Source organism: Centroberyx gerrardi, chromosome 2 (genome assembly GCF_048128805.1).
Source record: "Centroberyx gerrardi isolate f3 chromosome 2, fCenGer3.hap1.cur.20231027, whole genome shotgun sequence".
NCBI lineage: Eukaryota > Metazoa > Chordata > Actinopteri > Beryciformes > Berycidae > Centroberyx > Centroberyx gerrardi.
The window spans coordinates 22,110,572-22,242,796 of NC_135998.1; the positions used below are offsets into that span (position 1 = coordinate 22,110,572).

The window sequence follows — 132,225 nt, forward strand, 5'->3', positions numbered from 1 at the left end:
GTCTCACCCTGCTTCTACTTTTTGCAATACAGTTGTACATTTTCCTTGGGACAGATGGTGTCATGTGAGTAGGCCTCTTTCACTGCTGTGAAACCAAGCCCAGTGACCGAGTTGTTGTGTGTTCAAAATTAAAATACGCAGGTAGAAAGTGTTTTACCAAAACGCATTTTGTCATGGTGTAGCTTGACCTGATGCACAGGTTCATGTGTGTGTGCTCTGCTCTACTGTGTGGACTCACAGAGTGTGTCTAACAAATGTGTGGATGTGTGTAAGAAATCCAAAAGTGCAAACTTGAGTGTTTTTCAAGGGTTCAAGGCAACGCCTAGTAGTTACTGTAGTTAGGTGAATAACATATGGCCACTGGAGTGCTTATACAATACAAAGCCAAATAAGGACTGAAAAAAAAACCTACATGTAGGGCCCATCTCCCATCATGCACTGCAGTGATGGAGTGAGGTGGGAGGTGAGTGATGGAAGATTTAGCTGCCCCTGTGCCGTCTTCTGCTGGCACAGGCGCTCTGGCTGAGCAGCGTACTAAAATGCATGTTTCATTGTTGACTTGGGCTGTTAGCTTTGGTAGCGTTTCTTAAACTAAAAAAAGGAAGGTACAGCGTTGTCTGTGCATGACGTAGTTAATCTGAGCTGTGACTATCTTCTCAACACTAACAAACAAAAAAATGAGCACGGTGTCAGCGGCTGTTTCCCTGACGTGTAGCGTGTGTTCATCCTGTCCCCTTGGTGGAAACGATGGGATCCTCTTGTGATGTTTACCTTATTGCCTAAAGAACAAGCACATGTGATGATAGATATAGCAACAACGTTTTTCTTTAGTATTGCATTTGCGTTGGGTTATATTTAGGTATAGAAACACGCAGTGTTTAAACGGAGTGAGGAGCTTGTGTATTAATCTTGTGTTTTCGTGTGACAGATCTCCCCTTGTGGTTGCTATGCTGGTTGCTATGCTGTATTGCTAGAACATGTAGAATGTTGTGTGATGGAGGCAGTATCCCTCTCACAGTGCACGGAGACACGAGGGACCACATCAACGGTTACGACAGCAAAACAACATTTTGGCTGCTAAAACAAGTTATCTTCGTCAGTGTTCCTTGATCTTTGCTCTGTCTTACAAGTTTTCATTGTTTTCTACCCTTTTTGTCAGCATGGTTCAGTCATTTCAGTACCACAGAGCCTCGTGTTAATGGATGCCTTTAGGACCCTAACTGTCCTATGCACTGAAATAGTAAAGGATTGGGACTAGCCCCAAAGACCCTAATAGCCTTGTGGACCAAGGGATCAATTAGCTAGGATTAAGATAGACCTTCTCCCTGTCTTGTGCACTGCCAGTGTTGACACTGCCTCCTCCTGTAGTGGAGTTGTCTGTGAGGAAGTTTTGATAGTTTACACAGGGTGTTGTCAGTTGAGATGCCTTAAGTATTTAACAATCATAATTTATTACTAACTGTAGATATTGTGGGTATGTATTTAATTTTATATAGTTTTTTTGCGATTGAATCATAATTTATTTATTTAGAAATAACACAAAAATGATATGAAAAAAAACTATTACCTCATTTTTGCATTGTTTTAAATGGGAATGCTTTGCATGCAGTTGTATTTTTCCGAAGACTAAAGTTGAAAAAAACAAAAAAAAGCCCTGCTGTTTGATCTCCCCGAGCCGGCTGTGCGATGTTTACTGTCCAAGGCTGAGCTACTGAGCCTGCTCTCTCTCTCTCTCTCTCTCTCTCTCTCTGTCTGTCCTTCTCTCTCTCTCTATGTCTCTCTCTCCCTCTCTCTCTCATGTGGTGCTGTGGATCTTGGTTACATTCCATTCAATGCAATTTCTCTGATCCCCTATGCTGTGATCTAGTGGACAAACTGCAATGGAGTGAATTGGTTTTAGTTTGTGATTTTTTTCCTGTCTTGTTTTGCACTCATAGTTTTAATATGGGAACCCTCTCACTGGCATAACGTAGTTACAGTCATAGTTTAATATTATTACCATCATCACTATGAAACTCTGGCTTTTATTTTTATGCTCTGCTTTTCATAATGTTGTGGCTCTTATTAATTCCATTATCTGTGAAGCATGTTCCTTCTCTCTCCCTCTTTCTCAAATCCCTTTATCTGTCTCTCTTTTCATCTTTCTCCCTCTCTCCTGTGATGTTTCTCCTCGGTTCTTTTTCCCAGAATAGTTTGTAGACTTGAGCATAACAAGTGCCTCGCTTTAAGTGTAAGGAGATATTTCCATATTATTTAAACCATTAATAACAATCACCCATGAAGCCATCATGCCTTATTGGTTACATAATTAATTTGATGAATGGGTCACGAAGGAGCTTAGACAACATTTGACAGATGTGTACAAAAGCCATTATCTTCAGAAATTCAAATCAGACCGAACTGTCGAAAAACAGCCGTTAGTTTTGTTTGATTTTTTCATATTACATATTGTGGAAATAATTCCGACTACAAAGAGGCATATTTCACTGTGGACTTTACAAATGCTACAATTATCTTTCTTTTGTTTACTGCTCTATTTTCTTTGTCTACTATCTATCCATGTCCCTGTTCCCTGCCCTCCCTGTTTCCGTTTCTTCCCTGAGTTTTGACTTAGCCGTCCATCCCTCCTCTCAGAATCCATCCACTGTTCCCTCTCACAATCCACTAAGGAAGGCAAGGACAGACAGAGGATTTTAAAGCACAACCTTTCTAAAAATGCATGTTTTCTCAGGTTTCAATATAGTCTCAATGGTATAAAAGTATATGGTGAAAATATATACAAAGAATATAACAGAAGAATATTCATTTTGCTGCTGCTTGAATCTGAAAAAACAAACTGAAGGAAGAGAAAATATCCCAAAAAGTGCCAGTGAAAGGGCTGCCGCCATCCTTGTATGAAAATCTGCTGTTTAGCTGTGACTGCGCAATGTTTTTCAATATAGGATATTTTATCTGAAAATAGAACTATTTATCATTAATATTAAAGCAATAGCTCATTAATGATGATGAGTGTGTTGATGAAGAAATGGATGAGCATATTATGGGTAAATGTTAGATTCACATTTGGTGGAATTTTGTACTTTATTTATTACTACTAATAATAATGATTTTAAAAGTTGCATTGCTAAACCCAAACTGTTCTGTTTTGTTTTTTTATTTTAATTTTATTTCATGGCTTGTATATTATCCTTTTGTATGTGCTCTTTTTGTAATAAATTGGATAAAATGGATGAAAACTTTTTTGGATTCTTATATGGTGTCATCTTTCCCCCCAAATGAGCAAGAGTGAACAGAGTTTGACCCTTGGCACAGACCAGCAGAGGCTGGCTGGCTGCTTGGAGATCTATAAGGTTAATGGAGAACATAGATCAACTTTCCAGGCCAGTGTGCAGTGTGACAATCGTGGCGTGATTTGTTTTCTGAGTCTGTGTTGCTTCGGGGTACCGAGAAAAATCATTATCTGAAGACATCTGACAAAAAACGTTGTCTTAAAAGCAAATGGGCTGAAAAGCATCAAGTTGTCATTGTGAGTATTACAAAACAGATCAATCTTTATAAAACATCCATTATTACAAAGCAGCTGTGAGCAAACCATTCCTGATATATGACATTTATAAAGGATGGCACATTCATGACCAAAGTTACCTGACCAAAGGACACATTGTCACAGTATTTCAAGGCAGGCCATATTCTCAGGTTGCATGAAATACCTATTCATAATATACTTAAAAAAAACTATGAATGTAAAAATCAGTCAGTTCCTGAGATATCAACCTTGTTGGGGCAATACAGAATCTCTTTGGTCATTACCTTTAAACAAGCCACATGAGAGACAAGACTATCTCTCTACCATGGGAATGTTCAGAAATAAACCCATTAATACTTTGCAGTCTCTTTCAGTACTTGGGGTGGAGGATCCTGAAGATCTGCCCGTCAGCCCTGTTGGTGTCCAGCCACTTTCCACAGAGGAAGATGGTGGTGACGCCGTTGGCCGTGTTGGTGACCTCCACGCGGTCCAGCAGCCAGCCGGGGTTGAGGCCCGAGTTGTCATGCTCCACCCGTACTTTCAGCAGCTCTCCCATGTCCAGCATTTCCACGAGGAAACGGTCCGTCTGCTCGCGTTCAAACAGGTTGCGGAACTTCTGCCGCAGTTGCCGGCGGCCTGAATCTCCATTGGAGCCGTAGATCGTGATGAAAACGTTGGCATCGGTTCCTGCGCCCTTCTCGTCGCCGGTGATGACGATGATCTCATACTTGACGGGCACCAGGCTGCGAGCCTTACTGGCAAAGCTCTCAATGGCCTTTGTGCACTCAAAGGTCATGAACTCATCCCTCTTTGGAGAGAGTGGGATAAGGGCGTTGCAACTAAAGATGTACCTGGGGTTGATGGGACAGAGAAGGAAGAATGTAGTCATATGTTTCGTGAAAATGCTAACAGGTGTCATGAGTATAGTACTACAAATGAATGAATGAATGAATGAATGAATGCTCTGGTTTCGCGGTTATATTTGCGTGGCTCTAGATATGAGTCATTGAGCGCTGAAAGATTTCTCACCTGTTGCCCAGCTCCTTTTCCATGACGATGACCTCCTCCACATGCCAGTGCACCTCTCCCTTTACTTTTTTACCATCCTTGGGGGTGTGGCCCAGGCAGATACCAGCGATGTCACCCAGGTTCTTGGAGGAAAACTCAAACTTGTCAACATTTCCCCTAAAAAGAGAGGAAAAAGGAACATATTATCGTGTGATGTAGTTAAGGACTTAGCGAGCTATTCTATTAAATTGGCCCACATAGTGTAAATTTCTTTTATTGGCAACTTGTTCAATGTTTGATAAATTTACAACAAGATGCGCTATGATGTAATGTCATGATCGCGACATTATTGATTGTACTATTGGTCAGGGCTCAAGTACTCTTAGGAGTTGGTGGGGTTATTATGATCAATGTAAAGAGAGGATTACTCCCATTTCTTTGTGCTTTTTCACACAAACAACAGTCTTGAGCAGTAGGAACTTACCGCAAGAACCTCTTCTTCTTTGATGAGTTCTCCATCACAAATTCTTTTGATCGGCCCTTCTTCCCCTCAAGTGCAATCCAGGCATTCTCTTTGGTTTCAGCCTGAGCCGTGTCTGCCGTTACGATACAAATTTCATATTCTTTTGGAAAGAAGACACGGACACAGTTAAATTCCCTTGGGGTGTCTCAGTTGTCCTCATCTGAAGAGTCTTCAGCAGACACGTATAGCAGATGGATATCTACACAGCATCGTATGGTAACACTTTATTTGGATAGTCCAATGTTGATACTCAACTATCCGGTGACAAAAAGTAGATGTTCAACAAAGTGTCACTTGCCTATTTGATGCATCTCTACAGACCATGTAACCCTAACCATGACCCATAACTCCAAACCCAACCCTGTTTCTAACATTAACCTCAACCCTGAGATTAACCCTAGCCCAGACACCGAATATGTAATACTTTTCACACAATTATGAGTATCACTGCAATTTTTAGTCATACATGATAGTCACTTGATAGGAAATTGAGTATCAACATTGGACTATCCAAAAAAAGTGTGACCCATCATGGCTACATAGAATATACAGCAGGCTAACTGTACCATGTAAACTAAATGGCATTGCCCTCAAAATGAGCTCATGCCAAGGCTAAAATCAATTATCTGTGTTGCAAAGACTTCACTGCAGTGATGTGGTAGCACATAATTATATGGGATAAACTGTGTGTAAATGAACCTACTATAACTGTATAATTGTTGCTTGTTGTGAGATAAGGAGAATGCATTTCCATGGCCTTACTGGTCTTCTCGTTAAGGTCTAAGATGTCGTTGTTAGCACAGGCCAGTTCTCTCATGATCTGTCCATCATCATCATTCTTGGCGAGCCAGCGGTCACAGGGGAAGCGAAATGTTTTGTCCAAGATCTCATCCTTCACGTCGATGTACTCCAGGTGCCATCCTGGAGCAGGACCTGGGCAGGACAGGATTGTGAAACAAGGGCGAGACAAGTAAACACGTCGTCCCCCATGAATGATGCAGGCACCCCTTGGGGCAATCAGTAACGAGATACAGCAGCCCTACAAGTTTCCTCGAAATCGGACCAGTGGCGTAGCAGTGATGGCCTCGCAAAGTTTGTTTGACACACACTAAAAACTCATAGACCGATACTCATTGTTGTATGTTCTAGTACACATAGGTCTATCATTTTGTAGTATCATTGGATACTGATATGCTTCTAAAATGTCCTGTATGGCCTTATAGTGTTATGTTTTTGTACTGGTATTTGTACTTTTTTGAAATTTTGACTTTTAATTATAGCATCCCCAAGCCAGTTAGTCTAATTTTTAAACACCAGAACACAGTGACAAAATGCATCATCCCTCCAGGTTTTGTCAAAATTTTAGCTGTGGTGTCTAAGATATCACCAACAACGGGCCAAAGGATGGACGGACACAGCCCAAATCTATAGCACCAATTTATCTTTGCCTTTGTTAATAATTACGCTATATGATTGCACTGTATATACATCCTGGTACTAATATGTAGTCTCTGAAATACCAGGAACATAAGATACTTTCCAGAGTGTCACAGTATATCTGACAACTGAGCGGCTGACCTGTGTTGTCGTGCCAGACCCGTACTTTGGAGAGCTCTCCCAGGCTCAGGATGTCTAGGAAGCGGAACGTGTCCATTTGCTTGCGTTCAAACTTGTTGGACTTGCTGCACTCCTTCAGCGCCAGCGTCCCGGTGTCTCCGTTCTCTCCGAAAACGATGAGCCACACATTGGCATCAGTGCCTGCCCCTGAGGAGACAGGAAAGAGTCAGACACCTAGACATCATAAATTATGTTTCCTTAGATGACTGCTCAGCTCATCATTACACAGAAAGAACTTCAAAAAATAAATAGATCATCAATCATCAATAAAGCTTTTACAATCTCCTAACTCAACACAACCGACTGCTTTCAAGAACCAATAGAGGGATAATTTATTTTCTTCCCTTACCAATAATTCACCACTGACAAACAAATATCCTTTATAGATAGATAGATAGATAGATAGATAGATAGATAGATAGATAGATAGATAGATAGATAGATAGATAGATAGATACAACTGTAGAGTAGTAGTAGTTTCAAAAGTGCCCATTTATGTTTGAGGTAGACTTTGTGTTCTTCTGACTAACAGTATGCAAAGCAGGGGCTCGTGACAAATGGAAACTTTGATAGCCTACAAAAAATTGCACTCAACTTCCACCTGTGGGGGTGAACAAAACTCTCCTATGAAACTACAAGTCATCGTTCTCTGAATCATCCTGAGTCATCCTCCATCTCCTTCTCTACACCTCCACTGCAGAGTCACTGGTTGTGGTAAAAGAAGACCACGGTATAGTTTGTTCATGTAGTTTATGTGGTTTTCTTGAACCATTTGCTCCAATTTTGTTGCAAGGTCTCGCAACTATTGCACGGATTGGTTGAATTTACATTAATTATTGAGATTGCAAAATCCTGCAGGAACTGATCAACCAACAACCAACCACACTGTGAGTGAAAGAGTGAAATGAGGAGCAGAGAGGAACCACTTTTCTCTGACTCAGAGAGCAGATGTAAAAATCCCTGTTTATTGTAATAGTGTGGTTTATATGGATTCCAGCAAATTCAAGCCCCTCTGGAATAAGTGAATGGTCACATGTGTATAAGGTCATTGTAAGTATAGGAAACTATATGACCACAAATATGAATGGAATTTGCAAGAAACGCCACAAATAAAGTCTGTGCTACACAGAGGCTTACTATACAACTTTTGTTCCATGAAATAAAATACATCAACGAATATCATGTTGTCCTTCAGTTACTTTTTGTATTGATTGTTGCTAGCAAAAAGCTAATCGTTTGGGAAAGCAGTCTACAGCAGTCTATATTTGCTTATCTGGCAACAACTGGAAAAGACAACAATTGGAATAGAACTAACAACTAACAAGAACAAGGCAACTGTAACTATACATAAAAACAACTAAAAAAAAACTATTATAACTATTCAATGCAATCTTTAAATAATTTGAATGTAGCCTACAAAAGAGTTGGGACGAGAAGAGAGGTAAAAGAAGTTACTCATGATGTGTCAAAGCAATACATCACTGCTATTATAGTCCGTGTTCCCCGATGATTAGCGCTTTGTTTGCAAAAATCAATATAAAAAGTAACTAAAAGTTACAAATTTATAAAGGTGATGCTAGTGGATGTTGCTATTTTAACCCCTGGGACAAAACGTAGAAGACTATGGATATCCATTCAACACAGCCCTTATTTTTGGCATTTTCTGAAAAACCCATTCATTTTCCATACAGATTTTGGACGAAGATGACATAAAATGACGACTTCCACTTCCGACCTGTATTTCCTCCGCTCAGTTGGTGGTATCAACTAACTAAACTACTATTTTTATTAAGCGACTTATTGTTGTTTTAATATGCAATGTGGGGGTTTGCAACATTTGTAATTTTGAAGGTAGTTGAAGAATTAGAATTAAATTGAAATTGAATTGAAGCTACTGACGGTCCGCGGAGGATTGCATTCAATGCCCCGCAGCATCATGGGAAATCTTCGTCTCATTACACACACATTTGTTGAAATAGATTATGTATTGTGACATTCACAAGGCAGAGTTGAATGTACTTACCTTACAATGTATAATATGTGTGGAACAGGGGTTTATTTTGTTTTTATACACTCTCCAAAGACAAAGCTGTCACACTGAGAGTGTCCTGACATTCATCACCCTGTCGTACTGAGTATAACTGCAGATTGCCCGGCCAGTAAAGAACTCAAAAGAGAGCTGTGGTGTTGTGGTGGTATGGTGTGTGTGTGTGTGCGTGTGTCTGTGTGCGTGTGTGTGACAGCTCAGCTCATTATTCCTCCCAGAGCCTCAGTGATGGCGCAGGGCTACGTCTTAACTTACAGTAACTGCCAAGGGCAGAGAGAGAAGAGTCCTTTGAAGTCGGCTCAGACGCCTCGCTCCTCTATCATATTGATCAGCCAGCTCCACTAAGCCCTAAAAAACTGCATGGGGAAAGAAAGGAGCAAAGCCGTGTGGAGGGTCTCTGAGAGATTTCTTTCATTACCGTGAGGTAGTCAAACGAAAGTTACTCCACATTTACAGCTTCGTGTTTCTCTGAGAACACAGACGCTAAGAACAAGGGAAGGTCAAATAAAGAGAAACCCTAGAATGACAGAAATATATCCTCTGTGTAGCAACACTAATTACTTTTTGTAAACATTGCACTGGGAAGAGGCAATATTTGTTCCACATACTGCAAAGGGGTAGCGATAAAATAATCTCCATTCCACTCTGCAACACAACACAATTATTGCAGGAAGTTGCTACAGCGTGATGTTGTTAGTATGCCTAGTAAGTAAGGGAATACAGTAATGAATATGTATGAGATGCCTATGAGCCAGCTGTTTCCTAGCTGTCTCCCTTGCCATGATATGCCCCACCAGCAAGTCATCTTGGGTCGGGCAGCTTGCTGTTAGCAGCCTGCATGCGGTGTGACCGACCTGCAGCATCACTGGTCTTGACCTGGATGATGTAGGTGGTGAGCTCCACCATCTCCTCCTCGTCCACCACAGCAGCCATTTCACAGATCATGGTCCTCTTGGGCCCGCGTGTCCTGGACAGCCACTCCTCATAGGTGAACACTGACACCTCCTCTGTGGTCAGGTTACGCATGATCACCTGGTTGCACACAGTTAGCGCTTCAAACACACTATTAAACTTTACCCTAAATGTCATTCAAAATTCTAATATTGATTTTTTATTATCACCCGTCAAAGTCAAGGCACAAAGATTCACTGTTAAATAAAACTGTGTAGAAATATTTCTAGGATATAGATTCAGGATGGATATATCTCTTTTTTCAAAATTGCACTCAATACCTATAGTTACTATTATTATGATATATTGTAACCAGTGAGTGACAACCTGTATATAAAATATTGTGGATAAAGCACGTTGGAAACAAGTCCATCTTTAGGCATCTTTATATGGCTTAAATGGTTTGCTTGAAAGCCTTGACAGTAACCAAAGAATAAAATCATGATAACTTATATGGAATAGACATGAATCCATTCCAGACAAGAGGAAACCTGTGAAAACCATATTACTGCAATCCAAATGACACAAAGACATCTTTCAATAGGCATGTTGAAGCATTTATTCTGGTGTTATGTGGAAAATCGAGCAAATATCACCTCTGAGTATGTAAATGAGTATTGTGCATACTGTGTCACACGTATGTATTACGCACACACGCCCCTGCCTCTCCCGAGCTGTCTGATCACTTGTCATGGGTGGCATTTCATTATTATACAGACAAAGACTTGGCTCGGGCAGCCATAACGGTATTAGCTCCCCACTCTGCATATTTATTTGGGCAGATTACTATGCTGGCGGGCCGCCCAGTCCACTGCTGTGTCCATTTGAATACACAGACCCAGCAATCCATAAAGGGAGCACATCTGTTTGTGATGCTGCACACACACGGCTCTGTGCAGGGTCAAGTCAAGGACATGCTCGCAGTCGCCGAGTCCCAGGCACGGACAGACAGCGCTCGGTATCGCTCCTGACTGGTCGGCTACTCTGCAGGCTCGGTGCCTTCACCATAGAAGACATTTGCATAGGAAACATGTTGCATTTCATCAAAGTGTTTGGCCCGAGACATCAGGCTAAATTTGGAGGCTAGTAGTCATGTTGTCCTCCCAGGGTCAACAGAAAAGATAAAAACTACCGTGACACAATGAGAAATGATCAACTTGAATTCATTTAGTTGATTATATGATGGGCTGTGTAAGCCTGTATGTTATTAAGTGGTGACGCACCAATACATACCAAATATATAATGTTATTTAGAAGAAAATACAATGTTAAGCAGCGTGTGGTGTTGCATGGCAGAGGGATAGTGATGTTTCTCTGTGCTCTGCTGAGGAGTGCAGGGAGCCCACAGTGCTGCAGCTCATTACTGAGCCAGTGCCTGTGTGTGTGTGTGTGTGTGTGTGTGTGAGTGAGTGTGTGTGTGATGCCAGCACCAACCCTGTGGTGACTAAAATGGGTCAATATGCTCACTCCAGGAACTCTGGGCCCTACTGTGGAGCCTTGTGTGTGTGTGTGTGTGTGTGTGTGTGTGTGTGTGCGCGCGCGTGCGTGCGCATGTGTGTGTGCGTATGTGTGTTTATGTGTGGGTGGATGGGTGGGTGTGTGGGTGAATCATGCACTGACCATTCTCCTGCAGGCAGGGATAGATGTGTGTGTGAGTGTGTGTGTGTCTGTCTGTGTGATATAATAGATTGAATGATCCTGTGACCTGCAGCACACAGGATACACACACAAGACTGTGGCTTCTTTGTAGTATTGATTGTAGAAGTAGCTAACAATTACTGTTCTACTTTTTATGTTCCTGGTTTCATGTTTTATTGATGGGATCTGATGCTTCCACTTCGTCACCAATAAGCCCTTGACAAGAATAAAGGAAAACCAGTGCGTTCTGAATGACTAAAACTGGTGAAAGATCTCATAGGCAGTACCAATTCCCCCATGTATGTTGAACATGCATGGCTGCCTGCCTAGTGCTAGGCTGGTTAAGGTGACCCGATAGTTGTATGTAATATTGAACCAGTTAGACAGTGCCTTGATGACTGAGCTGACCTTATCGAGAAACCAGTCAGGTCGGCTGCCGGAGCCGTCGATGCGGAGCCTCATCTTCCTCAGTGGGGCAATGTCATCGATCTCCAGGCTGAAAGTGTCCTCCTGACCTCGCTCAAACCTGGCATCCACCATGCAGACGGACACACAGTAGCATAATGAAAGGGTTATTGAAGCTGATCATCACTTTATTTCATATTTTAACTGTCAAAGACGGTATATAATGTGACTGGGTGAGGCCATAGCAGCACAAACAGAGAGAGAGAGAGAGAGAGAGAGAGAGAGAGAGATCAGGTGTATGTTGAGTGTCCACAGTCAGCTACCTGTCCTCGTTCTTCTGCAGCAGTATCTCCTCTGAGCTGCCGTTGGCCCCGAACACAGACATGAAGATCTGTGTGTCTGTCCCTGCGTTCTGCACGTCACCCGTCACCACCGTCACCTCATAAATGATCTGACATCAAAGGAGGAGACATCTTGCTCATTTTACTCACTATATTTGCTTTACGTGGCCATCTGCATCTTCCAGAATCAAAACATCAAAGGATGAGGGTGTGAATTTATCTTGCAACTAATAAACAATGACAGTAAGTAGTGCAGTAATATCTTTTTTTTGTGATTTTGGGGATGACAGTGATGCAGTAAGCATAATTAAAGTTATATTGAAATGACATTTTGAAAGAATCTATTTTGAAACAGGGGAGGGGCGAGAAGAGGGATCATTCAAAAGTGGTCAACTGATGGGAGAGTAGTACTCGTTATGGAGAGTTTTACTGTATGTGATGGGAGGGGCAGAGGAGGCATTCTTAAAAAATCTGTGATGGTATTATTGGATGGAATTTTTATGTTCGCCTACTGGTACGGGATGAAGTAACCATTAAAAGTACATTGTTTTAAAGTAATCGGGTTTGATACAAAAATACAAGAAAATCATCATTTTTTGGCATGTATTGCTAAATAGCTGTACATTATGACATGGATAATTAGCTAAAAAAGTCATTGTTCATTTCATTTTGACTGAAAATGACCCATAATCCCTGCTGTATGGTACTAGTAGTACTAGACCAGTGGTTCTCAACGTGGGGTCCGGGGACCACCAGGGGTCCTTGAGGGAGTTCCAGGGGGTCCCCAGCAAATTGATGAAGTGTTAAACTTCACCAGTATTTCATTTACAAGAAGTTAACACAATTAGAGAATGTAGAAGAATGAGTGTTTTGAGCATAGTACAATACAGATAGTCCTGGAATTCTGGACAAAATCATATCTGACAATAAAAATATTCTCAGATTTGGGTCCAAGAGACAAAATCTCATCAAATGGGGGTCTGTGGCCCCAATGCGCACTAAATTAGGGGTCCTTGATATGAAAAAGGTTGAGAATCACTGTACTAGCCCACAGTTAGTTATGTTCTGTGCTGTATGGCTGTGACTGTGTCTTTTTGGTCACATTTACACACCTTCTGGGAGATGGAAATGCCCTCCGCATCCAACACGTTGAATACTCTAGCAGTCAGCCCATCTCCACGATCTTTGGCCAGCCAGCACTTGCAAGTGAAAATATATTTGACCCCTTTGGTTGGCACAGCAACAGACAGCTCATCAACCAGCCAGCAGCTTTCAGGAGTGGCCCCATCATGGCCGAGCTGCAGGGAGGGAGAGAACAATCACTGCCAGAGAGGTGGGTGTATTTGTGCGTACATGCGTGTGTGTACATTTGTGTGTGTGTGTGTGCACTAGTGCGGATGCATGAGAGTGCGCGATTCCCTGAAAGCTTCCCTCGCTCACCTCCACCTTTTTGATCTCCCCCACATCTGAACCGTTGGACTCGAAGCTCTCCAGAGAGCCAGCCTCAAAGCACCTCCTCCCGTCAGGAAGGTCCAGCCACAGCCTCTCTGTCTGGGTGTGAGTCGCCCCGATAATGATCACATAAGCCCTGCTGGTGGTGCTAGCATCCCGCTCCAGTCCAGTAGAGATGGTGATGTGATACGGTATGACTGCACAGGGAGGGCACAGAGCTCACTTATTCATAGGTATGTGGTTATGTAAAGATGTCTGTGTTAGAATAGGAATAGCGACGAAACACACAATTATAGGGCCAGTGATGAATATATGTCAGACATATATATGTTTTCTTACTGGGGAGCTCTTCAACAATGTCCTCCTCCTTCTTCTTCTTGCTCTTTTTGTTCATGTTACTGTCAACACTCTTCACGGTCAGGGCTGAGCTCTTCTTCTTACTGTTTAGACTCTCTCTCACCCCCTCATAACCCTGCATGAAGACAACATGCACACTCATACAGATATGCATGCACGGGCACGCACACAGACACAAACACAAACACAGACACTTGGTGAGATCTTAAACAAAAAATAATTTTGCATTACTCATACACCGACACACAAAGTCTATGCGTTTGAATAGAGGACTGTGGATGATATTCCTTCCATTATATTTCTCTGGCTGCCATGTATATAATAAAACATTATGCTCTGTAATTGCATTTAACTCCAACGCAATGTGTCCTTTGAGTGTGGCATTGTTCTGCTTTTAATATTTACCATATTGCATACACACACACACACACAAACAGAGATTTTTTCCATACCTTGACATAGAAGACTCTCGCAATGCGCCGGTCCTCCCTCTTCCTGGAGAGCCAGCGTTCACATAGAAAGAGGAAGACCTCTTCCGTATCCACGTCAACCACCTCCACCTGGTCCAGGTACCAATCAGCACTCACCATGCTGTTATCATGGCGAATTTTTATCTTGAAAACCTGTCCGAGGTCGACAGCCTCTATTGTGAACTTATCCACCTGAGGAGAAAAAGCAAATAACTTCAGCATAATTATATATATTATGTTTCATAACAATTCGGACAGTTTATAAATAACCCAGTGTGTCAGGATGATATCTTAATCTGCACTCCATGGGGAAAAATACAGATACTCAGTGGTGACAATATCTGCAAATGTTTGTGTTTTCTTACAGATCCGCGTTCAAACTTGTTGCTGTTGGTCTCCGACTTGCTGAGTTTCCTCTCTCCGGTGTCTCCCAGGTCTCCATAGATGGTGAGGAACACGTTGGCATCGGTGCCCGCCCCATACACATCACCTGTTATCACTGACACTTTGTATGTGTGAGCTGTAGTGGGGAAGATGGTCACAGACAAGTAAACGCTGAATCAGTTTGAGGCAATTCACAGCAATTGGCACAAAATAGACTGAAAAGAGAGCAATTTTGCTTCACTCTGTGATTCCACTGTCATGACAGACACTCATTCACGGTTACTGATGGCTTGAAGGGAAAATTATCTCTTGTTTCCAAACAGATGCTCAGAAAGGCGGACAAAACACATCAAACGACAGGGAGACAACTCCTGCTAATATGTGTGGGTGTTTCATGCGTGTATGTGTTTATGAAAGCAGCTGCATGTATACTGTGTGTATTTCCATGTCTGTGCATGTGGACATACTCTCCAGCGCGTCTTCCACCTCAATCTCCGTGACCTTCAGGCTGCCATCCCGCGCCAGTTTCTCAGTGATGATGTCAGAGGGCACCAGCTCTCTTACCGTTTCCCCGTCATCCTCCGACTTGGCAAGCCAGTGTTCACATGGGAAGATGATGGTCTCTGACCCCTAGAGAGAGTCACAGGGAAATAACAAACCAATGACTGAGTGTGTGTGCGTGTGTGTGTGTGTGTGTGTGTTCACACAATGAAATCATCACAGCCCTAGAGTATCTTCTATGAAGAGAACATCTCCACCTACTGACCAAAAATAGTGTTGATTTGATATCATGACTAATAACATAAAGGTTTTTCTTCTTTTCAGTCTTTGTGGGTTTTCTGAGGTGTCCCCCCCCCCCCTCACACACACACACACACACACACACACACACACACACACACACACACACACAGTACCTTTCCCTTCCTGAGCAGACGTCTGATCTCCACTCTGTCCAGGTGCCAGCCTGGATTGACCCCGCGGTTGTCATGGCCGATACGGATCTTCTCAACCACATCCCCCACATCCTCCAGCTGCACAGAAAACAGAAAATTATTATTATTACATACGTATTATTTGAATAATATTATAATAATGAAACAATATGGAACAATATTAAATTCAAATGAAAATATTAAAAGCCCACTCTATTACAACAACTGTAATAGGTATATTGTCAACAGATGAGGTTTCTATCACAAATGAATGGAGATCAAAGCCAAGTTTAAGTGATGTGGTGAAAACAATGACTTATTTAATAATGATTTTACCAGGTTATAGGTTTGTGTGTTTGTGTACATAGGTTATTATAGTTCCCCCCCTACTCTAATCATCATTTCAGACTACACTCTTCTTACTGTACCTCAACAATAAACATGTCCTCGGCTCCTCTCTCAAAGTACATCCTCCTCTCCCTCTTGTTGACACACAGAGACTTCTGCAGGGTGCAGACTGCATCTCGCCCGTACAGGACAATGAAGACATCTGCGTCTGTTCCCGCTCCAAACACATCGCTTGTAAAGATTTTAATTTCATAAGGCACAACTACAACATAAAAAAAAACAAACACAAGCCTTTATGTGCTTCAAATTATAAATATCTCCAACTTTTGTAAGTGTGTACATAGAACGTATTATATAATATGCTTCACAACTGGAAGGGATTTGTCAGCAGTGCTTTACATGGTGTGTAGAACTCCGTCTGAAGAGCATTGGGGAACAGATCCCTGACAATGGCCCCGTCATCCTCCCCTTTATCCAGCCAGCGACCGCAGGGGAAGCGCAATTTTTGGCCTAGAGATTGAGCATCAATCTCCACCCAGTCAAGGAACCAGCCTGCCGACCCTCCTCCTGAAACATTGACACAAACTGCGTTAGTGTATTTGTGAGTGTGAGTGTGTGTGTGTTTGTGTGTGTAGATGTATTATGAGTCCTTATGTATCGTTCACTATAGTAGACAGTGAATCTGTCTTACTGTACCATTGTTGTCGTGTCCAATACGCAACTTCTTCAGTGGTCCGATATCCACAGCTTCCACAATGAACTCATCGATCATCCCCCGCTCAAACTTATTCTTATGACTCTTTGAAGCCTTCATGTTTATTATGCCTGTATAGATGCGTGCATGACAGAATGATTAATCATTTGAAAACACATAGACTCAAATGTAATATGAGTGTTTCAAGTATTACCTGTGTCATCCTTGGTGCCATACAGGATGGTAAACACATTGGCGTCTGTTCCAGCGTACTTCTTGTCACCAGTTTTTATCCTCATTGTGTATGTTGTTGACATGGCTGTCATGAGAACAAATCAGAATGAAATTCATTAAATGAATCAATGAGAAAGCATTGCCGTTATCCATTAATTAATTTAGCAAAATTCCTCACATCCTTTTCAGAGGTTCATTGGGTCAAACTACCAAGAAGCTTTATCTTCCACTTTTCTTGATATAGTGGAATGAGTAGAAAAAATCGCAAAATGTGTCAGACAATGAGACAAAGTAAGAAACCACACACAGGGCAGACATGGTGCTCTTCCCACCTTTCTGCTCCAGACCGAGTGTGGTTTCAGAGTCTTCCTCATCATCATCCCCCTTCTTCATGAAGGCCTCGTCTACTGGAACCAGCTCCCTGGCAATCTGTCCATCATCCTCATCAATAGCCAGCCAGCGTTTACAAGGGAAGTAGTACCTAAAATAATTAATATATTAGAAACATATTTTATATATATGTATATGTATATATATAAATCTATATCCATATCTATATATATGTATATGGTCTACATATAGTCTTGCCAAATGACAGTGTCTCTATAGGATTGTGAAATATATGTGTCCAACAATAGTATCAGAAACCGGCCATCTATCTTTAGACTAATCCGGAGTCTCTGAGGACAGAGCCAGAGGCTGTTGGCCTTGACCAGAATATTCCTGCGTACCATTTCACACCACAACGTGGAGCTCTACTGACATTTTATGTGCAGAGCTTCTGTCTGTTATGTAAGCGGATGTCGTCACCTTTTCCTGCCATCTGTGGCATTAATTGTAGGTCAAAAATGACACAGCAGTGAATAAATAATTTCTTATCTAGGAATTGATTTATGGACTGATTGATTGATTGATTGATTGATTGATTGATTGATTGATTGATTCATCCATTCATTGATTATGATGATGATGATGATGATGATGTTATTATTCATAGAGTATGTTTGTGTGAAGATAGTAATATATTCTAATTTAAAGCATTAATGGGTCACTGTATCTTCTCTAACAACACCATCTGACTTACGTCGTGTCATCTTTGTTGTCTACAATCTCCACCCGGTCCAAAAACCAGGCAGCGTTACCCTGGCTGTTGTCATGTCGGATCCTGAGCTTCTTCAGAGTCCCCAGGTCCACGGCTGTGATGTTGAAAACGTCCTCCTGAGCCACACAGGAACAAACCAGGAACAGAAAGGTCAAGCAATGTGAAAGGTCTTAGGTTAGTGGTCCATGAGAACTTCATTAGCATACCCGCAGTGAGCTCACCTGGTCTTTCTCAAATTTGTTCAGGTTGTTGGACTTCCTGAGTCGCCGCTCCCCTGTGTCACCGATCTCCCCGTAGATGTTGATGTAAACATTGGAATCAGTCCCCGCCCCCCACATGCTGCCAGTGAACACATGAACCTCGTACCAGTTCACTGTAAGGCAACCGCAGTCAGACAGTTCTCATCCACACTGCGTAACATTAATGAGCTTTTCATCCTGCACATCATGGCATTTGCAATTACTCCACTTCTCTAATTGGAGTAAATTCGTTCTTAATGTTAACATTAATCCTTTACTAACAAATAACAGTGTGTCACTATATTCAGGGGTGACCGTGCTCTACTCACCCTCCAGGTCTTCGGCGTCGTCAGGCAGCAGCTCGACCACAATCTCCCCGTCCTCCTCGTCCCGGGCCAGCCAGCGGTTACAAGGGAACATGGCAGTCTCCACCACCTCCTGCAGCTCCTCAATGAACTCCACCTCCTCCTCTTCTTCCTTCTTCTTCTTTTTTTTATCCTTCTTCTTGTCTTTCTTAGTGTCCTCTTTCTTCACCTCAACCTGCACCATCGCCATGGTCAGCCGCTTGATTTCCACTGTCTCCAGAAACCAGCCGTCTCCAACACCCTTGCCGTCATGGCAGATACGTATCTTGAAGATCTTGCCAACATCCAGGGCTTCAATCTGGGTTTGTATATGAGACAGTAGTGGTCACTTGTCAATCTCTTCACAGGAATTATCAATCAATCAAATTCAATAAATCTTAATTCACATAGATTGACGTAATACTTTGACATGTAAGACGGACCTTGAAGATCTCAGAGGTTCCACGTTCAAAATTGTTGGAGCGGCTCTTGAGAACAAGAACTTCGGTTTTCCCCTCCTCTCCATAGATCTGACAGAAGACGTTGGCATTGGTGCCACCTGCACGCAAGTCCCCAGTGACCACTGTTACTTCGTAGTTGATCACTGTGAAAGAGGGAGGAGGAGAGGAAAGAGGGAGGAGAAGAAGAAAAGATTATGGGGAGCAGAACAATCATCGTCAGGATGCCATGGTCACTTACTGGACAACAAAGGATGGGTTCATTTGGTGATACTGTGTTGTGTACGGTTACTGTATTTAATAGTGTCAAACTTTGAATGTAATTATAATGCTGTTGTTATTTACATTGTTCGATGTCCAAGGTCTCACTGGGATAGATCTCCACCTCCACTTTCCCATCCGCCTCGTCTTTACAGAGCCAGCGGTGGCTTGGGAACATGTACTGCTTCCCGTGAACCGGCACAGAGATCTGCACGCTGTCCAGGAACCATCCGGCACGCAGGCCCTCGTTGGTGTGACCAATCAGGAGACGGTTGATCTGCAAGCATGGATACAAGAAATGGATAAAATAGAATCAGGAATCATGAATGAATGTCTTAACCATTGAAAAAAGATCATGATCTGAAATGTGCGTGTTTATAAAGAACATGCCTGTCCAATGTCAAAGGTTTCGAAGGTAAAGATGTCGGTGCGTCCCGTCTCAAAGTAGTTCCTGAGGTCATTGTCTGAGACGACCAGTAGCGCCTTGTTAGTGTCGCCCTTCTCCCCGTACAGCTTGACAAACACCTTGGAGTCGGAGCTGGCCCCATTGATACTGCCCGTTTTGACTGCAACGTGGTAGTTGATGTCTGAAGAGGAGTGAAATTACATGAACGACATGTATAAAAGTATTAAAAAGATATGTTGCCTTCCTTTAGTGTACTTAATCTATTTTTCCTTTACGTCATTCTCTGTACACTCACTAAAGAGACGCAGACCATCTCCAGCTGGAACTAACTCACGGACAATCTGTCCATCATCCTCATTACGGTCCAACCACCTACAGAAAGACAAATACAACATAGTTACATGCATACCTTTTAAATCAATCACCTGCATATAAAATTTACTAATCTCTCCAAAAGAAACAGGTTTTCCAATATTACCATAGCATAAGAACACTCCTCCTAGAACTAACCAATAAAAGATATATGAAAACAAGATAGGACAAAACTTTATTGATCCCTGTGGGGAAATTAGGTTGTTGCGGTGAATAGGATTCTGGAATGTGAACAATTGTGGGGTTCTTTAAACATAAGCTGGTGCCAGTTTGTGGGACATTAAATCCTTTTTTTCCTTTAAACTCCCTTTAAACAGAAGCACAGCAGAGGCAGGAAGAGCGTCCTAACAGAGGTAACATGGCACCTCAGCCTTGTGGTTTAGCCCCAGTTATTGGAGAAGAGAGAGCTGGCTAACTGCTGTGCATTTAGTCCCTATTTGTAATGGGAAGCTGGTCCATCAGCTGCCTAACTACTTAAACACAGGCCACTGGAGAACTAGTGACACTGTGCGTGGTCAACTTACTCAGGAGCCTCTATGGCTGTTGGTGAAATTTACTCCATTGGTTGGAGTTTTGGTGAGCTACAGACTACAGAATAGAGAAATCACTAATTCTTTTTTCATTTTTTTGCATTACACAGCATTAAACGTGTAACATTTGTGATGTTTGTGGCATGTATAACTACATTGTATAGATAAATAAAACTAGTCTAGATTGCATTTCCTACATCTGGTTACCTACTAGGTGATTATTTACAGTCCTTTAAAAGTCATTAATACTATAAGTGGCATAGTGACTATTTTGTTTCATTGATGTTTAATTATTGCCTTGCCTGTAGCAGGGGAACTCAATGGCCAGAGTCTCTGGTTGTCCCTCTTCCCTGACCATCACCTTGTCTAGGAACCAACCACAGCCTCCACCTCGGCCGTCATGACCCACACGGACCCTGTGCACCTGGCCCAGGGTCACGGACTCAATGAGGAACTCGTCATGCTGAAGGAACAGAAAGAAAGAGTTAGCCCATTCCCCAAAACAACATTTATTTCTATTGCCTCATGTCATTACTATACGTATGTTCTTTTTTTCAATAAGGCACTCACATTGCCCTTTTCAAATTTGTTGACGTTGTTTTTGCTCATGAACATGAGTCGCTCCCCTGTGTCACCGAGGTCGCCGATGATATTGAGGAAGACGCTGGCGTCTGTGCCGCTGCCGCTGACGTTGCCGGTGCAGATGGTGACGCGGTACTTTATCACTGAGATGAATGAGAGCAGAGAATCACATTGTATTACATAACAAATTACAGCACAGATTCACTCATGACTCATCAGCGGGATCATGACATGAGTCAAGATCCTGATCAACTATCCTATATACATAGTGCAAACTGCCCTTGCAAGTGTCTGTGTGTTTAGCTGTGTTCACACTTTGAATGTGTTTGTTTGCGTTTGTGTTAGTATGTGTGTCTGTGTCCAGGCATGCATGTGTCTTACAGGGCAGCGGCTCCTCAATGAGTGCTCCAGTAGCTGGCAGCTCTCTGATGATCTCGTTGTCGTCTTCGTTGATGTCCAGCCAACGGCCGCATTCGAAGGAATACTTCTCCGTTGTCAGCGTCTTCAGCAAAGTTACCTGGAGACAGTCACAGCCATCAAGCATCATCAAAGATTTCTCCATACTCTATCCATATACTATTCTATGTATGGTCCATATGATCTACCTTTAAGCCTGGTGACAAAATGAAGAGGGCATGAGACTGATATACAGCAACAATCTTAATGTCCATTTTGGCTATTTTGGACACTATTATTCAAATAAGTTTGGTGTTTTGCATTACACAAATGACTGTTAATTGGTTTAAATAGCTACGCAGGCCCATTCTCAGGACCATATGAAAGGTCACACCAAAGGTATGGGGAAACGCTTAGGTTTCTTTGGTAGCTGACCACTAAGGAAAGGCTTGACATTTGTCTTTGAAACCATTTCTTACCATTGCAACCTGACACCCATATTTTTTTTAGATCAGATGTAAGATTAAATTCTAATTCAGCGTCTGAAGTGATCAGAGGGATGAACTGTATACCACAACAGAATTAAAGGCTTACATTGACAGATCAAACAGAGCAATGGGTCTCACCCTCGCTAAATGCCAGCCAGCGAATGGATGTCTCTTCTCGTGCCAGATACGCAGTTTCAGCAGTTTCCCTATGTCTGGCATTTCAATCTGCAGTGAATCCCAAAATGCTAAATGACAACAGACACTTGGAAAAAAAGATTTCTCAGCATGTACAAATAGAAAGTATTATTTACCTGTGAGTTATATAAGTGTGAAAGCTAAACGACTGAAGACAGGAGCTTACCATAAATTTGTCAAGCTGACCCTGTTCAAAACTGTCTGAGTTGTTCTCCAGTCTCATCTCATCGGACTTGCCATTCTCCCCATAGATCTGCAGGAACACCTGGGCATCTGTTCCTGCCCCCTTCACATCGGACGTCCAGATCCACAGAGACCACGGGTATTCTGGGGTGAAGGAGAAGGGGCAGATTTGATATTGAGCCATTTGGCTCTTTGTATATGTTTCATAGGTCTTATAAATGCTGTGTGTTCTCAGTTTTTACATTCTAATAGTTCTAATCTTTATTACTCTTCAGATTTATTTGTGTGGTGAAATTGGTTTTAGATTATTCTTTTTAAAAAATTTTCATTGTCTTTCATTGACTTTCATTCATTCTCTTTCATTCTCTTCTGTTAACTTGCAGCCAGCCTGCATTGATATACTATAGATACCAATATATTTAAATATAATGCAACTTAAATTATTTTCCTGTTCATGTGTGTGATTTTCTGTAGCTGGTTGAGTAAAGATGTGTGAGCAGAATGAGGCCACCCACTCTTCTGTTTCCTCTGCCTGAGAGAGACCATCTCGTACAGCTCCCGCTCGATCAGCCCGTCCCCCTCGTCCTCATCCAACCACTTCCCGCACGGAAACGTCTGCTCGATGCCCGTGAATGGGCAATACACTGTCACCTGGGAAGGAAAATGTGTGCTTAACGTAAAGAATGTCACTTTCAGAAGGAGACCTTTATAACCCGGAACAGACGGGTGGTACCTTTTCACAGTACCATCCGGCGCCGACAGCCCCGTTGTCGTGCCCAATAGTGACCCGGCTGAGAGGGCTGATCAGCTCACAGATCTCCACGTTGAAGATGTCGATGAGACCGCGCTCGAACGCACCGCCCTCCAGGAAGACTTTGCCGCTGTTTTTCAAGCCCTTGGTGCCGTGCATCACGATGTGGATCTTAGAGTTGGTGCCGGCACCCCTCACATCTCCAGTCATCACTTGGACGTTGTACACAATTCCTATGGAGATGCAGAAACATTGAGGATAAATCACTAATCTTTTACTAAATTAAGATGGAATGAAATATAAACCTTGCCTGTGGGTCTGTATATATAAATTAAATGATTCTTGAGGCAATATGTCAATGATTTGTCTTATTGGTGAATGTGCTCACCCATAGGTTGCACCGATCCCACCAACACATCTCTCTGTATTTTGCCATCATCTTCATCCATTGCAAACCAGCGATTGACTGGGAACTCATACACCTCCTTATTCCCCATGTCATCGATTACCACCTGGACAGAGACATAACATGCAGCTCTGTAAGTGCATGTGTGTATGTGTATGTGTGTGTGTGTGTGTGTGTGTGTGTGTGTGTAAAGCATGTGTGAGCACGTGTGTAGTGTACCTTATCTAGATTCCACCCAGCTGATGAACCTCTGTTGTTGTGGCCAATGGTGATTTTCCTCAGCCTTCCCAGGTTCGGAGCTTCTATCGTAAACTTGTCCTCTGTCCCACGCTCAAAGTTGTCTTTGTCACTGTCCAATCGTCTCTCTCCTTTCATCGTATCCAAAGCATTGTGGTATAGGAGTCAAACATGTTGAAATCACAGTGAGGGCATACGGGGTAGCTACAGTCATTATCCATGAATAGACTAAAAGTCATGGCTAAATATTGGCTAAAAATTACAGCTAAGTTGTCACCTGTGTCACCATTCTCTCCAAAGATATTAAGGAAGACGTCAGCATCGGTCCCACTGCCCTTCATGTCAGCAGTGAACACACTCACTATGTATTTATTCACTGCAAAACACAAAGGATAAACAGGATATGAGAATCAAGGGCACAGTGATTTACATAAGCAGCATGGCAGGAATGTGAACAGTTATCTTTTCACCAATTTGCTGCACAAGTTATGGAATTATTAGTACTATGTGATCATTAGCAGACAGACCCTTCTACTGTCTTTAGACAGGTTTCCTTCTAATCCGCGTTGAGCTGCTTTCCAGGTTAAATATTCATAACAGTGTGTGTGTGTGTGTGTGTGCGTGTGTGTGTGTGTGTGTGTGTGTTTAGGTGTGTGTGTGTCTGTGTATGTCTGTGTTGCTGTAACCAGACAGCTCTGACCACTCCTTCAGTCGTGAACGGACACAGCAGAGGCACCAACATGAGAAGAGTCAGTGAGCACAGCGACATGTCTTTATCCGCCCTGTCATGCTTGATTGACTGCAGATACTGAGAAGTCAGATCACATGGCAGCGAGGACACCGCAAGGCCCTGGCTTACCAGATTACACTCCTATCCAACTCAGTTCAAACATCAACAGTGGGAAGATCTGTATTATGCAACTCTATATTGTGGATGAGCTTTTTCTGTGTGTCACGTGCAAGACAAATATTCAAAACCTATTATGGGCATAGTTTTTTCTGAAAATCTATGCTCTGACACAGACTGTTGTGGGTAAACAGGCATCTGGAATGTTACAACCAGTATTTTGTTTTATCCTTTTTCCACTATGTCAGTTTGTGTCGTGTGTGTGTCCTGGGGTGACCCACGTTTTGGGACGTCCATGGGGTTCAGGCTGCCCAGCAGGTCCCTGACAAACAGGTTGTCGGCCTCCTCCCGACTCAGCCAGTTGTTGCAGGCGAAATAGAAGCGCAGGTGGGGCCGGTTCATGTCGGTCACTACCACCCTGTCCAAGAACCAGCTGGCGTTCATCCCCGTGTTGTCGTGCTCGATCCTGGGGAGTCAAAGGTCATGGTGTAATATGAATTCATACTGCAGGCCATCGTAAATGGGCTTGTCACATCACCTGTACCCGTAACACTTTTGAGTTTGATTTAAGTTAGTTTCTGCGGTGGTAAATGCCATTACAAATAACAGAGATGAAACAAGGGTGCACTGATATTTGCCTTCAAGCATTACGGTTCAGACATATCAGCAATACAGTCAGTAAGAGCAATAAGAAGGGCGTAGAATAACACAAAGAATAATGAAGACAACTTTCTCCAATTATGCGTCCGATTTACCAATACTTGCAAATGAGGTCGGCCCAGTTTCTGTGCGGTCTGGGTGTTGGATTGCACTTGAAACATGGCATCAGGTGGAAGTTCTACTGTTCTCTTATAGGATTGGTCTACTGTAATGGAAAATGGGCAACATTTCTATTCAAATGTCGCCTTATCCTGCTGCTTCATATCACTTTCATTAACTCCCAGCAACAGATAGGGCTTAACTTCCGATCACTTGATGAACTGGCCAGCACAGCTGGAAAATAAGTGGAAAAGTTGGTATCTGATCCCATCTGTAAGCGAATGTTAGCCTATAGTGTAGTGTATAGTAAACTGTGAAGCATAAGGACGTTGTCAGTGACCTTTGAGCCTCAGCATCTTTTGCATCTGCAGCCAGAGTTCAGTTTGCTGCTGCTGTGCCATGAACAGTCAACTAAGACACTAAAGGGGCATTTAAAGGGGTATAAACTGTACAGAACAGCGCAAATGTTTTTAATGTCTATTTATAAGTTAAGATTTATGGTACTTGGGATCACAAAAGCACTTTAAAATTTTCTCTCATCAGCTTACCTCAGCTTCCTCATGGGTCCCACGTTGTGTGTTTTGATACGGAAAACATCAGTCTTATTCTTCTCAAATGCTGTTCGGCTTCTGTAATTTGAGGAGACATGGAAAATGTGAGAATTAGGAAGAAACGTGAGTTGTGTGTGTCTGTGTGTGTATGTGAGAGAGGGAGAGAGAGAGAGAGAGAGAGAGAGAGAGAGAGAGACAGAGCGAGAGAGAGAGATAGAGAGAGGAAGAAAGAAGATAACGAGCAGTAAAGAGATCCAGTGCAGAGACAGAGACAACAAACAGAACAGGAACTCAAGTCTGGAACAGTAAATTACATCTCCTGACTGATCCGGCTTAGGGTATCCTGGTGGTCTCACGGCAGAGCTATAATTTGAAACCAGAAGCCTTCTGGGGCTAGGCCGCCTCAATACTCCCTCCTCCTCCTCCTCATGTTCTTCTACCCCTCGCAGAGATGGACTGGGTCTGTGCGGACGGCAGACCTCCTCTGCCAACCGTAGTGAATCAGACACCCTCTTTTCCATCAATAGAGAATACCTGCCTTTGTCTCTGACCCACATCTCCATCTATCCTCCCCTGCCCGCAATAATGGCCACTGCCATTGCCAAGGAAGCACGCATAATTAAGGTGCAAGGTGCATTGATAAAAATTGGAGTACTGTCCAACACACATGAATACATGCCCCTCATTCTCTGTCTGCATGTAAAATAACCTGTAAGAGAATGATGAGCAGACGTCGGTCAAGAGAAAAACCAAACCCCATGCAAACTTTGGAATTCATGCAATTTGAATGTGCCTTAATTACATTGGATTTCCAAAGAGTTGCATTTTTAATCTGCCCTGATTACTCAGTCTGGCAAATATGCTGGGAGCCATAGCAACCCTCTCTTACCTGTATCATGTTGTAAAGTTTTCACTGATCATTGCACAATACAGGCAGGACCTAATATATATCGGAGTAAGGTGAAACTCCTCCTCACTGACGCTGTTGCTACACAATGTGTTAATGTGACACATCAACATCCATATACTGTATTTCATAAACTGTATAACGTTATTGTCACACAGCATGTATACTGAACACATGGCATGTTGATGCTGTCTGAAGGGGATGAATGAGACCACCACAAGGTATGGGTGACATGATCTAGTGTGGGTTACAATAAGGTGGTATACTCTATACACTGCACAGGTAACCCTATCTGCCAATCAATGTGTGCAGAGATAAGGGGAGCCTGCTTACTCCCCTGATAAGATCCTCTTAGGGTCATTTGATCATTTGAACAGAAATGACATCGTGGTCTTCTTTCATTTGCCTTGAATGGAAAAGAAGACCGGCCATGTCACATAGTTCCTCCTTACTCCAGATATTCTGTGTCCGATACTTTACACAACTGTATAGAGAAGAGATTCCTGCACCACAACCGTGTCTCTGCCATGAAGATGTTCTTCTTCTCTGACATCAAAAGTTTTTATATTTCAGGCCAGGTAGCAGTTATGACAAATAGATTGAAAAGATGATTAGCTGGCAGTTTGATTTCTTGTTGATTCACAGGCTGCATTTCTGAGGACACCACGCCATTAAACTGGCTCTGTTTAGCAGGAATACTCTCTCATACAGTGTCATACGCACAATACAACCCAACACAAGGACAGAATCATAGCCATCCTTTAGCAGATTGATTAGAAAATACCTCTTTTCTGTGCTGAAGGATCGGAGAGGAATAGAAAAGGTTAACAGTTAATAGCTGACATTGAGAGACTGTTGTTATTGCCTAGAACCTGCTACCTTTCCAAAACATACAAACTCATACAGAATGAAATCTGATTGGCTTACAGCTACAGCACTGCAGTGCTGGTTCATCCAATACATACAGCCTAGTGTCATAAGTACAAGTACAAAAACAATCAGTCAAAACAGAGTCATTGAACCTTCATTCCTTTACAGTCAGGGCCTAATCACAATTAGTGTAAGTCTTTAAGACAACATATTCATTAAATAATTTGATAATTCAATGTTAAGAAGTTTTTAAACTCACTTGCTGGCCAGATGCACCTTGGGAGTGACACCAAAGTCTCCAAATAGGGTAACAAACACATTGGCATCTGTACCCGCTCCCTTGATATCACCAGTGACAGTTACCACCTCATACACTGAGAGAGATAACGATGGGCAGACAGAGAGAGAGAGAGAGAGAGAGAGAGAGAGAGAGAGAGAGAGAGAGAGACAATGAATGAATGAAATACACAAAGAAGAAGAGAGATGAAAATGTGCGCCATGTTGTCCATGATGTGATAATTATCACAACTGTGCAATTTACGATCCCATCATGAGAGCAGAAAGGGAAAAGAGTCTACAAAATTTAAGTAAGTAATAATTTAACAAAAAAAAAATAAGAACAAAAAGACATAGACAAGGTAACATTCACAGACAGTGTTCAATAATCTAAAAACATTGTGCTGGCAACAGTGCAATTAGGGAGCATTATGTTTCCTTCCATACACGGTTGCCAGGGAATTCAATGCGGCGAATCTGCAGTGAATCCATGCCTGCTGTCATTGCCAGCCAAGCCTCTCTCACATTTCAGAACTGTATTTGTGTCTCTTTGTCCGACAGCCACCAAACTGACAGGGAGAGGAACGGGATGAAAACTCAGCAGTCTGTAACATCTGTCTTTGCTTGTATCACGTTGTGTGTTTGTGTAGCGGATAGGGAGAGCGGGGTGGACATGTTTCAGGTCACCATCGACGGGCGGACGTGGCCCGACTTGACTGTTGACACTATGAAATGTGCAGATGTATAGTAATGCTGTGTTTCAAAGAATTTTTCAAAGTCTTTACTTTCACTTTCACTGGAGTCTTCATTACTTCCCTAAGTGTTATATTTAAGAGTATGTGTGTATAATGTGATCTGTTGTTTACTGTCAAACAGCCATGGGCTCGTCCAATGGGCTGGAAATTACCCATCACATTATTTGCATAATGTCTCAAACCCTAAAAGATTTTAAAAGATATCAAAATCTTAATGATTTTCACTTGAAACTAGCCATGTACTTGACTATTTTAGTATGCTTCTCCTCTACTAAACGAGTCATTTTCTAAATAAGTACTCTCACCCTCACTTCAGTAAAATGTAACTGAAGTAGCAGTATGTCTACATGTGCAAAATGTTTCAACCCTCCTTCTGCCTTCGGGTTACAGTTACAACATTAAATCTTCAGCAGCAGCTTAGCCAGCCATTGGCTACTGCCTGTGAATCAATACCTCGGTTTATACAGAGGTAATTGTATAGTCCTGCTGCTTTACTGTAGGCGAATCTAACCCATGCAAAGGGGTTATGGTAAACCCCTCACCTGTGTGGTTATATAACATCCAGACCACAGTGAATACTGCATGGACAGGAGGGGAAACACTGTACAGGACTTTATGTCAATACTCTACTGGCAGCCCTCATCAGAGATAAATGGAGGATGAAGAAGTTTCTAATCTAAACATAGGAAGACTCTCTCTTAATGGCCTAAGGACATTATAGATGATTAAGAGAGGATGCTCTGGTAGATCTGATACTCCATTGCTCTGGGTAAATGTTAAGGAGAGAAGACTTCAGGGTGGACTGGATGAGTTTATATAAGCCATAACGTCATCATGATACAGAGAGAAAGGGGCAGGGAGAAGAGGATAAGTATCACAATAGTTAGTGATAGGAGGACACACACATGCGCAAGCACAATAAGTGTACAAACAGAGACAGGACACAGTCGGATGGCCATGAAACATCGAGGACAGAGTAGGAAAGGAGAGGCAGAGAGCTGATAAAGAGCAATTTGAGAAAACCAGATCCGACAGAGACATGGAGACCTAATTAACAGTAAGCGCAGCTATTAAAACCTGATTAAAGAGAAAGAGAGACACCTGATAAAATCAGATAGACAGCGGCCTGGTAAAACTAAGCCTTGATAAACTCCTCGGTCAGATAGAGACTTCTGGAGAGCAGCTTCAGTGAGCCAAGCAGACTGGAGCACAGGGCAGCCTGCCTGCCTGCCAGCTAGTCCAGGAGAGCCAGTGAGGAAACTGAGACCACGACACCTATCCACCGCTGCTAAACGATGATACTCACTGTCGCTTACCCAATCAGAATAATGATCAGGAACTAAAAATACACTACATCAACTAAATTACTGCTCTGCTACTGTATTGATATTGTTATCGCTGCTATAGTCTTGTGTAGTAGTCCTCAATGTTGACAGAAAAAGTGTCACAGAGGAAGGTCTGAATAAGACTGAAATGTTTTCACAGGATGCTCAAGCTACTTTGTCATACCGTCAAGCACTGTTTCTCTCAACATGATGGGGGGATAAATACATTAAATATGGAAGATGTTAAGTACAGACCTGCGTAAGTGAGTGGTGCGGTGTGTCAACTTGTTTCAAATGCCTCCTGAAGTAAGCAGCTTAATTGACAGTTTCCAACAGTAACTTTTGTATTTTATGTAAATTCAATGTCTAATGCTGAACACTTGTAATCATGCACTAACAATTGTATTACCAGCTAAAACGAAAACTATGCGATTCGATTCGATTCAGGTCTGGTCTGGTCTGGTCTGGTCTGGTCTGGTCGATTCGATTCGATTCGATTCAATTCGATTCGATTCAGTTCTGGTCTGGTCTGGTCTATTCAATTCGATTCGATTCAATTTGATTCAGTTCTGGGCTGTGCTGGTCTGGTCTGATACGATACGATACGATACGATACGATACGATACGATATGAAACGATACGATGCTATATAATTCAATTCAATTCAATTCAATTCAATTCAATTCAATTCCATGGTGTGGTCTGGTCTGGTCTATTGTATTATAGTCTCTAATAGTCTAGTGGTCCTCAACATTTTTGGCTCTTGGCCCCTTAAAACAAAGTGACGCTTACTCTCAACCCCCATCGCTGGCTGCATATGCCGGGTGGTGAACAGTTCAACCAAAGAATGATTTCCCCTTTTCAAGTTGAAAACTATTCGGTATTTCACAATAAAAAAATGCATAAATTTGAGAAAAATCTGAAAAATGACATGTTTTCTTCCTATCCCATAAATCATCTCGCGACCCCCTAAAATGATCTTCCAACCCCCTGGGGGGGTCCCGACACCTGGGTTGAGAAACCACTGGTCTAATCTGTTCCCAGAAAGCTCCTCTGGCTCCCCGCCCTGCCTCTGGCCCCGGTGCTGCTCCCGGCCTCTGGGACGGCACCCAGCACCCGTCTGCCCCTCGGCCTCTGTTCGGCTCCATCCATGTGGAACATAACCGAGCTTTCACCCAAGAACAATCACAGAGGGATTCCCCAGGCAGGCGGGCGGGTCGCAGGGTGCTGCTGCTCAGGGACGAAGAGGACGGGCGGGGGGACCTGTATTTGAGATTTGACCGGTGTGTACGGTCGTGCTCCAACAGCTGTACACATGACATACGGTCAGGACTTACCTGAAGTGCAGTATGTGAGGCTTCTCTGCTGGACTGCTGGGTCTGCGCTATACGGAGCCACGGTCTTACCTTTCTTTTTGTGGTACTCATCCTCGTATTCGTCGGACGAGTCTGTGTGGTAGTTCAGCAGCTGATTGTGGTAGATCTCAGCGTAGTCCACCTGTTTATTTTTGGATTTCTTCCCCTTTTTCTTTTTATCTTCATCGCTGTCCGCGGATCCCTTCTTTGGCTTCTTCTTCTTCTTTTTCTTTGAGTCCTCCTCCTCCTCCTCCATTATGGGCTCCTCATCATCATCCTGAGATTTCTTCTTCTTTTTCCCTCCATCCTTAGACTTCTTATCCTTGGACCCCATCTCCTCCTCGTCCGCCTCTGGATCCTCTGAGGAGGATTTCTTCTTCTTTTTCTTCTTGTCCTCCTTTGCTCCCTCAGTCACTTCTCCTTCTTTGAGTCTCTCTGATTTCTTCCTCTTGGAACTGGTTGTGGTGTCATTATTGTTCTGCTCATCCCCCTCATCCTCGTTTTCAATCACAACACCACCTTCAGCATCATCCTCAGGCTTCTTTTTCTTTTTTTTCTCTTTTACCTTTTCACCCCCTTTTCTCTTCTTCTCTTTCTCTGGTGACTCCTGCTCGTCAGAGGTCTCCGCGGTCTTGTGTTTCTTCCGACTCTTCCCTCGGTTTGCGGTGTCCCCGTTGGCGACACTGTTGCTCTTCTCCTTCGACTTTGGCTCCGTTTCCTCCACTTCGTCATCAACCTCTTCGGTTTCCTCAGAAGCTGTGGATTTTTTCTGTTTTGGGGGCATCTTTTATTCATCCACTTCCCTGGCCTTTAGTTTCGCAAGTGCTGCCTTGAGTTTCTAAAGCTGTAAGACAATTCATTTGACCCTTGGCTGCAGGGAGGTGCCGGGACCCCGGGGTTCAGCGAGGGCGGTGTGGGGCGTGCGGGTGCGGGCAGAGAGGCTTGGGCCACGGGGAGCTATGGCTGCCCGGATCTCTGCTACCTGGGCAATATGGCCATACAACCGACACACTCTACTCATGAAAAATTACTGTCACCTCGGCGCTCACGTGACCCGGGGAGAAAGCCCTGTGAAAAAGGAGCCTTGCACAGAGAACTTATCCTCTCTGCCACGGCACTCTCCATTATTCATGGTGTCAGGATCGCTTTACGGGCCGGGGGCGTCTCGCTTTTACCTGCACAGACACGCACACACAGACAGACAGACAGACAGACAGACAGACCAACACGCAAACTCTCCCTTGCACTCCCTCTTTGTTAATGCTGATTTACAACATAACAAAGTATATGGTAAATGCATATAAATCACATTTGCTAGTCCAGAGTGAAGGGAACATGTGAGTGGCAACAAAATTGGCTACCAGGGTGTAAATCTTAAGATTTACACTGTGTATTAAACATCCATCCAGCAATGATTTATTTTCTTCTCAGCTGCTGTCAGTCCACTTCAAAGTCCACTTAAAGGGTTATTTAGACTGCGTTATTGTCTGGAGGAGTAACTGCATCAATATTTAGCTGCACTCTGTCCTGGTAGACGGTATTGGTCCTGAAAAACAGAAAGAGCTTAAATGGGAGACTCTGGTGACTGGAGCCCAGTTGTTCATACAGCCTACTTTGCCTGAAGCTTTTTAGTGAAACTTTTATCGGCAAAAAAATGAATTAAATCTTAGTCAGATTCATTTTATCAAGAAAGTAGCTAGATTTTCAAAGTAGCTAGGTATGAAGAGGAAATATAAATATAAATATAGTAATTCTTTACTTTCAGGGAAATGCCCTCTAACCACACCTCTCTTTTATTGGTGACCCCCGCTTTTGTCTCAAGTTAGAGCTTTAATTTCTTCTCATCTTCATCATCATTTCATGCAGATTTGCAAGACAATTCAAATGTAAGAATGGTTTAGGTGCCAAACAGTGAATAATATGCAGGACGGTTTCTTTTCATCGTTGTATCAGAAAAAGAATAATAAATATTTTAATTTTATGGATAAATTGATTAACATGAGAAAATTGTTCTGGTGTATTGCTTTGCTTTGATGGGAAATACAATACAATACAAAGCTGAAGACAAAGGTAAATGGATATGAATCATATTGAGTTCAGCATGCTTTTGCCCGCATAGTCTTGTCTGCGTCACAATCACACTGGACTGATTCACAGTCTATCACATCAAAATGACAAATAGTAAAAGCAACAGTATATAACAGAATAATTCTTGTTTGTCTATAACAATGCTGTTTTTTCTATAATAGTACAGATGCTGCTATGCAAAATGTTGTTGCAGTTCCATAACCCTGGCATACACATCTGCACCTGTGTATGAGCCAAATCATCCCATTAGCCTTATTGCTGCCACCTGATACCTGATAATGTAGGCGTAAGGCAGTCAAGGGGAAGGGGGATTGGAGAAGGGCAGAGTTTGGTCATACTGATGGTAACATATCTATCAACATCAGATTACCCAATCCATGAATGACAGCAGATAGTCAAACCTCATTTGACCCAGTGAACTGGGGAATCACCATGACAAAATGCTACATTGTTGTTGTTTTTTTTTTTAATTAATCACATTTATAACATTTGTGTAATAAAGTAAGTAATGAAAAACTGCACAATTAATTTGCATCGATCTATTCTATAAATATGTCTTGTGTAAGCTACTCATATCCAGATCACCTGCGATGAACTTGTTGTGTCTTGAGACAATCAAATTTTCCAGTTGACCTCTTTGTTGATAGTTGTGTCCAAGTGATGTGACCTTCAGAGATTCGGTCAGTCAGCCCCGTTCTGCCATCTTTACACACACCTCCGCTCTTTTAAAAACCATAAGAACATCATTCAATGAAAGCTCAGCTTCACCTTAAATTGAAATAATAGCAAGATAGTTATAGCTTGGGCAACTGTTGAAATGAAAGAATAGTGATAGACAGGGCCGGCTCTAAACTGCTGGAGGCCCTAGGCAAAATTTTTTGTGGAAGCCCCCTTTTAAGACAAATCCTACTCACCATCAAGCAATACTGAGTAAAATGTAGTGTTTAAAGCACTGTATGTTTTTTACCTGTTATAAGATACAGCACATGAATATCAAAATAAAATGTAACAAATACAAAGGTGAATGTGGCTCTCTCCAATTGTGTGGACATGAGCTTAAAATGAAGACTTTCAAGGGGGACTCCTAAGTAACTAATAAGATCCATCATTTGCTGGGGGTGGGGGAGGGCTTCCCTGAATCAGTGCTTTTGATTGGTTTTGTGATCACTGGCATGTAATGTATCCAATAAGAACGGTAGCACTTTTTTTTTTTCTAAAGTAGAAAAAATACATTAAAGGATCCGTGAGGCCTATAGGGAGAACTGGCTATGGTGATGGACATCTGAATGTGATTAACTTTCTGAATCAGATTTGGTCAAAGTGATCTGACCATTATAAGCTACATCTGGTCAGAGTGAAGTCTTGTTTCTGATGTAGTCCTAAGCGTTTCATATGCTACAGCATATAGCCCATATAGCCCACAACTCTCATCATAGAGCTTTCATTGCTTCACTAATGTTACTTTTATCTTCTAATTTGCTAATAGATTTTTTTATTTACTTGTACTTGAGATAGATGAAGATCAGATGAACACCAACTCCAGATCGGCGTCAGTTATGGTGTAACATAACTCAGTATGATCTGATCTAAAGCGGACCCAGGTGAGTCAGTCAGTGAGAGGACACTGACACCGGCCACTGCTTAATAATTGAGGTGTTGACAGCACCTTTGCTTAAGGAGCTAATTGGAGCGGACAAACCAGAGGTCAACTGGTCTGAAGGGAGACGGTTAATTCAGCACCACGTGTCTGTCGCTCCCCACAAGCAACAAGTGATGTTCAGCTACTACACACTGGATTATAGGACTACATCCACAATACTGCTCATTGTCACCCGGGTGCCACAGTGATACCAGCTCTCATTTGTGGCCAATCGATTGATTTGAGTCAGTCCTATTGTTAGTGTTACTGAATTTATGTGTATGCTCATGTACTGCAGTAAGCTACTTCACTGAGCCTCCCCACCCCACCCCACCCACCCACCCACACACACACACACACACACACACACGCACACAGAGTTTATAAATAAAACCCAATATGACCATGCAAGACAAGTGAGAAAATTCAAACAAGTTTATTTACAAACACAATACCAGTATAAAGTATGATCCAGAATCAGTTAAGAAGCACTGTGTTATACATTACCGTCTATTCAGTACACAGACCAATTCCCTTCCTGTTCCATCCTTAATTCAGTTGTGTTGTCTACAAAACAATTTAGTGGTTCTAAAATTCAAACCAAAATTTTTTTGGTGTGCTCGTAGTTACTGAACTCATATCTCTTGTGCATATATACACACACACAGAGTCTGTATGAATGACAAAGGAAAGGATCCTTTAAAACCTTAGCAGTGATGCCCTTCAACTATAAATGATTTAATGGACAAGTGAATGGCAGAGCATGAATAGAACAAAATTGAGATTAAACAAAACAACCATACAGCTTTCCAATGATCAAATGCACAATGCTTTCAAGCTTACAAACTGAATATTCACATTTCAAAGGGGGGGACATAATGTAATGCAGTAGTAGTAAAAGTATCATATCATTTCACAAAGGGGCAACAACCACTTTCATCCTTTCATCCATCATCAATGAGAACGGCATCCAATATTATACAATTCACTTCTAACAAATCCCATTCGTGATAAGGTTCGTGTATATCTCCAAAAGCACTGTGAGCTTCAGTAGAGGCTTAAGTGTAAACATATTTCAGTGATCATTGAAGCAGGCACACACAAAGCCAAGTATAGAGTAAAGTCATGCACAGCATTACATGGTTATGAATGGAGTTCTATCTTACAGGGAACAGGACCTTACTAATTCCAGTAGAATATAAGAAGAGAACTGCGCATGGATTCCTGTATCTTGGAGAGTCTCAAATGTCCCTTGATTCAGGAGACAGTATAAGAATTAGTTTGACATTGATGTACTTTAGATAAGCAATACACATGGGTGAATTGCATATCCGAAAGAGGGTTTGATATCTCATAAGGCAGCATGGCTTAAGACATGAATGACAGCGAGAGGCTGGGTTGCTCAACAGTGCTCTGTGATTCTTGACTAATACGATGGCCTTGGACGTTTTGCTGTGGTGGCGTCGTTATAAAATAGCATATCTGGCTTTTGTCCAAAAACTGTGACAAGCCGAAAAAACACTCCCACCATTTTGCACCAGAAATATCAGAGGGAATTTTCCAGTGCTTCAGTCAAATGGGAAGAAAGTAGGCCATTGGAAAAAAAAAGGCCATTTGAAGAGAGTAGCAGTGTTTTAAAATATTCACCCAGTGAATTTGGTGAATAGGAAATAGATTCATAAAGCTACGCAATTACGAGTTTCATCGTGTTTTTTTTTTAAATCTTTGTATTTTTTTGGATTAGCTCAATATCAAGGTTCAGGCTTTTTTTTTTATTAATTTTTTTAGTTTTTTTTTTACACAAACATTAAAAGCTGCCACGCCCACAGAGTGTCTGAGAGAAAGAGCGGGGGAATGAGGGAGCACAAAGAAACCGTCAGAGAGAGAGAGAGTAAGAGGGACACCCACAGTGGCCCTGCTTCAGCGTAAATACTTGTGCAACGTTGAGTAGAAAACAACACCTCTGTACAGCAGTACCACTGAGCCACTAGAAAACGTCACGGAAACGACATCACTAGGAAGACCACTTTTCACATTAAAAACAAGCATCCTACGGTCAGAGAGTCAGAGATAGCCACAGTCGTTGGATTTGTTAAGTGAGCAAGTTAAGGTACACATCGAGTAGAGAAATCATATTGTTGGCATTGAAGCAAGCAACCTTCAAACGTGTAATGGAACTACAGGGAGCACAGTAGAGTACGCTCCAAAGGCCGTCTCTCTATTTCAATACTGAGCCATCTCATTCGCTGTCCATCAGATAAAACACATCTTAAAAAACGGATGAAAACTAAAGGGTAAAATGTTGAGCTTCCACGACACATTATAGCAGAAGAAGAAGATCTCAGGCGGGCGATGGGTGATCAGCTGCACTGCCCGGTGTGCACGTTGATGATCCCGCGCGTGTGCATGTGCAGGAAGTTGAAGATTTCATGGGGCATAGCGTGGAAGCCTGGCCGCGGCTTGACATTGTCATAGTAATGGTGGGTGATGAAGATGCCGGAGGGGTTCATGGGAAACGCCCAGAAGCCGTAGAGGTGGACCTCCTCGCACATTTCCATGGCCGCCGTCACGAGCATCAGGCCGCTGCTGAGCCGCTTGGCCCGCACGCCCTGCACTGCCCAGAAGCGCTGCACGTTGAGCAGGTACTGGGGGTGGAAGAAAAACACGCCTCTCTGGGAGTCGAAGTCGTCCAGCATGTACTTGACGCGGAAAGAGACGTCGGTGTTGCGGGTGTTGTAGAAGGCGGGCAGAACCACGGAGGAGTTCTCATAGTTCTGGAGGACCTCGTAAAACGGGCGCCGCCACTTCTCCAGCTTCTGAAACCTGGGGTGCAGTGGAAGTGAAACATGAGACGACAGAGACCAAAGGAGAGAGAGGGGGAGCGAGAAAGAGAGAGAAAGACACAGATAGAGAGAGAAAGAGAGAGACAGATAGAGTCAGTCTGATTTCACACTCTGAACCAGATTCATGGTACCTCTCAGTAATAATGCTTGGATTTATCGTCACTAGATCTGTTTTAGTGCCAACATCAGCTGAGTACTTCTCATTGATGGGTGGTATGTTGCATCTGTGGAAAAAAAGAAATATCCACTATTAAAGGGATTCAAACATATTTGATTTAGCTTCTTTGCAATTGGATATTAGACAAATTTCAAACCAGGCATTAAATTAAGGATTTAATCCTATACCTAAACACAAAATCTGCTGAGTCAATCTCCTTTCCACATTTGCTGTTCTTGATGATGCCGCCATTTCCAATAACAGCACATTTCTTGTACTGTGATTTGGCATACGGCATATCCTGGATGAAACAGACACAGGTTAGAGTCAGACAGACAGCATAACAGGGAACAGGGGTCTTGAAATCAAATTAGATCCATCACAGGGTTCAGTAACATGATGATTCACTATGCTGGAACACAGCAAACACATACTTATGAATATGCTTTATTCGCAAACAGGTGGTATGAACTCACATCTGGGAACATTTTGAAGACCTCGGTGGTGATGGGAAGGATGCCACTGGTGTCCACCTCATACCTCAGCTTGGTTCCTGCAGGTGTGTTCCTCTTGGTGGTGAACAGAAAGGAGGGGGCGTTACAGCACCGAGACAGAGACATCCTATTGGAGGATACCAAAGAGAGGGGAGAGTTAGACGACAACAAAATCCACATTCCAGCACCCAGACAAAAACCCATATGTAAAAACCCAGCTTTTGGGAACTGGGAGCTACAGCTAACGCTAACACGCTAATGACGGCGACCCTTCAGAGTAAAGGTTCCTCTGAAAAAAACCTGTGAGAGAGAAGGGGTGCGCACAATACCTTGCGGGTTAAGAAGTGACTTCTGGATGACAGAAAAGTTTATACTTTGTCTAAAACATTCTATTTAACCTCACAGGTTTTGGTATATTGCCGAGGAACCTTTACTCTGAAGGGTCGGCGTCATCAGCGTGGTAGCATTAGCTGTAGCTCCCAGCTCCCCAAAAATGCGTTTAGTGAAAACGGAAGAATTTATTGGAACTTTTATGGTGCCGTAGACATGATACTAAGGCCAAGGACACTAAATAAAAGTTTGAGCCACAAAGAAGCAGGCGTTTGGAAGGCGACGCTAACTGAAGTTCCGGTAGGTGGGTTTTTAGAGCAGCCATTGGTTAATGTACGTCAGAAGCAGAGACAGTTTATGTGCAATTTGTTGTGCAAATCATGGGGTGTCATGTAGTCGTGTGTGAGATCCAACAAATCTAGACAGGTTCATTCCTTCGGATATACTATTTAACATATGAAGACTATTTGCTGCTGAGTGGTGCTTACTTGAAGTTGTTGGTCTCCACTTTGTTCTGCTCCCACTTACACACTTGCAGGTTTCTCCATCTGTCAAACAGCTCTGAGGTTTTCACCCTGGCAGACAGACAGAGAGATTTGTGAAATGCGGCTGGAAGGACGATGTATTCAGGATTAAACATCTCTCTGCAGGGGCAGTAAATTAAAGGAACATCACAAATGGCTTAAAAAGGCAGACGGAGGGACGAAAAGGAAACAGAACTGCACTTGTCACTCTGGTACAGTAGCATAGTGGTGCTACTGTATTTGAATATGCCACTTCTCATAATATGCTAATTGACAGCTTCGGGTGCCGCTGGATCTAGGAGTATCTGGGCACAGACTGTAGCGATCTCGTAAATACAAAGAAGATGGTGTTCTCTAGCACGTCTCCAAATAGCTGCCCTTGAACTGACATTTCCTTCAGATGACTGGGAGACATGATTGGCTGTGGGAGGCAGCAGCAGGGTTGCATGATTACGTTGACAGGCTGGCAGAGCGACAGTAGTTGTTCTCCGCCACACTCAGACTGGCACATGGCCCCTCGGCCACGGCCTACAATGTGTGCGATAATGAGGCCCAGCAGCCTGAGGAACATGCACAAAAGGTCACTAGACAACGTTCACATTCATAAAGTGAACCATGTTCACATTCTTAAAGTACAAGAGGAATGATGCTGCTCAAATGGTCACAGTGTTACATCTGAGACTAAGAGATGAGAGCAACAACTTTCAGTTCTGGAACTGGCATGTATTGACAATTGCATAGCATAGCGGAAGTATGCGCTCTACTGAGTGTCTAGTTGTTTATTATGTAGGTCTGGTGTGGGCAACTTGTTGTTTGCTATCTATTAGCCAGTCGCAGTATGTCTGCTGCTCCATCACTTGATGATTTAAAATGAAAACTGGGGGATCAAACTTATTCATCAAGTTCACCAGTCATCCAATCAGACTTATCCATGCAGGGTTACAAGCTCAATTCAGATGAATCCTTGCCATATTTTGTTCAGCAGCTCTTCCATTTTTTGCAGGCTGGTCTCACATTATGGCACACATGAACCGTGGGAATGAAGCCAAAAAAGCGTTGAGGGTTGCATTAATTTACTTACTTATCAGAGCGATGGTTGTGCACAAACTCGACAGTTTACGATGTAAAGCAAGATTTGACAGACAAACAGGCTCAAGATATGATATAACTTGTGATTACGATACAAATGGTTGTGAGCAGAGCCTTAGTTCAGAAAATTGTTTGCTATCATCAGTATTTTCAAACTGAAATGCATCTCTTTTGTTTAGGTCAGCTAAATGTAGACTTCATAAATTAGAAACTGTCATGCTTAATATTAATTTCAAAACTGAATAGCCAGTGTTCACTTTTCAGCATATTTTGTAAGCTGTCAGTCATATATTGATATATATTGATATGCCAACGCTCTCAGAAAATCGCTGTTGTCATGTGAAAACCTCATAACCTGTTTAGGCAATTTTTACGTTTTCACTTCAACTGAAAGATTACATGCTCTTCTATGGGTTGAGAAATTCTACGACTTGTGAAACCCTTTCGAAACTCATTATATAAACTCAAAAACTGTCATCAAACATTGTCATCAAGCTAAAACCGAGGCTATTTTACATGCTGGAGATACGATGATTTCACCCAAAAGCAACAAAATGGTAAGGGAATGCTGTCATCATTCTTTTGAAGGTCCAACAGCTATTATTATTATTATTATTATTATTCTTCTTATGACTATTTAGATTCTAATGCCAATTTTTACGTTTATCTCCTCAAACATCCCGATTTTTTACTTTATTAGGAGTATAAAATTCGTACTTATTCCATACTTGCATTAATTAGGTTGTGAAATTTCTTTCGGCCTGCCTGACAGGTGCTTGTAGATCACTTCACTCCAAGAAGAACTAGATCTCATACTAAATGAGGTTATCCACCACTGGTGTAGACTATATCATATAGAAGAGAAGTATAGCGTTGTCGCTCTTGGCTGGTGAACACTCACATCGTCAGGACTTTGACATCCATAATCTCCTGCCTGAGCTCCTTGCATGCAGTGGAGTTGTAGTCATAGGCTCCATCGTATGTGTCCAGATACCTGGAGGGATACACACAGTCATCCTCTTGCTAGACTTGCCCGCACACTGGGCAACAGAACAAAAGTCTAACTATATACACTAACTAGATAAAATGCAATATAAAACAGTGAGTTGGGAAGACACAGAAAGGGACAATATTTTAGCTTTACAAAAAAAAAGACATCTATGGCTTAACTTTATGAAACACTTGGAATATCAATCTGGCATTGTGGGATGACAATGACGGAAGTGATGCGACTTGCCGTAGGTCAAGAGAAGGTAGTGAGACAGTAACATACTGTATGCTGGACACTTGCACCAGCTTCTATTGCATCTTAGTCTAAACCAATGTGACACACTTTACACTAACTGAAGACTGTAAATATAAAAAAACAAACAAATAAAAAAAAAAAAAACATCTCACACTTTAACTTATTTTGAGTTAGGATGAGAACTCACACGATTAACACTGGCATTCTGTGATGAAAAAATATTAATTTACAACAACAGAAACAGAAAAAACAGTCTGAAAGGGAAAAAGAGGTATAGTGCATAGTTTGTTAAAATGGTTCCTCTCTTATGGATAAGGTGAATTTGATGACTATAGTGGTGTGCAGTCTGGTGGTTATGAGTAAGAGAGTATGTGTTTTTGTGTGTAAGGCAGTAAAATTTTTACAGATATATACTACATAGAAATTACATGACAGTTGTGCTGGCCACGATGACATGACAATTTGACTGGACAGCTGATTTCTGGACATTTTGTTGGGATATACATATATAACATGCACACTCACACGTACACACATGCTCATGCACACATATAATCATAATGTAGAGGCAATCATCATTCTCACTTTTGGAACTGAACAATTTAACCAGATTTCATTGAACTATTCTTGAAATAGAGCTAAAGAATATGAGGTTGGAAATCTATATATTAGATTAGACAGAAAACAACCCAATAAATCGTCATACTGAAATGGCAACATTAACCAAAAGCACACAAAAATCATGTGTTTAGTATGGTGGTGTGACTGTGTTGTGGTGGATCTGACACAATGGCTTCTGCGGAGAAAGCTTTGAAGACAAATTCAACATTTTAATATGACAGGAAAGAGTTTTATTTGGTGTAAACTTTAAATTAAGGTGCCCATAAGTTGCCATTTATCTGTGTAGTGATGCTTCATTTATTACAGTACAACATTGTATTTACATGCAATCAGATTGCAATTTGGATTAAAAAAAAACCCTCAACTCTGTGTGTGTGTGTGTGTGTGTGTGTGTGTGTGTGTTTTGGGTGGGGGTAGTTAGAATGGAGGGTGAAGGGGGAGAAGACCGAAACAGCCAGCCTAACATTCTTTGTTTCTATATTTACACCATACTATAGTAATTTTGGGCAGTAGCAAGGGATTTGTCATTATGCTACAACAAATTTACAAAAAAAACAACTTGCAAAAAATCACTTTCTGCGAGACTAACAATCAAATTTTCACCACTGCACTTTGCTAAAACATTTCCAGGAGCAGATGGTGTAGGTTACCTGTTTTTGTTCAGTAAGATAATGAGGTGCTCTGATCCATCAGTACATTAAAATTCAGTGTATTTTGGTTAGTGCATGCTGTCCACCTCGAGCAGTGTAAATGGATTCTGAGCAGATTCTGAACAGAGATCAAATTGTTGTGTTTATTTGCACCATTTTGTTTCACCTGCTGAATTAAACCAAATGCTTACTTGGAGTGACATAAAATGACTGTGGCAAAATCACTACTGCAAAATGGCCGCCGAAAGGTGCCGTGTCAAGTGAAAGCAAAAGACTTTCAAAAGATGAGATGGAGGGTAAACTTTTAGGATTTTAGGATCAGAGGCAGAGAAATCAAAAGCACCGAGCGGGAGATCCTCCCGTCCTCTGCATGCCTCCAACACTCCGAGCAGACACTTCACATTATTACATTTAATTACATCTGCAGTCACATTATAATACAATTTGCCGGCTTTTGGTTTTTGCAATTCCATTTGAATAATGACCAAAACAACTCAATTGTCTAAAATATGTAACTACAAAACCACTGCTGAAATGTTATCAAGTAACATGCAAATACAACATTGTTTCAATACACATCTTTGTTACACAGACATAAGGCAATAAATAGGCACTTCAGTTGTGAGAAATGTAATGTTTTACATCCCTATGTTTTCATATCTTCCCAATTATTTTGTCTTATTGTGAAAAACCCTCATCCCCAGAGCGTTGCTCTCTGGAGCCCAAATCTATAGTCTTCCTTTCAGGGTTGGGCCGAGGGCCACAGGAGTGGGAGTCTAATCTCCCTCTGGCTGCATTTAAATAAGCTTGTATTACATAAAGATATTGATCCATTCAGCAGCTTTGGTGGAAGCTGCCCTCTCTGCGGCGCCTTCAAGGAGCCAGTGTCTACTCTCTCACCTTTGGGTGGTTACTAAATAATTAAAAACTATTAACTATCTCTGGCCACCATGCATAGAATGTAATATCTGAATGTATGGAAATCATCAATATCTAATCATTATTATATCTTCACTATATACCATTTGTAATGTATATCTGAGGATGATGTGCTCCTGGGAAAGATCAAAATATATATGTTTTCTCATTTTACCTGTTTATTATGCTGTTGACTTGAGTTTAATGCCAAAGTGGCAGCCATCACAGTGTGCATGTGGGTGAATGAATGTTGGTTTGTCATATCAGAGAGATAGGATGAAGGTGGGTATTTTGGAAAATGGATAATATTGCAACATATTGCCTGTGGCTGTGGCAGTAAAAATGAGGTGAGATTAAATAATAATAATAATAAAAGAACACCATGAACAATATGATGGAGAGATGCATTAAAGGAACAAGATGCCGGGATGAAATCATACAAGTAAGGAACAATGAAACTGGTTGTCTACATCCACCTGATGATGCAGTGTATTTCTGAGTTTTTACTGAGAGGACGGTTAGAGCGGCATGTGTCCTACATTCATTTGAAAGAAACTTTATACTTTGGCTTTGGTCTATGACGCTTGTTTTAGCTAAGATGATGAAACTTTTGCAAGTGTTCTCTGTTCAATTCTAGAGGATATCATCTCAGTGGTAAACCATACCATGCTGGTTCAAGGCCAATCCATGTAAATTAGGCTGATATACTTGGAGCCAGCATTTTACCACAGCGACTGACATCTACTCTTCAGGCACTGGGACCTTGGAGCTTTGGGGAAACCTTGTAACAAGGAAAGTAAAGTGGAAAAAGGGTATAGTCCAGGTCGCGGAGAGAGACAATGCAGATGTGAGAAGGGGAGATAGGGGAAGCAGAGAGAAGTGTCCACACTATGTACATGGCATACACACAGAGCTGTGCAGAACACATGAGACACAGGTTGAGGAGGACAAGGCATTTGGAGATGGGTGCTGGATGGGACACAGAGGTACGAGGAGAAGCCAGTACATCAACAGGAGACCGTGGTTCAACCAGCTTCTCAAGAGGGGGATGGGGTCAGGGGTCGAGGGGGCAAGGTGGAGGGGATCAGACAACATGCAAGAGCAAATCTGAAGTGCAACCACCACTGAAAAAATACATGAGAGTTTATCCCTTTCAGACTAATGGAAAAGAAAGAGGCATTCTTGGGTTTCTGTGAAAGTACTTAAAAATGCCTTCAAACTGGCCTACCTGTGAGAGCGTTTTTTTTTCTTCTTAATATCGTCTAGGCAGGGTGTGACTATTACGGAGCTCTGTGAATCTGGCTGAAAATTCTGACGGAAACATCTGTCAACATGCAGACAGGTTAAGTTAGAGTTAAATGTGTGACGTATAGTCCTGTGACATTATCACCCCTTCTAACTTGCTTAAATGACCAACCTGCAGAATTCAAAACAAGTAGAAAAAAAGACTAAATGTGCTGCGCTTTCTGTTCTCTTTCACTACTTCAACAGCATCTGAGGAGACTGAGATGGGCGCATCAGCGGCCCAGTCCACACACATGCAGGGCTGGGTCATCATCACTATGATGGATTTGAAACTTGTGTTCTCTTTCATTCTCTCTCTCTCTCTCTCTCTCTCTCTCTCTCTCTCTCTCTCTCTCTCTCTCTCTCTCTCTCTCTCTCTCTCTCTCACTCTCTTTTCTCAGAGGTGTTGTGCAGTCAGTCACGCTGGACAGGTACCTTTTCTTCCCATTTCTGGCAGGCTTCAGAGATCCGTCATCCAAGAAATTAACGGGACCGGTCCAATTTCCTGTCTCGTCCCCTTTGAGTCGGCTAAACTGTTGCGCACTAGTAAGAAAATGAGTCAGTTTATTTGGGATTTATTGTCCTTATTGTGCAAACGTCAAACACGTACAACCAAACCCATTCATCCACTCACAAAACTCACGTGTGCGCACACACACACACACATACACATATACATCAAGGGGGATCAGCTTTTGGCTCAAGAAAAACAGTCAAAGTATGACACCAAACATGGTTAGAATGACTTTTAGGTAATGACACCATGGTTAGAATGGTTATTTATGTTCTGCTGGGCTGTTGCCACTGTTCCGAGTCTGACAGACACATTAACACTCTGCAGTATGGGCCCAGTGGCGGCGCGTGGGCGGGGCAGACAGGGCAACTGCCCAGGGCGCCACGCCACTAGGGGCGCCAAATTTGTCCACACTTGACTTAATTTGATTGTAACTGGGGTGACACTGGGTGACACAGCATAAATACATTTATCGCGATCTACAAAGAAAGAAAAAACAGAAATGAACCTACTATGCTTTAGGAACATTGTACTCCTTGTTTTACTGAGACTGAGTTACAGCAACAGGTTGAGTTCTACTCCCGGTCTATCTCCCGACCTGCTCCCGACGAGTAGCTTTGAGTAGCTTTAAGTCTCTGTCAGTAAAGTAATAATAAATATTACACTACGTGAGTTGATTTAAGTGACGTGAGACACAACTGGGGAGGATTTACTAAATTGTTTTGAATGTAGCGTAATGTACTAACCAATCAAGGGCGATGTGTGTGTGCGTCAGGTAGGCCTACGTTGTGCTTCGGGTGAAGGTAAGATGCCTTTGCAGTTTATTTTCATGACTTTTTGTTGGGCTGTGCTTTTTACATATTTACTGTGTTGTTTTTCTTGGTTGGAGGTTGCGTATTTAGCAATTGGCAATGTGTGATGATGGTTAACGGGACATGCACATTGCGCATTTGGCATTGCGTAATGGTGAGAGGGACACATAGTTTTTGCCATTTGGCATTGCGTAATGGTGACAGCATATGGCAATTTGGCAACAAAATACATGTCAGGAATGAAGTAAAGTGCAAAATTTCATAGTAGATTATCTTATTTTTCTAGTTTGATGCTATGGGTCATTGTCAACAATCATATATTTATATAAATTGTATACCCCCCCCCCCCCCCCCCGGCATGCTTGCCGGCACTGTATGGGCCTGCAGGAATGTCAGAATTATAATGCACTATGTTAAAATCACAAAAGGGGGACAATAATCGGTGCCAATGTTTAAATTTACTGTGAATGTCAAATTACTTCTAAGTGATGTCTACACATTTGGTAGGTGTGGATAATACCATAAAAACTGTTGATTTAGAACATGTTTCATCCAAATATTTGTGTTAGTAAATAAGATTAAAGGAGGTTAAATGCAGTTGGAGATCAAAGTGAATTTATCAAAAGAGGCCATCTGGTGCAGGTGGCTCATAGTCCTCAAAACGAGAGGAGGCCATTAAATGCCTTCTGCATAATATACCAGCCAACTCCGCGGAGATGTGGTGGGGAACACGTGCGTTCTGAGCATGTGCACAATAACATATAAATAAGCCCTGCTTTGGGTGGATCTCCTCAAGTGAGATGAAGGGCCGAACTAAGGTTAAACTGCCAATATCAGGGTCTCATACTATTTAATCCTGAATTTAGTCCTGAATTTGAATTTAGAGTCGTTAGATCATAATTTGTGGAAACACTATTCACGTTCCATTGATGGACATCTAATTGGTTTGGCACTCTGAACCACACAAATGGTGTGCATACTTAATGTTTTAGAGACAGTGGCGTATAGCTCACCGTTCAGAGGTGCTGAGCAGACTCCAACTCCTTTTCTATTTGAATTAAATAATAGTAATAACAGCTTTCCTAATATCTGTATTTGTGTATTATGTGTGGAGTCAAGGCTGAGTTTGATCATGAGCGTTAACATGTAGCAACACCTTCACTCAAAATGTGTAAATACAGCATAAGCGTTATTATTGACATTTTATGCAAATATCCCTGTGTGAGTCATTTCCACATGAGTGCACTGTGGGTGTGCTAAATGCAGCAGAGAGGCGCTGCTGGAGAGATTGTACCTTTCTAAGCACATTATGTGATAGAGCCCACATCTCTAAGGGACGGATGTCAGTACTGATCTGCAGGCCCATTTGGCTTCTCTGAGAGCCACTTCAGCATCTCAATAACACTCTGCCCCTGGCCACGCTGCAGAGCAGAATGGACTAAAGTCAGACACGGACTTCAGGCCTTTGGATCAGGACATGTGCCGAGAACAGGACAGCTGTCTGTTATATAAAATGTAAAGCTAACTAAAGCTGCATGTTTACGTCACTGATATCATTAACTGCTTGTAACGCTGATCCTAAAACACTATGCATACTGAGGCTTGATTTCTATCTGAAATGTAATGGGTTGATCAGTGAGTCCAGTCCTCTAAAGTTTGCAAATTATCTCTACCACACAGAAGTCACACACTACTGATATTTTCCTATATTTTGGCCATCAAAGAACCTCTGTTTCATCTCTGGAGAGTTGATTGATACACCAATAAGGGTGTGATTAGCTCGGACTCAAAGATTAATGCAATGTCTTGAAACCCAATGTTTGGAGCCCATTCATCGCTCAGTTGTGGCCATAATTCAAACCATGATCTACCCATTAGATCAGACAAACAACAAGCACAAAGCTGCTCTGCAGTACGTAATGTTCTCTAATGCTGCCCTGGAGCAACATTAATTCAACTATAGAGAACATCATGGACGTTTCCAATTGGATTCTGCTATCAGGGCTTTGAGGGTAGAACAGATATTGACTGAGATGTCCATTAATGTCCCGGGGTAATTATCGCAACCAGTAAGGGTTCCTTAAGTGCTTATCCAAAGAGAAAATTCAACCAAACATTGTGGCCAAGCACATTATTTCTAAAGACTGATTTAACCAAGTTCCTCATATCTCGACCTTGTTTACTCTAGATTAACAGATCTGCAGGGAATCATTCATATACAGTATATGGTATAAGTTCTTTGACTCATAAATTATTGACGATGGGCTCTATGTACCTTTGAAAGTCAACATGTTTATGTACAATCTGTCATCAGTATGATTTACATTATTTAACCAGATTGTAAAAAAAAAAACCTGATAAAAGCACAGACAGCTACACAGAATTGGGGAGGTACAACCCACATAGATAAGACATCAAGAAGGGCTCATTTCTTCATCAAAGTCACATGCACATCCGGCCCACGGTTTCCCAAATTCCAAATCCATTAATTTTGGATGATTTAGTTCAGCCTATGTCTGCTGGGTTTCTCGTCCCCCCCCCCCCCAGGAGCCCTCGTTGCCACTTGTGCCAGCGGAGGGTATTTTTAGAAATCACCCTTTTCATGTCAAGTGGAGTTGAAGGAAGTTAATGTGCCTCCATCTACAAAAGTGGGTCACTCGCTGTGTATTATTTAATAAGCTCCCCGCCATTTTACAGCCCTATAATCTCCGCTGCCTACATCTTTACCCTGAAGGATCACTGTTACCGTTGGACGCATGTGACGCTAAACACCCCGTGGAAATTCAGGACCACATTAAATCAAACACAACAATGCTCATGACATTGTTCGACTGTAATGTGCATGTGGGCCTACATGTCAAACTGTCCTGTGCATCCTCATCCATCTAGAGCAGTGGTTCTCAACGTGGGGCCCGGGGACCACCAGGGGTCCTTGAGAGGGTTCCAGGGGGTCCCCAGCAAATTGATGAATTGTTAAACTTCACCATTATTTCATTTACAAGAAGTTAACACAATTGGACAATGTAGAAGAATGACCGTTTTGATCATAGTTTCACTGTTATCGCTCTACCTACAATACAGATAGTGATGGAATTCTGGATAAAATCACATCTGACAATAAAAATATTCGTAGATTTGGGTCCAAGATACAAAATTTCATCTAAATTGGGGTCGTTGATATGAAAAAGGCTGAGAATCACTGATCTAGAGGAGGGAAAGTCGACCTCCGCTGTCGTCTTGGAAACACTGAACACACAAATCACCCAGGGCAAATCGAGTTCATGTAAGATTCATGAAACGTCTGAATTGTTACGCCCAACGGCCGTTCCCAAAACCCATCGTCCTGAGCACTGCTCGCCCCAAAATGTCTCCTCTACTGCCTCTCTAGCCCACTTGACTTCTGGTCATTTGCAGAGATGGTTTGGCTGTGATACCCTGAAGCGTAAGAGGATGTGATAAATCCCCCGCCTGCATGGTCTCAGGCTGACAGTGTTTGGCAGGGGAAGAGTACGTTGGCTGGGTGTGGCTGCACCCATGGACTACGACTTCTGTTTATGCTTGGGGAGATATCATAAAGTGACATCATTTTAAAAGGCTTGGTCATTCTCTCTCCCTCTCGCTCTCACACACGGACACACACACACGCACGCACACACGCACACGCACACACCGCCTTTCTCTATCACTCTTACTCTCAAGCTTTCTCATTCCTCTCTCTCTCTCGCTCCTTCTCACTCGCACTGAGGTGTGTGTGCAGACAGATTGTAGCAAAATGGCTGCCGCTGAGCCCACTGGTTTCTGTTGTGTAGCTCGTTCCCCTCTCTCCTAGGTGGAGTGCTAGGAGTAAGGGCACAGGCAGAGGTGCGTCTTGGGGCTGAATTCATGCATCTCCCCAGAGAGGCCAGGATGCCATGAATGCACACAGTATATCGTTAGACCGGCCCAGCGGGGTGGCAGGGGAGGGGGAGCTGTGGGGAGCAGTTAGTTTGCAGCACATGTATGTTTGCCGTGAAGCAAAGCCATAATGCGCTATCTGTAAAAAAAAAAAAATATCTGGAGGTGGGGATCAAGTTTTCTGATTATTCCTTTTTGGAGTGAGATTTTTTTTCTTTTTTTCTTTTTAAACCACCTATAGATCAAACATCCCAGCTTCTCAGCATCTGCTCGTCTCACAATGAATTTTGTCTCAGAATGTGATAATGAAAAGGTTCGTAGGCCATTTGGTAAAAAAAAAAAAAGAGGTCTCATAAATAGGTTTAGTTGAATGCAGTAGTGTTGTACAGGGTTCAACTCAAGAGCCCTTATCAGAGAGATAAAATTGCTGATGCCTACCTAGTGTTGCAGAGGTATTACAAAACATGGCTCTGCAGTGGCTTTGTGTGCAGCCTGGTAAAATGTTATATTTATCAGGGACCAATAAGAAATACACATCATCTTTAATATGTTGCTGATAAGATGTTTGGTATAATCATCAGCTCTAACAGACGTCTGCTGTGTTGTGATAATCTGATACCCTTTGTAAGATGTAGGCTATGACCAGTCAAGAAGGCTGAAACGGAAAATCAAATAAAGATCTTTAAAAAGAAAGGGAAAACATTACCATACACAGCTCGAGCACTGTGTATGGCATGAATGTGATGCTTCATTTTCAGAAAATATCGAAAACAAATCTAATGAAAATTGTTTATATGCCACTGGGAAAAAATGGATGGTTAATTGCTATTGTTCTTTTCAGCCATTAAAGCTTGTTTTCCCCATACAGTGCGCCCCAACCAAAAGGCTGTAAAACATCCAGACTACTCCTCCCTCATACTGAACAACTGTATTATTTACATTATTGTGATCAAATCTAAGTAGTAATCCTACTACAAAACGACTATTAGGCATGCTTTTAAAGGCTGAATATTATCCTTACAGTGTATGGCACTGTAATCTGCTATAAACAATAAGGCCTGCACTTTGATTGTCTATTGCTGGAACACAGAATTAATCAACACTTACCTCTTAATGTAGTTTTTTCCATAGAGAATCTGCTGCAATAGTGTGACGAGTCCAAATGCGCAAATAAATATGAAACAAAGAGACCTATTGCCGAGTAAATCTTTACCCGACGTTGGGTCGGAGTATCCCATCCTTCGGCGCAGCATCCACGGGTCCCGGTAGCCCCAGGTTAGGACTCTCTCTCCGCTGCATTCAGGACCAGGACCGCAGGTTTCTTGTAACCGTTGGAGAGGACATTGTCCATCACTTCTAGGCTATTGTACAGCTCTGTGCCCACAGCATCATTGGTCTTGGCTGAAAAGCATTGCTATTTAGCCTATCATCAATTGTGATCTCAATTGTAGTCAAGAAAGACCATTAGGCCTATGTTCAATACTGTCTAATATAAATCGCCTACCTTCATATATTTTGCAAGCAGATGGCTTGTAAATCGTGAAATGTCCCGTAGGAAATTCTTGATCTCTATCGGAAATCCTGCGCTACTCGTCTGGACGAGGTGCAGTCGCTCGGTCGAAGGCAGGCACTGCAGATATGATCCAAATTTAAGCGCTCCATATGTCTAGAATAAAACACGAAATGTTAAATTAGTTCTAGCAAAGGCATCAATGTGAAGCGCTATAGGCTATTTTTAAATAATTGATATGAGCTATGTGCGGTAGGAGAAAAAAAATATATAGGCTATCCTTCATGCTTCATCTCAAATCTGAGCACAGTGGTGCGTGACTGAACTGCAAAAGGAGGAGGCGCCGTGGTGCTGATGATGCGCTTGTCTCAGCCTGGCAGGCAGGGGCGCGCGCCACGTTTCAGTAAAGATGCTCCACACTCAGCCAAAACCCAAGGTCACGGCGTCCTGCCCAAGGACACACCTATCTCAAGTCATGAAACACATTCATCCGTCTAAGTGTCCAGCTCTCCCCCTCCGGTTGGGGAAGGTTGTGTAAAGAGCCAGGCGCTAAACTGGGCGAAGTGGCCTCTGGCCTTCTGTCAGATTATCTAATATTACATTTTCACTGTTGCATAATTTCTCCATTGTCAGAGTTGGCCTTGACAAAAGAATATATTGACTTAAACCTAAAAACTAGATGTGTTTGTCTGCTGAAAACATGTTTTCATAGTGTATTGTAATAGGACAGAATGCAATACGATACAATACAATAGCCTACAATACAATACAATACAACACAATACAATACAATCATAATTTCATTTATGTAGACACAATTGACCTATCTCTTTCTGTGCTAGCCGGTGCTTGCCACCAAGGTTTTATTTCATGTTGAATGTAGAACTTGTTTGTTTTTTCTTTTGAGCTGAGATGTTTCAGTCCTTGCTCTTTTCTTACCCTAACAAATTCTTAATTTGTTTTTTTTCTTTATGTAGCCTAGTTTATTATATTGTATTACTTTTTTTATCATTTCACTTTTATATTTTATCACTGCAAATAAACTAAATAAAACTAAATGTATCCACTCATAGTGTGGCACAATGGAACAACTTCCGTCTCAACAGGGCCAACCTGGAGCACAGAGTCACTCTGGCACTTCATGTCACTACGAAAGTTCAAACTCTGCCCATTGGGGTTAAGTATGCTGTGGATGTCCCAGGACCCTACATTAAGAAGGCAAATTTTGTAATGAATCATTGATTTATGCTAGCGAAATTCTTTATTCACAAAACAAAATGTGTGAGAGCCATGCTTCTGTTCTGTGTTTTATTGAACTATTGTGTAACCATTTCAGATCACTGAAATATATTAAGATGTAAAATGCAAAAATAAATAAATAAATAAATAAAATCCAGTGACTGATTCAGGAATTTGATCTTTGGAGGATCCCAAGACTGCCTTATTTGTTGAAGTTATTTTTTTATATCATGCATTGTTCTAAATGGAATAACCTGACTTTTGTGCTATGTAAAATTGTTCACAATAAAAAATAAACATTCTCCCAAATTCTGTAAAAATAGACAAACAGTGTCTGATATCACCCGAGGCGGATGACTGAACAAACAGAGGATGTAGCGCCCCCCCCTGGTGCAATCAGTGTACTTTTGTTGCAGACCTCAACATCCTGTACATCATTCCAAGTTTTGTCCAAATCGGTGCTGTCTGATGTGGAGCTACAGCTGTCCAGTTTTAATCATAACTCTGTTTTATAGAAAAATAGATGCCAAATTAGGTTCTATGGATTCATACGTTGCATCTCCTTCATTAACAGCTACAATTAATAAATCATGTCCACTGTACACTTACACACAACAATATCAATCTGTAATCTCAAAGCAAATCGGCAAGGTGACCATTATAGCATTTACCAGTGACAGTAAACATACACTGGTTAAGCATCCGATCACATTCAAGCTACATGAATCTACAAATAACCATTAAACTGCAGCAATATATAAGAAAGGAATAGACTCATTTAAGTCACGCACAACCATAGGTGTGTATCTGAACAGAGACAGATGGGTTATATAGAGTAGGGAATCATTAGGAGTGAGCTCAGGTGAGAACGGGCAGATCCACACCATGGAAGTGGGTGGAGGATTGCTGAGTAGCATGGCTCTATTCTACAGAGCAGATACATTAAAACAGCCAAGAATGAAGAGAAGCATTTTCTGGCTCAAAGCAGCTTGGCTCAACATTACACAGCAGGGCACATTTCTCACAGAGCACTATTACCCATGATCCTCTCTGACCGCCAGTATGTGTCTCTGCCAGCGGCTACAGATATTGGTAAGTGCCACAGCCCGTAGTGAAAGAACAATAGTGAAAAAACAATATAGAAAGAGTAGAAGAAAAAGATAAGATCAGAATCAAATACAGAATTCAGGTATTGCACTGTAAGTATTTGCACTGTCTTGAATATTGCACTGTGACTGAATGATGAATAATGCTTTGCCCACAGAGATGACTTTGACTTTATTAATTCATGCAGTGCAACAGTGCAGAATTCTACATGAAAAACATTGAAATCGTAAATCATAAACATAAAAAGAGCACATTTGTACACATGAAACAAGACAAGTACAAAAATATATAAGATTAAAAGGAAATTAAAAGATCAGCAGAATGTATTATCTCTGTTTTATCTCTATGGCTTTGCCCACCTTCACCAACTGTGAGTAAATGTATGAACGCAAGGCCGGGTGATGCTGAAAAAGAGCGTGCATGTTCAGCATAACCCTTCCCTGGATAAATACAATTTTTAAAATGCTTGGAGGCAAGAGAAAGGGCTAACAGACCCTGAAGCAGTCGTAGGAGACGAGGTAAAAAAAAAAAAAAGCTGAAACTAAGCTTTAGACAAAAAATTAGAGCTGTTGGCAGGAGATCTACTGCTAACTCCTGTTTATGATAATCACTCTGACACGGGCTGATCAATCAATAAAAACAGTGAAAAAGAACATTCAATCAATACAGGAGACAGATAATAAAATCAGGCACAGTCACAACACCAGATACTGTCAAAACAAGCTCATGTGCAGTTATTATTGTTGCAAAGATCAGTGAGTCTTATTTTCCATAGTTTTTACTGCTGAGGGAATGAATGATTTTTTTTACTTTAGTGTGGCCTTGTGACTGACTGTGTATAGAGTATAATAAAAGGGTGAAAGGCAGCTTATCAGACCGTGTTACTTTTTCCACTGCTGAAGGATCCAGGTTTTCTGCTCCTTACACCAGTTTATGTGTCTTTGTGCGTTGGCCTTATGGTTTCAGAATAGCAGCCCTGCCTGCCAAGCCCAGCTTGGTGAAGCTCATGACTGTGTCACAGAGGTAAAAATAGATAAAGCTTTGTGCACAGAGTATATCATTGGTCAAGAGTTGCTGGAGACTGCAAGGAGGTCATCAAAGCTAAAGTGAAAATATAAAAAAGGATCTTTACTGAAGACCGTCATGAGCTACACACGTTTCCCATACAGCTCTATCAGGCTCATATAAGGCACAAGAAGTCAGGTGTATGAGTAGCAAATGTCATATCATTGCCTAATTAGCATACATAATTCAATTAACTAAATTACAATGACAAAATCCCACAAGTATTCAACCTCAGACAGCAAACTGTGTACAAGATAAAAATGCATGTAGACACTACATTTGTATAATATTAGAGATTAAATAAATATCAATACATTAGACATTCCACAATGCAACAATACAGTAACGGGGAGGGATAGATAATTAATCTCTTACTGTTTTCCTCGTTATTGTTCTTACAGTTCTCATTACTTTTATTTGCTGTTGTTTTATTGCCACTGTATCATCTTGTTTGATTTTATGCTGGTCTGTAAAGCACTTTGTAAACCTTTTTTAGGAAAGTGCTCTATAAATAAAGTATTATTATTGTTATTATCATCTAATGGTCCCCTGAAAGTGTTCATCTTAAAGCTACTGCAGCATCATCATCAATAATGCATAACAAATATCAAAGGAAGCAGCAGCTAAGGTCCAATGTCTTCTTTCAGCCATGTGGTTCTCTGCTGTTCAGGGCAAAGATCCAGTAAGCCTCTCTTCTCTGGAGGAGTTTTTTGACCATATCGCCCCCTTTAGGACAGGGAGAGATTTTTTTTCAAGGCCCATGAATGTCAAAGTGGCTGCTGAGCCTCTGTGCTGAGCCACTGGACAAGTCAATGCATCACCTGCAGTGGAAAACTGTTTGGCGAGACTTGTCTGCGGCTGTTGTGGCCCATGTGATGCCTCTGTACTTTTATAGGTATGAGGATTTTTTATTTTTTTATGGATCTTGTGCCCTAATGATGGGGCAACTCAAAAAAATTCTGTACTTTTTCACTCAAGCTCATGTTGCTTTATTGGTCAGATGTATATAGAATAAAAATGAAAACTTTGCATTTAAACAGAAGGTTTGAGAATTTTTTTCTTCTATTTGTGAGTGAGTTGTGCTTGCACTGAACTTTAATTAAGGTTTACAAAAAATGGTTACTGAGGGGACAGAAGTGAGTACTTGGCAAACTTTGCTACACCAATAAATGCACTACAGGACTATCCCGTGTGAACTGTATGCACATTTAGTTTCCTTTAGTTTCCTTTAGTCCAGTTTTAAGCAAAATCACAGGTTCATCCCATACCAAAAAGCAACATGTGGAAGGCGGTGTGTAGGCACAGGCTTATGTGTAGGCTGTGTATGGATCAGTTTTCCCATATTTAAAATAAATATTGAAAATTTGTGGATACATTTAATGTCATTAAGGGGAGAAAAGATATTACAATTAGGCTATATTCAGGTCAAAATTAACTCTAAACTGAATATATTAAACACTTGTGTGTGTGCTGTTGAACCGAGATTCTAAATTCTTTATCTTTAAATAAGAAATATAAAAATATAAACAAGAAATCATTAAATTCATATGCCCCCCATTCTCCTGGTTATTATATGATTTTACATTCCTAATGTCTTTATATCGATTAATAAACGTTTCCTTAAGACGGGGTCACATTTCTTTGTTACACAGGTAGTAGTACGGACGTCATTTAGTACAACACAAACCCCGCTTCCGTCCTCTTTTCCCTCAGCCACCGGGCGAAAATGGTAAGGAGGACCACTGGCAGAACGAAATCACTAAACATCTATTTAATGGGCCATGTATTTGACATGGATTGTTCATATTTTGGTGTTTGACAAACGTGGTTATCGTTTGGTTTAAGTATTTTTGAGATTAAACATAATTTTGATTATAAACACCATCACTAATGTCGCATCCATCCAACGCGTATATTGCTAGCCATACAGTACTGAGTCTGTGTAGCGTTAGCATTAAGTAGAAAGGTTTTCATTCACAAGCTACCAAAGGAAAACAAACCGAGCTACTCTGGACGTCTTTTACCGGCAGCAGCCATCTATTTTCGGTTAAAGTGGCTGGGTTAATCGTTACGTTATTTAGCAAACATAAATTGTTAACACAACCGGTTAGCTAGTTCTCGTTAGCATCACTGTTATGCGCTTCCTAGGTAAGGCTACATGGCAAGCAAGTCGTTAGCATGGCAGTCAAGTAGTTGGCTGAAAGGTGCAACTATTTCTTCTTACTTCAGAGGGCAAATGAGAACCAGCTCCCAACACTCTGTTGCTTTTGCAATATCGCAGATTTAGGTGACTTACTGTGACTAAGTTGCATAGCAAATCCGTCATGACCAGGAGTTGCATCCTTCACATTAGCAGAGCATGATGCACTACGTTGTGATAGCTAACGTTACCTCTGGAGTCTTGTCAATGATGTTCTCAAATACAAATGTCTGAACAAATGATTTTCTGTGATTCTTACTTTGTTACTGAGACAAGACTTTGCGCCCCAACTGTATTCATAGTTCGTGGTGAGCTGCATGAATTGTCCTTGACTTCTTGTCTCTGCGTTTCAGACGAAGGGAACATCATCCTTTGGTAAGCGGCGTAACAAGACGCACACCCTGTGCCGTCGTTGTGGATCCAAGGCCTACCACCTGCAGAAGTCCAGCTGCGGAAAGTGTGGCTACCCTGAGAAGCGCAAGAGAAAGTGTAAGTCACCTAATAGTGTCCTGATACTGTGACTGACCTCCTTTTGTATTCCAAACCTATCAGGAAATGTGTTGATCCTGAGATGAAAGGGCCAACGTGGCAAGATGCAGAAGCAGTGAAGTGTGTTTTAACTCTTAAAAGCCTCATTGATGCACTACAGTCTGTTATAGTGCTGTCTGTAGTTTGTCTTTTGAGATTGCGGATGTGAAGAAAACCATTTCAATGCCCTGACTGTTTTGATTCACACGGATGTTTATTTGTTTTGTAGACAACTGGAGCGCTAAGGCCAAGAGGAGGAACACCACTGGGACTGGCCGTCTGAGACACCTGAGGGTCGTCTACCGCAGGTTCAGGTGAGTGGTTGAATAGATTTCCTTCACACGATCAGTGGCTGTTTGATTTGGAGACTGAATGTGGATATAGAAGTGGAGTTATGGGGGTTGCACTGCAAGTCAGAAGTCAAGAAGTGGTTCTAGTTGCCGTTGGCTGCATGTTCTTTCTGCAGTGCAAGCTTGTTGCTATCTGCTTCAGTTCAGTGTTACTTCATGGCAAGTTTGTCCGTGTTCAACTGACAAAATTGTGTTTAGATGAAATGCAGTGTTTACTGCTTGTGTTGACACACTTCTGGAATTCGTGATGCCAAGAGATATCGGAGCCCGCAAAAAATCATTCTACATTGTACTTGTAATTACCGTTAGGAGACATGAGCAGTTTTTCCCTTTACAATGATTTATCAAAAACAAACTAGATATATAATTTAGCCATGAAAAATTTTAGAATGGGGAAAAATGTTATACACCAAAATATTTGAACTATTTTAAGCTAGTAGAACTGAATAAACCCAAATAAGTTCAATATCTGAGCTAACGTTGGCTATTCTTAAAGGAACAGCCCCAAAATGACTGTTCTGTTGTCTACTCACCAGCATGGCAGTTGAAACTGTTCGTACGGCCACCAAACACAGCGAGTTCGCCCCCACAGTTCTTTCGGCCTTCTCCCAAACGGTTGAAGTTAACTGGGTTCAAAGTTCAAAAACGGCATAAGATGACAATCAGATTTCTCTGAACAGTTTGTGCAGCTTATTCCAAGTGTCTTGTAGCCCAACAATGGCACTGAGTCCAACAAGATGATGTTTACCCCATTGTCGCCTTTTATGTAGCTCACTGTCCGTTGTGTTTTGAAAGTATGAACAGTCGCTTGCCTTGATTCACACACACTGCAGCGCTCTGCCAGAAGGATCTGATCGCACCACCCGCATTTCGCGGGATGTGCAAGGTGTGCTCCATCAGACACCTGGTGCTTGTTTGCAAGTCAAGAGCCATACTGTAAAATATTCGGAAGAATATTGAACAAATCATCATATAAACACATTTGTGATTTGCGGGGAATGATATTCGGTAACATCCCTAATGTGAACCTGTCAGTGATCCCGCCATGAGAACTGTTAATGCTGCTTACCAGTGATGTTGAAATAAAATGTCTGAACAAATGAGATCACTGTGATATCAGTCTTTTCACTGAGGTAAGCTGCATTATCCGTAACATGAAAATGGTCTGGGACACTGGTGTTTCCTTGAGTTGTTGGAAGTGGGGATCCTTGATAGCCTTCCAGGGATCCCCAGCAAAATGAAGAATACTTCAATTTTGCTATAATTTAAATCCCTAGGAATCATCTTAATTGGGAGATATACAGGTTAATATTGAAATCATACCATAGGTTTCACTCAACAACTGTAATCTCATTGTACAGTGTAGACTGTTAAACATTTCATTACTAAATCAACAAAAACCCGCCCCTATGGCGGTGCCTGGGACAATCTCACCAATGGGGGTTGATGGGCTGATGTGCCTGTTTGGGGTTCATGACGTGGAAATGTTTGAGAATCCTTGAGTTAAGATGCCCAATATATTTCTACCGTATGGGTTGAATCTGCACATGACCTTTTGTCATGTCATGTGTTCTGTCCCATCATCCTGTACCATATCTGACTTGCCTGACACTGTCAATTACGTGATATATATAAAGAAATGCCACAAACATTTAAATTGTAACAATAAAACTTGGAGCTGCCACTGTCATCCTGTTCAACACATGTTTCTTGTCCCTTTTTATTCTCCAGGAATGGTTTCCGGGAAGGTACTACCCCCAAACCCAGACGTGCTGCAGTGGCCGCCTCCAGCTCATCTTAAGACACACACTTTTGGTTAAATAAATGTGCTGTTAAACTGAGTTTTTCTCCTGTCTGTTTTTTAAGCATTGTTGTCTGGTCAAAACTGGCCTGATTCTTTTTCCAGCAGAAGTGATGGCACACGTGGACAGTGATAATGATAATGTTGCTTGACTTTATGTACACAGGGCATTTTACCTTTCCTTTCCACTGAAGGCATTTTGCCTATGCAGGGATTCTCGAAGCTGATCGTTAAAGCTTCATGCAGGAAATCTTAATGCCATTAAACCTATACACCATCCTTGGTAAACTCTGGTATGCAAAACAAGTTTTAAATATTTCAAAAAAACTAAAGGGACAAACTGAAATAGATGTTTTTTTCTCGAAAGATTGACCGGATCTGAGATTTATGATTGGGCCCATAGGCTTGCACCCATCAGTGGTGTAGAGCTAAACAAATGGCAAACTTTATTTTCTTGAAAAATTCAGATGGTGTAGGTTACTACAAACAATACCGTTTATACATGGTACACTATGAATAATTAAGACATCTCAGAAAGGCAGGTGAACTGTATTTGATTAAATGTAGGAGGCAGTCGGGCTTCAGACTCATTACACCCAATTTGAAGTCCTACCCCGTCTTTAAAAAACACTACAGACTTGATGAAACTGTAGACTGGACAAAAGTTTTTACTTTTTTACTTAGCTTAATGTTGATGGTCCAATAGCTGCTGTTCCTATTTGAATCTTCAGAAAGTGAATCTGGAGATTTTAAGACTACATTGTCTTGCAAAGTTCAGCTTTGTGAGGCTGAATTGGCAGAGTAGTTACACTGGCATTTCACTATGAGGAAACTTGGAAACAAAAATGAAACCAATGTGCAACAAGTGTGTACGCAATTGTAGGTTTTCAGACCATGCAGTGTTATGAGGCTATCTGTTTTGTTTTTGTAGAAGGGTGAGCTGCAGGACTGCCACACATTCAGAAACACAGTGAAGATGAGCTCCATCAATACGTAGTGTTTTTCAAAAGATAACTGGCATTAGCTAAAAACCTTAAATTTGGTACAAAAAGCTAAAGTTGGCCAACTTTGGTATATTCCTTTATGTAATCAAGTATATCATTAATTACATAACTCTTTATATCTTCATAGAGCCTCAAGTTTCTCCACATGTACATATGAGCTATGATACATTGTGTGTCTACAATAGATACACATGCATACAACAAATCATTGCTTTGCATGGTAATAAAAGCACTTGACATTTTAAGCCTGAAACAGGTCAATACACGGTGACACTTTCATACAGAGGAAGGTATGAAATGAGAATTATGCAATAAAAATCCTAGATAAATACAAGACAAGAAATAAAAGAGAATGGGATGGAATAGTGTTATTTTTACTAATCAATTGGAATCTATTTCCAATTGAATACAACTATTCCAATCCAAATTAATTATTCCAATCCAAACCTTCATCATTAAAAAGTAGGGCACCAACAAATCACTAGACAAACTGTAACTGCTTTTCTGCAAAATACTGCCAAGTACCACAACCTATTGCACAATATCCTGTGGTGTCAGTACAAAGCAGCCACTCCTTCTGACTTCACCTCCTTTATGCTGTCCGGCTGTCTTTCAGAGTGTAAGGAGCAATGGCAAGAACCATAAAAGAATGCATTTGTTTCCATTTAAGTGCCTATACACTCTTGAAGCATTACATAGAATAGCAGTGCAGATGCATATTGACGTCACGGCTCAGCAAGAAATTGGGGTACACCCTTCATTTCTACTGTCTTCCAAGGGGGGGTGGTAGAGACAAGGGTGAAGTCATTACTCAAAAATTTGTAGGACATACTATTTTATCGAGCCCTGTCCTTCTCAAGGTTTTCAGTCATCAGTCTTTGCTACTGAATGACTCCAAAACTGCAATGAGTGTGGAAGGCTTTAGCCTGGATATCTGTGTCTTTAAAACATGCAGCCACTGTTTCATGAAAAACCCAAAGGTTTCAGAAAACGTCTTGTTCCAAAAGGTGTAGGGAATGCAGCAGTCATGCTTTTTCACTGACTTGAAAGAGTATATTTTGCCCACAATGTCTTTCAAAGCCATGTTTTCTCCTTCTTCTGGTTTAACTTTGATCTTCCAGCACCTGTCCCACTGTCAATAAATGCTGTGATCAGTTTTTCTGTTAGTTAGTTAGAAACTTTACTTTATTGTCCACAATGTGGAAATTTGTCTTTGGCTTCATCACAATCAACATGGATTTACAAACAAGACAACTGTAGAAAACACACAAACATAGAAACATAAGAAAACATAACTGAAAAAAGCTTATCACATAATTATGAAAAAGCCATGCTAGGTTACAATGTGAAACATTCTGGGAAAAGCACTTGGCACAAACAATTTACTATCAACATTTTTGGTAGATTATGGTTGCCTATAGCGCCTCCCTGAGGGCAGGAGTTCAAAGGGTGGAAAGGATCACTTGTAATGTCAAGAGCTTTGTTCTTAGTGTTATAATACATATTGTTGCTTAATTGCACCTGTGTCTTCCCAGTGATTTTACTAGCCATGTTTACTCGACAGTTTCCCTTTATTTTTTACATTCAGGTTTCCATACCACATGACCATATTAAAAGATAAGATGCTTTCCACCAGGTTCTTGTGCACCATTTCTAAGATATTTTTGCTCACCCCAAAGTCATTTAGCTTCCTGAGTAGATATAATCTCTGCATAGCTCTTTTACAAATACAATCTGTGTTATCTGTAAAATTTAGGTGGCTGTCTATGTAAATTCCCAGATATTTAAAATAACTGACTACAGGGTGCCCAATGACTGTTAAAAACTGGGATTGGTTTAAACCACGTTAAAGTTCTTTGGCTTTGCCTATATTGATTTCAAGCGCGTTCACTTGACACCAATGCTGGAGGGAATTTACATGATTAAAATATAAACTTTCTCTTGCAGCGTCCCCCTCACGCAAAAGACCAATGAGGGCCATATCATCAGCATATTTAACTAGGCTAAAAGTCTGAATCTTTTTACCACAGATGTTCTTTCCAGAGGGAGAGTGAGCTTCAGTTACAGATGAACCTGCTTAAAGGGTTTCACAGCTGTTTCTCAACATGTTCCTTGGTGTTGGGCCAGGGTTTCCTCCGGGACACCAAAATACCAGAACAACGGGTCTCACTTCTCACGTCTCACTTGAAAAATTCAATCATTTCTTTATTAGCTTTATTCCACCTTTTATTTCTTTAGTCATATAGAAGTAAAATATAGCCTAACTCTGTAGCATAACAACTGCACTTGATTTGAATGAGTTTTTAAAATTTTAAAGTGTTTTTTGCAGCCCTACTTCCAGCAAATGTGTTTGTTTCCCGCCTTGTTGATAATGTTGCTATGGAAGCAGGGAACATGGGAACATTGTGAGTTCCATGTGAACATTCTGCGGTTTTCAGAAGTATAAAGTAAGTGTGTAGTTGGTCCAGTGTTTTCCTATTTTTTGTAGCACCAGCAGTTATATATTGATTTTGACTTGACATCCATCCATTTTTTGGCTCCAGTTTTGGTCATAGTGCATATTTCCATGGAAAATCTGCTTTATTTGGATATATATCACTGGGATGAAAACTCAAATTGTAAATATTGACCCAACACTTGTTTATGTTTTACGGAGAAATAACTAAAGAATATATTAAGTCAGATATTTTTCCTTATTTGCTCTAGTAGTGTTCTTAATGATCTGCGGCCACCATAACAGAAAGACTCTAGAGGAAACATTCAGTCAGGAACACTCCGTCATAGATTTATTGCAACAAATGGAAATACAGTTATGCTTGGCACTGATGGCTCCGCTCTTTAGATGCTCCATGGATTAGCCAAGCAGCATGCTAAGCCAAAACAGGGAGCGCAATGCAGAAAACCCAAGGGTATACAAGAGTGGGCCCAAAGCAAGACATTGAATACAATTTTAACCTTTGAGCCATGTTAAGACTCTGAACTAGAAAGGTGGAGGCTGGGGTGGTGGAGACAAAGCTTTGCCAGCAGCAGCAACGGTGAGTGAGGCAGCATTGGTGTAGCAAGGATCAGTGTAGAAGGGAGTCATATTTAAATGGACCGCCTTGATGTGAGAATGGGCTGTGATTGGTGTATGGCTGATTAGAAACGCTGATTCGATCAGCAGGCTGTCAGCTGATTACAGCTGGGGTGTATGACTTTCGTGTCCTGCATGAACTAACGCGATGCTTCATTTAGTCAATGCAAAATTACGAAAACCCCTAAACTAAACTGTTTTAAAACCTGCAAGTGCGTACAAAAGAAAAAGGTTCTATAGTCAGGAAAACAACCAATTGCAACTCATCGTACCTCTTGGCCTTCTCAGTCTTGTAGATTTCAGAAGCACTTCTGGCCTTCCTAAACCCCATGGCCAGACGTTTCCCCATCCATCCATCCAGTCCTGACAGACCTCCTCTACTCCGGCCTTGTGACCACAGCTAGTGCTGATGTCATATTCAGTAGCTTCAGTGGGTTTCATATTCCTCAGTCACCATTAGAACCAGGATGTGATGTACAGTTGGAAGATCGGCCAAGCAACCGCCCCGACAGTCCTGAGGGACATGTTGTCCAGACGGGCCTGTGTTGCCTAGAGCAGCGGTGCTCAACGTTTTTGGCTTGTGAGGCCCTTTAAACAAAATGATGCCTTGCGACCTGCATCACAGGCTGCATATGCAGAGTGGTGTGAAAGAAGGTAGAGCCCACACTACAACTCTGTATCAATCTTCTTTTACTTTATTAGATTTTGACAACAATCCACAACATCCATTGTGGTGTGTGATGTCACTACCAGTGGAGACAAACAGGTGTGAGGTTGAAACTTAATTAGTTGGTAAAAGTAGTATCAGAATAAACAATATTATCACAAAAACAATCTACTATCAGCAAAAACAGTCAACGGCAGTACCTTATAATTGTCTATAGTACAGAATGAAACTCCTTCCTTATCTGGAACCAGTTTTAAAACGGTATCTTCAACCACTTTTCTTAAACGGTACCTCACAATTTGATCATCAGGCCATAAACAATTTGTTTTAGAGTGCCATGATTACAGGAAATGTCTCAGTTAATTCTCTTGATTCATGCCTTGAGTGCTCATTCATGCTCCTGAGTAATAGGTTGTCTATGTTTCCACCCCCTCTTGGCACTTTGACACGCTCTGTACCCGTGTATCTCAACGGGGAACAGTTCAACCAGAGGATGGTTTTCCCTTTTACGGTCGGTTTCATTTGATTAATCATGAGAACAGGCAGATAAGCTGAAAGCTATTTCACAAGAAAAAAACAAGATAATAAATTTGTATAGTAGATATGTGTTTTTTCCTATCCCATAAACCATCTCGTGACCGCCCCAGCAGTTTCTCCTAACCCTCTGGGTGGTCCTGACCCCCAGGTTGAGAACCACCGGCCGGACAGAGGGATGGAGTGGGGGGAGGAGAAAGGGAGGGAGCTGAGAAGAGGTGGTTGTTGTTGTTGCTGTGAGACTTTGGTTAAACATGAAATGACAAGACAGGCAAACAACGGCGTCATTAGACTATGCAACCAAGGGAGTGCACACACACACACAGAGAGAGAGAGACGCACACACGTCTCCCACGTTGTCAAACCAGCAGGGGGCGATAAAGAATTGGAAAGTCCTACTTGAGTCACCGTCCCATTTTCTCCGAGGCGTCTCTCCTGACTCGCACAGGTAAAGACCGGAGGAACTGACCGCCGCTACTGACTGCTGCTTCACTTTCTGCCCACCGCAGCCTCTCGTCCACGCGCCTCTCCAGCTGCTGCGCGCCGCCCGCAAAGTCCAGATTCAAATCAGTTTCATGAGCTGGAATGAATTTCCCCTGAACTGAGACTGCTGTAATGAGATGTGAGTATATGTGTGACTGTTGTGTCTGTATTTAGTAGTCTTTTACTAGTTTGTTGCTGTGATTTTATGTGTTAAGTTCAACCTGTGTTCCGCACTTGAAGCCTCTGTCCTGGGATCAGTTTGTGCGCTTCTCTTGCTGCTGCGGGAGCCTGCGTGCCGGTGTGATGAGGTTACCTCCAGCGCAGCAGGTAGGCAGCAACTCAATGACAAGAAAAGTGCTTTTGAATGTTACAAACACTGTCTGGACAATGTCATGCATGTCTCAGTGTAGCATGAATCTCATTTCATCAGTTCATCGTTGTATGTGGTGCTTTATGTTTCAATTCTGAATCAGACTGTGTAATCTATATGGTGCCATAGGTCAGATGCAGCAAACTGACAGTGTGTGTGTGCGTGAGTGTGCATGTATGTGCGTGTCTTCCCTTGTGTCTCAGTGGGCCATAGGTGTCATTCACACTGGGGACGCTGGGGCCCACCACTTTTTGAAATGACCGATTTTGTCCCCATCACTTTTTAAAAGCATAATTTGTTAAAAATATTCTGAAAAATAGCTTGCACCAAAAAATGTTAACTAACAAATGACAACGCTTTGAGAAAGGTTTATTTGCACAATAAGAAAACATACAATGCAATGTAAATATAGAAGAAACAAATGCGCATCGTCCAAAAAAAGTAACATAAGCTAAAAAAAAAAAGAAAATCCCCCCAAGCCTACTGATTCTAAAATGACCCAAAAACGTGCATGCGCCGATCAGTAACTTTAACAAATTCTTGACTTGTGTTGCAGCTGTGGATGTGATGCATATGGATGACTGTACTTGTGCGGTCGATGTCGTTGTGCGTTTTATGCTGAGTATGTTCGTATTGTCGACTCAGTAGTAGCCTAGGCTATGCCCTTTTGATGCGCCGTTATGCAATTGTTTTCTCGCCGTAATTATAGATGACCTCATACCGATCCCCCCATTACATTGCCTAAAATCATATCTGAAGACCGTTTAAAAAATGTTTTTTCATCTGAGTCCTTATGTCCCCACCACTTTTCAACACAAAGTGACGCCCTTGCAGTGGGCAAGCCTAATCTTGTGTCTGGCGTTTTGTTAAAGCTAAAGTTTCCCCTCATTACGGGGTTAAATTGGGATTCCTGGAAGCCTGAAAACAAAGACAGGCCCGGGGCGGTGGGCGACTGTCCTGCTGTAATAACACGACTTGATCAGCCAGGGCGGGCACACTGCAGAAATCATCCAACTTAACGAGTCATTTAGTCTAGTATCATGTCTTGAGTCTCATTTTTATTAAAACAAGTCAAAAAATCTACAATTTAGGTGGCATAATTCCACTTGTTCTCAATGCATATCAACCTGTTTCAAGAATTTTCTTCATCCACATGACATCTTGATACTATACTGGAGAAAAATGCCTTATACAAGATAATGTCACTCCAAATAACATTCACAAAACAGGCGAAACTGCATTGGAAACACATTAAATTAGGCCTATTTCACAGTTGGCTGATTGTTTTTCCTCCTGTTTGAAGGAAAACAAGATTTTAAGCCTCAATGCTAAACGACTTGCTGAGATTTTTTGCAGTGCAGCAGAACAGACTTTTCCTGCCTGACCTCTGGGCAGAGTAATCTCGTTGGACCTGTAGGCCCCATCCCCTCACATCCCCTCACATCCCCTCCCATCCCTTACATACACAGTATAGCATCCTGCTCTCATGCCAGCATGATCAGCCCCCACAGATGATTTACCGCCTCGTACGTCTGAATTCTGCCCAGGAATGTCTTTATGTTGTTCCACATCTTGTTGTTTCTGGATGAACTCCTGTGTGATGTAATGAGTGAATGAACTGCAGCCTTCTTTGTATGATGAACGAGAAACTAATGTAGTGTGACCGTTTTTCGCGCACTGCTGGGCCTCTGAATGTATGAGACAAATTGTCAGATAATAGTTTTTTTTTCCTTTACCCTTTACTTAATTTGCAAATTGATGATTGTGATTTGGAAGATCTGTGGTACTCTGGGGTGTGTAATGTGTATTTTGCTTTGACATTTTCCGCTAAATCAGATTTCATTTTATTTACATAACCCAGTGGTACACCGCAAAGGAGAAACATGAGCAGAGAGAGAGATAGCCTACGGCACGATAAGGGGAAAAAAAGGTGGAATAGCATTCTTTGAGGGAGAAAGACTTTATCTTCACTTTCATAAGAATGGGGGCGGTGTGCACAGGGAAAGGCATGTCTTTGCATGTGTGAGGCTGTGTGTGTGTGAACTCTCCAAAGCAGTGTTTGTCGTCATGGAAACCTTACCTATTCCACAGATTTTACTTTAGCTGTAATAATCCCCAAAGTCATAGCTGGATCATCATTTCGTGTCTTGCTTGCTACATCCTGATAGCACAAGTCAACACAATTCACATAACGTGCACATCTGTAACGCCACTCCCGCTTTTGAACGCTTTTGCAATATTATGAACTCACAAACTCACCATCACGGTACGGTAGAGGAATGTCTGACACAAACAAGCTAATCTCCCACCGTAAATAAAGAGGATTTAATATTTCACCCTTAAACTAACATGTGAACTCTGCTTATCCCTGTTTGTATCTAGTCAGTACATCAGTTAGACAGCTCTCTCTCTCACTCTCTCTCTGCCCGCCCCACCTCACTTTCTTTCTCCCCGTCTCTCTCTCTTGTTCTCTCTCTCTTGTTCTCTCTCTCTCTCATTCTCTCTCTCATGTTAGAACAAAGGCCTTTTTATGTGCCAGGACTTGGTGCTTGCAGGTTTCTAGAGTGGCTTGTACACTCAAGCTTGTTGAAACTGTAGAGCAGCCAAGTGTGAAAGATGCAAAACTGTCACACAGATTACACACAGTTATTCATGTTTCCTTCTTAATGTGTACGCCTGTCAGTTTAAAATCCATAATCCAGATTATTCTTCTGATCTGGGGCCTAAATTCTTGCCCAGGAAATAAGGTTATGGTCATAGTTGTTAGTCAAGTCTAAGTTTAATTTCTTTTTGAATTGCTTATACTGCCAGAGCTTCATACATTATCTGAGTTTGTCTGCCTTAGTTTATGTTTCTCTTTGACATGAGCTCTTGTTCTTGTTTCCACAGTGAACCCATGTTGTCATTACCCCTGTCATCACTGGGGTGTTTGTGTAAGATATGGAGCAGACAAATACGAGTGTGACTGCACTCGCACTGGCTACTACGGAGAAAACTGCACCATCCGTGAGTCCAGTTATCTTTATGGGATCAAGTCTCATATCCTATTTTATTATTGAACATTTTGAGGAATGTTAAACATCTCTGCTATTTCCTTTTGCATTAGACAGAAAGGGATAGTTGGTAAGGTCATGTAACTTCCGATTTTATTTGTTTTCGTGAAGTCAGGAAATACTGCAACATTGCTTGGCTCACAAAGTAGGTGTTCCCGTCTAGACCCAAATATTTGTGGGATTGAAAGGACGGGAAATCAACTGCCAGGAAAAGAAAAGTTGGACAGTGTTGCCTGATCTTTCCACTGTTGCGCTTGACTCTGAGGATCTACCTCTCATGAACAAGTAACCATCAAACAATGCAGTTCATAATTTGATGTGAAGCAACTGGCTTCCAGTTATGCAGTTACATCACACTCACCGAGCATAAAAATAATAATAATGGACCACTACTGTGACTAGTGAGCAGTGCATTAGAAAAGAATGTAGCATTATTATGAATAAAGGAACAGAAAGAAGAAAAGGAACAAAGAAACAAAGGAAGAAAAAGAAAGACAAGAGGGAGGAAAACTACTAGAATAACACTTTCACTTGTAACATAGCGTAGCATAGCCACATAGCTAGTTCATCAAGTTCTTCTTGTTGTTCTTGTTTTTTACATACCTGTTGACCTTAATAGAGCATCCTTAAGGAGCTTTCTTGAGCAGCTTGAGGCCAAGTGTCAAAGTTTGTGAGATGCAGAACAACCGGGCGAGCTCGCTGAGAGTTATTCCTAGCAGCTTCCTAACAGCCTGGTCGTAAATCACAATGACAGATATCATTTCGACATCAGTAGTTTCAACGCTATAAACTCTTACATAAATCTTGATGATGCAGCTATCACTTTGTCTTTGTAATACCGACATATCACATATCCCCGCTGCAAAATTTCGATATGGCTATATGATCTGTCATGTCTGCGATGTTTTGTCACGTATCGCCCAACCACAGCGGAGTTTTGGTCCAAAGTGCGGCAGTTCTTGAAGCCCAGCCCAGATGTGATCCACTACATCCTGACCCATTTCCACTGGCTGTGGGACATCATCAACTACACCTTCCTGCGGGATGTCCTGATGCGGACAGTTCTGACAGGTCCACCATTCATTTCAAGTTATCTTGATGAAATTCTTACTGCTTCTTCAGTCTCTCATATATTTAGTATATACAGTTAACCTTTATTTTCATGTTATTTTTTGTATGTACAGTCAGAGCAAACTTAGTGCCCAGCCCTCCCACCTTCAACTCCAAGTATGGCTACCTTAGCTGGGAATCCTACTATAATGTGAGCTACTACACTCGTATCCTGCCCCCGGTGCCGGAGGACTGCCCCACCCCTCAGGGGGTCAAAGGTTAGGCAATCATTTACACTCTGTCATTAAAATATAGAACCTTCTTTGTGCCTGATAATTGCAATATACGGTAATATTATGATAATACTGTGATAATATTGATATTACAATGCATCATGAGACACAAATGTAAGACAACATGAATAATATTAAATGCACAACCTGTCCTTTGCTGAGTGTTTTGCCAGTTAAATCTAAATCTTTCACTATGGTGACATCAATGCAGATTGTTGACCTTGAGGAGTTCAGCAGTACAGTGTGCTGTGTTAACTGTATCAGTCATGTTTTGTTTCGGTATTATGACTAGAGGTGTGGTGTATCTGTGTTTGTGCCTGCGCTGTGTGTGTGATGCTGTGAGTCTCTGCCCAGGCAAGGCTGTGCTGCCCGACCCTGAGCTGCTGGTGGAGAGGCTGCTGCAGAGGAGGACCTTCAGGCCCGACCCGCAGGGCAGCAACCTCATGTTCGCCTTCTTCGCACAGCACTTCACTCACCAGTTCTTTAAGACCTACAACCGCATGGGTCTGGGCTTCACCAAGGCTCTGGCACATGGGGTTAGTTTGTTTATTAAAGCTGTGTACAGCTGTGCGTTTCTCTTAAGGTGCTGGTGACTGCAGGAGTAAACAATGTCAATAAATGATAAGTTCACTGCACACTAACAAGTAATCCGACAATTTTCATTTTCAGCAGGTAAAATTTGCACAGAAGAAATATGTCAGTCGTATTACCTTTAGTTAATGTATTACTTTGGTTGTATTTGTACTCATACTTTTAAGCAAAAAAGAGGGAAAAATAGAAAAACATAATAGCCTGTAGTTCTCAAACACATGAGATGGTGACAGTCCTGCAACGTCTAGTTCATGATATCATTAACCAATATGTACTCTAGCCGTACCCCCATTGATTTGTTCTGATCATCTCACTTCTTTCTTTATCTCTGTCTCTCCCTGTCTCTCTGCAGGTGGATGCAGGACACATTTACGGAGACAACCTGGCTCGTCAGCTCCACCTTAGGCTTCACAAAGACGGGAAACTGAAGCATCAGGTGACAGAGAGGCAATGACCCAAACAGAGGCTGTCTCCACCAAGATTTATTGCAACAGAACAGTCAGGGTTGGCACAAAGGGGAGCCTTCAATCGTCCTTTTTTTTACTTTGGCTGTTGTGATTTACTTTAATTATTTTGCAATTTTATTGACCAATGCTGAGACTATATATTTCATTCATCAGGCAGGTATACACTCACCGAGCACTTTATTAGGAACATCTGTACACCTGCTTATTCATGCAATTATCCTATCAGCCAATCATGTGGCAGCAGTGCAATGCATACGATCATGCAGATACAGGTCAGCAGCTTCAGTTCATGTTCACATCAAACATCAAAAATTTGATCTCACTGACTTTGACCGTGGCATGGTTGTTGGTGCCAGACGGGCTGGTTTGAGTATTTCTGAAACTGCTGATCTCCTGGGATTTTCACACACAACAGTCTCTAGAGTTTACACAGAATGGTGCGAAAAACAAAAAACTGGAGAATGGCCAGACTGGTTAGAGCTGACAGAAAGGCTTCAGTAACTCAGTAACTCAGATAACCTCTTTACAACTGTGGTGAGCAGAAAAGCATCTCAGAATGCACAACACGTCCAACCTGGAGGTGGATGGCACTTTGCTAGCTGATACCTACCCAGTATTAGTACGGAGCACATTAGGAACACTGTGTTCCTAATAAAGTGCTCAGTGAGTGTATTAGGTGTCAAACAATAGCAGGATTGAACATGCTTCTTAATATGACTATGTTGCAGCTAGAGTGGAAAGAGAATATGGACAGATAATGTGGAGAGGGTTGGGAAAGACATTGACGTTGATTTTGCATTAAGTTATATCCAACCATATATATATTAAGATGTATTTTTCTAACCATCTCTCCCATCAGTTAATAGACGGAGAGATGTACCCTCCTACTGTAGTTGATGCCCCCATCAGGATGAACTACCCCCCTGGGGTCCCTCCTGAAGGCCAGCTGGCTATCGGTCAGGAAGTGTACGGACTCCTGCCTGGTTTGGGGCTGTACGCCACACTCTGGCTGCGGGAACATAACCGTGTGTGTGACGTCCTGAAGGCAGAGCATCCCACCTGGGATGATGAGCAGCTCTTCCAGACCACACGTCTTATCGTCATTGGTGAGCTGGCGCAGCGCTGTAATGCGCTGATTTGTTTATGATAATATTAATTGATTTAGTGCAGATGTATTCTGACTTATGTAATTACTACAGTCTAAGTAAGTAAGCACACTTCATCCTTAGCATGCAGACAAATATTTTATTTGAGCTGGGAAAGGTGAACAGAGCCAACTTGAGTTTGAACCTGATCACTCTTCACTTATGCAATAAGTTTGTATAATTTTTACTTGGCTGACCTCACTCTTCTACTCTGCCCTCTCTTTTTGTCCCTCTGTGTGCTTCCCTCAGGTGAGACAATACGTATAGTGATAGAAGAGTATGTGCAGCACCTAAGTGGATACCTGCTGCAGTTAAAGTTTGACCCCACCATGCTGTTTAACTCCCAGTTCCAGTACGGGAACCGCATTGCTCTGGAGTTCAGCCACCTCTACCACTGGCACCCCTTGATGCCTGACAGCTTCTTTATTGATGGAGATGAACTATCCTACCAACAGTTCCTCTTCAATACTTCTGTTCTTACACACTATGGTGTCGAAAAGCTGGTGGATGCCTTCTCACGACAAGTTGCTGGCCAGGTAACCATGTCAACAGAAATATTACACACAACCGAAGCTCAATAACCAAACCTCAGACATTAGAACTGATTGTTTTTCATTTTTTTCCAAAGAGGCGTAATTAATATGCAGAAAAAATATATGAAAACTTTTTAACTGCCGATTAGCATTCTGGAATATGTGCACATGTATGTTTCATATAAAACATTGTAACATTTTATTTGAATTATTTATTGACCTGGTATTTCAATTAAGTCAACCAAACATCTTTTGAATTACCTCCATACATCTCGTAAGTAGAATCTTCATATATGACATCGGAATTGGATTAATGGGGTCATTTTATATGATACTATACTTAGATATACTATATACTTAGATATTATACTATATGATATTATATACAGATACTTGCAACGATATACCACATGTCAGTGTCCTTAGAGCTGTTTAGATAGAGGAAAAAGTGAATTCTTACAACTTGATTTCATTATTTTCATTTATTATTTCCATTATCATGTAATGTCATGCAAAAGAAAAGTGATTTCTGCAGTAATCACCATAATTTCTGCTCTACAGATAGGCGGCGGCCATAACATCAATGCCGTGGTGACCAGAGTGGCCGTGGGGGCTATAAAGGAGTCCCGGCAGCTTCGGATGCAGCCGTTCAACGAGTACAGGAAGCGCTTCAACCTGGTGCCATACACATCTTTCACACAGTTCACAGGTAGGGAAATAGTTCTACATACAGACCGCACAGCATGGAGTGCGAACCTCAAAAGATCTTATTTATGGCTTTAACAAGTGTGTGTGGGAACCGCTGAACACACATTCTTGCAATACCTGGCCTCAACTCGTGTTTCAGGCATTTTTTTTAAAGAATGTTGTCCATAACCTTTCCAAGGTGGCAATGGATGGGAAGAATGAAAGTATTACTTGACTTGGACATTGACTTGGACAATAAGATGTGTTATTTTCCTTCCATGTTGGCTTCAGAATTGTGTAGTTCTCTGGCATTGCAATATGTGTGAAGAAAAACACATTCCTGAGGGGTTTGTTATGCTGTCATGCTACCAGGTGCACAACTCTGAGGCTGCTTGCATATCCTACAGCAGCAGGGATATTCAACCATGTCATGGAGGGCTGAGTGTACGCAGATTTTTATTCCAACCAAAGACCACATTGATGATGATGATTTCACTGATCAGCACATCTTCAAGCAGAGAGGAGGAACTAATCAGTGAAATGACCTGTTTTAGTCTTTGGTTGGAACGGACACCTGCAGACTTTCTGTGAATACCCCTTGTCCTATAACCTTTTTCTTTAAACATTGGTTCAAGCCCAGCTATGCCTATAGATTATACATTGGACCTTATGGGAAGTGGTCATGCACTGTACTGGTTGGCAGGTTTTTGGTGCGATACTGACAGTTACCTTTTGCAGGCGAGGAGGAGATGGCCCGCGAGCTTGAGGAGTTCTACGGCGATATCGACGCTCTCGAATTTTACCCTGGCCTGCTCCTGGAGAGAACGCGGCCAGGGACCATATTCGGAGAGAGCATGGTGGAGATGGGCGCCCCGTTCTCCCTGAAGGGCCTCTTGGGAAACCCCATATGTTCTCCAGAGTACTGGAAGCCCAGCACCTTTGGAGGCCAAGTCGGCTTTGACATAGTGAACTCTGCCACAATAAAGAAGCTGGTCTGCCTGAACACCAGGACGTGTCCTTATGTGGCTTTCAGAATACCAGCAGAGAAACAGCCACAGAACGGGAGAGATGAGAGTGGTGGAGGAAATGATGAGCTATGACACTCTCCAGACATGGACACTAGAAAGTTGGACCTGGTTTGGGATCCCTAGATGATGGTAGAATAGACTGCTGCTAAATAGGACAATGTTTACTGAGGACACCAGACGCCTGTGTGGAGGACACACTGCTTGTTCGAACAACACTGGAGAATCACAAAGGACTGAGAGCTCAATGTGAAATCAAACTCGCCCTTCTCCCTTCTCTCTCACACACACTCACACACACACACACACACACACACACTCATAATACCCAATTTCCCCTCGGGGATCAATAAAGTATTTCTGATTCTGATTCTGATTCTGATAAACACACACTCATAAACACATTATTTTTGTTAAAATGCTATGTGCCTGAAGACTGAAATAATATCAAAATATTAAAAGGATTGATTTAGGTTTTGGAGTTTTCTTTGTTCATGCACTGCCCTGTATGACAGTTTTGTACTTTTGGTATGTAGAAGTATTTTATGAGGAATTCCATCCATTGAAGTAAAATAATAAACAAATCTGATTATTTTCCCTGTCATTGAAAGTAGCAATGGTTAAAGTCTGTTCTTTTTTTCTGGTTTTCTATTCTATCAAGTTAACAAACGCTTAGGATTTTTTAAAAGAATTTAAGGGAGGAACCATCCTTTGTTCTGTCCATCTGATATGAGTGTCCATTCCCACTCCTGTCCCACTGCTTCACAAAGGCCCGTGTTTCTTTTGGCGAGTTGCACAATCAACAGGATGCCCAGCAAGATTTAAAAAAAAATATGAAAAGGAAGTACTCTGAGCACCTCTGTATGGAGCAAATCTAGGTAAATTAGGATTCATATTGGAATAGTTCTTTCACAGCCTAGACCAGGGGTTCCAACACTTTTTCATGTAGGGACCCCCAAACAGACACACATAAGGCCACAGACCCTTTTAACAAGATGTTGTCCTACATGTGGCCTATTTGAGAAGATTTTTGTTGTTATGTTGTTGTGATTTAGAGAATTATTGCATTATATTAACAGCGGTGAGAGTGACACCTATGATCAAAGTAGTCATTCTTATATATTCTGTCATTATACGTTTCATGAAATAAATAGTAGTGATAGTGAAATCAAAATGTCTTATTTTGCTGAGGATCCCCTAGACTGTTTCAAGGACCCCATTTTGGAAACCACTGGCTTAGACAAAGGTTTCTCGTGAGCCGCAGCAGTAGTAGAAGTAGTAGTAGTAATAGAGAAAAACTACTGCTAGTAGTAGTAGTAGTAGTAGTAGTAGTGGTGGTGGTGGTGAACAGTTGTTTACTATTGCCATCTAGTTGTGAAAGTGGTAGCTGCATTTAACAACACCTCCCATGTTACTGGCTCTGGGTTGGACCATGTTGTTGTGTTGCCTTAAAGTGCTCCTCGTAAGGTCCTACTTTCGAAATCAATGCTGCTTATCGCACTTCAAGTACTTTGGGTGGAAATAATAACAGTTTTGTTTTGGAAATCAGGCGGCACGGAGCTACTTAGTATAGTCTATGCTTAGTACTACAGTATCACAGTGAAGCGCAGAAAGTGCGCATTCGACATATAATTGATGTTTTAATTGGTGTATTAATTAAGAAATTGTTGTAAACTTCACTTTTACCATGGTCTTTTCTATTCGTACTTACCACTCTCTCTCTCTCTCTCTGGGTCGTTGGTGTAATTACGACACTTCTAAGAGCACGTGAAGGCAGCATAATGCTCTGACAGGGAAGCAGTGAGGCGGCTAAAGATAGCAGATTGGAGTTGCATTGAGTTGGTGTCGGTCGGTTAACGCTAGCTGGTGATAACAGTGAAGGTAAGATTAAAACCAAGCAAATTGATTAAATCGTCAATTTTACTATAAATGTATGTCGTCGGATAATACAGAAGTCAAATTAAATTTACCTATCGCTCTGTTGACGATGGGTAATGCGACAGGAAGTTAGCATAAGAAGCTAGTTAGCAGTTCACAAACGCTAGCACTGCCTACTGGTATTCAGCCAGCTAACGTTAGCTTGCTAACAATTGAGCTGTCAGCAGCTTCGTCCTCTTGGCCTACTTAATTAACCAGCAAATCGGATTGTCTGTATCCACTTCTAGTAGCGTCTCTTGACACTTGGGAAAATAACTAAGCTGTCTATCTCGCTAATAGCTGTTGTTACTGTAAGAGTTATTAAATTACGTTAGCTGTTAGCTAACTAACTCTGCTAACCGATAATCCGCGATAGCCAGCTAACGATACATTTTCCCAGCTCATATTGTTTTGTGAAACGTTATTTAACTGCTATTACATCGGCAGCAATTAGTTAGACGGGTGTAAACGGTAGGCTTTCACTACTCCTTTTTTTGAAATTGCGTTTGACAGGTGAACGATAGTGCAGGTGTTTTCCCTTGTTATTGTACCCAGACATTTAAAAACGAAATGGAGAGTTCTAGGTAGTGCTGTCTATGATATCTTCCATTATGCTGTCAGTTCACTTTCAGGTTTTAAGTGAGAGGGATTGGGGTCCCCCTTTTGCTTTCTCTACATCTGTGCAGATGGATCGATTAACAAAGGGCTGAGTGCATCATTAAGGCTAACCCTAGGACCTTGGGATCATGTTTTCTAATTTGACACACTTACTATACGCTATGTATGGTGTAGTTGTCCTATTTTTGAAATAAACCATTGCTTTCCTAGCCTATCACAGCTTGGATAGCCTGATTATCAGTATGCGTGACTGACTAATGGGTTGTGTTGGACCATTCCGTGGGAAAACCGTGGTTAATCTGGGGGGATTGAATTTGGGTTAATCTGTGAGGCCTGCCAGTTTGCTAAAGATAAAGCAGATGGCTGTATCGGTGCATTATCAACTACTATGGATTTATGCAAATTATGATGCAAAGTACTCAGTCAAAACGTAGGCTGGTATGTTTACATAAATGCGAGTAACAGTATTAGGCTAGGTCTTGTTGGGATGACAATACACAGGCTCTCCACTGCATGCAAAACAAACAATCAGAATTATATTACGGTGAGGAAGATGAGTCCAAACTGGTATATACTCTAATGTTTAACTCATGTAACTATGAGGTTAGAGTAAACCTGTGGGTATAGCTGGGATAAATCAATACATATAAAGCTAACAATGCCACCTAAAGAGAGAGAGCCTAAAGCCAAAATGTGTGTGTGTAACAGAGGTCCTGTCTATGGCACTAACACCACCCACCCTCAGGTGAGCAGTCGCCATGACGACACTGGATGACAAGATTCTGGGAGAGAAGCTGCAGTACTACTACAGCAGCAGTGAGGACGAAGGCAGTGACAATGAGGATGACGAGGGGGAGCGCAAGACCATCCGCGACCCCAGCGTCGTGGAGGCTGAGATAGACTACAGCCCTGATGGAAGTGCTGTCAACACAGGTAGCTAACACAAGCATGTACACACTGATACACACACACACACACACAAACACAAAAACATCGATAGGAGTCCCTTACTTGAATTTTCATTAAGCAACAGGCAGTGAGAGTGCGTGCTTTACAGTGACTCTGCTTCACGTCATGCCTAACAATGCCTCTTGGCTCCTCTAAAATGACTGTGAACTACAGTGTTGAGTGGCTTATTGCTTTTGTAAAATGGTAGGAACACACCATTCTATTAAAAAAAAAAAAGAACACCAATGTTCAATAAATCTTTTTGTATTTAATCAGTAAGGTAATACTGTAAATCAGTAATAATAATACATTTAATTTGAATTTTCTTCTGTCAAGCAATGAACTGTGGCTAAACATAAGTAGAGGTAATCGTGATTATTTTTGTTTAGCTCATGAATATTTAAATCAATGGTTCTGCATTCATAGGCATCCATTTAGCCTATTGGGCATTTTACAATGGCTTTGAAAATGACTCAATCAGAACTGAGGACTGGAACGATCCATTTTGTTGGATAAATTATGTCACAGGCTCACAACACACACACACCCTAAACTTTTAATTGTAGGTATGTATTTATTTATGTGTTTGTCGAATTAAACAAAAAAAACAAACCATTTCATGCATGTGAGGAGAAATCGTCAAAGAGAATGCAAAAAAAGTCCTGGACTTTTCCATCATGGTCCTTGTTGTTCCTTCTTTGGGCTCTCTTTGCTGTTTACTTTCATCCATCATCCATCCATCATGTTTTAAGCACAAAGTGTACAGTCATTTCCTGGTGACCATGACACTGGCTATTTCTTCTCAGGACCAAAGGGTGTGATCAATGACTGGAGGAAGTACAAGCAGCTGGAGGTGGAGCAGAGGCAGGAGCAGAAGAAAGAGATGGAAAGATTGATCAAGAAGCTTTCCATGACCTGCCGCTCTGACCTGGACCTGGAAAAAGATCAGGACAAACAGAAAGAGCTGCAGGAGAAGATCAAAGGCAAAGTGAGCAGAATGGGGACAAAAATACATACATACATAAATACATACACTGGGAAAGAAACCCATTTTAAAAGGCTGCATCTGAAAACCTGTGCTAAAGCCTCTGTTCATCTGCTGACATTTATTTATGCATCAGTTTTTCATCTACATGCCTCCCTGTCATCAGGTATGAAAATATACCTTGCATTTACCTGAGAAGTCTTTGGATAGGCTAGAAACAGGTGGTGATCATTGTGCAGTCAATTGTAATGTAAATTCTAACCCTGAATTGAGTTTTACATGTGCACTTTAGGTGATCTTATTAGACGAGGGAATTGTTGCCCTAACCGTGTTGTTCCTCACACCATCCATGCAGTATATGGGCAATTCCCTCCTGAACCTGAGTCACAGTTGCCAATGAAACAATGGCTGAGAAAAGGGCTAACTATTGTGGAAAAAAGCTAAATACTGAGAATGTTTTCATGAAAAACGGATCAACACAGGGGAATCCCTGTACCTTAATCCTCTATTTTCTTACACCATGTAAGTAAAACTTGGTGACACTCACAATTCATTTCACAATAGTTTAATGCACCTGCTAACTTTCTTGTCAAACACACACAGGGAGGCCACAGGGAATAAATTTGACCTTAGCACCTAAGCAACCAGTACAACAAAACCTACATTTTCTCCATGTGCAGCGAAATTGTATTGTAATTCTTGTCATATAATTAGCCACTGATCTAACAGTGTAGAGTAAAAAACCTGATTATGATTGGCTGCATATCAATCAGAGGTTCCCTACACTGAGGTCATGAAAATAGAAGCAGCTCACTAGATTTACCTTTAATTAACTCTGTTTCCTCTTTGCCTCCAGATGACACTACAGGAATACAACATGCTCCAGGAGGATGAGGATGACGAAGACTTCCTCCAGCACTACCGTATGCAGCGCATCGAAGAGATGCGGCGCCAGCTGTGCCGCGGCAAGCGCTTCGAGCAGGTCTATGAGCTGATGAGTGGAGAGGAGTTCCTGGAGGCCCTGGACAAGGAGGACAAAAGCACCCTGGTCATGATCCACATCTATGAGCCGGACGTCCCGGGCTGCGAGGCCATGAGTGGCAGCCTGCTGTGCCTGGCTCAGGAATACCCGCTGGTCAAGTTCTGCAGCGTACGCAGCTCGGCCATCAGCACCAGCGCGCTGTTCAGAGGCAGCGCTCTGCCGGCCCTGCTAGTTTACAAAGGAGGGGACCTGATCGGCAACTTTGTGCGGGTCACGGACCAGCTGGGGGAAGACTTCTTTGCTGTCGATCTGGAGGCCCTGCTGCAGGAGTACGGCCTGCTGCCAGACAAGCCCGTCCTCATCCCGAAGACCATTCGCAATGGAGCCATCATACAGCACACTCAGAGTGATGAGGACTCTGATCTCGATATAGACTAGAGCCACGATGTGTCACATGCATCACATGCACAGGAAACACAAACACACACACACGCACACACAGTCTGCATGGACTATAGACCCTTTATATGTATGAAGGCCCCCTGTAGTGATGACTTTGCCAGGGTTGGAGCCGTGCATGTTGCTACTCACAGCATCATACAACCAACTATGAAACAGACCAGAGGCAAATGCACACACGACAACCCAGAGGGCATTCATCATGACATTATCATTCCATAGTAAATATGAGTTATATTTAATAAGAGTAAATGTCAACCAATATCGATGACATTATGCAGGTGTTAAATAGGTTTAATGTTTTGTTTGAGCTATGTCTGAGTGTTATCTATTTATTCTGTGTTAAAACACATCATGTTTTCCTTTGCTTTTTGTTTCCTAGTCTTGTTTCATGTGCATGTTCATGGTAGTAATTGTGTTTCACTCTGTAGAGGATAAACCCTCCAGCCCAGACTGACTTTTAGTTAGTTTTATAACTTTTATATGTGTTGGACCATTTCAAACCTGTTGAGATAATAGTGGGGAAAATAAACGAGGTGTTTTGACTCACTGTCTGGATTTTGTTTCTGGCCTTTGCAAGGTAAGGGTCTGGCTTCTAAGAGACAAACTAAAAAAAACAAAGTTGATAAACAGTATTTTAGCAATCAAATGTTGAGCACCTAGGCTACCCTGAATTCATCACATTTGTAGCCTTTTATTTGATTCACAGATATATTTGTATGTGTGGAGACCAGAAGCGTGACGAACAGCATTGCTGCTCAGACATTACAACAATGTCACAAGTATTTACAGAGACGTTACACCTTCGCTCCTTTCTGAGTCTTATGAACTGGACTACTTCTAGTGAACATGATAAAAGGGGACATCAATGTTCACAACTAAACTTCAACAATCTATCCAATAGCCTTAATTTCTGGTTTACACTATAAAATTTGGATTTGAATACGAGTAGCAGCCAAAAATATAATGCAATGCAATATCCTAGAGAAGAAATATCCTATCGTCCTATCCTAAAGAAAAAATATGGTTCCTCAAGCAACTATTAAGCAATTTAACAAAAAATAAAAATGCATTTGCCTAGATAACTTACAGTAGTAACCAGAAAGTAAGTAATTTAAACACCTGAGGAGTCACTGATTTCTCCCAGCGACAAGTCAACTTTCTCTCTGATGATGCAGCAGCATCAACAGGCTTCTTTCCATCTCAGTGGATTTCCCAGAGTTGAACTGTCCATCACAGACCGTGAATAGGTCAATTCATCCGATCTAGCCCAGTCAATAACCACTCTCACACAACAAGGCTAAACAGGGATAGCCAGGGCTAGTGCTAATATATCTAACAGTATCAAAAACACTAATCACGTATGTGAAACTATGTAGCCCAGCACTTATCCCCATTGGCCACAAGATGCTGACTTTCTTTGGGTGAGAAATTGAGCGACACAGATAGTGACTTCAGCTCTGTGTGGCTGTGAAGTGGAAACCAGGCTAATGTAGCCTACAAACAGCTCAATAGCAGCAGGGTGAGATAGGGCAGTGCCAGCAGCAGGAGGGAGGATTCTTCATGGAGGGGACCGGCCGAGCTGTGCGGGTCGTTTCCGCACAGAGCGTGCTCCAACAGGAGATGGGTTTCTGCACTGATGCCTGCCAGAAAGTGAGAAATAAGAGCAACATCAGCTGATGCAGGTTTTATTTATCAGCCTAAACCTGTCCATTTACCAAGTGAGGCTGATATGATGCTGCTAGAGGCAATAGTTAATTAGCAAAACATTTCATTATCCCTCTGGTGCTGACGTGACCTGAGCGACCCCAGCTGCAATCTACATGGCCGAGAAATCGATGACAACTAATGGTATGGCCTCTGCCACATCTTGTGTGCTCAATGCAGTGAAGCTGCTGAAGGCTATTCACAACTGGTGTCTGACCTCCATGAATTCAATAAAACGTTTCAGTTTGCAGTAGAGGCAAGAATTGACACCCACCATGTTCCGACCATTCATCCCACAGGTGCTGAACGTCCCCGCCATGGTGCTCATGGTGATTGTGATGACCTGGGTCTGCATCGAACACACAAAATAGCTGTATAATAGCTGAACAAGGTTCTTTTCTCTGCATGTATACATCTGCACCAAGGCTAATGCATGAAACATATATTTTTACAATATAAAAAAAGTTACTAATCCCAAATCAAAAAACCCCTCTATTGGGTGATGTGCTGTGTGACTAAAAAGAGAAAAGAAATACCAATAATATATTTGAGAACATGAATGAAACAGGTGAATGTAGAAGAATGCGAAACAAAACACAGCAGGGAAAGGATTAAGAGAAAACAGACAGGACACAAACAGGAAATGAAAGCAAGGAAAGTGAAAAAAGAGAAAGGAGAGAGCTGTGTTGACCTTGTGGGGCCCAGCACTGTAAAAATGAAACGTTTCATAAAATCTGTTAAGTGCACAAAGTTAAACATATTTGGTGTTTTGAGACCCAATTCTGTCTAATCGCACAGATTTATTGGTTTGGTGGAACACTTGGAAACTGCCTGTTCATTGTTCTTTTACAAAACACTACATTGTCAGCAAATGAATCATTGAAATATTTTTCTTGCCATTTAAGGTGCGGACTGTGCCAAAACAGAACTTTTCAAAAAATGTTCAAAAACAAAAAGTAAGGATTGTGAAAGTTGCACAAATGCCACTCAAGGAGGAGTGTAGACAGCTAAAAGGAAATTCTTTTTCACAGCCAGTACATGCAAAAAACATAACACCGTTACACACCCATTCACAAAACAGTTACAACAGCCGTCCACAACAAACAGCAACATAGTAATTACAGAGGAGCCGTATCAACAGAAGAACAAGACCAACACAGAAACAAGATCAAAACAAAACAAAAAGGACTATACCGTAGCTATATTTACCAAATTATGCAGAAATGAACAATGTCAAAGGCATGTTTGATGTCCTCCACATACAAACAAGTCATCTATTTACAACTGAAGCCCATTTGCTTCAGGGCTGTATGTGCATTTAAGGGTCATTTCTCTCTATGTAATGGAACAGTATTCACCCAAAAACGTCCAACATGAAGCACTCTGAACACACAGAGATACAGAACATAAACATAAATATTAGAAATTAAACTTAGTCATTAAATGGCTAAAGCAAGCACTTTTTTTTACTCATTTAGATCTGTGCTATTTACGGTAAAGAGGATTCAGTACCATTTGAGTGGTGCCAGAGCATTCGCTTGAGTTCCCTGAGGGCCTGGGTGAGGTTCTCCAGCTGGTCATGCAGGTGGATATTCTCCTCTATCAGTGCGTGGATGGTGTCCTGCAGTTCAAAGCTCCGACTTCGCAGGACCAGCAGAGCCAGGGGCAGGAGCAGCAGCGCCGGCCTGAGCCCCCTCATAGCGACCGCAGCACACGACCTCTAAAAGAGGGGAAGAGCTTGCACATCTTCACAGAGACCAAATCATCCCTTCTAGGTGCGTTCAGATCCCACGTGAAAGAGCTTCACCACAGAAATGATTGGCACAGGATGCTTTATCAGCTTAACTCTAGGGGAGGTGACAACAGTATTTTCTTTTTTTTTCAAAGCTGGAAGTGGAAAGCTGCCAGTGGGCTACTTTAAAATAAATCTATCCAATCTTTCCACACCAGTGGGCACAGTTTGCAGATTGCAGCAATAGAGGCCCCATCTACTTGAACCTGATCTACATTAAATGTAAATGATATGCTTTCTGCATTTGCTGGGTGAACAAACAACACTGAGAAGTAACCGTTTAATGCTTCTCAAATCACTGTAAAATATTTACTCACAACATAGGGGTGTCAGAAAGAGGTAATGTGCACATCGGGGACATAGATAATCGATGCAGATTGGAACATGCATCCTCCTGGTATTTAATTAGCTGCAGTTCATTTCTGTCACGTGCAGCAGAACATGTTCATCAGAGGGACAACACCAGTTCCATGTCAGGAGGAAGGGACCAAAACCAGGTGGTTCAAAATCATATACAGAATTTGTAGAAGAAATGACAACTTCTGAAATTGTCCCAAGTATTTGACAGGTGCAAAAAAAAAAAGGGAAGCTACCAGCAGAGTCCTTGAAAATGAAATAAGTGCAACAAACAACCTCAACAAAAACAAAGACAGTTATTCGGGAGTCGGTCAGTTCTTTCAGCAGCGAACAGAACAGGAGACTGAGTGCAACTTCATTAGAAGTAGGTCGGCCAAAACAGACTAATTGCCCAATAAATTAGGTCCTAGCCACATTAGCAAACCACTGACAGGTTTTGGGGTTAAATGTTGAGCGCATATGAAACAGCACTACAACTCTTAACAGCTGATGTCAACAAATTTACTCATTACATTCAAATGGTGGGATTACAGTAAATCTCTAGACTTTGATATCCAGTTTACCTTCAGGATGTGTTGGGGTAGATGCTTCCCCTTTCAAAATTAAGCCCGTCACAGAGTGGCTACATACGTTTTCTAATTCCATCACTCCTTGATGACATACTGGTCATACAAATTGTACTGCAGTTCTGTGTCTATGCTCAAATGTTACTTTTCTTTTACAGCCGTCTCTTGGGACTAAGGTCCCATGCCATCCTACCCTCCCAGACCCAACTAAATCAAAACAAAATCCCCAAACTTCTTGGGCATGTATAATTTCCCAAATTTCTAGGACCAGAAAACAAAACTTTCTAATTCCATGTTTTACATGCCTGCTTCAGTGCTGATGAATAAGAACAAGCTGAATGTCATTAGGTAGATTGCTGTCATTATCACATAAGACTTATGAAATTTGGCTCATTTATGCTTTTCCTATAAAGATCAAATGTATTTATGAGTTCAAGACAATTACGCAACAACTTCACCCATTTTCCTATCAAATATAACACCTCCGTTTTCAGTCATGCGGGGAATCCTGCAATCAAAACCTCTAGGTCCAACCAAAATCCACAGTCACATTATTGAAGACTCATGACAAAGCAGTGTGTTTTCCAAACAAAAAGCTTTTATTTATTATATCACGCGCATCAGTTTATGCGGTCTTGGCAGCCCTGGTGCGCTTCTTCTTGACCACGACGGGCTTCTGGCTCTTCAGGATGGCACTGGCACGACGCAGGGCCGCCTGGGGGGAAATCAGACTCAAATTACTGCTCTCGAAAGCTTTACAAGACAAAACGTCAACTTAGGTACTGGCTTTAGATGGATCACACAAACCAAGGTGGTTAGTAGATCTGAGAGTTTTCGGTGCGTGACAATATGAGTGAACTCACCATGCGCAGGTCCTTCCTGTAGCTGTTCTTGCGGATAATGTGCCTCAGGCTGCTGAGGGTGGCACGGGAGTTCTTGTTGATAGTGATCTTCTCATACAAGTTGACAGGTTTGCGCTGACCTGGGCAACAAAAACGAAACAGACAATGGGTATACCGGTGTGACTATATTAGCAGTAATTACCCAGAAGTAAAACAATTAACCTTTCAGCGCATCTCCAAAAAAACAGACCACAAAATCATGCCGACGAGAAAGATGTTCTTAAGCAGCCCAACATCTTTTTTTCCTGTAAACGCTAAGTGGACGGTAGTTTACCCAACATTCACACAGAGACACACACAGCATTAAGACTGAGATTTCTTTAAGAAGCGGAGGTGTCTGCACTGTGGGCTTCTTGTCTTTACTGCAGTTCAGCATGCTAACGAATTCAAAAAAGGGACAATGATTCCAGTAATTTACAGCAAGTGTGGTGCTAAAATCTATTTGACCACTATCATTTTAATTCCTGGTTGTTTGTCTTGATTGCACCATCCTTGAACTGCAATCTGTTTTTGCTGCTAACTAATAAAAAATAAAGAGCATGTGTACTTTGAATAACTGGGTTTCAAGACAGTACTATTGGGTCTGTGCCACAAAAAATAGTTGCTGTCCATTAATAATGCCAATGATGTATGAGAAGTCATTTCTAAACAACTACAGGTCAATTCTACCCATTTTCCATTAAAAAAACAATGCAATTTTTACTCACATCCTTTAAGAACAGCTGGTCGGTTTTACAATATCCAACTGTACAGGCTTTTCATTCAAATGATAAAAACCTTCTGGCGTTTGATAACGCCACCAAACACTACTCCACAGAGATGATACACACTGAATCATCGGTTTTGAGAATCTGATGCTCACCTGCACGCTTCTTCAACACAACCACGATGCCCTTGCCATCAGCCGCAGGCTGCACACCAACAGTCTTCTTGTGCACCAACCCATTGAAGCGGAAAGAGTTCTTGGACTTCAGGTTGTTGGGCTCCTGTTACACAGAAGGATTCAAAACAAATTACACAACTGTATAGCTTGTGCTGTTTTCACAGTCCATGTTAACTTCAGAATATGTAACAAAAAATGTATACACTTTATGTATACTATCAAGAGCAGCCTTCACATAAGACAGAACAAACAGAATGTAGCTACATTGTCAGTAATTGCAGTATCACGCCGTCTTGTTCAATCTTCTAGTCAGGTGGTCTGAGTACAGGACGGACCTGCAGGACTTGACTGGTGCCGCACGGCTGCTGTACTTACAGTGCTGTAGGTCTGTCCGTTCCTCTTGATGAGGAAGCTGGAGCAGTTCCTGATGACCATCCACTGCAGATGAGACGACATGGTGAACCTGGACACAACCGGACAACTGTCACTGAAGTAACATGCAAGGCCAGCTGAAGTCAACTGACAAGAGTAGTTCAAAGTACCATAAACTATTAAAACAAATAGAGGCTATGTAAGGAAATAACGAGCCAAGGCCTACACACTATAAACCGAAATAAGCTATTAATCAAACATTTCATGGTTTCTGCACTCAATTTATTTAGAAAATGGTGTGCGGATGTTAACATTCAAGTATTGAACGTTTTCTAATTCAGTCCAGCCCAATGCAATGATACTCAATGCTAACAGCACAACGAGGCCTAACCGGGCTGACATGCTCACATAATTTACCGCTCCATTTCACGACTATAAATTGAAAATTATTGCCTCGTGACATGTGTAACAGTCTACACAACTAAAATATCTTAGCTTTGACTCGCTAAGTAAGATACAGACGATGAAAAAGTCAACTTTTGTGATTAGGTGCTACCAGACGAAGCGACCACGTTACCTTTCAGCGGAGGAAAAGGATCGAAGAGGGCGGAAGCCGCTTTACGGTAGCTATTTCATAAATCCCTGCGCGTTGACAACTGCATTTTTATAAAATAATTACAGTCGAGACCACGTTTTCACACATATCATACTTTTTTAGCGTTATAATAGTATTTATAGTAGTATTTTAATGATAATAAATTTTTTTGAATGTCTTTTCACGGAGTACTATTTATTCATAAACACAGCGGAGGAACATCCCCACACCACTCTGGGCGATGAGCCTCAACGTCATTATTCCGCGCCTCGTGTTTACAGCAGAACGTCAAATTCAGTTTTCAAACACTAGCTATTTTAACATTAGTGCATGTCGGGGAACAATATAAACCAAAACCAGACGAGACAGGAGAAAACGGTCTTATTGGACTCGTAGCAGATGTGATGTCGAGCCTGTCTGGATGTGCGCGCTCCAGGACCAAGGAGGTTTTATCCAGGATGCTGTTGACGCTGACTGGTTGGCTGCTGATGCTTTCAACCTAAAAGTTGTCGGTGGTGAAGCCAGCTAGAAAGCAGCCAATCTTGTATTCAGTTCAAAGGAATAGTCTAGTGCAGGTTGTAACCTAATGTGAGGAGTCAAGGCATGGATGAGGAAGAAGACCTGGAGGCAGTTGGTGAGCAGCTGTATAATCTGATTTACCCCAAACACGCAGAGATCGCTGGGAAACTCACAGGTGAGCTGACCCGCAGGAACCAGTGGCATGTTGTTGTTGTTATTGTTGTTGGTTTGGTGACTTTATCAGTTTGTTGCCACAAGTAAACCTACAAAAACGGAACAATTAGAAAACAATCATGTTATCATTAGCAATTCTGCATAATAATAACTTTGAAAATACTACAGACAAAGTTGCGAAGCCCCCTGTGTTCCAGGCATGTTGCTGGAGCTGCCGGGTCCTGTACTGACTCAGATGCTGCAGGATGAGGCCATGCTGACCGGAGCCTTGGAGAAAGCCCTCCGAGCCCTTCACCTGACCCAGGGGCCCAGGTAGGCCTGAGCATCCTCACTAGAGGGGTTTGAGGCATTCACAGTCCCATCTGAGGGTCTTTTTAGTTTTTTTGTTATATATACGTATGTTAGAATATTTTTCCATTCATAATTGATCTAAAGTAGTTCAGCTTTGTTGCCAGTAAAGCTGATAAGAAGTCCTTTCAATAAAGATTCAAAGAGGTTTTAGGGTGTAGGAAAGACTAATTCTGTAAAAGTGGTGTAGCATGGAATTTATGCATTTGTGTAACTTTTTGAAGAGTGTATCCTCACAGCACTGTGTATTTTTGGCAGCAAGGGAACTTGTAAGGATGAGGATGACGTGTCGGTGTCCTCTGACTCTCTGGGGGAGCAGCTGTTTGAGCTGGTGGACGTCTACAACACCGGACACTCTCAGAAAATCACCGGTAAGCAACCAGCCCACTCACTCAGTAACACACTGATAATATTCAGCTGCTAATTTCCCACTACAGACGGAGCAGCTAACCTGCAAAATCATTTGCAAGTGCTGGATCCAACTTCTCAAACACACACACACACACACACACACACACACACACACACACACACACACACAGTGTACTAGTAAGTATTGAGCTATATTTTTTGTTTGCTCATCATTTTAAGTTAATGACAGTTTATTCCATTCATTGTAAAACTACATAAAACTTTCTTTCTTTCTTTCTTTTTCTTACTTGATTTTTACTCAGATAATGAGCAAAATCTATTTTGTCGAGTTACTTTTTTACAACCTTTTTGGGTAATTTTGAACAACGGTACCAACAGTTCTGTCAGTGTGTACCATACTAAGAGTTGCACCCTCCCTTCCTCTGCAGGCATGCTTCTGGAGCAGCACAAAGAAGCAGTGTTAAACCTGCTTTCAGAGCCCACACTCCTGGAAGAGCAGGTGAACCTCGCTGTGAAGACACTAAAGGAGTAGGTGACTAGTTACTGTGTATATTCATATTCTCATATTCTGTGTAGCATATTCTTGCCATTTCCCTGCTTATTCTCAAAGTGCATCTTCTTAATCTTCTCTCTGGACTTTTAACCTGCCTTCCAGCTCATTTGCAATTCAAATGTATAAAAACAAAAAAGATTTAATTCATACCTAATAATATGCATGCTGCTCCCCTTCAGGCAGAATGTGGAGACGGACATCAGCGACTCGTCGGACACCGATGACACAGAGAGACTCGGAGAGAAGCTGTTCTCACTGGTGGAGGAGCTGGATCCAGTACATGCAAATGATATTACAGGTTGGCTGACACTCTGTCTCTAGTGGATCTTCATAAAAAATATCATTCCTTAATGTCCTATCTTTGAGAGCTTATGGTTTTTTGCTTTATAGACCACATAACGTCTGGTTTAAGGCCAAGTGATATTTCTGTTAAAGCATATCAAAGCATTCTTGTGAAGTCTCTCTCTCTCTCTCTCTCTCTCTCGCCCTCTCACCCTCTCTCTAGGTATGCTACTGGAGATGGACCAAGCCACTGTCCTACAGATGCTCAGTGACCACACCATGCTGGAGGTTGCTGTTCACAAAGCACAGGCAGCACTGGAAACCTTTAAGTGAACCTTCTTAATGATGAAATGACATCAGAAGTATTTGGACAGAAGAGGACAGCGGAATCTTGCATCCGGAGTAACATTTCCATGAATGACTGGAAGAACAATGTGCCATTATCCCAGACGAGCATGATAATATAATAACAGTCAGCCATTGTTATCCCGATAGAAGTATTTTGATTTAATTTGCCCTAAGCAACTATGGTTATCTTTGTTTTATATTGATCTTTCTACGGACTGTGGAGAGTGTAAGCTTGGCCGGCCCAAATCATAGTCTATGGAGAGCGTCTGGGAAACCTCTTTGTAGCCAACAATGTGGAATAATTAAAGATGGAGTTGATTATGCTCAGGTTGGAGCGCCCCTTTTTAAAACAAACAGTCATGGGGTCACTTTGCTAATATTGCTGGATTGTTTCTCTCCCTTGGATAAATGGACTGGACACCAATTGCCACTGTAGAATGAAAAATATTTACCCACCAGTTTTGCTCCAGCTGGGAGCAGGACTTCCACAACGAGAGATCAAGATCCTCCAATATGGGACGATGTTGCCAACAGTCTTGCTATGGACACCAACGTATTTGTAGTTTTTGATTTTGTATTTGTACAGCGCACTCATACTGATGTAAATGTAACTCAGTGAAATGTCTTGGCTCATGGAAAATATAATTATATGATTATCTGCTGTAATGGAGCTCCACAAACCGAAGTCCACTTTCTGCCAAACCTATCATAATAAGGATTAATAACAGATATGTGATTTATCTTACACCTTATGTCTATCTGATCATTGAAGAATGAGGTGCATCCAAATGAAGACGGTGTGAAGCTCCTGGCCAAGGAACTGAGAGATCAGGAGCTTAAGGGCAGAGTTGCCATACAGCATAACATGAGGAGTTATGAAGGTCAAGAGGATCTTATATTACCACCAGGCTTCACAGCTCTGAGATGAATTAATCCTCTTTTAGACTAAGACTGCCAAGACTTCAACTTGCAAGTCAGGACCCCCCTACCAGAGGTGGGACTCAAGTCACATGAGTTAGACTCAAGTCAGACTGGAGTCACAATTTTAATTGCTTGAGACTTGACTTGACTTGGGTTCTGGTGACTTGGGACTTGACTTTGACTTGTACTTTGATGACTTGAAAAGGTTTCTAAAGTCTCGACAAAAGATCTTGTGTTTGTGTAAATGACTTGGATTGAAAGTGATGAGAGTGAATTTAAATTCTGTTTTATGAATTTGTATGTAATGATTTTGAAGTTGAAACTGATTATAGAAATCAAACCCATGATGCTCTTATCAGGTTTTTATCCTATTAAAACAATATTGCATTGACAAGTCCTAGATATTTAGTTTTCTTTAAGATATTACATTGATACTGGATTCTTGATTTGTTCGGACTTGACATTTAGACTTCAGACTTGACTTGGTAATCTACTGTTAGACTTGGGATTTGACTTGAGACTGACTTGGGACCCCCTACAGACCTCTCCATGAGAAGTCAATGACATTTTTCACATCCTTCACAGAGAGATCAGGGCTTTCTTCCATTCCTTCTAAAAATGTTTACATTTACCTCCACTCTTCTCCCAGAGACATCATGGCTGCCTTCTTCCTTTCCTTTAGAGACACCAGATCCCTCTGCCTCCCCTCATTCAGACTTCCCACACCTCACACACCTCCTGAGTTTCTAGGTCCCCTCCACCCAACTTTCAGCTCTCCTTCCCTTACTATTCAGAGTCAGTATTATCCCCATCCTGATTCAACATCACAACACATTCAGAGGGGGCAACTCCCGATACCAAACTGCAGTTGACCCCCTTCCCACACTGCCCCGCTGTATCTCGCTTGTCTGCATCCTGAACATGGAGCTGACATTTCCTTCTTCACATTCAGGGGCGAATTCACAAAGAATGGATTGCGGCCGCTAATAGCACCATGAATTGCGCATCATTTGCACCCGCTATTTGCTCCGTCTCAAGGACCGATTCACAAAAGATATTGCGCTAATGATATGCCAGCGCAAACACGCCCATAACGTGTTGCAGCTGAGCGCAATTTGCCCCTGTTTTGCGTCTGATTGCAATTACCAATGTGGCAAAGTATAAACGTTGCCTTTGCGCGAAGAACACAGTAGGCAGGACAATGGCAGAGAGAAAGAGAAAAATGAAATTTTTAGACCGCGAGCTGCAAGTCCTGACGGACAAGGTGCAGAGGCATTCCTCAAAACTTCAGGCAAGAGATTTAACCGGGACTGCGAGAAACCATATTTGGGATTTAATATCCCAGTCTGTCAGTGCTGTTGGTGTTTCCAAACGCACCTTCAGACTGCAAAAGAAGATGGCATGATTTGAAGCGGAGAACAAAGGAGAATGTATTCATTTATTTTTCATGACACAATTGCATCATGTCACTGCATCCTTTGTTTGTCATTGCATCTCACTGCATCCCAAAAAAAACTAGAAGGGCACTCGCGAGCGCAGACCTCCGCCAAGGCCAATCCAGTCTTCTATGATATGCAAATGTGGAAGCGCAACCAATATACGGATCCGCTCCAAAATTTAATGGGTTCTTCCTTGGCCCATGCTACACCCTTCCACGAAGTTTCATGAAAATCGGGCCAGTAGTCTTGGACTTATGATTGATTATTGAACAAGAAGTCTCTCTTTTAATAGTCTATTTTCGTTCGACAGGGACCTGGTGATTTTTGGGAATAAAGGAATAACTGGGAACTTAACTTTTGGGAATAACTATTCCCTAAATCTAATTTATCTTCCTTTCAGAAGTACAGGCTCACTCACTGTGGTAGTGGTGTGACTGACATTTTGGGGAATTTTCAGTTTAGGTAAAAAACAACCTATTCTACGTATCAGTCTATAAAACAGTGACTGCATCTCATAGCAATGTTCTTAACTTTGATAATGTCTATCAATCACTTATTGACAATAATAGTATATTACTATTTTGTGTCAACCCTGCAACTGCAGGTACTTTTCTCATGTACAGATGCTTGCCAAAAGGAGATGAAACATATTTCTAATGTCATGTCATTTAATGATACACTTCCATTGTATTCTAAAATCACAGTTTCTGATATTGATCACATAATTATTCTCACAAATAAGTATTTCACAAAATTCAATAATGAATAAAACCCATAGACATATCTTTCAAAGTGCTAAAGAGCGCAAAAATATCTTTATTACCATGATTTTTTTCCTTTTTAATTTTTTTTGTCAAGAATTTTACATGAGGAATTCTAAACACTGGGAAAATCAATCGTTTTTCTCAAATGAAAGGGGGACCTTTGAAAATCATAACCTGGTGGTCTACACAAACACTTATCAGGAACCAAGTAGAAGCGAGGGATTTGGGATAACAAATGGTTCATTCTCTCTGGGAGAGACAAAACAAATCACGTCAGCAAAGTAAAATGACAAGGAAGTAGTTTGGGTACAATTAGCTCTCATTTCACAATTTAGATGGTCTATTTATCTGCAGAAGCGGCCAATACAAATGATCAAAATGTGAATCCAAGACATCATCCCTAATGAATCATAACTGCATTTCATCAAAGCTAATCAGAAAAAAAATTAGTTGCTCTCCACACACACTTTTATGACTACAGCTCATAAATACAATCAATCAGATATACAAATATTTGGATAAATTTATTTTTTTAGCGACATTTAAAATGATGTTTTAGTCCTGAATCCTGCGGTTCTGAAGACCACTCCTGGTTTCTCTGATATCGTCAGACTTCTCAGAGAGGAGGGAAAGACCACGAGCCTAACTTGGAGTAGAGACCCCGACGCATCTTGAAAGTGAAGAGTTGCTGATGGGCAGGACAGTTAAATAAATATCGGAAACAAGCAACATTCTAACACTGCAAAACTTCTACAACTCGTCGGGTTGTGAAGCCAGGACAGTCTTTCCCGTGTCTCTAACCGAGACGCCAACGTCCTTCCTGAGTGGAGGGCGACTGAGGAGAAGGGAACAACACAGCAGACACTGCACTACTGACACTCAATTCATTCGCACACGAAATGCTATCTCCAGTTGACGTGGGGGAGTTGGGGAAGAACCACAAATGCACATACAAAATTTTACAAGATGAAGTTCAGAGGTGCCACTTTCGTTCCATCCCTCACACATACACACGATCGATCAGACAATGACACCAGGGCCTTGGACACACCAAAGGGAAAGTGAAAACAGGAGCTGGGAAGGTTGTTCTCTGCTGCTGCTGACGGTGTTGAATTTGAGGGAAAACTGCAACTAATGATTCCGGTCAGCGATCAAAGACAGATTAGAGGAGCAAAATATTTATTGTACACTACTTATGTCTATATGAACACACAGTTTGTGTATAAATGCATCCATGCGTAAGCCTTTGTATGTGTGTTGAGACCCACTGTACAATTGTCTGTTTCAGTTTGGATGCAGGAAAAAGCCCTTCAAGAAAACACCTTGCCTATAAAAAAAAAACAAGACAATATTTCAATGAAAAATATTGAACTAAAGAAAAAGATGAAAGAGTGGTTTAGCGGTTTGACTGATGATGGTAATGATGGTGATTATGCTTTTCAGGTGGGGGCAAAAAAGAAGGATCCTTCAGACAGAAAGCAGTATGTCCATGTGCTTCAGTTACTCCCAGTCAGGATATCACTCCATCAAACGAGTCTGTTTACAATCTCTCTGCAAGATAATGTTTATTTCAACACTGGATACTGCCGCTGACCGCCCAGACGACCCGAGCGGAGTCCGCCTCCTGATGGTGCACTTGACTGGGAAGAGGGGGGGGGGGGAAACAGCAATGAGAAAAGATTAAGGTGCGAAAAGGAATACTTTGAGATGATGCTTTCTGTTTATGTCTATGTGCTTGACAGAAGAAAAATGAGAGGACATTGTCACTACTCACAAGGCCCAAGAATTGGGGCATGAGACCAGCAGAAATTAATACATTCAACTGCACAAGATACTTGGTCATACTCCCAGTTCAGGGCACCTGCGATGTCCCATAATGATGCAGTCTTTTTTTGTTAATCCTCACCTGTGGAAACTGGGCAGGGTTATAAAAGGTTATGCCTCCAGCGGGTGGATTTCCCTGGGCGGGATGACCCTGCAAAGGACAGGCAGAGTTACTCCAGTGAATGCACTTTACCATCCCAGTACTTCTATGGGCAGAGACAGTGCTGGCTTCGTGTGAGACCCCGGATCACCTTCGCCCCATTCTGCCCATGAAGGCCGAAATGTGAGACTGAAGAGAGGATGCACCCTCTCACTTTCTGGTGTCACATCATTATAATACACATCATCCTGAAGCCAAGGAGGATTGGATAAGTAATGACAAGGAGCTGTTGGATCCACAGTGAGGGAGCATTACAAACCACTGGTTTCACTTGTTTTAGTAACCATGCAAAGCATTGTGGAGGGTTAATGTCAGCTTGTGCTCCCATGGGAACAGGCAAGGGAGTGAACCTGCAACAGTCTCCAGCATGCTTCACTCTCTGATCTATGACTGACCAGTTATCCAGTGGCCTTCGTGTGTCGTTGGTTTATCTGTGTACAAAAAATTGAATCTTCAATGTAGTCACTGTCTACAACTCTGATTCGTTTTAATTTGTTGGGTTGTATTAAACAGATACAGAGTTAAGTGAGTAATGCTGGAGAGAGCAAGCAGACGGCAAGCCGGGCTGCAGGCAGGCATCTTGGGCTGGATGGGCGGCGAGGCTTAAGGGGCAAATGGTGAAGCGTGCGACTTGTGATGTGACGAGCTAGGTGGGTGGCAAAGGGGTGTGGTTGGCAGGTGGGTGTGAGAGCGGACGTGGGGCGTTGAGGCCCAGCTAGAGGTACCTGGTTTAAATGCTGACTCACTTCGCGTGATAAAGAACTCATTGAGCTAGAACGTGAGAGCTAAAGACAGCAGGGGGGGAAATAAAGAACGGACAAAAACACAAACCACAAACCCAGATTAATCATCTCCCATGCATTGGATTAGATTTGCCTCCACTCTCCACCAGTTCAGAATGAAAATAATGAAATCAGCATTAGAAAATTATGATTCTTGATAAAAAAAATGGACAGAGATGGAGAGAATTAGACTTTAACAGCCAATGGAACTGAGATTTTACATTTTGTCCTGGCCACGCATATTGCATGATTATGAGGAAAGATTTTAAGTGGACCGTGCATGCATCCTCACCTTGTTTCACACTCACTCACATACATACATACATACTTACATACATACAAGCACACTGCACATACTGGCTGTTAGGAGTAGAGCATCATGTTTCAATGGTGGCATGATGGTACTATGGTAGCTAGAGTAGCAGACTGCTGCGCTGCCAGCTGACGGAACAAGGTTGTCTTACCTCCCCTGACTGCGACCCATCAGGCATGGGAGGACCCTCTGAACCAGGTGGTAACAACGTCGGGTTGAACATCTGGGCAGATTAATGACAAGAGCAACAGAAGAGAATCTGCATGAATAGAGTTTCCAACTTTATACGTCATGTAGGTTGGCTAAGGATATCCATTTTATAATTGCAGACTTAATTATTCTCAGCAAGTAAACAGTGAAGCATCTGGCTAAAATTGCAGAAAGAATAGGTTAGGCTAAGGATGCATATATGTTGCACTACACAGTTCCCATTCAAATAGGAAAGGAAAAGTCTTTCAATCAGTGATGGCCAGTATTCAATCATGACTCTCAGTATAATCAAATTACCAGAGCCTAGATTGGAGCTTAAAACTTTTGACACCTAACAGGATATTAGTATTTTTGTGATGTGATGGAAAAGATTGCAGTAAAATTCAACTTTTTTCATTAAAGTAAGCCCACACCTCTTTAAAAAGCAGGTCAAAACCTCGCTCATGGATCATTTGAAAATAAAGTTAGCCTAGGAATAATCCAGATTCAATTTGTTGTGGTATTGTGTTGTTTGGTTGTATTAATTGGGTTTTGTTGCTTGAACCTGTTTTGCCATATGTGCTTTTAGTTTGTAATGGTTTGTTGTCAAGATCACTGCCTGCCTTGATTTTTCTATCTGCGCCATCTTACCATTAACACATCAAGGACCACAATGGAAATAAGTTTGTCGGCTTTATTGTGATATCCTTGTCAAATTAAGCTGAGATGCATTTTCCTTTATTGTTGAATAAACTAAACAAAAAAAATTCACAAGTGCAACAGAGGCAATGTGAAAAGTCTTCCCCTCATATTCTTGCCTCAACATCACCTGACAGGGTGTACCAGAAAAAGAGTAAAGGAATACCTGTGGTACAGCGCTGGGGTTTGGTGAATTCTGCTCCTGGTTTCCTCCTTCACTGCCCTCCATAGGCTGCTGATCATCAGGAGCTGATGAGACAGGAGACAATGAACAATACTTTATTGAAAAGTCTAAAACTTCGTTATCGTACAGCACCTCCTGTTCAAACTGCCCCAATTCATAGTATTCCCTTGATGTCACATGCATTTCCTACCAATACGGTGTCTTACAATATAGACAGTTCATTGGCTGTGGCTGTCGTTTGATTATAATCATCTGTTAATTTATAACAATCGCCTGTTATTTTCCTACCAAGATGGCCGTGTGGTGATATAACAGAATACTATGAATACTGGCTTTGTTTACATAATGATTGCAAAAAGTTTTTTTTGTGTGACAGCTAAACATGTTTTATGTAATGTGGTAAACCTTGGAATACAACAATCATGTATTTTAGTTGCGATGGATTAAGAAAATTCTTTAAAGTTTATCTCCCATCTGCAGAACACACACACACACACATGCATGTATATACAAACATATAGTCACACATACTCAGCAGCGTATTTTACAAACTTACATCACTTAGGGATATTAGTTTTATACATGATACACACCTGAACTAGGCACAAACAGGTTGGTTGGCATGGGCATGGGTGCCAGAGGGGCAAAGATGTCTGCTGGGGCAGGGGCTAATCCGCCTGGTTTAGCAGTTCTGCTGGGGTTCAGGACGTCCACATATCTGCTCTTAGTGCCTGAGAACGAAGAAACACAGTTAAGAGGCAGGAAATAGGGGAAATAACAAATGCCAACACTATATTTAATATATAATTTCATTTTGGTTGCTTTTTCAGCACTTTCAAATTATTTTTGTCCTACTAATAATTCAAATTCTCTAACAATACTTGTTTTTATGCAAGGTCAAAACACAGTATTTGTGAAGCCACAGGCCATAATGCAGACTCCAGATCTCACCTGCCTTCCTGGAGAACATGTTGACAGGAGGCCCACCACTCGGGGGCATGGCAGGCCCTCCAGGGCCAGGCATGTGAGCCATCTTGGGGAAGCCAGAGGGAGGTGGTGGAGGGGGCTTACTCTAACGGATGATAATAAAAATTATAACATTAGAATTGGTTGATCTATGAAGATCGGGTTTGCTCAGTTTAGACAAACAACAAAAGCCAGTGTGCCTAAAATAAACGTCAAAAAGTAAATCTGCCCAGTATCACAGACCTCCTCTTCAGGCTCATTCATGTCGACCCATCTCTGCTTCGTCTCATCCCACACAATCTGACAATAAAAAAAAAAGCATACATATTCTCTCATAAGTTGAATTCATACATGACAAACCTGTGAAAAAATGTGAGACTGAATATAGGAGACCGATGAGGTTAGAACTTGTATGAAGAACGGTTCTAACTTACAGATTTTTTTTCGTCATCTGGCAAGTGAGCCTCATTCTTCATCTTCCCAGAGAGCCAGTTTAGCCAGCCACCACCCTGTGAGAATGATGGAAAGAAAATCAAAGTGACCACCAGTGATGAAACATTATTGGAGTGCTGATAGAAGATCTGAACGCATGTGTGTATATGAACCTTTCTAGGCGAGACTTTCTTGGCCTTCTTGGCCTCCTCCTTGCGGGGCTGTTCAGGAATGGAGGGTGGAGGTGGTGAGGCCTGCTTGGCAGCCGAGTTGCTCCGCTCTCTTCCCCCAGAGTGAGTGGAAGACTCAGAAGTGTTGCGAGAGCGACGTCCGGAAGCCTATAAACCACATAAGGACAGATATGAATAATATATACAACATATATAATCCTTCTGAATATCTAATCCTTTTGAGTCTCATGTAGCAGGAGCGTTTTTGTACTGGGAGGCAGCTTGATGTATAAGTATGCTGCCTTGACAGGGCACAGTCTGTCACAAGGGCTTACTCACAAGTCCTATATAATTGCTCAATGTCATCCCAAACAGAAATGAAATGGAAATTTTCAATGTTGCCAAATTCTGCAATTATTATCAGACATACCTCAACCGTTTGAGTGAGACACACAAAAACTCACCAAGTGCATTGAAGACTGTGACGCAGTCCTCGATCTCCTCCCCGGACCCTGCAGGGCAAGGAAAGACAACATGGTTAACTATTCCCTATATATTATTATGCATGGACACAAAAAGATATACGACTGTATGGACGGACATAAAATTGTACATCGCTGGTTAACTGAAAGAAGATAAAAAGAGTCTGGCAAGGGAGGTAAAGCCCAGCAGATATCCAGCCAGATGGATACTGACCATGTGAGCCATTTGGTCATAGAAGTCCATCTGAGGTGTGAGGGCGCTCCTGGGTGGGGAGGAAGATATTGGCTGAGCAGTCTGCATCTCCGGTGGGGCGTGGGACAGCTGCTCTACTGGGGGGAAGCCTATATGCCCAGGAGAAGGGGGCATGTGCATCTGGGGTGGTGGGTGGTTCATCTGTAGAGGGGGCTGCTGCATCTGAGGGGGCATGTGAGGTGACATGTGAGGTGACATGTGGCCCATCTGAGGAGGTGGGGCACCAGGCTGCTGCAGGGCTCCTGGATACATGTCTGGCTGCTCAGGCTGGGGCTGAGGCTGGAAGGGAGGAGGGGCAAAGCCAGGAGGCTGAGGAGGGTAGCCTGAGACTGGCATCTGGCCTGGGGGTCCAGGCATGCTGGGGGGCACTGGGTAGAACTGGGGTACATCAGTGGTGGGCATGGGCTGTGGTGGGACCATCCCATCTTGGAGGATGGTGGTGGGAGCTAAAAGACAGAGAGAGAGAAATTAGATCTGATGAATTCCGAATGTGGCTCATTACAACGGGAGAGATTAAAAAACCACAAGAGCACAAGCACACACTCACACACACACACACCTGGAGGCATTAGCTGTACTCCCTGCGGTGGCGGCCCAGGCAGTAAAGAGCTCATCAGAGGATTGTCAGGGGTGGGGCCATCTAACTCCAGGGGCATGGCGTAAGGCTCAGGCGGACTACCCGGGTCCAACTCAGAGCTGGGCGTGCTGCAGTCGTACTGTGTCGGAGTTGCTCTGTCTGCATTGTAGGCTATCACCCCCGTCTAAGAGAACAGTGGAAACAACCAACAGTTACAATTACACAGAAAAACTACAACCTTGTGTGTACAAGTTCCAATTTCACATCACAGTCTACCTCAACATTAAAAAATAAACTTGCATATCCATAGCCATTTTTAATTGATTTCAAAAGGCCTGAATTTTCTAATTTTTCATTTTTTTCATCGATCTAGTTCCTTCATATGTATTGTTATAATCCCTCAAGCATACGACTATAAATACTTTTGCACTGTCATGTCAATTTGCAGTTTCCATGAGGTTTCTCCTCCTCACCCTGATCTGTCCATCCAGCTGTTTCAGGTGGATCAGCCACCCAGGCTCAATGAACAGCTCCTGCTCCGGCTTCTCCTTCAGCTGGGGGTCGAAGAACCGCAGCTTTTCAGACATCTGTGGACAAACACCAGATAAATACATTTGTTAGAATGCCAAAACCGTTATGCATATATATTAAAAGAACAGAGAGAAAGAGCTCAAAACAGAAGTATTGTCTCTGTGTACCTGTATGAGCTGACTAATGAAAACAGGGGAGTGATAGGACGGCTGCATGAGGACAGTCTTGGAGATAACTTCACAGTAGTGGAAGGCCTGGGCGCTCAGCCCGGCTTCAGCCAGGCGACATGCATAGATCAACTTGAACACCTAATAAGGGATGATAAAGAGCAGAGAACAGTGTTATTCCTTATTATTAGCATCACCAGGGGTGAACATATCACAAAATTATGTGCTATGCCATTGGGCTAGGGAAATGCTAAATCAAAGACACGACCAGATCTTTAGTAGTCCACATAAGTCTACTTAGTCTGTCCAATGGAATAAAATTGAACTGAATGAATGAATACATTAATTCATATTATGTGCTTGGGAGCTCCTCTACAAGAGTCAGGCTGTGTGTTCGTTGTTTCATTCATTTGTGTGTAAAGCTTTTTGCAATGCGCAGTGCTTAGGGGAATTGCGGTATGCACTGTTAAGGCTGCTGCACAAAGCCCCAACAGCCCAGTGATTTTCTAACTGTACCGGCTAAGGCAAGGCATTAATTAAATATTCTGTTCAGCGATTCTCTCAGTTAGCTTCCACAGCACCTTGGTGATAACAGGTGGAGTTTTTAAAGTAACATAGTTTCGCTCACTTCAAACATGTATCATCTGTCAAGTTTGGATGTGTTGAAGTCTGGGAGCCCTGGCAGAAAATATGAACGCCCTATACCATAACAGATTTATTAGAAAATAAATATCACAGATTCTCTATGAAAGGTTTCTCTTGTTTGATGTCCAGGACATAAGAAAGGGAAACCTCTTATTCAGTAAGTACCAAGGAACTTACCTGGAAATTGGGCAGTGAGCAGCACTGGGAGCCCAGAGACAGGGCATATTCATAGGCCTCAGTCCTCTGGATCGCTTCATTGGTCGCAAATTGGCAGAAGGACAAACTGAAGTGAAGAGACACAGTGATAAGGTCATATGTGGGTGTATTCTGGGCAAACTGTATCATGGTCTAGTAAGGCCCCTTACAACTCTTTGTGTGTGTGTATGTGTGTGTGTGTGTGTGTGCCTCTGTGTCTAACCTGTGGTTAGAGCCAACCAGAACCATCTTAGTGCTCTTCTTTGTGAACACTCCCAATCCAACCTGGGCCATCAAGTAACAGAAGTGGGCAGCATCAATCAGCCCCTTCGAAGCTGCCACAACACAAAATGATTGCATTAGACCGAGTGCAGGGGAAAAGGTCTGATTTTGTCAGCCTATAGAAACAGTGGAAAGTGGTAAATAAGAATGCAAACACTATTTGGCTCTGGTGTCTTTTTGATGTGATCCTACCTAAAGTGTCACCCATGGTGGTGATAGTGCGTGTATCCAGGTCCAGGGTGTGTGTGAGGTTAGACAGCACCATGGCCAGGTGAGGGCGCCAGTCGCCCCACTTCTCCTCTCCGCAGCACTAGAGACACGAAGAGGAGAGAGATCTTTAAGAGACACTTACAAGGCAATAAAGGCATACAATACTACAAACTTATTGTCAATGTAATTTCTTCAGCATAAATGTGGAAAAAAGAATTAGGTGTGAAGGAGAAGAGGCCAAAGCAATACATACAGTGGCTGATGCAGGCATCCGCCCCGACATCAGCTGGTACACTGTCTGGAGAGGGTCATTGATGGGCAAACTGTTGGCAAACCTAACAAAGACAACCAGCATATAGCTCTTATCATGTTTCACTTTGGAAAAAATAATCACAGGATAAAAGCACACACAAGTTTACATGTCACATCCTTTTATGCCACTGCTACGCTCTACCTGGTCATGACACGCGCATGTGTCCTGTTGTCCATCTTACTGGCCAAAAGCAAGGCGTGGCCCCAGAGACCTCCCTTCATGGCTGCTTCCAGTGCATCCTATTATACAAAAAAGTGGATCACATTACATATTTCACAATAAGGTGACATCACTCCAGTACAGATAAAGAAGGTATTTCTTACCTTCTTGCGGCCAAACAGTAGCAGCTCCCTGAAGCGTTCGGTTTCCTTGCCAACGTTTTCTGGGACGGTCATGAAGGTGTCAGATAGGAGGGATAGTGGTCCCGCCCCCGGCTCCTCCTCAGCTCGTGCCAGTGGCTCATTGTTAAAGTCAATCAGGTTGGCTTCATTAGGACTCTTGCCCGGTAACCAGACAGAGCGATGCTCCTTCAGCAAGAGGTCAGCAATGTCTGTGCCGACCACAGTCTTGAGAAACAGAGTGTGACAGTGAGAAAGACGTTTCAAGACAAATATGACAAAGTCCCATACCCGCTTTCAATTTCATGTCTCACAGACCCCCATTGCCATCTGCTCATTCTTACCCCATTCTGTCTACAGAGCAGCACAATGAAGTCCCAAAGTAGGCAGGCAGAGTCCCTGTCCAACAGGTCGTTGTTGCGGGAACACTCCAGGGCTTTGTTCTGGGAGAACTTGATCACATCCACCTTGTGGGTCTCCTCCCTGATGGACAGGACACACAGAATTTAGGACAGGGCAGCAATAACTGGTGAAATAGCTTCTGCCTATAATACATTTTGATATTAGACACTGGATTGCAGCAAAAAAAAAAAAGATATATTTTATATGTATTTATATATGGAGTGGAAAACAATTGTGGTATTATGACAGAGGTGAGTGTAATTTGATCCAGTCTCTGTGCCTGTGCTTTGGTTTGGAGCAGAATATGCAGAACCCTGGGAAAGTGTCATGGGTTAGGGACTGGAAGCTAAGGATGGCGGCTGAAAAGGCCCTTACTTGACAAGAGGTCCAGGGAAGGATCGCAGTTCTGCCTGATCAGGGGTATCCTGCAGCATGGTCTGCAGACAGAAAGACATGGTCAAAAATTTTCCTTTATTCTGCCTTAAGGTTGTGATTCAAACTGTTGAATTGCTTGACTGAAGTCACATGTGCAAGTTCCTCAGAGAAGGCAGGAGATACACGAGGAAAGCTATTGTGTTCAGGCTTTCAACTGTTTGTAGTGCCCCCTGGGGTGTCAGGTTTTGTCAAGTTTATGGGGAATGGAGTGTTCAATGTCTCGCTCCCTTTAAAAAAGTACATTTCTTTTGATTGCTTGTGATGATATAAGAATTTAAGCTTCTTCTATGGCAAACAGCAGCTGAATGGCTAAAATGTGAATGCACCTTGCCACAACACAATGCACACAAACTCCCCACACTAAGCTGCTGGAACTTTATCAGTTTAAAATGTTACCTCCATGTTGTAGATAGCAACAAGAGCGGGCTGTCCAGCTGAGGGTAGATTGGGCAGAACTTGGACCAGATGACCACCAGGCCCAAAGCGAGCACAACGGTGGGGTATGGTGAACTTCTCTGGGGTCGCGGGACGAGGAGGCGCTAGGAGGAAAATAGAGGTAGGTAAAGAGAGAGGGACAGAGAGAGGAAGAAACCAGGGCATAATGTCCCAGCTGAATTTATTGGTTTAATTACTACCTGGTTGAACTAAACCTAAACCTGGTGGGGATACGGCTGACTCTTTTAGAGCATGACCAATCACTAAATGCAAACTGCCTTCATATTAAGGATTGTGTCCTTACGTTGCTCAGGGGCGATCCAGGTGCTGTCTGCAGTGTACTCGGAGGGATAGGGGTACTGGCTGTAATTTTGGGTAGCATCAGTCTGGTCTTGGTACTGTCTACAGGAGTAGTCCACAGGCAGGGTGGATCCTGTGGTGTCATAGACCGCTGACACCAAGTCAGGCTGGCTCCTGTAAACCTGGCTCTGTACAATGGACAGGCAGGACAGAGGGCGTTATCAGAAATGATATAAAAGACATAAATAAAAGACATAAAAGCAAATATGCACACACACACACACACACAAATGCACAGAAGTGATTCAGGCCAATAACTACCACTTAATAAACTTAAAATCTGACTACAAGCCAGCAGGGTCAGCCATCTGTTAAGTGTATGATAGCTGGTACAATTAAGTTTCTGAACCGCTGAGCGGACTGTTTAAAGCCAGGTAGTCATATCTGTATCAGTAGCCTATTCCTGCTGAGACCTACAGTGAGGTTGGAAATTATTGGGTGTAATGTTGTGAACTTGGTGTAAGCCTAAGTGTAGGTTCAGTGTCAGGACAGTGTAGGTGTAGGGAAGATGAAAGCAGTTCTGATCAGGCGTTTAGAGCAGGTGTGGAGGCAGGCGGGTCTGGGATGCCATAACGTATTGATCACCCTTTTGGAGATGTCATGGCCCTAATGCAACAAAATATCTGTGATGGGAGGTGCTCACTTCATAACACCAATGACAAAGCCACACTCCTCTATCTCTCTTTCCTCAAACATCAAAGCTATATTTCTACCGGTGCGCACCCAAAAATAGCACAAGTGATGGTTACATCAGATCCTGTCTCAAAACTCGATTCATCAAGCACCTACTGTGAATAGAGCAGCTGACAACTAGTGAATGACCGTGTGACTGCTTGGAAAGATAGCTGATGGGAGAGTAGATACCACTGTGGCTGTCATGGGATAGCAACCAATGGCAGCAGTAACCAAGGCAGGTACAGTGTGTTGGTTACACCCCCCAAAAGCTATGGTAAGGCATAGAAGAAGAATACCCCTTGAGTCGGGACATTAAAATACACCTTGGAAAAACAAGGTGCTTGATAGTGAGAGTGCAGGAACTCCACATTGATTAGTACAACTTGAGAGGTCAGTCAAGTCAATTGGGTACAGTCCAGTGACAAGATCACAGGATATCAGCAGCTCTGTCACTGAGGGGGCATTAGCACTTAAACACAGGGTCTGGAGGTCAGAGAGGTCAGGCAGCAAAAAAAGGAAGGAGATCTGTGGGCAGAGACCTTGAGTGAAATGGCGCAAGGCTAGTTAAAGGAGAATTTGTTGCAAGTGATTTCAAAATAAAAACAACACAGACTAAAAGGAAAAGATAAGAATAAAAAACTGTGGAAAGATTTTGAGTTTGTGTGAAAGAGAGAAGGCAGTTTCAGAACTGCGCGACAGCAAGAAATTGAACAGCCAGTACAGCAAGGCAAGACAACTCAAAAAAAGCAGTAGAGGAAGCTGTCTGAAAATGAGGAAGACGGCAGTGTATCAGTGAGTATCAGTTTGATAACACTGAGTAGCAGCAGAGAATCTTACGAAGAAACAGAAACAAAAGAGTGAGGACAACTAGGCAAACATTTTACAAGGATCCCTCTTTGTTTCACAAATCACTGCAAGTCTGAGAACAACAAAGCAAGTCCTATAAAAACATCCACAGGACACAGATAGGAAAAGGCATAGCAAGGTACAGCTTCATCCCTCCAATTTAAGAGTGCATTAAGTAAGATTTTTACTGCCCCATAGCACAAAATGTTCTTAACGTATGGCAGCCTTTAGAAATAGGCCTATTGCAGTCCATTTCAGCATACTTAATGTAGAGGGAAAAATACCTTCTCAAGCTTGATTTGGCACAAAATTCCATCAAACAACATAAAAGAGATCTACATGTTGTGTTTCTAAACCTCAGCACCACACCGCTTTCCATTGCATTTGAATAACAAATTTCAAACAAAACAAATTTAATCTAAAATCTGATTACATTTAAAAAAAACAAAAACATTCATTTTCAAAAACTTTCAAGGCCTTATCAAACCCACATACTTGTTTTCAAGGCCCATGGGAACCCTGTAATTACTTACAGCATCACTGTGGGCTGTGGGTGGGAAAAGGCGGCAGAGAGGGATTCACCTCCCACCCATCAGGGCAAATATGGACGGTATGACAACTCTAACCAGAGCAACACCCTGTACAAAAAAGCTGCTTGCCATGTTTAATGATGATCTAAAATATGCTAAGATGCAAGTAAAGTAAAGCAAATAAAAGTAGCATCTCTATTGTCAAGGGGAAACTGTCCTATAGAAGATTCCACACTAACAAAGGAACAATTCCACCAATATCAGAGAAGCTTGTCAAACGTTTAGGAAGATGGTATAACCCAAAGCTCATAGACAAAGAGCAGATTCAGGAGTTGAGACAGGATGTGATTACAGACTTAGAGGGCATAGAGAGGTCAATGTTACCAAGCAGGCTCAAGTTGTGGATATAGACTTCAGACTGATGCCCTGGCTGATATGGCCATTGATGGTGTGTGAGAAATAATCAAGGTAGATAAGGTAGAGAGAATGATATGTTAGGAAATGGCTAGGAGTCCCATGCTGTGTCAACAGTGTATGGTATGGGAAGGGGGTCCTTGAGTTACCTCTATCCAGCCTAACAGAGGATCAATTATAAGTTCAATGTCAGGTTAGTGCGGATGTAATGTAGCAGACAGTGTTGTGGGCGTACTTCAACAAGAACTCTGTGATGGGAGGTGTCCATTTAATAATTCCAACTACATACTCACTGTCAATCTCCAACATTCAAGCTAGATTGCTAGATAGATCCTCATCCAAGAATAGCACAAGGGAAGTTAAATCAGGTGACCAGAGGTAAAATCACACATGCATACACTTAAAAAAAAAAAAAGCATACCGGTTGTGACCGGGAGCTGAAGCTGCTTCGCCTGCTGTGGTGGCTGTTGGAGCTGCGCAGACTGTGGGCCGACTGCTCACTGTGGATGCTGCGTCGGTCAAACTCATCCCCGTATGGGTCTCCACGCCGACGATAATCATCATCAAAACTGGCATCATAACCAGGATAGTAGCGCCACTGGTCATCATAGCCTTCTCTCCTTTACACGGAGGGTACAGTGTTTGAGAAAGGCGAACAGCACTGCATTATTTTAGAGCTATTAGGCTAAACCATCTGTTGCATTTCATAATGTAAATGTGCAAGAGAAATATTTTAAAAAGTATGTATTAAAAGTCGCACAAATCGCTAGCAAAGCTGAAAGTAACTATCATCTTAGATTCCAATACATTAGATAAGCTTAAACTTCGAAGCCTATTTTCAGTTGGACACATATGCACCATCATACACCATCAAAAGCACATTTGCTACAACAGCAGCAACTTTCTTATACAGCTCAGCCCACTGTCAATAGCATTTGGTGCTATGGGAGTATTTGCATTGTTGTGGGGATAAAGTTGCCCCTGTCCCTCTTGGCTATATACTTATATACTTTGCTATCTTAATGTGTGCAAATAGTTTTCTCTGCATACCTGGCAGGATATGGCTGTTGGTTATAGTAGGGGTCTCTACCTCTATAGGCCTCATCATAGTTATACCAGTAGGACTGATCATAGTATCCTCTGTAGCGAGGGTCATATGTTCCAGGATTGTAGCCTTCCCACCGGACACATGCAAAGAGGAAAAGAGGGAAATTTGTAATAAAAACTATTAATATACACGGAAAGAGAAATGTATTTTGTAAACTAATTATACAACAATAGCTGCAAGTAATCACAGCTGGAAACTACTGTGGCTCGTACCTCCATAATCATACTGTTTCTTGTAGTAATCTGCATAATATTCATCATAGGCACTTCGGTTAGCTCTCTGGAAGTCGTCAGGATAGCCTTGCCTATATGGGTGGAAGCAAACAAAAGTTGAGATTTACAGGACAAGTACAAGAACCATCTAAGCCTACTTGGGAAAGTGGTCTGTGCAAGGTTTGACACTAAATGCAACCAAATTCAAGACTGACAATGACTTAATATTTGAGCAATATTTAATTTCTGAATCTCTCCTTCTTCTGCCCAGTTCTCAAAATTCCTTCACTTAAGATACATAAAAATGTTATTAATGAACAAATGATGAGCAATTGAAATGAAAACAATGAAAACAATGCTGACTGACCAAAGACCCAGGTAACGATGACTACTGTGTATGAGACAGTGAGACACCATTTCACTGACCTGGATGAGGGTCTGTCTGAGTACTGACTGGCCCTGGAGCTGGGTCGTTCCGGCTGTGGCTCTCTGTACTGGTAGTTTGGATCGCGATAGGCTGGGTTAGGTCCTTCATATCTGCCATACCAAGGATCTGCTCTCCTGTATGGGTCATCCTGGGGGACAAAAGCTTCCATAAGGGATTTTCTATCTGCTGCTTTGGCCAAAACATCACACAAGAACATTCTGTAGCAGTAGTTGATCCTCTCCTTCCCACATAAAAGTTTCCATCCATTTTGTAATGTGCATTTGCATATCATCACAAAAAAGTAGCAAATGAATACATATACAAACTAGGGTAGAAAAAACAGATTATTCTCATACCTGATAATATGGCTGTGCTCTAGGATCCCCAGGTGGAGGAGGGTACTGGCCAGGAGGGTAGGGCGCTCTGCTATCTGGGTATTCTCCATAGGCACCTCCATAGTAGCCTCCATACATCTGCCCTGGCACCGGAGGAGTAGGGCCATAACCCTGCTGGCTGCCCACAGAGGAGGGTGGTCGAGGGGGCTCTGCAGGCGCTGGCTGGGGAGCCCCTGGAGGAACTGGCCCCCGAGGCCCAGGGGGGTAAGCAGCAGCAGAGGAAGAGGGAACATTCCCTCCGGCAGGCCCTGGTGCTGGAGGTGGATACTGGGCATGGGAAGGTGGTGCTCCACTAACCGGAATTGGAGGAGCATCACTTTGTCCCAGCAGTGGAGGCTGAGAATCCGGCGGCTTAGGTAGCTCAGGCAGTGGCTGCTGGGGGTTTGGAGCTACTTGGGAGGGTGCTGCTGGTGCCTGTGGGGTAGATGAAGAAGGTGGGGCCTGGACAGGGGCGTCCCCTTCCACTCTTATCCCCTGCTGAGCATCTTTGGTGACCTGTAGGTAAAATCCAGGGGCATTACTAGCCTGTGGAGACCCCTGTAGAGAGGAAGGATGGCCAGATGCTTGGTTTTGGTTCTGTGATTGGTGCATAGAGAAATCAAGCAGTTCATAATTTGATGGCTGATTATGATTAGAGGCAGCAGCAGCAGCAGCAGCAGCCACAGGAGGAGCCTGTGCATTAACATGGATAGCAGAGTGGCTGTCTCCACCCAATGATTGGCCCCTTGAAAGAGGGGGGCGGGCTGGTTGAGACGGCGGCAGAGCTGTGATCTCTGATTTTGCCCCTTCTGGGTTGTCTCGAGCCAGATTGAGCGGGCTCTGACTAGAAGCAGAAGAACTGAAGATCATTGGTCCAGGGGTAAATAGTGGGTTCTGATTAGTCGTTACTAGAGATGGCTGGGAGGTACTGGCACCCTGCCCCTGTGAAGGTGGTCTCACAGGCGGGGTAGTTTCTCTAAGGCTACTATGACAGGCTGCTGGAGCAAGGGTAGTGGGGGGAATCACACTGTAATTGGAAACCGGCGGGGCAATCAAAACAGGCTGGTGGAGCGAGTCAGACACCAGGAGAGACGCATAGCCCAGGTTGCCTTGAGAGTCTGACAGCTCCCCCTCACTCACCTTCGGTGGGTTCTCTAGGTTCTCTGAGTGGTGCTGTGGAGTTGGCTGGGCTCTCAGGGGGGGCTGTAGGTCCAGAGGGACGTCTTCTGGGGGTTGTATGACATCAGCACTGGGCTCTCGTAAGGGGGCAAGAACTGGGGGAGCAGCAGGTGCAAGGAGGATGTTAGCTCCCAGGCTAGAAGGATCACTCTGAGCCCAGAGAGTAGTGGCAGGGCTCTCACAAGGCCGACTGGCCCCATAGGCGCGGGATGAAGGCCGGGAGTGAGAATGAACCACAGGGTGTGTCAGGTGAGGCACCGCACCTCCAGCCCCAGCGGGCAGTGCTTGTCCTGGGCCATAAATATTTTCCAGATTATCTGGGGGCTGCTCCAGGTTGCCAGGTGTAGAATCTCCACCACCCTCTGCTACCATTTTAGCCCTATCAACTTCAACAGGACGCACCCCAACCCCATGTGAGCGCACAGGTTCAAAAGAGCTGTTAGCACTGGCCTGGAAGATACCAGTTGGTTTGGGAGGGCTGGGTGTGGGGGGCTGGCTGTGATACATCCGCTCCTGGGAGCTCTGGTGGGCACCCAAATCCCCAGCTGGGGAAGTGTCAATCTGCTCAAAGTAGCCTCCAGTGGCAGCGGAGAGGTTAGCATCATCAGTGAGGCGAGGGCTTTCCTGCTGGATGAAGGTGCCCACTACCCCCTGGTGCCGACGAGAGCCAGTTCCACTCCCATGGCTCACATTGCTGTAGCTGGATGACACACTGGCAGATCTCATTGGTCTTGGGATAGAATCTGGAGTCTCCAGGTTAGGCCCTGTCTCAAATTGGTCTCCTCCATGGGCTGAAGTAGCAGCAGGGCTGGCATGGGTTTCACTGGGTAGCACTTCCTGGTTTGGGACACACTCCAAATTCTCCACATGGTCGTATTGAGAATCAGATGGCTTCTGGATGTGTCCTGGTGATGTGTAATTACCATCGTTCATGTACGGTATATGTGGATTGTCTTGCAGAGAGGCTCCTTGGTAATCCAGAGGAACATCTGCATGGCCACGGTGGGCTTGTGGAGGCGGTTGCGGGTTGCTGTGAAGCTGGAAGGATCCAGGAATACCATTCACTGCCTTCTTTCCCTCTCCAGCCAGTGTTTCCTCATTCTCTACATCATTGCCTTTGAAGAACATTGAGAGAGTACCAGACTCCTGTGAGTATGGGGGTGGGGCTGGGGCTGGGGCTGGACCAGGCACAGGACCAGCAGCGGTCACATGTTGAGATCCAGCAGAATCAGGCCGGACCTGGGCAGGACCAGGGCCCAGGCCAGTCCCCATTTGGTGGTAGCCCGAGTCTTGTGGGGGTTGGTTGAACCAGGAGTCCTGGGGGGCTGAGCTCTGACTGAAGTAGCTCTGAGCTTGGAAGTGGGAATTATGTTGATGGGGTGCATTCTGGTCGGGCCAATGAGAGCTAGGGGCCCTTTCAGGGTTCTGAGGAGGAAGGGGTGCCTGCATTTGGAGATGGCCAGGGTGTGTTGGAGGTGTGGGGGTGTTGTGATGGGGTGAGGGTGTGTGGGGAGGATATGTCTGGGACTGCAAAGGGATGCTAAAAGGCTGCGGTGGAGGGTCACTAGTAGGCTGGAAATAGTTCTGAACTGAGGGAGGGCGACTTCCATGATCAGGGGCCCACTGGGAAGAGGAAGAGGTGGGAGGCACTGGCTGGAAGGGCATAGCCTGGTGAGGAGGCTCTCCTTGGGATTCCTGGTTGAAAGGTGTCTGACCAGGCAATGGGGCCGAGGCCATGGGTGGTGGCCCAGTGGCGATGGATGGTGTCTGTTCTCTTGAATTAAAATAGCCCTGTTCTGAATTTGATGATGCATATCCCGGGAAAACAGCAGGGGATGCTGTACTATGAGGGGTGAAAAGGGTCACCCCTGGTATAGAGGATGATGGCAGACCAGGAGGAGCAGCTTGTGCACCCTCCAGTAGTTGTGGTTGTGGTGGCAGCCCTGGGCCAGCCTGGGAATATATGCTGTTGGTTGGGGCCTGCATGGGTGGAGGGTTGCTATTGGGTGCCGTTGGGAGACCACCTGCAGCCATAGGTGGAGGGGCTTGCCTACCAAAAGCAAAAGGGTCTGTCATGGGCTGGGTAGGGGGCGGAGGCCCCATCATGGTAGTAGCTGCTGCTGTATGCTTGTGGGGCCTGGTCCTGCGGAACGCATTGGGCACTGCTCCAGAGGGGGGAGGGCCAGAGGCTCCTGGGGGTCCAGTCCGAGGAGGGGGCTGCATGGCTGCAGAGCTAACAGGTCCAAGGACCAAGCCACTCTGGTGACGTCACTGAAGAGATTGAACTCAGGCGTAGCTGGGTAGAGAGAGAAAGAGTGTGGGTGAGTGTGAAAAATAGCAAGATATGCTGCTTTGGTGGACCTCACCACACCTTTATTTGTATTTAGTCTGAGTTCCTCTTTAAACCAACAGTACAACGTGGCAATTTCAACATAAGCTCTACGATAATGTTAGAATGGATGCACACATTGCAAGAATATCTAATATTCAGCAGTCAGTGTCAGGACATACTGTGCTGCTACTATAATCACTGAATGAATCACCACTGCGATTAGTAAAATGTGCCAACTTTTGATTCTATGTGAGTCTTACACATACTATTACAATGAACACGATCAAATAAATATGTTTTTAAATCTACAATGAAAGGTTAATGAAGTGTATGAACTTCTGATGCAACTGTTACTTAGGAGGTAATTGTAATGTCACAATGAAGACAAGAGATGAAAATGTCTGTTATTAAATTTTGATATTAGAATTTTTTCTATTAGATAATAATCCAACATCACATTCTCAACTTGAAATCTCTGTAACAAGTGCAACTGCTTTGCAACTAGGTCAATTCTACCAGAATACAGGAAAAGTAGCCATTCTTGAGTAGCTTAAGGATTTAGTTAAAAAAAATAAAAACACCTGCTTTTGGATCATAAAGACATCATTTTTCAAGAGGGTAATATTGAAACTGGTATCTTCTAGAAACTACTGACAAGACAGCACAGGCCATTACAACTGCAATTATTTCTGAAGTCTTTGGCACAACATTGACAACAGTCAATCTGTCAAAGATAAAGGGAATGCTAATCTTATAACTGAACTTTGGAGTTGGAGAGTATTTTCAAAACAGGAGACAGGTGATATAACGAACCAAAAGTCAAAGAAGCCATGCTGTTGACTAGCTGCACTTGTGCAGCTATCTAGTTCCTGTTGTTAGCAATTAGCTAACGGCTTACCAAAACAGTTTTTAAAGATGCCACACATCCAAACGCACGTAAAACCAAGTGCCGTGCCCTGCTGAGGTTACGCTATCTATCAGACATTATTCATCTACCAGGGAGCAGGGGGTGAGTTTACATGGACTAAGCAGATGAAATTTCAGTATCTGAGAGGATTAGCAAACATAGAGCTACACGGGCCAGGCAGATTCGTCTTTGCCGGTGTCCGGACGACCACTACAAATGTGTAGCACCGGTGTCCGGCTCTTTCAAGCGCCGAAGGTTACAAATTCATCGACGACCATTGCAACCTTGTTAGCTAGCGCCGCCGTGCCAACTTGCCAACAGACAGCGTCAAACAACAGTATTATCGTCTCTTCGGTTATAAGTTATCGACTCTTGATTACTAGCCAAGACTTGATGAAATTCAACCTGATGTTTGGTCAGGCACAACGTTACACATTAAGCTACCTAGGAGGAAAGGTCTAGAGTGCTTGGCTCGATAGCTAACGCTACGGTGCTTTACATGTCTTGAACGCGTTACCCAGCAAAATGCTGTTGTCCAAAGTCGTTCATGTATCCGAAAGACAGGATTTCTGAAGAGTGTCAACAAATTAATGATGTTATCTTTTACGTGCACATTCAATACTGAAAGGCGCACGCATCGAGTAATCACGGGATGCCGGCCACTTCGTCGAACATATTTTAACAGGTTAAGTGACTGGTCAGCTAGCATTAGTTGCTTAGTTAGCGTTGCTGGCTAGCTAATGCTAACTAAATGGATAACAGTTTATTGGCTTTAATATACACTAGAACAAAATGCTCACAGCAGAACCTCGTTAACGATGGTATATCTTTACTATTACCCGGCGTACGAAAACTGTTAATGAAGAAGATATAAATAATAAATTCTTACAAATGTGCAGGACAGTGAGACTGACACACAGCCACCATCTTCAATGAACACATCCTACTAGGCTACGTGTACAAGCAGCGTCACAGTTCCAAACAACTGTTGCGTCATCACAGGGCTGGGCTTGTTAAAGGAGCTTTTAGCAGAGCCAGCGAGAATGAATTGACAAGTGAAAAGAACCAGTATCTCTCCGGTTTATATATTGACATCAACTTATCAATATGCCAAAATTATTCTGCATTTGTGCACGTTTATATAAATCTAATTCCAATAAATTTGTGAAAATTCCACAGAAAACACACAAGGTTATATCCCAGCCACAGGTAAGCTAACTGCCGGAGTAAATAACTATAGTCAGAATCAGAATAAATTAAACACTTGAATAAGGGAGGGATATAAACTATATTGAAGGCAGGTGTTTCCACACAGGTGTGCTCCCTAAGAGGCAGTTAACATCCCATCATGCTGAAAGCCAAGAATAAAAATGCTGGGCAAACCCAGCTTTGGCTACTGTGGCGTGAAGAAGAGATATCAATGACTTTGAGAAAGGGCTGATTGTTGGGTGCATTTGGCAGGAGCTTCAGTGACAAAGTCGGGTCAACTTGCTGATGTTTCATGAGGAACGTTGGCTAAGGTGACGTTGGCCAGGAACTGAGGGAATGACATCATCACCTAGGGGTCACTGTTCATTCACTGGTGGTTTGAGATGCAAGGAAAAACAGAAAAGCAGCTGTGAATCTAGGAGCAGGCAACACAGAGAGATATACTGCGGTCGAGTTGTAGTGTGCAAATCCCTAATTACAACTTAAAAAATGATGCTTATGCGAGTAAAGTGGGGCAAAGAAGACAAGCAGTGGTCTACTGAACAATGAAAAAAGCCATATGGTGAAATGAGTCATCCTTGACCCTGTTCTCAAGGAGCAGACATGTAGCCTATGTGTGGTGCATCCTAAAAGAAGTCTAGGCCTGCGTGCTTGTTTCCCACGGTGAAAGGTTCAGGCAGCTCTGTTACGTTGTAGGGTGCATTCTCCTAGAATGGTTTAACCCTATCTGGTCCATATGAAAATTCCAAAATTCTACCACTAGGAGGCGTTGGTGTGTACAACTGCTTTCTGTGTGCTCAGACAATATCATACAATAAAAGTTTATACATCATATTAAAGAGGAGAATGTGTACTTTCAGATAGTATAAATCATGATATACTTACTTGTAGTCAATCTTTTAAATTAACAGAAAACATCTAACATTTTAAGCGAAAAAAGAGTCTTAAAGTCAGTTCTCTCAGAAAGACTTGCCTTTTCCACCATTTTAATGTTCAAATTAGAGAGAAACTGTATGAAGTGTCCAAACTTTTGTGGGTAATACAGAACAGAAATCAGAATGTATTTATCATTTTCTGTTCAAAAGATACAAACACTTTTTGAAGGGTGGAAAAAATGTTGAAAACGCTTTAGAATTCTAACTTCAGTGACATTTCACATAGCCACCTCTCTCTACTGCTTTTAACTACTAGAATGACTATAATTTGAAATTAATAGACGCATACACTGAAATTTACATTTTATGTGTTCAATTAAACACACACTTTATTAGGGAAAAATAAAGAGACTAAAAAAATCATATTATAGTTCTGTTAATAAGTAAAAACAGAGTAATCACAATAGTTTATAACAAAATAAATGCATATTTATGCATTACTGTACAGTATGGCAGATAACCTGCAAACTTTTGGGAACAAGTATGTAATAACTATGTATTAGGAAAATAAAAAATGTGACAATAAATATAAAATTCACACTAGCAATAAAATGACAATTGACAAATCTGACTAGTGAATGGACAAGTGAATCTGCAGGCTTGAAAGTAGACTAGAAGCAGATTAGAAAAAAAATGTCTACTACAGTCTAGTATTCTGCCTGGGGGTTTGGTGACGGACTCAGAAAAAAAAAATGTCTAGTACAAATAAAGAGGGTGACTGACTTTTTAACATGCACCTCTGGGGGAGGGAGAGGGGAGGAGAGAGGAGGAGAGGAGAGGGGGAGAGGAGAGGAAAGGAGGGGGGGGAGAGGAGAGGAAAGGAAAGGAAAGGAGAGGAGAGGAGAGGAGGGGGGGAAAGGAAAGAGAAGGAAAGGAAAGGAGAGGAGAGGAGAGGAGAGGAGAGGAGAGGAGAGGAGAGGGACATGGGACATGGGTTGGTGAACAAGACCTAAACCCCTTCACGAATTTTGTCACACTCAGTGGAGTGCCAGGACTGGAAACAATTCCTGTCACGTGTGAAGCAAAGCCTTTTACCATTAAACACTCAGGTGCCAAGCATGCTACTTTGGTCCTATTTTCTGCCCTATTTTTTTGGTAGCAAAGCCAACAGTTCCTTGACCAGTACTGCAGTTGAGGGACGTGTTGAATGGAACGACTTGGAAGGAAGTGCCACAGGCTTTAGACTGTGTGATGATAAATTGGCGTTGACATCAATACCACCCAGCTGATGAGCCAGGTTCTCCCTGAAGTCTATGTGTGCGTAGTTTGCAAAGCGGTTCTCAGCCACGGGTGCCGCGTAACACTGTTGCCACTCCTGAAATAACAGGTAACTATTGACCACAGCGATATTGATGAAGTGGAACAACAGTGTTTTCCACCACTTCTGAGTTTTATGGAGGACTTCGTACATCTTGATCATTTGGTCAGACCTATCAACTCCCCCCATATGTTTATTATAATCACCAATTACTTTGGGTTGGCGGACTACAAGTTTATCCCAGACACCATCATATATGACAAACCATGTCACCTCAGTCATGTCATTTGCGTTGTGGAAATTGGAGAGGCATGTAACTGCACGCGTGTCCTTCCACTGTACAACCAGAATGTTGCCCTCTATCCTACACCACCTCATGTCCCCACGATTTGCTTTGCGCTCCCAACGTTTGATATCCTTGAATTTTATAGGGAAATTCTGTCTGTTTGTTCTACATGTCCCACAAGCATGAATCCCAATTTGTCGCAATGTAGCCACGAGTGCCGGAGATGTATAGAAATTATCAAAAAAAAATGTGTGGCCCTGATCTTTGAAAGGCTGTACCAAGGCTTCTACTACTTTTGATGCTAAGTCAGTAACATGGCCACCAAGACTTCCTGTGTAAATGTTGAAGTCTAGAGTATACCCAGAGTCTGATGTTGCAATAACCCACAGTTTGAAACCCCAGCGAGTTGGCTTTCCTTTCATATACTGCTTGAACCCTGAACGCCCCTTTGATTTTACCATGCACTCATCTATGGCTAGATTTTGATTTGGCTGAAACAGCTCGGTGCACTTTTGTTTGAGGTGATCCAAAAGATAACGAAGCTTCCTAAGACGGTCCTGGTTATCCTCTGAGGCTGGGTCTACAACATGCAAAGCTGCCAGCAGAGACTTGAAACGATTTTGTGATATGAACATCTTTGACCACGAGCCCTGAAGCGACTTCATTCCCCAGTAACGCTGAATGTCAGAGAGATGGGTGAAGCCCTTGTAAATGAGAAGCCCCATGAACCTGTAAAATTCGTCCGGAGTCACTTCATCCCAACCGCCATCACTGCTGGCATATGACGGGCAGTTTAACACGAGGTCCCAACCCTGTCGGTTTGAAAAGCTGCAAATCTCAGCAACGACAGCCTGTGTAAAAAACAGCATGAAAAAATCTACTTCCCGTAACATGGCATTGGTACTTGACTGCACAATGCACACTACTCAAATCTATGCCAAGTGGGCGGCGGGGAGTAAATGGCAGAGGTTTTGGCGCCTGTACATCCTGCTCATTGTAGGAAGGGAAGGGGGAAGAGTCAGCAAAGCGCTTTTTAGCTGGTCTACACGCCGACCTTGCTGCCCTCGTTGTCCTCGATGACCTCGATGTCCCTGCCTGAGGAACAGGGTCCATGTCCACCTCTCCCTCGTCCTCCTCCTCCTGCTGCTGCTCATCGCTAAGTTGAGACTGTCCGAGCTCTGCATCCAGCTGGTCTTCTTCCTCCGTGTCCATGCCCCCGTGATCCTCTACAATCTGGTCTGCAATGATCCTCAGCTCATCTGCGCTCAGCCGCCTGCTGGCCTTTTCAAGGGAACGCATCAGTTCCTTGTACCGGTCTCCATCCATTTCTGCAATACAAAGACATGTATACACACAGTATATACAATGTAAATATATGTGTCACAGTATTCACCTTGAAACAGTTATTGAATTACTTTAGCTTAGGCTCTAGACTGGATAGGAATTTCCTTTAGCAAACACTGATTTTTATACTCTGCATGTAGTCCTCCCCACAGACAGTTTTTTCCCTCCCCTCACTGTCATCATCATGTGTCATAGGATTCAGTAGTACTGGCCCAAAAAAAAAAAAAAAAATGCATCATATAGGATATAAATTCCCTGAACGGACGATATGCCACTCCTTATCTCTTCCACTGTTTCTTCAATAATGGGTCATTATGAATGCACCTTGGCAACATAATGGCTAAATGACTTAAATCGTACTTTATGTGACTCTACGGCATTTGTCCTTTAAATTATTTTCAAGGTTCTGGAATGAGCTGAGTGCAAATATTCTCAAATTTCTGCATGACGCACTGATGTCACTCATAGGATAAGAAAATAAAGCAAAATGTTTTTCAAAAATTATGGTTTATATCAAATCAATTTGACAAATGTATATATTATGTGGAAACACTCCATATAGAATAGACTGATAATGGCTTCAAATTGCAATGGACAAAGATTTTGTGGAATCCCCCATTGACCTCTATTCATTTTGCACTTAGTGGTTTCGAGCGCCCTCTCTGGCCATTGTGGGAGTAGTGAATCTTCGTTCAAGGAAGATAATCTTTGCTTGTCCGAGGTCCCGCCTCTGCCCTGTTTTGATTGGATGGTTGTGTGAACGAGGTAAACTCGGGTAAACTACTGTCCAAACTGGCTTCCTGAATGAGCGATAAAGCATCTTACCCATCCCTAACCCTGCGTTTCATTAGTCATTTAACAGGCCCTCTTTCACCGAAAGAACAGAAAGGCCAAAAAAAGTAGATGTCCATGTCCCAGTCCTTGCTTTTTTAATTTCTCATACCTTTGTGCCTTTGTGATTCTTGTACTGACTTTTTTGATTGTGCATAGGCTATTTGTTATAATTTTCTTACATATCTACATATCTAGCCTACAGCTAGCCCACTAATAAAAAGCAATAAAAAATGCACAGAATAATGAGTAATACTATTAAGTAGGCCTAGTTAATTACAAGTTACTAGTTAATTTCAAAAATAAGTCTAAATCCTCAAATGTTAATAAATAACGACCAATCACAATGAATTCGAATGACTAATGAAACGTAGCTACCGATTGGTTACTCTGGCTCTACAGTTCTTATAGGCTTATCCTGGACTGCTGCAAAGCCTTTGGTGCAATAAAATACATTTCTCTACTTTAAAGTTTGGAATCAATTTAGTTTTGCTACAGATGTGTGATAGGGTATTACTCTATTATACATTAATGTATAATACAGCAGTGTCCCAAATTAGAACATTGTAAATATTCATATAGGATACAGCAGCTAATTTATGCAAGAACCTACCTGAATACTCATTGTTGACATCAGTTTAAACTATTTATAATACATCTCTATTCCTTCCTAGATGGAGTGAAAATATTATCAGTATACTTGATTTATTCAACAGAGAAAGGAAGACTGCATCCTACGAAGATTTCTTGGAAACTTCTAACTTTCGTAAGCACTGGAAATAATTTAGTCTACCTCCTGGCCTCCCATCGTTTAATGAAATCTTCTCTTTTGGCAACTACAAGGTAGCCTAGAAACTCAGCTGCTTTTAGAAGGTTGCCCTCTGCTGGATAAAAATGCAACAACAAATTCATAAGAACTTAAGCACTGTAAAGCAGGGATGGGCAACCATGTGCCACCGAGGGCCGAGAGTCTGCAGGTTTTCATTCCAACCAAAAACTACACCGGGTGATTTCACTGTTTAGTTCTTCCTCTCTGGTTGAAGGTGAAGGTGTGCTGATCAGTGAAATCTGCTGTGGTCTTTGGTTGGAATGGAAACCTGCATGCTCTCTGTCCTCCATGGCACATGGTTTGAAACCCCTGCTGTTAAGAGATGTGTTTTTCTGCAATGCACATATTCTAGATATTAAAATAGAAGAAGGCCTAGTTACCAGTACAGACCTTTTATGGATCTGTCACTGACTTGTTTTATAATTGTGATTTTGTGAGTTCATTAGGGATAATTTAATTACAAAACATTTTACTCCTGTAATAAGACTGATGCATATTATTATCACACACGAGTAGTTATTCAGCAATTTCTCATTCTTTATGGACAATCTTTATTCCAAAATAACTAATTTGTGAAATACGTATCAAAATGAACTATTAGTACTCAAAATGTTTTGATATAATTAATGATGATAAATGTGAGGCATTGTTCCAACTTTATAATAGTATACAGGTATAAATTGTCTGAATGTAAACTTAAGAGCCTGCCATTATCCAAGTTTCCATCCTGCCACTTGCCCTGCTATATTTGATCTAATCTAGGCAATCTGTGTGAAGCCTTGGGCTATTTTATGTAGTTGCTTAAACTATTTGTGCAAATAAATAGAATGTAACTTCATTTTTAAAGGAGAGAAAATGGTCCACCTTAGTATCTAAACAACACAAATGAGAGAGAATGAGAGAGAGACTACACAGTTTCAGTTCAGAGTTCAAACACTGATGATACACAGTCATGGAACTATCTCTTGTTCACACACCTCCCTTTCCTTGACTCTCGCTCAGACTTGTCAACCGAAACCTCCCCTCCCAGCAGAGTGTGTGTTGAGACCATGGGCAACAGGGCAGGTTGGAACAGACCTCCAAGTTTACACCTAAACCCCCCTGGCTTGGCACGGAGCTGCATCCTCTTGGTCCAGGTAGACTCTGTTGAGTAATCCTGAACCCTAAAGCTACTCATAATGTAATACCTGCCGGACTATGTAATAACATGTCAAAATGTAATACAATGTCCCTCTAAATGGGTTGAAAATGTAGTAAAACCTGTAATGTAATAAATTGCCAGAGAATGTAATAACACTATCACATGAGGGGGTGTAACATAGTTCTAAGTGATGATATAATTATGATATTGACTAGTAATGTTATAACTAAGAATAAGAAGAATGTAATGGCTGAAGTTATTACATTAGTAGTTCATATTATTGTTACATCATCTGTTAAAAGTATATTATAGTCATCTTCTAATAATGTGATTTTATAACACTGTCTGTCAAATTATGGCATTAAAAAGTTTTATTTCCTTTTGTGACTCATTTAGAGGGATATTTTAGTTAGTAAAGTTATTACATTATCTAGCAGTTACTACATTCATATAATTGACGATATAGCACTCCTGCACAAATTGCCCTTTAACACAGACATGCATGTATGCACCCTCTCTCTCTCACACACCCACCACAACTAACAACATGTGCGCCCCACCACCCACTCAGCTACAGATACACACCACAAGCACCAACACCTCCCTCTCTCTTTCTCTCTCGCTCTCTCTCTCTCTCTCTCTCTCCTTATTTCACCTTTCATCTTCCTAGAGCTCCATTTGCAACAGCCAATTTAATTCCATTTTAAAAGTAGCAATAATGTATGAAATACAAAAAAGATGCAGAAAGAGTCCTGAAATATTTTTGTTAAGTAGTTGTTAATTGAACCTTAGAGTGGAACTAATTATTAAGATTTTGCTTGGTCCACAAACAATCCCCCAGTTTAACTTATTGCCCATATTTAAGTGACCTTTGCTGGGCCATTATCACCCCGAGGTTTGAAAATGGTAAAGTCAAGAATGACTGACTGGGGATCCACATTTATACTTTTTACTTGCAACCCAAACCATTTCTGTGAGTTACTGTGAGTTTTGGTTAATCAATTTACCTTGTGTTTTGAGCTATTAATTAGCACCACCTCACAATATATCTACACGTACAATGCAAGGAATTGTTGAAGCTTCATATAAAATCAGAAGCGTAAGCTGCTGAAAGCCCCAGTTTTTAGTATAATTTGGGGAACCATAATATGTTCCCATGATTTAAATTTGGGCCCAGACCAGGACCAGAAAAATTCCGTAAAATGACAACAGACAGTTGAAGTGGTTCAGTTGAAGAGGCACTCAACACTCTACTCACTTTACACTGACCAAAAGCTTTATGAAACTACAAACCCCATCACTTCAACTTGTCTTCCCTGGCCAGTCAGCAATATCTGTGGCCTGCATCACTTCCCGTGGGTGCTGTACCAGTCACAGAGGGTTCATTTGTCCTCAGAGTCTGTCTTTGTCTGCCCTGTCATTAAGCCAGTGTTTGCAGGAAAGGCAGGAGAGTGGTAAATGTTTGGTTAACCACTGTCTAAACTCCAGATAAGCCCCTGAATATTGACTTGAGCCCGGCGGTTTGTTAACGGCCTGGGTCTCACTGAACAATAGCAGTTGGGTGAGTTCATGTTTAGCATCTTATCCTTGCTCGGACACGTATGCCTGTGCACAGCTGTCAAGCTTGGCAGATGTTTGATGGCTGAGATAGCAGTTCAGCATAGAGATAATACTGTGAAAAGACAGAGGACTGCTTAGAGAAACGAATATTTAGGTTTAGAGGTGTGCATGCACTCCCTCCCTCTCTCTCTTTCTCTTTCTCAGACACACATATCAACACACACACACACACACACACACGTAAGATTGTGGTTAATAGAGTGATAAAAAGATTCTATGAGCAGGTTTGGGCCTGGATCGGGACTACAGGATGCAAAGATTATGGTGATGATAGAACAACTCCTATCAGAAAATCTCTTGAATCCCTTCATAATAAACCGTGCACAAGTATGAGCTTTGACATAGGAGAAGAAACACTGCTGGTATTCTGGCTGGGACCTTAAGAAAGGAACAGCGTGATCCAGAACCAATGAAAGTATCACAGTTACTGGCCTAAAATGTCCTGTACATACTGTATGATACTGGAGTCATATGGCATATTATTTTTGAGTAAGGCTTCTTGATATTGACTTGCTCAAATGCATTCTTACGTATGCCATAGTGACAGGAGGATGGACATCTAGGTGGATCTGGGTGAGGCGGTCAGACACTAGTCTGTGGTGCCAGTAGGGTGAACAGTTCACCCTACTGGCACCACAGAGCCTAAAGTCACGCCCTTGGGTGAACATCAAGGCCCATCTAAATCACAACTGGACTCAGTGGGGCTTGTTTTCTAGGGGAACTTGGATCTTTCTGATTCTCCTACGTTGCCTAATTCATAAATAACACTGACTCATGGCCTCTGAATCTAATCTTCCCATAAAATAAATAGTACTGATGCGTTGGTTGATCTCAAGCCAAACCAAACAGCACAGTTTCACGAGTATGCCACATGACTGATGCTAATATGTGAGCCAATAGGAACTAACAATGTCTTCAGGCTCTGGAAAACACTACCACATGGGGGCGGTGTTGCCCGGGTGACCAGTCAAGAGTGGTGAATGGTGAATTTGCTTGACTGGCCAGTGGACATGGATGAAAGGGACTGGAGTGATATGCCTCATATTAAGAAAGCTGATTCAGAATCAGTTTTTCCTTTCACATAATATGGAATTTAGATTTCTCAATCGAAGACGGAGTTCGGGCTTTATAATCATTCTGTTCTTTTTTGATTTGCTAATACAGGAGATTTCTGTATTTGGTGTGTGTGTCTGTGTGTATGTGTGTGTGAGTGTGTGAGAGAGAGAGAGAGAGAGAAAGAGAGAGAGAGAGAGAGAGAGAGAGAGAGAGAAAGAGAGAGAGAGAGAGAGAGAGAGAGAGAGAAAGAGAGAGAGAGAGTGTGTGTATGTGCGTGGGTGTGTACGTTGGCCAGAGGGAGATGTGAAAAAGAGAGAGAGACGGGGATCACACTGAAGGACAGAATGCACTTATTAGATTATTCTAACGGTCCTGTAACACATTTAAACATCAATTAGGACTGGATGCAATTATTGCATTACAAAGTTAGAGATGAATGTTTTGATGAATGTTGACAGAAGTGAGAGTAATGGGTAGGGAGGACAGAAGTAGAAAGTACTGTTTTTACAAGTGGAAGATGGATTGTTTTACAAGTTTAGCAGGGCGAGACTGAGGGAAGGAGGGACTGGCAGAGGGAGGGGTGTAGACGTCACATCTGTTGCCGCCACTCCCTCGGGAGCCTGGGAGCATGGGAACCTTCAGCAGCTCCAATGTGTTGCCACAGGCTCCTCACAGTGCAGTTCATCTATCAATTTAAAAAGGTAAATGAAGAGCTATGGAGGGATCTGAATGCACTGTGGAGGGGCGAAGATGGATACTTACCATGAGCTTGGGAAGTCACACAACTGACATATTTGTTGCATTTGAGTTCAAGTCTTTTTCCAACCATAATCTAGTTGTAAGATAACGTAAGAGTGCTCTGCATGGTTAGTGTCGGGGTCAGCCAGGGAAAATAAAAGTCTCCGTCTTCAGTATTTCATTCATGCAGTGTGTTCTGTCTGTGTAAATACAGCCAATGAAAGTATCTCTTGAATCTAGAGCTTCCCGTCTGCGGCTTGTGGCCTGCTCAGTACTCAGTTTGTCAAGGAGGGTTTTGAGTTTCCCTCACACGCTTGTCCTCCGTTGGCCCCCCAGAATTGTGACCACCACACTTTAATAGGCCATTTCACAGAGGTCGATTCTCCTTTCTCCACGGCGTCAGCTGGGTCGCCCCGCTCACCCTCTTCACCCTTCCTCACCCCGGCTCCCCCATTGGCATGTGTTCAGCCCAGCGTTGTTTACTAGGACTGAACATTTAGTGGGGTTAGCGTTTCACCATGGCAGCTGTTGGCACCATGTGCCTCCCCCTCAGGCGGCTGGCCGACGGCACGCAGGCCACTGCTTCACACACCCTCCAGCATCCCCCCAAGGACCTTCCCTCCCTCCACTCACTCTCTTGCTTGGCCTTGGTTGAAACTACAGTAGCCTCTATCAAGGATCAGATACCAGTCTAATGTGAAGACACAGTTCTTGGCTTTAATTCATGGCTCCTGTTTGCCACTCACAGTCCACAGACAATGTAGCTTGAGCTTGAAGATGTAAGACCAGTGTCAATAAGGAGCACCCACTCTCTGTGTATACAGTATAGATCTGACATGTATGGACTTCATTCATTGTAAGGCAACAGCTCATGTCTGTCATTAGGAGGACTATGGGCTCCTGTCCTCAGCAGCTCCCAGGTCACCTCTGTCACTGATGGGCCAGACAACTGTAACAACTAACAGGGCTCAAGGCAAAGCCCAATATGAAGTTTCAGCTCAAGACAGCAGACAGCCGCTTCCATTTTTTACGAATATAAGAAAGAGATGGGACAGGAGGAAGGAAGGATAAAAGAAATATGAGGATAAAGTCAGCACAAGATGGGGACAGACAGATAGGGGATAAAAGTGGGATGAAGATACATGGAAGAGGAGGGGACAGAGGGAAGTGTAGTATGTCACTTATCAGATGGAAAATATATAGTGGATGGAGGAAAGTATGTGAGTTATCTCTGTGACATTTAGCCCCCCCCCCCCCAGCCCATCCTAGTGCTGCGACCGGCTGGGAATCAGACATGGCTCGCTAATCAGCCACTTATTTCTGGCCGACTGCTTGTCACCTTCCGTCATAATTCAAGGTGACAGGCAGCAAATAAACAGGCAAGAGAGGCACGTACACACACACACACACACACACACACACTATATTCCTCTTAAATACAAGCCCACTTGGAGACATACTCCGAGATGTTAACATGCTAGCGTCTTCATAAGCCGTACGCCTCATCGCTGTCATAGTCATCCCCAGTATCTCTCTTTGTGATGGACAGATGGCAGAAGGGGCTCTGTGTTTTTGGAGAGAGAGGAGATTGCGAACCTGGGTAATCTCGTCCCACCCCACCCCAGAGATTCTGGTGAGTCTTGGGAGAGTGGAGAGTGGTGGTGGTGCAGAGAAGCAAGGTCAGGGTGACAGTTGTCGGACCCCCCTCCATACCATTTGGATGGAAAGTGATACCACAGACAGCTGAGGCTGCTTCTGTCACTCTCAGGGTTAATTTGGACCGTCTTAACGTTCACTTTGCTCTGGATGGATTCGTAATGAACGTGGAACTGGGGGGTAAATGGAAATCTCAGCATCTGCGTCTCCTCGCTCTCTCTCTCTCCCTCTCTCACTCTCTCTCTCTCTCACTCTCTCTCTCTCTCTCTCTCTCTCCTTGCTTGTCTCTGCCCCCTACCACCCCCCTCTCTCTGTCTCCCTCACTGAAACACACTTACACACTTGCACACAAATGCAAACACACGCGCGGGCACACTTGCACACACACTTTTACATACACACACACACACACACACACACACACACACACACACACAAGCACAGCAGCCAGTTTAAAGATACACAAAGCTATTACAAATCATCAGAGGTTTTAGGTTTTATTTCCCTTTATTTTTACACCTCATACAAATCTTCGTTGGAGTGCCGAATTACAGACACCAGCTACAGGCCGCGGAGAAGATTCCTGAGGTTGTCTCATAACCACAGAGTCATGCGGGGGCCATAACTCTTCCAATCATATTTACTGTGGCAAGGCCTGCCACGCCACTGCATGCATCCCGCCCCGCCCCACCCACACGCTCCCGGGGCCTGTATCGTGATGAGAGACCCTTAGTGAATGCTTCCCTCCTTCATCACGGTCAGGCTGCGTATCAGGTGGGCCCTAAAATAAACAGCGAAGAAACGGGATGAGGCTCTCCGGACACCAGATATTGCTCCTCCAAATGGGACCCAGGAAGTTCCACACACGTCTCGCCAGCCAGCGCGTGGATATAAGGGGGTATATATGGGAGTGGGACGGGGTGAGTGGCGGAGTGCTAATGGGTCAAAAGCTCTGTCTGTACATGTGCTGTGTGCGGAGTGTACGGTTTCCCTGTAGTGGGTTTAACTGCACTGCTCTGTCCTCTTTGTGGTGAGTGAGATTACATGTCCTCTTTTCAGCAGTTTGAAAGACTGGCTGAATAAAAGAATGTAAGATAGTTGATGTCTATTGATGTCATTAGTTGGGTTGATGGAATTGGACATTGGAAATTGATGTTTACGAATTTCTATACACACGCACACACACACTCCTAATTTTGATGAGATTCATTAGGCAGATCCTGCATGCACACTGCCTGTGTTCCTCAAAGTTTGACCTGCTCTCAGAAATGATAACTTAGAGAGAAAGAAAGAGAGAGGGAGGGAGAGAGGGAGAGAGAGAGCATACATGCGTCCATTAGTGCCCATTAGTACCAACATCAGTGTGTGTATGTGAAAGAGGGAGAACATTATTCACTGTCACTTACAACTTCCTCTGAAGTGTGAGAAGGAGACAAACATTCAATTAGTCGTGACAGGGAAAAGCTAGGCTGCACTTAAAGCTCTTTCAGGACTAATACACTGCCTGGTTGTGTCATTACCTCACCATGATCACAGTACACAACCCGCTCTAGTTCAGGTAACTATGGGGTGAGGGTTTTTTTGGTACTCATTCGCTAATGCCATGCTCCCTTGACACCTGGACACATTTATTCATACACGCACACATGCATGTTCAGAGAAAACTCATTCACTGACTCCAGCTAAATATGGGCTGGTCAAGGAAACACACTTGTCTGTGGGAGAAATCAGGAGCGAGGGAGGGAGGGAGGATAGATGGGGGTTGGGGGGGGGGGGGGGGGGGGGGGGGGGGGGGGGGGGGCAGTTGAATCATCTCCTGACTAAAGTCTCCTCTCTTTCTCTCAGCTTGTCTCTTGTTTACATTCCACACCCCCAAACCCCTAACCAGAGCTCCAGTGCTTAATCTCATCAGTAAATTCTCCGGCTGAACAAATATCTCCCCTCACAGTGAATATTCTCACTCTTTGTGCTCTCTCTCTCTCTCTCTCTCTCTCACACACACACACACACACACACACACACGCACACAAACACAAGTTTTTGGTGTCTCAGCCACACAATTCCAGTTAGTTTCCCTGGCTGTGTCATGTCTTTGATCCCTTTGAGAGACAGAGATTTGGGTTCACCTCTCCTCTCTGCTCGGGACAAGCAGTATGCCAGCAAGAAATTAGTATGGCAGTCACATTCTCACTTCTCTCTCTCTCAATTTTCTCTGTTGTTTCCCTCTCCCTCCCTCTCTCTCCTTCTTCTTTCTCTCTAATTAAAGGACGCAAGTCAGACCCACAGTCTGACTAGGGGCTAGAGAGGAGCAGGGTTTGGTGTGATGGCTGAGTGGCCAGTGCTGAGAGTGGAGGGCAAAAGGAGGGGGGGGGGGGGGGCCCGGCGGGATAAAGGGCATTTTTGTTCCCTGGCCTCCAGGAACCAGTGTTGTGGCATTTGACTGGCAGGAGAGATGCACACCGACACGCTGCCCAGAAAGAGAGCGAGGGCAGGAGGGGAGGCGGGTATAAAGGGCTGGGTGGACAGACAGACAGGGGGACAGACGGGGATGGCTATGCCTCGCTGGAGAGCCGCAGAGCAGAGCACAGGCCTCCAACTGTGCAACCCTGACCCATCCGTGCAGCTATTACGGTTCGGATCAGTAGGCCTGTAAAGACCAACTGCCTGGCCTGGCGCACTGCTCCAGTCCGCAGCCAAACCAATGTTCCTTTCTAAAGGCCTTGAACGTCTGTTTAGCGGGGCAGCAAATCTAATTTCTGTTCTTTTTTTTTTTTTTGCTGATACAGGTGATTTCTGTGTTTGGTGCATGTGTGTGTACGTGTGTGTGTGAGAGAGAGAGAGAGAGAGAGAGAGAGAGAGAGCGTGTGTGTGTGTGTGTGTGATTGTGTGTTGCTCCAGTTGTCCTTTCTGCCACAAGGTTGTGAATTAGAGCCCATTTCCTGGTGTGTATAAAGCTACGGTGGCACTCTTCTCACTCTGGGCTATTCAGTCGGGGGAAGGACACACAAAGAAGTGTGTGTGTGTGTGTGTGTGTGTGTGTGTTTTGAGGGGGACTGTGTATTGGGGGGTGGGGGTAGTGCACAGGTATGTATGCCTTGGTCTTTGTCCCCATGGCCAACGTGGAGCCAGGTCCTTCCTGTGTTCCATTGTCCTACAGAAAAAACATTGTTGGCCAGCTGACACACACACACTCACACACACACACACTCACACACACACACACACACACACACATACACACACACACACAATATAAAATGTGAACAATGATTGCACAAAATCTACAATGAATGCTTAAATAGTTCATGCTGTTGCCTTTGGAGCTGATAATAAACCTTAATACACAACAAAAGTCTCTCTCGTCATCGATGTAATTGGGATGTCCAGTATCTCTGACCGTGTCACTGGGCCCTCAGATAAGACTGCCTCCCTTTCTGCTTCCCAGCCAAGAGGTGGTAAAGAAACCCAAACACATTCCCAAGGGGAAACTCTAATCCTGGCTGGTGGTGATGTGATGCATACCGCAGTGTGGCCATGTAAGGCCACATCATAAAACCTTAAACTACCTAACGAGGCAGCAGCAAATTGGTCTCCAGCTCTTCAGTTTGCAGAAGCCACTTCAAAGAGCCCCATGGACATGCTGAATGATTATACCATTCTCATTGGGCTTCTCGTCCATGTTAACAATGAACAAGTCAGCACACACACACACACACACACACACACACACACACATACATACACAGCAATCCCTGAAAATCCATGTTTCAACACATAATAAAAGAACAGACAGATTCGCTTCACCACTAAAATACTTTTTTACTTTAAGCCCTTAAAGGAATAATCCATGACATTTTCAAATAAACACATTTCCATTTTACTACTCTCTTTTGCCAGTTGAGATAACACAATAGTGATTCAACCCATCCCCAGTTCCTGAAAGCTTTTACATGTGCTGTCCTAAACTTCAATGAGCGGATGCGTTTTACGTTTATGGAAGCAGCAAAAGAGGGTCGTTTGAAATGAACAGAAGAAGATCTCGATAGTTAGCATGAGCAGCGACAGCCACCATTTCTGAACAGACAGAGAAAAGAGCGCCACCTACAGAAACTCAAACGTCATCAACAGAAAATACAAGGAAAAAGAAATGAATCACTCAGAGGAAGGCAAGCGTGCTAAAAAGGAAAGGGTCTGTCTCTGAGCCAAAACTGGAGTTGCCTTCTAAGATGAAAATAATTACTCAAAGATGAGTGGGGACTGAGGAGAGATGCAGATGTGGCTTTTTTTTTCTTTTGGTTTCACTATTGTTTATTAGCCGCAGTCCACATTGAGTTTCTTTCTTACTATGTTGGACCAGTGCCGACATGAGTAACAGCTTGTTAGCTCTATTGCTAAGTATTAGCCTCAGTCTAGTGCTAACGTGACTGAAAGCAGTCACTGTCTTTTGTTAATTACATTATTATTAGTTGAGTTTTTGATTGCGGCTATTGACTGTAATTGTAGAAATAATGTAATTTAAAAAGCAGGTTTGATATATTTATATAGTGTAGATATTACTGTCTCTGTACACATGGTCGCTGTTAGGCACCGGCTAAAATCTTTGCATTATGTTATTTGTAGTTGCTTCAGAACAGCCCAGGCTTGTTTTGGTTGTTGCAGCTGCTGTCACTCTACATGTGACACTGTTGCTGAGTGATTGCTGGGAAGTGCAGTGCAAAACACCACAGCAATGACCGCTTATCACTAAAAAGGTAAAATGAACAAATTT

The 132,225-nt window shown here is 42.6% G+C and overlaps 8 protein-coding genes and 2 non-coding genes across 16 annotated transcripts; 6 read left to right on the forward strand and 4 right to left on the reverse strand.

Moving 5' to 3' along the window:
• Positions 1 to 3,582: 3,582 nt before the first annotated feature.
• On the reverse strand, positions 3,583 to 32,309 carry loxhd1a (lipoxygenase homology PLAT domains 1a). Its single transcript, XM_071904668.2, has 41 exons — positions 31,577 to 32,309; positions 28,074 to 28,188; positions 26,035 to 26,115; positions 25,009 to 25,193; positions 24,158 to 24,256; positions 23,863 to 24,011; positions 23,626 to 23,749; positions 23,220 to 23,470; positions 23,002 to 23,137; positions 22,470 to 22,630; positions 22,247 to 22,333; positions 21,606 to 21,741; positions 21,213 to 21,367; positions 20,945 to 21,105; positions 20,036 to 20,112; positions 19,725 to 19,921; positions 19,419 to 19,611; positions 19,059 to 19,219; positions 18,601 to 18,934; positions 18,254 to 18,405; positions 18,015 to 18,148; positions 17,263 to 17,411; positions 16,911 to 17,015; positions 16,699 to 16,827; positions 16,402 to 16,566; positions 16,083 to 16,264; positions 15,637 to 15,753; positions 15,187 to 15,349; positions 14,701 to 14,855; positions 14,318 to 14,527; positions 13,848 to 13,980; positions 13,497 to 13,705; positions 13,169 to 13,354; positions 12,039 to 12,166; positions 11,719 to 11,836; positions 9,576 to 9,753; positions 6,636 to 6,821; positions 5,820 to 5,990; positions 5,019 to 5,157; positions 4,556 to 4,711; positions 3,583 to 4,377 (listed from the first exon to the last, which is right to left on the reverse strand). Exons 1-41 carry the CDS (start codon positions 32,307 to 32,309, stop codon positions 3,897 to 3,899), a joined length of 7,281 nt encoding a protein of 2,426 aa, XP_071760769.2. The 3' UTR covers positions 3,583 to 3,896.
• Positions 32,310 to 37,612: 5,303 nt separating this feature from the next.
• Positions 37,613 to 51,881, reverse strand: st8sia5 (ST8 alpha-N-acetyl-neuraminide alpha-2,8-sialyltransferase 5). Of its 4 annotated transcripts, XM_071904661.2 has the most exons (9): positions 51,736 to 51,881; positions 45,844 to 45,951; positions 45,353 to 45,448; positions 41,591 to 41,683; positions 39,565 to 39,651; positions 38,729 to 38,873; positions 38,441 to 38,553; positions 38,227 to 38,319; positions 37,613 to 38,075 (listed from the first exon to the last, which is right to left on the reverse strand). In XM_071904661.2, exons 1-9 carry the CDS (start codon positions 51,879 to 51,881, stop codon positions 37,613 to 37,615), a joined length of 1,344 nt encoding a protein of 447 aa, XP_071760762.1. The 4 variants fall into 4 exon arrangements, with proteins under 4 accessions (XP_071760762.1, XP_078143993.1, XP_071760763.1 ...); XM_078287867.1 differs by lacking the exon at positions 45,353 to 45,448 and having other exon boundaries at positions 51,736 to 51,866; XM_071904662.2 differs by lacking the exons at positions 45,353 to 45,448; positions 45,844 to 45,951.
• Positions 51,882 to 57,224: 5,343 nt separating this feature from the next.
• rpl37 (ribosomal protein L37) lies at positions 57,225 to 60,468 on the forward strand. The gene is made up of 4 exons (XM_071904651.2): positions 57,225 to 57,278; positions 58,103 to 58,238; positions 58,507 to 58,591; positions 60,359 to 60,468. Exons 1-4 carry the CDS (start codon positions 57,276 to 57,278, stop codon positions 60,426 to 60,428), a joined length of 294 nt encoding a protein of 97 aa, XP_071760752.1. The 5' UTR covers positions 57,225 to 57,275; the 3' UTR covers positions 60,429 to 60,468.
• On the forward strand, positions 57,948 to 58,027 carry LOC139915891 (small nucleolar RNA SNORD72). The gene has a single exon (XR_011784832.1). It is a non-coding gene; the product is annotated as a small nucleolar RNA SNORD72 (small nucleolar RNA).
• LOC139915890 (small nucleolar RNA SNORD72) lies at positions 59,690 to 59,767 on the forward strand. Its single transcript, XR_011784831.1, has one exon. It is a non-coding gene; the product is annotated as a small nucleolar RNA SNORD72 (small nucleolar RNA).
• Positions 60,469 to 66,176: 5,708 nt separating the features above from the next.
• LOC139915873 (prostaglandin G/H synthase 1) lies at positions 66,177 to 76,514 on the forward strand. 2 transcript variants are annotated; one of them, XM_071904644.2, is made up of 11 exons: positions 66,177 to 66,328; positions 66,430 to 66,516; positions 69,449 to 69,565; positions 70,543 to 70,683; positions 70,797 to 70,940; positions 71,310 to 71,491; positions 71,899 to 71,982; positions 72,873 to 73,119; positions 73,408 to 73,694; positions 74,253 to 74,400; positions 75,117 to 76,514. In XM_071904644.2, the coding sequence occupies exons 1-11, from the start codon at positions 66,322 to 66,324 to the stop codon at positions 75,476 to 75,478; spliced, it is 1,806 nt and encodes a 601-aa protein (XP_071760745.2). In that variant the 5' UTR covers positions 66,177 to 66,321; the 3' UTR covers positions 75,479 to 76,514. The 2 variants fall into 2 exon arrangements, with proteins under 2 accessions (XP_071760745.2, XP_078142441.1); XM_078286315.1 differs by lacking the exon at positions 66,430 to 66,516 and having other exon boundaries at positions 66,178 to 66,328.
• A 707-nt stretch (positions 76,515 to 77,221) lies between these two features.
• Positions 77,222 to 81,857, forward strand: pdcl (phosducin-like). Its single transcript, XM_078286316.1, has 4 exons — positions 77,222 to 77,284; positions 78,684 to 78,871; positions 79,693 to 79,874; positions 80,728 to 81,857. The coding sequence occupies exons 2-4, from the start codon at positions 78,697 to 78,699 to the stop codon at positions 81,289 to 81,291; spliced, it is 921 nt and encodes a 306-aa protein (XP_078142442.1). The 5' UTR covers positions 77,222 to 77,284; positions 78,684 to 78,696; the 3' UTR covers positions 81,292 to 81,857.
• A 4,453-nt stretch (positions 81,858 to 86,310) lies between these two features.
• rpl28 (ribosomal protein L28) lies at positions 86,311 to 88,492 on the reverse strand. The gene is made up of 5 exons (XM_071904655.2): positions 88,469 to 88,492; positions 87,895 to 87,982; positions 87,499 to 87,622; positions 86,598 to 86,716; positions 86,311 to 86,449 (listed from the first exon to the last, which is right to left on the reverse strand). Exons 2-5 carry the CDS (start codon positions 87,973 to 87,975, stop codon positions 86,360 to 86,362), a joined length of 414 nt encoding a protein of 137 aa, XP_071760756.1. The 5' UTR covers positions 87,976 to 87,982; positions 88,469 to 88,492; the 3' UTR covers positions 86,311 to 86,359.
• A 268-nt stretch (positions 88,493 to 88,760) lies between these two features.
• LOC139915888 (uncharacterized) lies at positions 88,761 to 92,377 on the forward strand. 3 transcript variants are annotated; one of them, XM_071904672.2, is made up of 6 exons: positions 88,761 to 89,180; positions 89,348 to 89,491; positions 89,786 to 89,898; positions 90,328 to 90,427; positions 90,632 to 90,750; positions 90,958 to 92,377. In XM_071904672.2, the coding sequence occupies exons 2-6, from the start codon at positions 89,379 to 89,381 to the stop codon at positions 91,065 to 91,067; spliced, it is 555 nt and encodes a 184-aa protein (XP_071760773.1). In that variant the 5' UTR covers positions 88,761 to 89,180; positions 89,348 to 89,378; the 3' UTR covers positions 91,068 to 92,377. The 3 variants fall into 3 exon arrangements, with proteins under 3 accessions (XP_071760773.1, XP_071760770.1, XP_071760772.1); XM_071904669.2 differs by having other exon boundaries at positions 89,362 to 89,491; XM_071904671.2 differs by having other exon boundaries at positions 89,377 to 89,491.
• A 2,991-nt stretch (positions 92,378 to 95,368) lies between these two features.
• On the reverse strand, positions 95,369 to 115,486 carry sec16a (SEC16 homolog A, endoplasmic reticulum export factor). The gene is made up of 31 exons (XM_071904650.2): positions 115,444 to 115,486; positions 110,119 to 113,611; positions 109,762 to 109,910; positions 109,336 to 109,427; positions 109,066 to 109,189; positions 108,437 to 108,635; positions 105,495 to 105,678; positions 105,152 to 105,294; positions 104,696 to 104,757; positions 104,263 to 104,401; positions 103,904 to 104,146; positions 103,722 to 103,819; positions 103,521 to 103,602; positions 103,250 to 103,367; positions 102,999 to 103,110; positions 102,758 to 102,863; positions 101,936 to 102,076; positions 101,711 to 101,824; positions 101,220 to 101,421; positions 100,622 to 101,106; positions 100,390 to 100,437; positions 99,929 to 100,093; positions 99,758 to 99,832; positions 99,567 to 99,623; positions 99,309 to 99,429; positions 98,951 to 99,088; positions 98,340 to 98,422; positions 97,437 to 97,508; positions 96,916 to 96,975; positions 96,113 to 96,181; positions 95,369 to 95,846 (listed from the first exon to the last, which is right to left on the reverse strand). Exons 2-31 carry the CDS (start codon positions 113,536 to 113,538, stop codon positions 95,772 to 95,774), a joined length of 7,176 nt encoding a protein of 2,391 aa, XP_071760751.2. The 5' UTR covers positions 113,539 to 113,611; positions 115,444 to 115,486; the 3' UTR covers positions 95,369 to 95,771.
• Between the last annotated feature and the right edge of the window lie 16,739 nt (positions 115,487 to 132,225).

What these genes read in the sequence shown, in the direction of transcription:
- loxhd1a (XM_071904668.2), bottom strand. Translation starts at nt 32,309, where the DNA reads ATGCCCCCAAAACAGAAAAAATCCACAGCTTCTGAGGAAACCGAAGAG. An exon ending in CTGGGTGGAATCTAGATAAG is followed by an intron (nt 23,750 to 23,862) that starts GTACACTACACA and finishes GTCTCTGTCCAG; the next exon opens with GTGGTAATCGATGACATGGG. An exon ending in GGTCTGGCACGACAACACAG is followed by an intron (nt 5,991 to 6,635) that starts GTCAGCCGCTCA and finishes TGTCCTGCCCAG; the next exon opens with GTCCTGCTCCAGGATGGCAC.
- st8sia5 (XM_071904661.2), bottom strand. Translation starts at nt 51,881, where the DNA reads ATGCTGCGCCGAAGGATGGGATACTCCGACCCAACGTCGGGTAAAGAT. An exon ending in GATGTCAAAGTCCTGACGAT is followed by an intron (nt 39,652 to 41,590) that starts GTGAGTGTTCAC and finishes TCTGTCTGCCAG; the next exon opens with GGTGAAAACCTCAGAGCTGT. An exon ending in GTGGAGACCAACAACTTCAA is followed by an intron (nt 38,874 to 39,564) that starts GTAAGCACCACT and finishes ATCCTCCAATAG; the next exon opens with GATGTCTCTGTCTCGGTGCT.
- rpl37 (XM_071904651.2), top strand. An exon ending in TGAGAAGCGCAAGAGAAAGT is followed by an intron (nt 58,239 to 58,506) that starts GTAAGTCACCTA and finishes TTTGTTTTGTAG; the next exon opens with ACAACTGGAGCGCTAAGGCC. An exon ending in GTCGTCTACCGCAGGTTCAG is followed by an intron (nt 58,592 to 60,358) that starts GTGAGTGGTTGA and finishes TTTATTCTCCAG; the next exon opens with GAATGGTTTCCGGGAAGGTA.
- LOC139915873 (XM_071904644.2), top strand. An exon ending in GGTTACCTCCAGCGCAGCAG is followed by an intron (nt 66,517 to 69,448) that starts GTAGGCAGCAAC and finishes TTGTTTCCACAG; the next exon opens with TGAACCCATGTTGTCATTAC. An exon ending in GATGCGGACAGTTCTGACAG is followed by an intron (nt 70,684 to 70,796) that starts GTCCACCATTCA and finishes TTGTATGTACAG; the next exon opens with TCAGAGCAAACTTAGTGCCC.
- pdcl (XM_078286316.1), top strand. Translation starts at nt 78,697, where the DNA reads ATGACGACACTGGATGACAAGATTCTGGGAGAGAAGCTGCAGTACTAC. An exon ending in TGGAAGTGCTGTCAACACAG is followed by an intron (nt 78,872 to 79,692) that starts GTAGCTAACACA and finishes ATTTCTTCTCAG; the next exon opens with GACCAAAGGGTGTGATCAAT. An exon ending in AGGAGAAGATCAAAGGCAAA is followed by an intron (nt 79,875 to 80,727) that starts GTGAGCAGAATG and finishes CTTTGCCTCCAG; the next exon opens with ATGACACTACAGGAATACAA.
- rpl28 (XM_071904655.2), bottom strand. Translation starts at nt 87,975, where the DNA reads ATGTCGTCTCATCTGCAGTGGATGGTCATCAGGAACTGCTCCAGCTTC. An exon ending in TGTGTTGAAGAAGCGTGCAG is followed by an intron (nt 86,717 to 87,498) that starts GTGAGCATCAGA and finishes TTTGTTGCCCAG; the next exon opens with GTCAGCGCAAACCTGTCAAC. An exon ending in ACAGGAAGGACCTGCGCATG is followed by an intron (nt 86,450 to 86,597) that starts GTGAGTTCACTC and finishes ATTTCCCCCCAG; the next exon opens with GCGGCCCTGCGTCGTGCCAG.
- LOC139915888 (XM_071904669.2), top strand. Translation starts at nt 89,090, where the DNA reads ATGGATGAGGAAGAAGACCTGGAGGCAGTTGGTGAGCAGCTGTATAAT. An exon ending in GATCGCTGGGAAACTCACAG is followed by an intron (nt 89,181 to 89,361) that starts GTGAGCTGACCC and finishes AAAGTTGCGAAG; the next exon opens with CCCCCTGTGTTCCAGGCATG. An exon ending in ACACTCTCAGAAAATCACCG is followed by an intron (nt 89,899 to 90,327) that starts GTAAGCAACCAG and finishes CTTCCTCTGCAG; the next exon opens with GCATGCTTCTGGAGCAGCAC.
- sec16a (XM_071904650.2), bottom strand. Translation starts at nt 113,538, where the DNA reads ATGCAGCCCCCTCCTCGGACTGGACCCCCAGGAGCCTCTGGCCCTCCC. An exon ending in CATGCGCGTGTCATGACCAG is followed by an intron (nt 103,603 to 103,721) that starts GTAGAGCGTAGC and finishes TGTCTTTGTTAG; the next exon opens with GTTTGCCAACAGTTTGCCCA. An exon ending in AGTACAGCTAATGCCTCCAG is followed by an intron (nt 101,107 to 101,219) that starts GTGTGTGTGTGT and finishes TCTGTCTTTTAG; the next exon opens with CTCCCACCACCATCCTCCAA.